Here is a 105,394-nt window from a genome sequence, read left to right as displayed (position 1 = left end):
GTTTAGATTGCCCTCCGCGCCACATGCCGCAATCTAAGCTCCCCTCTGTCTGGAGATCAGGGGGTGGGGCCACCGGCCATGTGACCATTTTCAAGAGGTGCCAGAACTCCATTCCACCTCGTTCCAGCTGGAAAAAAGCCCTGGGTATAGATGCCTTCTTCATGAGAGAGCTTGTCAGACTCAAGCAGCTCACAGAAGGGAATGTTCTGATTTGGAATAAGGCAGTTTCATTCTTCAAGCAAAGCCTGAATGGATCATCCCAAAGCCCAGCCAGGCAGCATTTTGCTTCCCACACAGACAAACTGGAAGCCAACAAACCATAGGTCTTTCCCATTATGGGGCTCCAGAATCTGTTATCTAGAGGTATAGTAGAAAAGAGCAAGAGTCCAGTAGCACCTATAAGACTAACAAAATTTGTGGTAGGGTATGAGCTTTCATGAGCCACAGCTCACTTCTAGAGGTACAGTGCATCTAGACATGGGCCATTTCCACATGGCTTATCTTCCCTTGGAATGACCCAGAATATCGCGCAAAAAACATGGAAGATCACGTTTTCTTGCGCGAGATTTGGAGGCACCATTGTACCACATTGCTGTTAATGACAGAATCCTCCTCTCCACAAAGTGTGTAATCTTTTAGATATATCACAGAGAGTCTCTGTACACAAGACCTCTTACACAAGGACGCGCAAGTGAAGGGAGACATAATGTTAGGCAGGAAGTGTAGTTTAAAAAGGCAATGAGTTTCACCTCTCTAGAGCCAGCAGAGATCACTCCTCAGAAGGTTTGTTTGTCTTTGCCTCCCCAAAGGGGAGGTGAAATTGACAGAGCCTTTAGGAGGGCAAAGATGAAACAAACAAACCCTCTAAGGAAGGATCTCTGCCAGCTCTAGAGAGGTAAAACTGTCCGAGCCTTTGTCTTTTTAAACTATGCTTCCCGGCTAACTTCGCATCTCCCTTCACTTGAGCATCTTGTGTGGAGAGACTCAAAGTCTACCTACACAAGACATCTTACACGGGAACGCTCAAGTAACTTACTTTCTGTGTGGTCTTATATTCAAGTGTACTCTGTCTCCCTGGCAGTGCGTGTGTATCCACAATGGGAGAACAAGTGTAAGATCTTTCACTTGATGCTGCTCGTGTAAGATGTCTTGTGTAGAGGGACTCTTAGCCCTTGGCCACCAATATGACTTCTGTAAATTAATGATGCCTTATGAGAAAAAAACATTTTCTTTTGTCCATCCTAAATCTATTGCCTATCAGTTTCATCAGGGGAGCCCCGAGACAGGGAAGGTGAGGTGCAGAATGTTACATTACACTCATGTCATGAATCTGGAAAGTGATGACCTTGACTGTTAAGATTAGAACAGGCCCTTTATACACAGCTGTGAGTTCCTGACATCAGTAGAATCGATAACAACACATATTTAGTGCTTTTTAGAACGTTGAAAGCATTTCACAAACAGCTTCTTGCTTTAATCCTTCCAACAACCTTACAAGGTGGGTCATCGTTATCAACGCCACCCTTATATTGCAGAGGAGAGGCTGAGAAAGGTGCTTTGAGGGCAGAGCTTTTCTGATCGCTCAGTGTTTCAGTATTAAAAAAGATGCTGAGGGGAAGTTGAAAGCTGGTATTTCTCAAGTTTCTAACAAATACATTGGTTATTCCAACATATAGAGAGACGATTTTTTAAAAATCTTCAGCAACCAGCCAGATGCTTAGGAGGACCTTGCAACTGAGCCGCCTGCATGCTGTGCCTGAAAGGAGCTGCTGACATCTGGTACCCACTGGGAACAGACAGATACGCCGAGGGGAAAGTCCCCTTCTGGGTTTCCAGCCATCTGTAGAGTGTCTGGATTGTTACAAGAATCCAAAGAGACACCTTTAAATAGATTGTAAAGGTGGGGGAGCGAGGAGGACAGAGAAGGGAACGGGAACGCTTCTGCAGTGACCTCCAAGAGATCTGCAGCGCCGGGAAAAAAAATCACCACCAGCACATACTATCCCACAACAGCATCAAGGACGCAGAACTCACTGGCACAATCCTGACAGCGAAGATCCGGTCTCAGGATTGCAAGTGTGTGCTTCCAGGAAGACAGAGGAAACAGTCACCCCTCCTTCTGCTTCAGAAGCCTTCCCTCTCCGCGTTTTCCTGCAGCAACAGCAGTGGGACTGCAGAGCAAGAAAGCAGAGATGGGTAAGTACAAGGAATGTCCCGTCCACACATCTGAAGCAGCCTAGCGATGAAACAGCAAGGATGCTTAGATGAATGACAGGCACCTGGCCCCCCCTTAAGGAAGAGGGGAACATTTAGATGTCAGGAATTAATTGGCTTTCCTATGTGATAGATCCATGATGATTGGGAGGGACAGGGTGAATATTAAATAGTCATGTGCAAGTGCTTTCCGTTAGAAAGCGCCATGCGCATTGATGACACGGGCTCAATAAATAAACATCTATGCGGGGGGCGGGGGGAGATGAGCATAGTGGCAGTTCTGATTCCTGTGTGCACCGGGTGGACTTACAAGCCATATTTCCCTTCTTCCCAAATTTTTAAATGTGGTGCTAACACCTGGACATCTGTGCACCAACTGATGGAATTAAAGCTTCCTTGATGCTCCTCTGCAGCTTCGACACTTGTCATACTGACCCCCTTGCCCTTTGTCCTTTTCGAGGCCCTGCCTTCTCCCCAGATTTTTCATCCAGACAGCACACATGTTGTTCTTTAAAAGCAGATGTGGAAGCCAACTCTCTTGACGCACAACGGCTTTACAAAACTTCCTTTTTTTGCGTTAATGTGAATCCTAGAGTTCAGTTCTTTCAGAATATTTCAGAATGCTGACTCTCCAGGGAATCCTGTGGGATTTCAACTTGTCCTGGATGGCTTCCCTTACTGTAGCTATTGGGGGGGGGGCAGTCTTCTAGGCAAAAGGAAGCACCCACGGCTGAAGCCAATTCTGACACGCTCTTTGTTCCTACATGGAGTGCTTGGGAAATAGTTTTCGAGCCTACTTAACTTAAACTGAAAATCTGCTATCCAACAGCAGACTTCCAAAGAGAGAGATTGGAGAAAGCTGGTTGCCTTTGCAGCACACAGGGAAAGCCCCTCCATATTTGGCTCAGAGACCTTACCTGCTTTGATTGTGCCATGAAGTCACAACCAACTTATGGATAGTTTTAGTTGGGTAGCTGTATCGGTCTGCAGTAGAACAGCAGGATTTGAGTCCAGTGGTACCTTAGAGACCAACAAGATTCTCAGAGTGTAAGCTTTCGAGAGTCAGAGCTCCCTTCTTCAGACATGAGGAGGAATGGAGATCCTTAAGCCTTTATATCCCAGCCAAAGGTGGGTGGGGTATTACAAGGGCATCAGGATGTAAAGGGACAATGCAGTTTGATTAGAGCAGAAATTTGCATCTGTAGTGAAGAATCCTAAATCTCTATCCAGTCCCAGTATGTATGTGCGGGGGGGGGGGGGCTCCTTTGTTCTGAATTTGTGAATGAACTCCATTTCCACAATCACATTGTAATCTCCTCTTGAAGCTTCTCTTCAGTGCCACCTTCCCTCCTTCTTCCTTTTTTCTGGGAAAATAAACGTGCTTCCCATGGCAAGGAAGACGTTCTGCACATGCTCAGAACTCAGTTTAAGATGGCAACTCTAACAGAAGAAGTCTGTCTCTCTACACAAGATGCCTCAGTGTATGCTTGTCAAGTGTAGGTAGACGCAATGTTAACCGGGAAGCATAGTTTAAAAAGACAGAGCCAGCAGAGATCGCTCCTCAGAGGGTTTGTTAATTTCATCTTCACCTTTGCCTTGCCGTTGACTCTGTCTTTCTCAAGTACCCTTCCCGGCTAACATTGCATCTCCTGGCACATGTTTTTCACATGTCAGATGTCTTGTATAGAGAGACTCTGGCTCACTTTTTTTGTTGTCCAGGTTAGCAATCCAGTGAAAGAACAGAGAGGTTGCTAAACCTGATCTCCTCTCTCCTAAATTTATGAGTGACACTTTGTCAGGATTAGCACCCAAGCAGAAATAACAGTTCAGTGAGGTTACAGCTGTTTTTCATGCAGAAGGAGCCCTGCTCATCCCTCTGGCACCCACAGCTAGTGCTGGGAGACATTTCTGTGCCTGAGACCCTGGACAGCTAGCTGATTCTTGTGGGGGCAGACAATACCAAGTTAGAAGGACCTAGAGGCAGATTTACATGTTCAGGATATTTTTTCAGAATAAACAACAAGTGAACACGTTTTTGAGTGCAACAGAACTCTTCTTCAAGCTGGATGCTAAACAAAAAGGGAGGAGGAGGAATAGAAGGGCATTGATGGGCAAGCCACAATATGGGACCGTCTTACAATGTTGAGGCAAGAAAGTCTTTGCCAAATAAGCTTGTTTGTGCCCAGTGCAAAAGATCGTAAGTTGCCTTTGCTTCTCGGACCTCAGGCACTTTGATGTATCCTGAAATCTTTCACCCTTGGTGCAAACATGGTTCTTTTGCAAAGAGCTTTCCGAGTCTCTGTTTTAAGACTGCCACATTTTGCCGCTAGAGATTCCACTATGCCCTGTATTAACCATGGCTTGGATATGGCAATGCGCAAGTAGAAACATAAACAGACTCCACATAGTTCTACATGCGCAAGATCGTGTCATCACCTAGTGTTTTCCTCCCTAAATATAGTTGTGCAACATCTTGTGCAAGCAGAAATGCTAGTGGGGATTCAATAAGTCAGGGGTCTCCAACCCTGTGGGCACCTTTGGAATTCTGACACAGCATGGTAGGTGCACCCACAAAATGGCTGCTACAGCTTCTCTTCACTCACACAGTGAAGAACCTTGTGCTGTAGGGGCAGTGGTTGCAGAAGCAGCATTTTTAAAATCTGCACAGCCAATCAAAACTCCTGCAGCTACCTGTCTTCACCCACTTCTACAGTTGCCAGCCTCCAGGTGGTGGCTGGAGATCTCCTGGAATTACAACTGATCTCCAGGCCACAGAGATCAGTTCACCTGGAGAAAAGAGCTGCTTTGGAGGGTGGAGTCTATGGCATTATACCATGCTGAGGTCCCTTCTGTCCCCAAGCCCTGCACTCTCCAGACCACCAGCCCCCAGCCCAAATCTCCAGGTATTTTCCAACCTGGAGCTGACAACCCTACCACTTTCTAAAAACACTTGGCACCAGGAAAGGTGTTGGTAGTTGCTATGTAGGATGGCCAGCCTCCAGGTGGTATCTGCTCCTGGAATTACAACTGATCTCCAAGCAATAGAGATCAGTTCCCCTGCAGAAAATGGCTGCTATTGTATTATATCCCATTGAGGCCCCTCCCCTTCCCAAACCCCACCCTCTCCAGGTTCCCACTCCCCAAATCTCTAGGAATTTCTCAACCTGAATCTGGCAACCCTATTGCCGTGGCACCCCACAGGCACCGTGTGGGGACCCCTGCAATAAGCCCAGCTTAACACAAGCGACTGTCACACCTTTTAAATTGAATTTCTGCTGATGTGAGAGCCTCAGCAGAAGCACGACCCAACCCTACAGCTTTTCCTTTTCTGCCCATTTTTTAACATCCAGCTGATGGAACGGTTTGGTGATACGCAAAAGCTAGCTCCCTGGCAGTGCTGATTCCAGGAGATCAGGGCTGTCGTACAAGTCCTCTTCCTCTGGGACTGACGTACACCCTCTAACATTTCACAAATAAAAACAGCCACTTGTAACAGCTCCCATTCTCGCACCAGGGATCGCCACCCAAACCCCGCAGTACACAAGCCAGAAGGTTCTCGATTCACTGCATTGTGTTTTCATTGCACCAGCGTGGGTAGCAATTACCGTGTTGGACTAAAATCTGGGAGACTGAATCCCCACTCTGACACGGAAGTTTGCTGGGCGACCTTGGGCCAGTCACGCCATCTTCGCATACCCTACCTCGCAGGGTTGTTGTGATGATAAACTGCAGGAGAGGATGATGGGGCGAAAGGCAGGGTATCAAGAAAGTAAGTAAAATAAAAATAAATTCAAGCTGTCCTGGTTTAAAGCTGTGGATTCCCTCTGGATGAGGGTGCATCCATCCTCAAGGCAGAAAGCTAACAAAAGGTAAGCTAAGGTTGTTCCGTGAAAACAGGCCACTTGCAACCGGTCTTTATGTGACCGGTGATACTGGATTGGATCATGCAGTTCTGCTCATGTAACAGGCCAGCAGGGCTTTCTTCAGCTCAGAGAGCCTTCTGTGGGTCCCTGCGTCATAAAAAGGCTCTTTCTTTGCACAGGACGAAAGCCCTGCTGGTAACAGAGTGGCTCTCTGACCCACTAAGACGGCCAACCCGGTCAATTCAGTGGCGTGCAGATCAAAACACAAGATGTGATGCACATCATCTGGCTGTTTCTCGTCTCGTTCTGCGAAGTTTTCTGACAGGGAGGTTTTACTATAAATGACGTAAATAAATAAATACTTGAAATCTCATGCCCACCCCTCCAGATCAGTAATTTTCCTTTGCCGTTTTACCATGGGATGGGGAGATCCATCCTCCATTCTCCTCCTAGCAACCACCAATCATGCAATACTTTCCTGTTTGATATCAATGTTTGACAGCCAATGAGGTGTAGTGGTCAGTGTCAGACTGGGGTCTGAAAGACCCGGGTTCGGATCTCCACTGCACCAGGAAAACTTGCTGGCCAGTCATAATCTCTCAGCCAGACCTACTTTACAGGGTTGCTGTGTGAATAAAATGGAGGGGAACGATGTCAGCCTCTTTGGATCCCCCCTGCGAAGAAAGGCAAGGTATAAGTGAAGTAAATAAACAAATAACATTTAAGTGTTCCTTTCCTTATACCTGTAACTCTGCCCCACTATCATGAATCAGATTAGGTACGCAGGGCAGCAAACCTAAGAAGCTGGAGCGCGTGCATAAGTCAGATGTGGCCATCGCAACTTTTTCTTGCTTAACTCTCTGAGGTCCCCTCAAGCGGTTGCCTAAGCAGAAGCCGTTAGCCAGACGGTCTGCCTGGTCATCTGTCACGTCCACACAGCCCTGCATTTTGTAAGTTGTCTCTGACACACACTCCAGCGGTTGCTTCCATTTCTCATCTTTTGCCTCTGAGATCCTGTTTTGTAGATAAGCCTGCACCCTTTAGGGTGTGAGCCTGACAGCTAGGCCATTTTCATTACTCAGCAGTTGTTGGGCCTGTTCTGTTTGGACGACCATAAAGACAGCCTTTTAAAGATATGCTAGAAAACCGTAATTGTTCTGCCAGCTGTTGTCAAACAAGTCCCCCACCAGTGTGTCACTGTGTCTGTCATTCTCTTCTCTTCCCTTTGATCATGACAAAGGCTGAAAGAGGATGACTGAATTTGACCACCAAGTCTGGTCTGACACACTAACCACTACTCCATACTGCCTCTTGGTGTTGATGTGTGCTGGAGGCAAGAGACAGGCATTCGCCACTCAGAACTTTAACTTCTAGAGCTCTAGGGAAGGGAGCTGGAACTTAAGGGATAGCAATGCATACCAATAGATAAAGGAAATACTTCTTCATTCGACAAAATTAAACTGTGGAATTCACAGATTCATGATGGAGAAGTCCAATAGTGGCTACTAGCTAGGGTGACTCAAGAAAATCTTCATATGCCGAGGCAGTTAACCTCTGAATACCAGCACTCGGAGGCAACTTTGGCCTCTGTACAGTGTTTATTGGCCCAATAACAGGCCTCTAGTTGTGTCTTGTTAAAAGGCTGTTATGGTGAGCTGCTAGATTTGACAATCTTCAGGTTTTGGCTCCTACCCCCAATCTCTGAGTGAGGAATGGAAGCCACTTGTTCCTAAAGCCTTTCAGTGTAAATGCTTGCCCCATTTTGCACCCGAGTCATATTTTTAACTGCGAATAAGCTATTGTTGGACAATTTTGGGTTGGATCCCACAGACCCATTCAGCTAACTGCATTTTCCTCTATGCACGGAGCCTTCCCTGGACACAAGAAACCTCTCACATCAAGGGAAGTCCGCTTGTGTCAAGGGAAAGCACCACTGGTAGCAGAAGGGATCCACAATGTCCGATTCTCTGTTTTTCTAATACAGCTTTAACTAAAGGGCAGGCAGCACCCTTTTAGTCGGTAAGCTAATGAAGGACAGGCCCTCTACAGAGCAAAAGATCAATGTACACAGCAGGCAGGGAAGATCCTTCGACAAGGTGGTGGATCCAGGGGTTGCAAAGTGGTGCCGGGCATGAGAATAAAGGAATGCATGTCCCTGCATTCAGCTGTGAAAAGGGGGGGGGGTTCTGTTTGCATTTTTCTGGTGGTGACTCGGTAGAGAAGGAAAGACTCCTGACTTGCTTATTTGATTTAGAAGCAATTCTGTACCCCACCTCCTTTTTCATTGCCTGTCTCAGTCCTTTGTTTGATTTCAATGCTTGGCATCTTTTTCAGGAACATCCCCGGCTGTGAAGGGAAGTAGAGAAAAATAGAACTTGGGATTGCCATTCTTTTAGCATGCTTGGCTACCCACTGGCTGTCTCCACAGCTGGAAATCGCTCTGTACCTTCTTGTTCCTCTTATCTCCTATTCCTTTTTCATTCTTCCCCGGCAGCACCTGAATCAATCAGCTACCGGCGGAGCTAAGCAGCAGCTGAGCTAAAAATAAAATGTTAAAAAGGTGGCAGGCCAGTGAAGTGGCAGCTGCAGAGGGGTTGCATTTAATTGGAAAACTAAATTAAAGAAAAACCCAAGTGCAGGCAGCTTGATTGAAATAAGATTGCTGTTCCACGTCATGATGGGATGAAGGTTTTGCTCGGTTTTTTCCCAAACAGCAATAAGACAAAATATTTCCATCCCTCTCCGATTTTAAAGCTTCAGAAACTTGTAATTAAAACCAGGACGACAGTGTCTAGCTAACTTAACTGGCTGATCAATTGAAAAACGTTTTGGTGTCTCTAATTAACGGGGCAACGTTTTTTTCCAAAAAATCTTAAACTTTTTAAATACAAAAGAATTAGATGGCAGGTGCCATTTTAGAAGAGTCATTCTACCTTCTCCCACACAACAAGAAGCAATCCCTCTTCTAAGGTGCTGCAACATGTATAGGCAATTTGGCATTATATAAAACTTTGATCTTGGATAGCACAGGTGAGCCTGATCTCATCAGATCTCTGAGGCTAAGCAGGATCAGAATTGGTTAGTAATTGGATGGGAGACCTCCAACAAAGACCAGGGTTGCAGAGGCAGGCAACAGCAAACCACTTCTGTTGCTATGAAAACTCCTCCAAGAGTCGCCTTAAGTCAGCTACGACCTGAGGGTGCTCTCTACCATCAAAACATGTAGAAGTATGTCTTTTCAGTAGCTGTATTCATTTACCAATGTATGCAGATTTAACAGATTTAATAATAATCAGTTTATTGAAACTCATAGAACTAAGATATCTTTAACTGGGGGACAGCCCTACAAAAAACCATGTTTAATTTCATGCATGCCCTGTAAGGCACTAGGTGAATTACCTAAAGTTGGTTGCTTGAGTTTGTATTACTCTTTACAGGACTGATTCCAGTTTCGAGGGGGAGGGCTGGACAGAAAGTGCTCAGCCCCCCCCCCAGCCCGCTACTAGGCTCTTCCTTCTTGCCCTCCTGCCCATGTGCTCCTGCCTGCCTGTGTGTCCTTCCTCTGCCCACTTCAAGCTCTCCTTTGCCCACTTCAGTGCTGAGTACAGCTAGGACTGCAACACCCCCAATGTCCTCCAGTAGCGCTAGGCAGCATATGCACCAGGAAGCAGAGGTGGCAAAGCACTCACAAGCAGGCAGTGGAGGGGTCTGAATGCAAGCATTAGAAGAGATGATGCATGACTAAGGAATAAGAAGCAGTGGGCACCACCAGAAGCCGTGGGCCCGCCCTGGTAGCTTCCCCACCTTGCCACGAGTTGATACTGGCCCTGAACGTATAGCAGGAGTTTGAGCGCCAACAAATAAAAACACACACACATAGCGCCCCCTACTGGCAGAGAAGCTTACTACAGACTTGTTTCTTCCTTACTGCCACCGCTTTTATAGGAGGAATCCTGAAAAAGGGCCGAGTGAACTTAAAGCAAAGCTGAATTTCCTTCCTTTCACAGGTTCCTGGAATAGTGCTGGTGCCCGGGTTGCAAGGAACATGCTACAAATGCACTGAAAGGAGAGAAAGGGGGCAAAGGGAGAAGGCAAAACTGTGGCACACGGTCTAAAACTGTGGCACTCTTGCCCAGGAAGGGGCTGTGTTGGATGTTCAATGGTGCGTTCAAGTCTTGGATGACACAGACCTTGAAATAGACTGAATTCTGCCACTCCTGCCACAAAATTAAATAGAAAATAGAATAGTATTTTTTTTTCAAGGGGGGAGCCTCTTTAACAGGGCATCTACAAGTGAGGATCGTCGAGCATTTCAGGGCTATTTATCACACGTGTTCTTCGGCAGGATAAAATCTACAGCAGAAAAAGGAATAAAACCCACTGAATCCAGCAGAAGGTGTCATCCGCTCAGTTCACGGCAGGGTCTGGACAACTCCTGTGTAGCAGTGGCTCTGTCTGAGCAAAGAACCATGCCAAAAATCTGCCAGCTCTGCCAAGGGTTTGAAAGAGCGGGGCTTCCCAAAGGACTGGCGAGGGACCAGCCAAATCGGGATCCCCTGATTTTGGCCGGATCTTTGTGCTGGTCCGGTGCAGGACGCTATCTTCGTCTGGGGAAGGCTTGACACCGGCCGGATGAACACCACCTTCCCAATGAAGGTCCACAAAATGGTGGAATCAGGGCTGAGCATCGTAGACAACCAAAGCCATGGGAAACCCAATAGCATAGAGGAGATCTGGGCTGACGGTACAACCAATGGTAGTTGCTCAGGAGAGGAGCTCTTCCAGTTGCCCACTTTCTCCACAGCTGCCAAAGTCCGAGTAGCTATCACCATAGTCCTCTTCCTCTCCTCTGCTTTCTTCAACATTGCTGTGCTCTGGACTATCACCCAGAAATACCACAAGAGACCCCACCTTCGAATCCTTCTCATGAACCTGGCTGCAGCAGATCTACTGGTAACCTTCGTGGTAATGCCTTTGGATGCAGTATGGAACATCACCGTGCAATGGTATGCCGGGGACGTAGCCTGCCGGCTTCTCATGTTCCTGAAGCTGGTGGCTATGTATGCCTCAGCTTTTGTCACAGTGGTGATCAGCCTAGACCGCCGGGCGGCCATCTTGAATCCTCTAAGTGTGGGTGAGGCCAAGAGAAAGAACAAAGTCATGTTGTGTGTGGCCTGGGCCTTGAGTTTGCTTCTGGCATTACCTCAGGTAAGAGGCCATAACAATACAGGGGGTGGAGTTAATTAGGGTTCTAGTCATATCGTTGATGCTAGGGTGGCCATCTTGAATCCTCTTTAAGTGTTGGTGAGACCAAGAAAAAGAAGGAAGTCATGTTGTGCATGGCCTGGGCCTTGAGTTTGCTTCTGGCATTACCTCAGGTAAGTGGCTATAACAATGCAGGAGGGAGGAATTAATTAGGGTTATAGGCCATATTAAAGATGCTGGAGATCAGCCACTGGAGACCTTTCCCACTGAAAGGTACCCCATTCAAATTTGCCATAGCTAGAGACAAAAAAAATGCAAGCCAAATGGCATCTGTGATTGCCATTTTAGGGGTTAGGTGATGAGCCGCTAGCTTGCAAGCAATTAATTTCCTTTTCAAAGTGGACCTTCAGGAAAAACATGTTGCTGAGATTGGAAGGCAGAAGAATTGGTAGGCAATAAAGACGAGAGCTCGTGTGGCACAGTGGTCAAAGCATCGGACGAGGATCTGGAGAACCAGGTTTGAATCCCCACTCTGCCATGGGAACTCGCTGGGTGATCTTATGCTAATCTCTCAGTCTAACCTACCTCACAGGATTTTTAAAAAATTTGTTTTAACTTTATTCGAAAGTTTTTTTTTTAATATGACAATACCAAACCAACACCAGTGTATATACAAACTTCTCCTTTGTACACATTAACTTAAAACATAACCATACAAAACCCCAAATATAACAATTCCTAAGGAGTTCCATACCATTTTTCCTGTAAAAATTGCACAATAGGAAACCAAATTGCTTGAAATTTTTTTCTATAAGCTTCCAAATCCTGAATGCCTATAGAGCAATCCACTTTACCCAATATAAAATGGTTCCAGATGGAATCGTACCAATTTTGTAGTGAGGGCCCTTTCTTATTTCCCCATTTCTTGGCAATCTCTATCCTAGCAAATGCTAACAAAGTTGTTATTGTAACCAGTTTGTTTTTATCTACTTGTCTTAACAAATCTATTTCTAGAAAAATATTTTCTGGATTTCTTGGAATCTCTTGGCCCACTATACTTTCTATTTGCAATAATATGTTATTCCAGAACCTTTTTAATGGTGGGGCAAAGCCAAAAACAGTGTAAAAAGTCTCCTGTCTGCCCGCAATCTTTCCAACATTTTAAGTTCAATTTTTTTTAAATTTAGCAATTCTCATTGGAGTTAAATAGCTTCTGTGTAATATCTTAAAGGAGTTAAGGTGAACTGTTAAAATTTTAGAATTAAAACTTGGGGCCTTCTATGCTTTTTCAAAATCCTCTTTGGAAATTCTACCTTCACAATCGGCAATAAAATGAATAAAATGGAGGAGTGGAAAGCCCTGTTACAAGCTACTTGGGGTCCCCTTTGGAGAGAAAAGTAGACAATGAAAGTTAAAATAAAAAGTTGACTTTGGTTCACTCTCACTTCCTGGAGTCATTAACTGCTTTCCTCTTCTATTAACATATGAATACATGAGACTGCTTTATATTTGGTCCATCCGGGGCTTTTTTTCTGGGAAAAGAGGTGGTGGAACTCAGTGGGTTGCCCTCGGAGAAAATGGTCACATGGCTGGTGGCCCCGCCCCCTGATCTCCAGACAGAGGGGAGTTGAGATTGCCCTCCAGGTGCGGAAGGCAATCTAAACTCCCCTCTGCTTGGAGATCAGGGGGCGGGGCCACCAGCCATGTGACCATTTTCAAGAGGTTCCGGAACGCCGTTCCACCGCGTTCCAGCTGAAAAAAAGCCCTGGGTCCATCACAGTATTGTCTACTCAGACTGGCAGTGGCTCTCCAGAGTCGCATGCAGACATCTTTCACTTTACCTACTGCCTGTTCCTTTAACTAGAGATGCTAGGGATTAAATTTGGGCCCTTAATTTAATTTATTAGATTTTGCCCGCCCTCCTCACAAGCGGGCTCAGGGCTGGTCACAACAGTATAATAATAATACAAGTTGATAAAAGATACAATACATAATAAGATAAAAATATATCATCACAATACAAAAATTAAAACCTTGTTATCTGAGATGCAGCTTTCCGTATTCACAGACAACACCCCTTCTGCATGCCAAGCAGATGCTCCACCAGTGAGCCACAGCCACTCCCATTCTTGATGGAAGACAAAAGGCTTGCGCAACTCAAATGTTATCACAATGGAATGAATGGATGGGGGCAGCGAGGTAGAAATGCCCCACAGCCAGGGCTTTTTTTCAGGGGGAACGTGGGGGAACGGAGTTCTGGAACCTCTTGAAAACGGTCACATGGCCGGTGGCCCCGCCCCCTGATCTCCAGACAGAGGGGAGTTGAGATGGCCCTCCGCGCCGCTTGGCGGCGCGGAGGGCTATCTCAACTCCCCTCTGTCTGGAGATCAGGGGGTGGGGCCACCAGCCATGTGACCATTTTATCCGAGGGCAACCCACTGAGTTCCACCACCTCTTTTCCTAGAAAAAAAGTCCTGCCCACATCCTTCGGCCTTACAAAGTGCGGAAATCTAGATTTGAGTCCAGTGGCACCTTAGAGACCAACAAGATTTTCAGAGTGTAAGCTTTCGGGAGTCCGAGCTCCCTTCTTCAGACACTTATACTCTGAAAACGTTGTTGGTCTCTGAGGTGCCGCTGGACTCAAATGCTGCTGTTCTACTGTAGACCAACACGGCTAACCCACCTCAGCTATCCTTGCGGAAATCTGATCACACAGACACACAACAGTTGAACCCACAAACTTCACTGACGTGGGTGCCAGCAAATTCCTTTGATGCAAATTGGCTGTCAGAAGTGACTCCTTTATTAAAACAAGTAATTAAAAGACTGCGTCTTGAAGTACCACAAAAGCATGTATCAGGCTGTTCCATTTCTCTGTTCAAACTCCTTCAAGGTCAGCCTGGGCTAATAGGAAAGGCATCATATTTTTGCACAGGGCACACACTTTATATGTAATTATTTTATTGAGCTTTGAATCTCAGCTGACTTTCAAAGAACTCAGGGCAACATACAGGTGACTATCCAACTGTATCCTTACAAAAGGCTTTTGGGATCGTATGTGACTCATATGCCTAAGGAAGCATTTGAACGCCATTCTCCCTGCTTCAAAACAGGGAGTTCCCACGCCAGCTTTGTAAATGCCCGCATCTAGTCAGCTGTGGTAGATTGCCTGCCGTCTCCCTCCCTGGACTCTTTTATTCTTTATTTACCTCATTTAAACCTCATCTTTCTCCCCAAGAAGCCTTTGAGGAAGGTTAAGGCTGAAAGTGTGGACTGGCCCAAGGTCACCAAGCAAGCTTCCGTGGCCAAGTGGGAACTCGAACAGGCCAGCAGCGATCACAACACAGCTAGGTATGGGTGGGTAAGCTTTCATGGAATCGTTTGCAAGAATGCACTATGCTGGTGTGCTTTTAGGTGGAGCTTTACCCCTATGTTTGGTCTCAACTGACATCAGTTAAATGCACTGGCTTAACTAGTATACGGTTGCCAACCTCTGGGTGGGGCCTGGAGATCCCTCAGAATTACAACTGATCTCCAGATCAGTTCCCTGAAGAAAACGATCCAGAGGAGTTTGCCGTGTTAGTCTACAGTAGCAAAATAGCAAAGAGTCCAGTAGCACCTTTAAGACTAACCAACTTTATTGTAGCATAGAGAACTGTGATTCTCGAAAGCTTATGCTACACAACAAAGTCGGTTAGTCTTAAAGGTGCTACTGGACTCTTTGCTATTTTGCTGAAGAAAATGGCAGCTTTGGAGGTTGGACTCTATAGCATTATAACCTGCTGTGCTCCAGTTCCTTCCAAAACCCTGCCTTCCCCAGGCGCCACCTCCCCAAATCTCCAGGTATTTCCCAGCCCAGAGCTGGCAACCCTAGTTTGGTGTGATGTCTGAAATTGACAAGCCATAGTTTGCAGCCAGCCAGCAAGCCAGAACCAGAATCCATCTTTTGAAATAGCATTGCAAAGAGTGGACTGGATCTGTTCCACTAACAGTTGCATCTTACACTTGTGCAAAGTACCATCGTTAGCACACCTGAATAATCCAGTCCCACGACTGCGCATACTAGTTTGACATGATTTTTGAACTGTCACTGCTCTCTGGTTTGGAACTGGTTTGCAGAACCATGGCTTTGTGCCAATTAATGATTCCTTACAATTAACAAACAATAGTTATAGCAGTTTCTTGAGGCCACTTTACTTTTGAGCATGCCGTGCAAAACAGATGGAGAGCAACTGCAGACATACAGCTCTTCACCATGGTTTCAGAGCAAACCAGTTGTCAAAACCAAACCCAAAATTGCTTGCTATGGAGCAAAGGAAGGAAATACCTTGTTCTCTAACCAGATAGCCTCTTTTAGAATTTTGAGCTCCAATTTGTGTCTTTCTTGTGGGTGGTACTTTCCAGATGTTCGTCTTCCACACTGTCAGCCGTTCCCAGCCTGTCTACTTCATCCAGTGTGCCACTGTGGGAAGTTTTCATGCTCACTGGCAAGAAATACTCTACAACATGTTCACCTTCTGTTTCCTCTTCCTGCTGCCGTTGCTGATAATGGTCGTCTGCTATTCCCGCATCTTCATTGAGATATCGAGAAAGATGAAGAAAGCTTGTGGTAAGGTCAACAGGGGAGGTGCCAACCACATGGCGCTTCCCTTCAGGGCAGTGGGCAGAGAGCGATGTAGGCTGCACTGTGAGCTCTGGAACAAGGGTGGGATTTTTAAAAAAATCTAACGACAAGGAAGTGGAAAGAAGAAAAACTTTTATTCACAAGAATAAGGAGTGGAAATGGTTGGGCAGAGGTCGGCAAGACAGCCAGAGGAAACTTCTGGGAGGCATGCGAGTTGAGGCAAAGTGAAAGAGGTCTGAATTTGTAAAATAAATTAATGGGAACATATATGGGAAAAGACAGAAAAAGGATAGAGAGAACAATTACTAACTTGTTCTCTCTGGGCCTGGGCTGTCTGCAGTACAAGTCCGATGGCTCTGGGATGCACGAGGCAGTATTAAAGATGGAACATCTTTGAAGACATACAGAATGTTCTACATTCCTCCCAGGGTAACAGAGCTCTTTAGTTTGGAGAAACGAGTTTGAAGCAGAGCACTCAAGGCTTATAAAATTACAAACAGCACATGAAATGGAGGGAGAGATTTCTCTCCCATAATAGCTGAATCTGGGAATCACTTAACATCAAGAGGGCAGTGGATTCAGAACAGAAGGAAGTACGTGGGGTTAGATCCAGACTAGATATTCCCCTTCACAGGTGTGTAATTCACACCAATTCTCCCTTCTGGCTACAGACCACCCGTTTGCCACCCCTGGTGCCATCCATGAGGCTCCCTTATCACCTAAGAGCTGCATTTGCTGGGGGGAGTTCAATGGACTGCGGAGGGAGGGAGGCTGGAAAGTTCTGTTCCACCGGGGAAAAGCGCCTTCTGTTAGTGGATAGTCCAGATCCAACCCACTTTACGTAACACTAGAAAAACTTTGGGAATTTCTTGCTATAGATGCAATGATGGTCAATAGCTAAGATGGCCTTATGTGAGGATTAAACTAATTCATAAAAGATCTGTCAACAACTCTCCGAAATGGAACTTGTACATTCAGAGACCACTTGCCACTGAATATTAGTTGGGAATGACAAATGACAGAGGAAGGCTGTGTCTTGTAGGCTCCTTAGAAAATCCAGTGTGTGCAATTTAGATGGCCGCCTGCATGTTCCACCCCTTGTCTCTCTCATCTCCCTCATCCTCCTGCAGCTCCACCCAAGTCTAGAGAGTTCCACCTTCGTCGCTCCTACAACAACATTCCCCGGGCACGCATGCGCACCCTGAAAATGTCCGTCGTCATTGTCTTGACATTCGTCGTCTGTTGGACACCCTACTACATGCTTGGCCTCTGGTACTGGTTCTCCCCGGAGATGCTGACCAGAGAGCAGGTTCCCCCGTCCCTTAGCCACATCCTCTTCCTCTTCGGCCTCTTCAACGCGTGCCTTGACCCCATCATCTATGGCCTCTTTGCTGTGCACTTCCGGGTGGAAAGCAAGCAGGGCTGCTGCTGCGGTCGGAAGAAAAAAGAACCAGAAGCGTCTTCCATGTTTACCAGCTCCTTCCGTGCTTCCACCACAATGCCAGTGAGGCAGCCAGAAGATATCCGAGAGAAGTACAAAGCAGAATTTACTGTGGGGGAAAGTCCACCAGGCGCAAAGCTGCCATTGTACAGGAGAAAGATGGTAGAGAGCTTTATCTGAAGGGACAGGAGGAGTCTCTTGTCTACTCTATTCTCACCCTTAAATATTTTGCCTTTGTTTCTGGATGCAGGCAACTAGATGGCTGTAATGCGCCTATCAGCAGGCCCAGAAAGTTTCTACATCAATAGTTCTAACCGTCAACGCCATCAACCAATAAATACAGAATATTTTCTCAAAGAGGCTCCTGTTGTCCCTTGCTTGTTACTCATTGTCTCTTGTTACATATGCCCAAAGGTCAGCTTACTCATACACCGTTAACCACAATCTAACACAAGAACGAGTCAATAAAGTTCCAGCTTGCAAGGGAGGATGGAGCTAAAGAGCATGCCCACATGCCAGTTTGGTGTAGTGGTTACGAGTGCAGGACTCTGATCTGGAGAACCGGATTTGATTCCCCGCTCCTCCACTTGAAGCCAGCTGGGTGACCTTGGGTCAGTCACAGCTTCTAGCTCTCTCAGCCCCCCACCTCACAGGGTGTTCTGTTGTGGGGATAATAATGACATACTTTGTAAACTGCTCTGAGTGGGCGTTAAGTAGTCCTGAAGGGCGGCTATATAAGTCAAATGTTATTGTAATGTTATTATGCAAAGAAATCTCCAGCAGCTGATGGTTCTTCCAGCTGTAAGAACCACCACGAGCCTCCTCCACTCCTCTCACTCTGCCCTCCCAAGCTGCCTGCGTTTTTGACCTCCCATGTTGTTCAGCTGGGCTCACTTGCCTAAGCTACCTGCAGTTATTTCCCATCTTATGACACGCTGGGTCCTTGACTGATGAGGCTGGCTGGGGTGTGGGCCTAAGTCAATGGTTCTCAAGCTAGGGCATAGGATGGGGGGGCATTCATGTTGCAGTGGGTTAGGATCTTAATGCTGGGATGCATGAGGTAGTATTAAAGGATGTTCCCCTACCCCTTTTTTAACACAGTCCGACCGAGAAATACCAGCACATAACATTACATCCTGGGTACACAAAGTTGAGTGCAAGAATTTCTGCAGTGAAATGGTTGGTTATGGTCAGGGGTGGGGAAGGTCTAACTCAAACAATATGAGAAATACTGGCCTAGGCAAGACGTGCCCTGCCTGCTTTACAGTTCAGACTGAAAGCTCCTATCCGCATTAAAAAAACAAAGAAAACACCAATCCTAGGAGGGGAAAACTTGGACTGGAAGGGATTTTCATACTGAAAAGTAACAGCACCACCCAGTGGACAGAGTTACCCGCTGCAACACTTTAAAGTCAACCCTTGTTTAAAGCGCTTCTAAGGCTAATCAGTTTTGTATTCTAGAATAAGCTTTCATAGACTAGAGCGCGAGTGGGTAGGGTGCAAGAGCCTCCTGCATCACAGAAAGCCTCCCTCTGCTGGGGTAGGATAGCACTGCCACAAGCAGAACACGTTTGCAGGATCCAGTCCAATGTGTAGTCGTCTGTAGTTCCCCTAAGATGACCCTGCAAAACACACTGGGAATGCCCTATGGAAATACTTTTGCCTCTTCCGATGCTTGGAGGGGAATCGCCAGAGAAGTGCATGAGCACACATACCCACACCTGCAATCGTCTCCAGACAGAGGCAGCCATTAGCAGGGGTCCGCAGGCACCTGACAAAGGTGTGAAACCCCTGCTGCTCTGTCCTAGGACGGGGAGCTGCCGCGCAAGCTCCCACCTCCAGCTGAGGAGGAATGTTCCTCGCCTGCTGTGTTCTCCACAACTCTTGAAAGAGAAGCAGCATGGCTGGACTGGCCAAGCAGCATTGGGGGGGGCCCTCTGGCAAAGGCAGTTTCACATGGGATGCAACCCTTTAGGCACCAAACATGCCACCCCACTCCCCCACGCAAGCCTGGTCAAAGTGCAACGTGGGGAGGCTTCACACACACCCCTGGCTGTGAGGAGCGGAGAAAAAAAGGGTGTGGGGGGATCACCTAAGGGTGAGAAGTTCGTTCCCAACCATTACAGACAGGCTACAGTCAGCAGTCCAGCAAGCAGCTGGATCCTCTGGCACTCTCAAATGAAGGCAAGAGGGGCCCCTTTGCACAGCACAGGGGACTCCCTTCAAGCCAGCCACGGGGACTAAAGGCTTATCTGCCCTGCCAGTGAAAATGCATGGGAAAGGAAATATCCACTGAAAGGATATTACGTTGTGGCATGCCAGCTTTGCTTTTAGCATTTTCTTCGTGTTGCTCCCTCCTCTTTTTTTTTTTTTGGTTGCTGAATACTGCAGCAGGCATGAACCTGCGCAGCACAATCAGGGACGCTCAAAATAAAATGCAACTCTGAGCTTAAGGCAGACTTACGAATAGTCACTTGCATGCTCACTGGTGGCGAAGGAGGATCATCTCCAGGGGATATCATTAACTAAACTTTTTTGAACTGGAAACAACCATCATTTCCTCTTTTCCTCTGAAGCTACCAGTACCCCAAAATGGCCAACTTTTGTGAGAGGTCTAGAAAGATCAAGTTCTGGGGTCCTTCTAATAAAACCAGAGATTCCGTTCCCAGGGAGGACAATTATCCACCCCAGACACTGCACACTGCATAGACTCAGCACAGGAAATTTTGGTGGACTACAGTTATGATAGTCAATTACCACGGGCCACATTTTAAACACTCCAGCCATTTAATTTTGTAGAAAGAAGCTTAATACAACTGTTCTAGGTTTTTCTTTTTTTTAAAAAAAGCCTTTTTATTCTTGGTGTTGGCTTCAGAGTCCCTTCTCAAACTAAGAAGTCAAGTGATCTCGATGGTAACAGAGGGAACGGTGGTGTTTCCAAGGAAATCAATAAGGGAAGTCTCTTGTAATTTGAGACAGATACAAATAGAAAAAATGCTCAGTAGGGCATATATATCATCATTAAAAAATAATCCCTGGGGAGGGGCAGGGGCAAGAGAGATTCTAGCACTCAGGCCTGCCAGTACACACTGGTGCCTCCCTCAGGTTCAACAAAACTTGTCTTATGAACCAGTGAAGGGGAGGGGGGTTCTTCTCAGCGCCTTCTCCGATCAGGACTGCGGCTCCTCCTACGGCCACCCCTGGAATAAAACAGACAAGATTAAAACTCCTGCTGAGTTTCTCTGAATAGTAACAGGGATGCACAACCCAGTGCCCTAGAATCAGTTCACTGAGGGACCTTGAGCAAGTCACACGTTGCGCTTCAGCACCTCTTCTGGCTATAGAGATAAGCAAATGGCAAACCTCACACATTGAGAGGAACAAACAATGGAAAAGAAGTTTGAAATTTTTCTCCCAATAGGCTGTGTTTTTGCAAAATCAAGTAACTTGGAGACCAGCTAACACCCAGGTGTGCCGCTTCAATTCCTTGGCTGAAAACCAATAGCTTTTTCCTTCTGCCTTGCAAAATACTCCCCATTATTTGGGGAGATGGCCAGTTGAAAAGCAGCGCTGCAAACCACTCATAACAGAAATGCCTGGCTTATTTGAACGGGTTAGTTCGTGAGACCAGAACTTAACTTGCACCAATCACTGGTTTGCTTTGATAAATGATGGTTTCATAATCTTTGTTCTTCCTCGATTAAGACCTGGATGGTATCCTTGCTTGCACTACGGCAAGGGCAGCACCAGGGAACAAACCAAGATATCAGAGCTGGCACATCCTGACAAACTATAATTAAGACTGTGGTTAACAAACCAAGGTTTCAGATTCTAGGCTGATGTACTCTTAACTAATCATGGTTAACTGAGTGGTCCGCATTTGGACTATCACACTAACCACAGTTAGCTTAACACAACCATAGCATCATGTCTGAACCATGCTATACAGTGCCAGCTCATTCTAAGCACCAGCCTCTTTTCTCCCACCATTGTAAAAACCTCACCTTCGCTTTCCTTTTGGAGGCCCCCTGACGAAACACCAATCCACGCTGATGGGCTGCCCCATAAGGTCCTGCCCATTGAGACCCTCCATTGCTGCCTGGGCTTCTTTGTATGTTTCATACTCCACGAGTGTATAACCCTGTGAGGGAACAGGGAGAGGAGAGACGAGGAGAAAGCCAGTCTCCCAAGAATGCTCCCCCAGATCGCATCTCAACACCCAGCATTTTCAGAAATTAATTACTCACTCCCCTTCTTCCCAGCCAGATATGAACTAACCTTCCATGCCCTGTTGACAGATAGCTGACTTGTGATTGCAGAAATGGTGGGAACAGGCAATCTAGCTGTAGCCAACGGCCAGGGGCTGCAGGCAGATTAAACCTCCCCTCTCACAAACGCAATCAAAGACCAGGATGACTGCAACTGGATTTAAACACCATTCAAAACCATACTATCTTCTGCACTGTAACAAATGACTTCTCTTCTCTACATTTCCTTCCAAGTATCCTGCCTCGATGACAGATCTCACCACTCGGTCCATCTCTCTATTTTGCTTTAGGTGCAATGCCTAGCCATGGAAGGGGTTCCTGAATAAAGTGAATCAGCTCCAGCTGTTGATACCCTCCTCTTCTTGAAGCCGTTAACGTTGTTACTCTTTACCCAATATTTCACAAAGAGTAAACTGGAAGCTTTGGGGCAGTGGAAGAATGCACCAATGATCTTCCTGTCCCTTCACACACAGTCAGTGAGAGAGAGCGAGAGCGCAAGAGAGCGAATGTGCGCACACCCACCAAGGGTCATGGATCTCTCTGCAAAAATACTGAACATGCTTCTCTACCTTCAGGTAGCCCGTCCGCCGGTCAAGGTTCAAGTGCAGGTTCTTGATTTCACCAAATTCTGCAAACTTGTCATGAATGTCCTCTTCTGTGGCCTCCTCATGAACTCCAGTGACAAAGAGAATCCAGCCTTCCACCGCTGTAGCAATGGAGTGCAAGACAAAGGAAGCCATCAGCTGTGCTCATACAAATTACCCTAACTGTGGCCATGGCAAGTAATCCATGTCCATCCATTCCACAAAGCTCTGGAACATGTGGTGACAACCACCAAGGGGTGCAGGGGGCAGATGTGCACTCTGGGGATACTCACACCTCTGAGGGCCTGGCTCATCTCCATCCTGCTCAACGCTGTCGTAGTCCTCGCGAACTCGGGCTCTGGAGCCCTCCTCTGATTCCACACACAAAAAAGAACAAGCCATTTAGATGAACAGTCCTCAGAAAGGTGGGGGGGACCTCACTGCAAGTTAGCACAGAGGTCAATCAACCGGATAAATTCATGCCAATGGGCAGAACCTATGAAATTAACGCAGCTCAAAGTAAGTAAGGAAAACACCTTACCAGAACCAAAGCCCCTGCCTTTCCTCTTCTTAGCTTTTTCCTTCAGCTTGTGAATGCTTTCTAGAAAGAGAGAGAATAAATACAGCAGGTCAACCACTCAACACAAACCACACACGACAAGCAGGTTTGCTCATAAGCAACTAATGTTTGCTATTATTGTTGTCGTTGATTTATAGTTCACAAGTGAATACAATATACTCAATTGCTAGGATATTCACAGAGCAAAAATATAGTATGATCAGCAAGTTATTCAATGAAAAAAGATAAAATAAGATATGGTGGCCACAATTTGAATATGAGCATAAAGCCTAACATCCCCAAAATTGCATACATGGTCATTTATCCTTCAGATGATGGTTTCGTTCCTTGGTTAGATAAGAAACACCGTAACTATAGAAATAGCAAGCAAGTTAAAAAAAAAAAAGGATGGGGGTGGGAGAAGGCAGAGGGACTAAGAAACGGCCTAGTTCTTCACAGAAATGATCAACCTGAGTCTGGGCTCTACCACTTGAGAGGGTCACAGGATGCAATACTATTCTGTAAGAAACAGCCCAGATGTAGAAAACAAGCACGTCAAGGAGATGGGCTCTAGTCAAATTTTCACCCTGAGGTCCAAGCTTTCGAATGGCAGCCCCTCACACCTGAAGCAGCACAATCAAGATGCAAGTTTTGCCACCTCCAGGAGAACCAAGCTATACTCACGCAGTGGAAGCAGGATGATATGTTAAGAGAAATGGGAAAGAGGAACTATAAGGAAAAATCTGAAGGGGGGGGGTGTTGAAAGAACAGCTTCTTACACATTTATCCAACTTTTTCTTACACTTGTATCCGACAAGATAGCATCCAGCCCACCAAATAAGTTTGTCAGCCTGTAAAGCTACCACAGAAGCTCTCCATTCCCCTGCTACCTTAAACTGTCCCCTGACATATGCAGTAGGTCTGATGTATTGTACTTGCATTCTCACCATCTCTGTCGGGATTTCAAAGTAGCATAAATGGGGTTACTTCATTTTATTATTATTATTCAGCTCAGTGAGATTGACTGGAAAAGCCCCACCTAACTGAGGTTGAGGTCTCAGTGGGGAACTCACAGTTACCAATGTAACATATTTTACATAGAGCGGTCTAAAAAAATCTAGTTGGTCTCGAAGGTGTAACTGGATTCCAATCTTGCTCTTCAACTAACTACCCACCTGAAACATCTCACTGGATGACTGTCGGCCAACCTAATCTATTTGGTACATTTAACCTCATCATTCCTCCCAGAAACTCAGAGAAGCATACATGCACTCCCATGTCATTCTCATAACAACTAGGTTAGGCTGAAAAAGGATCATGGGCCTACAACTGCATGAATAGGTGGCCTTGGGTAAGCCACTCCTCTCAGGCCCAGCTCCCCAGCTGTATTGTAGGGATTAGAATACACTGAATTTGTTCATTGCTTTGTGTGGGGCACTATCTGTCTAGAAAAGTGATAGATAAGTGCAGTTATTATTTTTAGTATTACTACTACTACGACTTTAGGTCACCCAAGGTAGACTGGAGATATGAAGCCAAGCCTCCCCAAGCCTAGCGCGATATTGTAAATTTACACCACAATGGTTCTCTGCCTCACAGAACTGTTGTGAGAATAAAAATGGGGAAAGGATAACCACGTACACTACCCTGGCTCCTTGGAGGAACTTACTAATGTGAGATAGATGGGTAGCTGTCTTAGTCTGCCTGTAGCAGCAGCAAAGAGCAAGAGTCCAGTAGCACCTGTAAGACTCAAAATTTGTGATAGGGTATAAGCTTTTATAAGTTACAGCTCACAGCTGTTACTAATGCGAGATTTAGGAGACCAGACAGGAAGCTGCCACGAATTTCCTGAGAGGGGGCCTCACTCAGCCTCAATAGTAATAAACGCAAAAGTCTTGGTCATTGTGGGGAAGGGGTTGCCAACCTCCAGGGGGCCTGGAGATCTCCCGGAATCACGAGTCATCTCCAGACAACAGAGATCACTTCCTCTTGCGGAAACATGAGTTTTGGAGGGTGGCCTCTACAACCTCATGCTGAGGTCCCTCCCCCCCCAGGCACTAGGTTTGCCAGCCTCCAGGTGCTGGCTGGAGATCTGGAATTAGAACTGATCTCCAGGCCACAAAAATCAGTTCACCAGGAGAAAATGGCTACCTTGGAGGGTGGACTCTATGAGGTCCTTTCCGTCCTCAAACCCTGTCTCCTCCATGTTTAATCCCCCAAATCTCCAGGAATTTCCCAGTTTGGAGCTGGTAACCCTACCAGGCACCGACCCCAAATCTCCAGGAATATCCCGACCCACAGCAAGGAGCCCTTCCCCACCCCCGCCTGGGGCCCCTGCCACATACCGTCCCCATCTTCGTCCATCGCGAAGTCCTCCCCGCCCGCCTCATGAAGATCCAGCACGTCCGCCATTTTGGCTGAAAAACTTCTATCGGGGAGAGGAACGAGAGACCCGCGGAGCTCCACTTCACGAAACCCCAAAGCACGACGGGAATCGTTGGCCGCTGTGCGCCTGCGCAGTCCGATCACGAGTGAGGGAAGGGGAAACGAGAAAAAAATGCCTTCTGGGAAGGGAGGAACGTAGAAGAGTCGGCGCGGCCACCATCTTGGGAAGGTCTTTGTTGCTATCGTCGGCCTTTTTGATTCGTAGAGCGGCTTCACCACAGAGACGTCCAGGGATAGAGGGACGCCCCTCAACCCCCACCCCCCAATCACAACCAAGAGCGGCTCTGAATGTTTACCGAAGTTTACACTGTGTCAACGTTTCCATGTCTCTATGGTAAGACTCTTAAGACGTTCCCCATTGGCTCATTCCGCGTTAAGGTGGGCCGGTATTTGATCATAAAGATAGGCAGGTGCTGAATCACAGCCACTACTCAGGTTCCAGACTGACACGGGGATGCTTATTGTAAGCATCGTGAGCAGATGGAGCCTGTCAATAAAACTAGCTGGGCATTTTAATGGCAAAATTGGCCCACTGACACACTATTAATGAATTCTCCCATAGGTATGTAAAGTTATGTTAATTATATATATTGTTCCAAAACTCTTAGAACGGGGATCTTCGCCCATGTATACTAGAGGATCGCAACTTTTCACGGAGCCCCCGCCTTGTAACTGTGATTCTTCTACCATGTATGTATGTATCCTGCCTTTCTCCATCTGTCTTCTGCCATATCCTGCTTTTTTCCACAAAGGGGACCCAAAGCGATTTATATGGTTCTCCGTATCCCCACAACAACCCTGTGAGGTAGGTTTCCTGAGTGTGTGTGACTAGCCCAAAGTCACCCAGCAAGCGGGTTTCCCAGATTCTAGTCTGATACTCTAATTGCCACACCGCACTAGCGTTGTCTGACTGTAGTAGAGCAGCTAGGTGCCCCCATTTCACCTCCCTGGCTTGTGCGTTTCTCAGAGGCATGTGGCTAACTAAATAGCACTGTGGCACCTTGGCTAATCCAGCAAGGATCTTCTTTGATGCGATGTATTCATATCCGTTAAGAATGGACTCTCCCATTCAGAAAAAAGCTAATCCTGGTATATCACTGTGTGCGACTGAAGAGGAGGGTTGCTTTTCGGCTCTGCTTGTGAGCTTCCTTGAAGCATCTGGCCTGCTAAAATTAGGGATGGGATACTGGACTTGATGGGCTTTCAGTTGGCTCCAGCAAAGCACTTCTTGCAAATGTTTACATAAAATCCAGTGTGGATGGGTCTATCAATAGCTGCTACAATAGAAATTCCATGTTCAGAGTAGCACACCTCTGAATGCCAATTGCTGGAAGACGAACAAGCCAAAAAAAGGCTGCGGCTTTTATGCTTTGCTTGGGGGCTTCTGCTTTTTGGAAAAAAGATGCAGGACTCGCCCCTCCGTCGGACACAACAGAGCTTTTCATATCTGGAGGGAGTTAAGTTATAAACGCACTGGAGAAAGAAGGACGCAGCCATGCTTTATTTGATGTCCCTGCTTTCACATAAGTTCAGGACTGTCTTGACCCATAAGATGAACCCAGAGACATCTGCTTTATTTTCCTGGAGAGGGTTCTGGGGAAAGGGATGTCAAGATAGCTCCTCACCATCACCTCCAAACCAAAAACAGCCGCTACACAATAAACCACTGGATGAAAGCCTCAGTTCAGGCCTCAGAACCTGTTACGTTGAGGCGGTCGCCATAGAAATCCAGAAGCTGAAGGATCACCCCGTTGGTCCACCCAAAACCCACCTGTAAGGAGAGATCAGAAAACATCATGCCAGGCTACTCTGTTCCTGCACAACTTCTGAGGGAGGCATGCTTCCCGAGAGCTAGTGTCGGGGCCCATAACCCTCTTCCCACCTCTCATCCCTGTGGTGGAGGGCAGAGAAAATGGCCTCACCTGTACTTCATACTCGCCACCAGAGCCTGGTTTCCCATCTCCTTCTACATCATACTGGAGAAAGAGAGGAGAGGGGTCAGATCAGAGGGTCACCGTGAAGGGGCCTTTTATAATGACACAACACAGAAGTGTGGCGCAAGAACCCTTTGTGGGCACTTTTTCTTCTTTCTCTCCCCTCTTTTTCCTGGAGCAGGTTTTCCAGGAACCAAGCATCCTTCCTCAACTTTAGGTATTTATTCAGTCTTTTGTGTTTTTTAAAAATCCTAACCCTTTCTCCAATGATTTTATCTTCACAACCACCACCGGTTGGTTAACAGTGACAGGTCAAAGGTATCTCCAGTGAACTTCATAAACGAACCAGGATTTGAACCTGGGCTGGGACCAATCAAAATATTGGGTGGTGCCAAACCAAGCATCTTAATAACAACAACAAGACTCGATTTATATACTTCCCTTCAGGACAACTTAACACCCACTCAGAGCAGTGATATTATTATTATCCTCACAACAACAAACATCCTATGAGGTGAGTGGGGCTGAGAGAGCTCTGAAAGAGCTGTGACTGACCCAAGGTCACCCAGCTGGCATCAAGCGGAGGAGTGGAGAATCAAACCTGGTTCTCCAGATTAGAGTCCTGCCGCTCTTATCCACTACACCAAACTCATTCTCTCTTCCTATGATGGAGGCCACTCCCTGAAGACAGAAAGGTGATACTGGACTCTTCTGAAGGATTTTCTGTTCCAGTGAGAAGGAGGAAAGCTAGGATTCACTCTATACATCGGGGGAGAAAAAGGTGGGCACCAGGAAACACATTGGTAGGTGCCATGTTGAGGGTCACAGATGTAAGTGAAAGGATAAGTGTGGCGACGTTCTGGAAGCAACTGTTGGAGTAAAGCATTCCTGGACACTGGAGGGGTGCTACATTTCTCTTTGTACTGGAACAAAATTGAGTGTGTGTGATCTTCTTACTGAATAGGATGCCTCTCCATGTCTAAGCTGGGTGTTCCTCTGATTCCTCCTCCTCTTCCTATCCCCCTGTGCTCTCCCCTTCTCCTTACGGTCCTGCAAGATGTCTCTGTGGGTCTGTCCTGCAGGAAGCCGTACTGGTGGGTCTAAACATGCCTGACCAGCTCACAGTTGCATTGACCTGATGCTAGACAAGCTAGCCAGTTGTTCACAGAAAAGTATTCAACAAACCCAAGTTTTATCTTTTTCTAAGATCCATCGTTTCATGTATGCTTGTTGGGTATGACCCCACATTTTCCCCAGCTGTACAATTTTGCTGTGGTAACTAATAAGTGTTCCCCGTAACCCAAGAAAGTCTTCAACAGGGCACAGGAGTTAAGCAAGAGATGACCAGTACATGAAACAACATGTGTCTGGAGGAGACAAGACTTCACCTTGATGGTTAACCAAGACTAACTGTATCCAACAAGTTCTAATACTTGGATCCATTTGGGAAATCTTGCCTTGGACTGATGGGGAAAGGTCAAAATCTCTCTTCTGCCTTCACAGTCACCCAGTATTCTAAGGTATTTGTCCATATCCAAGGATGGAGAGGTACTGAGGTTGGTAACTCTATTCTATGTCTTCTCCAAGTTGTACCATTTTGGTCTGCCCCACTTATGGAAATCCATGAGACATACAAAATCTCTTACATAGTGTGGGTTTCAAGGGTTGGGAAGAAGCTTAGCAACGTGGGACCTGGAGAGCATTACCTTTTCAAACATGGCGTGGTATTTCTCGTAAACAGCCAGGTTTGTTCTCACCCAGTTCTGTGCCAAGGTAAAAGCCAGGTCATGTGCCTGGGGAGAGGAGGACTTGGCCAGACCTAGCAAGAGTGGAAAATTGGCGCCAGTGAGAATTCCAGCCATGCGTAGGAAGAGAACACACATCCTTCCCAAGCAAGGAGCTTCTATAAGGATAAGAAAAGGCTGTCGCTGGGTTGTTAGGATAAGGAAGGAAGGAGTGCAGGGAGGGAGATTTGCCCCCCACCCAAGGGGGCCTATTTGCCGAGGGATTCCTCCTTCACTTAGGAAGACTTCCTTCGGAATGCATACAAGACCAGGTTGTACCACCACTGGGGCTATTTTGTGGCAAGTCCTTACCTGCAATCACCATGTACTGGAGGGGGGCCCAAGCATTTGGAAGGTCCCACTGTTCCCCCGTATGAGCCAGTGATGTGGGTATCCCATTGGTATAGGACAGCGCATGGGTCTCCTGAGGGGACACGGAGAAGTATGAAGAGACCATTAAGAAGTCTAGTAGGACAGCAAGAATAAGGGTCAGAAGGAGCAATGATCTAACTGTAGGGAGGGGAGCAGAGGTAAGCATAGTCAACGTTCCAAGAGATGGGCCTCCTTGCAGGTTGAATGCCAGGTGTTGGCAGCTGAGGCTTACCTTCAGGTAGTGAAGGGCCCTTTTGGCAACATCTGCCTCCATGCTACACTCTGCCCACAGAGGAGTGAGGTTGGATGGGTAAAAGGCCTGGTTGTGCCTCTGGCGCACGAGGTTGTAGTCCAACCAGATCCCAGCATTATCATTCCACAGGACAGCCCGGACTGCGGCTGCTCGGTATTCATGGGCCGCCTGGAACCAGCTGGCTTTCTCCCCGTTCCCTGGAGAGGAGACATTATTTTATGAAGCTCCTAAGACCTCTAGGCCACAGGTCACAACTTTTTCCTTAATGAAAGCTACTTCTGAGTAATGAAAAATACCCTGAGTTGCTTTCCCCTCCCCAGGGTGGGAGAGGTTACCAAGTTTGGTTCTGGCCTAGAAACAGAACACGGACTAGGAAGAACTCCAGAAATGAAGCAGCACAGAGAAAAAGCCTAAGGAAGAAAAACCTGAAATAGATCTTTGGGCAATACTTTTTTGGGTATTTTCAGGGGTGCACAGACTACTCTACAGCAGCTGACAAGCTATCAGTAACTCTCAAACTAGTTGCTGAAGACCTCTGCTGTAGGCACTGCTGGAAAAAACAGGACAGGTCCTGGCTGTAGGTTCACAATGATTTGTAAAGATGATTCTCGGGATGTGATGGGTCCTTGCTTGGCTTGCTGCCCCAGCTGTGGACAAACCTGTCAGCTCCAAGCCAATCACCAGAGTTCACCTCTGGATAGTTTTGATCGGAGAAATGAGTTGCAAGTAATTGGGACAGTCCTCAAGGAGAGGCACCAACACCTTCCTTGCCTTTAGGCAAAGCACACAGGACTTCTCACCCAAAGCCTTGTTGAAGGAGGCTAGTAGCTGCTCAACTCTGCAAAGGATGGCATTCAAATCCACAGGCACCACTGTGCTGGTTTGGGTATCTTGCCGTGTGGCCGGCAGAGGAGGCGGCCCTGGTAGGAACCAGCGTGACGAGAAATCCCAGCCAGACTCGGCTGCGCCCTTCAGCTCTGCCCAAAGATTCTGCTGGGCTTCTGCGTGAAAAACCAAGAGGGGGGGGGGAAAGATAGTTGAAGGCTGGTAGGATGAGGAAACCCTTCAGCATCCCCAAACACATCCCAGATTTTAGCTCCTGTACTGTCTTCCCTGTCAAACAAAGCCAAGTGGTGCCCACACATGCCAGGCCATTGTAAATGGCAAGCTAATGGCACTGGTTGACCAGGGCAGGGCATGATCAGAGGAGCTGGGACACCTTTCCTGCAAGGAAGGACTAAGGAAGTGAATGTTTTTAAGTTCAAACTACGGGGGTAACATGAAAGATATTTATAAAATTATAGCTAGCCGAGACATAGAGGACTTTTCAACTGCTTCCCCTATTACTAGACCTCCCGGATTACCAGCTAAACAGGTATTTTTAAATCATACTTATATGCTGCTTTTCTCTTAGAACACAGGATTCAAAGCAGTTTACAACTTTTAAAGTCGGAGACAATACAAGATAATTACTCAAAATGATACATCAGGTCATTCATTGCGCACTGCCCTATTATGACAAAACTCAAAACGGGGGAAATGCTATATAGCAAAAGACACCTAAAGAGACAAAAAATCGAAAAGCTAACACTCTGCTGGCCAAGGCTGAACCCGTCTCTCTGTTCCCAGTTCCAGGTAGCAGGTCTTTATTCCATCTCTAATTTAGATCATCAGGTACCTTCATCTAATCCTGCTGCCAGTTCCACATCCTCACTGTAGGATTCAGGTCTGAGGAATGAGAGAAGACAGAAGGATGTGGTTATTATCGACAAGTATGTGGAACGAGCTCCTGGCCCAACACCGGCTTGGAGAACAGCACAAGGTTGTTGAACAATCACAACAGCGATCTCCCACCTCACCTGGGCTCCCCTATCTGGACATTGTAGCGATTCAAGAGGTACTGTTTGCCTGCAACAGAGACATTGACAGCTCGCTGCTCCTGCCAAAACCGGTACTCGGCCTCTAGAAGATGGATGCTGTCTCTGGAAAGAGCAAGTGCATAGGAACAACTCAGCATATTCTATTTCACAGGTCCTGGATAGCAACAGTCCAACAGTGAATGTTGTTATTTCATAACGGCTGTGTGAAATTCAAGGGTTGGTCCTCCGACGGGTTATCTAGATCCTCATGTGACCCGTTTCCTATAATCTTTGTCAAGGAGCACACAGTAGTTAAAAATCCATCAGTCTTATTCGTAAGTACCAATTCACAAAAACCACTTATTGATGCTGAACATGTAAGTATACCTTTTAAAGTGCCCATGTGGTCTTTTGTATGTGTATTACTCACGTTAAAAATCCATCAGTCTTATGCATAAGAACCAATTCACAAAAACCACTTCTTGATGCTGTGTAACCATTTTCAGTAACAAGCTTAATATATCCAGCCGCTCCATGCCCTAATCTACTAAGCATCATTTCTTAAAGGGAACTTTGTTTGCAGTTAAATGTATCTAACACTAATAGTATTTAACCCAGAAAACATGAATAATCATTGGCAATGTTTAGGCCCCCTGGAATCAAGCTGTTAAGCTTGAAAATCCAGTATGTTTCCTTTCTCCTAAGCCCCTTTGTTGCATTCGGAAGCAATCAGTTCTGTTTTATACAAAATTGTAAATTTCACGTCAGTTTCTTTATGAGCATGATCACTATAGTGCTGCACCAAAGGTGCCTCCAGGACCTTGTTTTTTATTCGGGACTGGTGTTCGCATAAGCGAACTCTTACGGAACGCGCAGCGCTGCCTACACTTGCACTTTACTATTTAATGTGCAATGAATTTATGTAGCAATTTGTAGCACCAGCACTTTATTAATCTGTGGTACCTGTATTTTGGTATTAATGGTTTTCCGTATGTGAGTTGTGGAATCTGTTTTATGAACTGTTGTTTTAGTGTATATGTGTTTTACTGTGTAATGTGATTTATGTATTAAATACACCGTTGTGATTGTTGTTAGGCACATCACGTGGTTTTTGCTGTTAGATTTTATTGTGATACCACTTGATACTCTTTTTCTGCTGCTATTGTCTCTGGAAAGAGAGCGGGGGTGTTGGCTGTAAATGGCAGCTGTCTGCAGCAAGTGACGGTGCCCCGGGGCATCTGCCCCGGTAGGGAATGGATCTTGAAGATAAGGGTGGTGTTTGGATGAGCAGAATCAGGCAGCAGACGGGTGGGCAGCGCTCTTCTCCTTCATCACTATTCTTAATGTTTCATCCTTGTCTCTAACCTGTGTCTCCTCCCCCAGTCAACGAACTAGGACATCTTGTGTTCCTTCTTTCCTCACTCTCCTCTGCCAGCATCTTTAAGGACCGAGCAGCAAGCCCCATATGCTCAACAGATTTCCTGAACTCCTGAGAGAGTTTGGGAAACCTGCTGAGTATCTATGGCTTGCCATGCTGTATTTACAGGGCAACAAGGTAAGTAACAGTGGTAGGAGCCTTGAGCAGCACCCCGTTTTGAACTGCCACTGCCCAGGTTGTGTTCCACCCATATCACATTTCCCCACTGAGCCACCTCTGGCATATTCTTAGGAGTGTGGGATAGAAATTTTTTATATATAAAGAAATTGAGCAGGTATGCCTACCAGATCCATCCTCTCACTCGTTTGCCATAAAGGGCCTCACAGCCTCCCGGCAATCTTGTTTGTCTTTTCACATCACAGAGAGAGGGAGAACCAGTTCCATTACCTCAGAAAGTCCGTGTCATTGGTATGCTTCAAGTAACTCTCCATCATAAGGGTGAGGAAGGGCGGCTGGCTCCGGCGCTCATAATAGATGCGACCTCCGTTGGGGATGTGCCCGAATCTGTTAAGAAGCAAGGGCTGCAGCATCAGTGTGGAGGACACATTATGCGGGTTGCATGGGGGCTGCGCATTGGAACATGGCATGTGCCAGCTGTAGATGTTTAGGACACGCCCTCTCCCTAACACAGGCCCAAACATCTCTTTTCCTCCTCTCCAGCCTTCTCCAAGGTATCAGGAGCAATACAGCCCTTGGTCCACCTCTTCCCCAGATGTTTCTTACTTGTGCACGAGGTAAAGGAAGTTCTGAATCATGCCCTTGGCTGTGGCCACCATATCAGACAGCAGCAAACCCTCGATCACCCAGAAGGAATCCCTGTAGGAAGACGCTGAGCCTTAACCACTCACCATCCAGGTGGAGGGTCATTTGTAGTGTTTGAGGGTCCTTGAGGAAAATGGCAACAATAGACCTTCCCACGTGTCACTCGTGAAAATACGAACGTACCCATGCAGGAAGATTGGGCAATTGGGCAGCCCAGTAACATGTTCTGGAGGATAACGGCAGGGATCATATAATCCCAGCTCGAGAAACAAATTGCAGGCACGGAAATGACTCGAGATGACAAGAGCAGGGAGAGGCATCTAATATGACACACGAACGGCAGGATTTGAGTCCAGTGGCAGCTTAGAGACCAATGTTTTCGGAGTGTAAGCTTTCAAGAGTCAGAGCTCCCTTCAGACTCGAAGGGAGCTCGGACTCTAAGGGGCCATTGGAATCAAATCCTGCTTTTCTACTGCAGACCAACACAGCTACCCACCTAAACATAACACACACACATACGCCCTATTTCATTGATACTATCAGAAGTAGTCTTCAGTAGAGACCTGGGCTGTGATCCTGCCTAGAATTTCAGCAGATTGAAAGATTTCCATCCACAGAACACAATGAACCCAGCTCCCCCTCCCACTGCAGCCCAGAATGCACACACCCCCCCGCCCCGTGCTGCCCAAGAGTAGCCAGAGACCCCAGGAATAACATGGGGGTGGAGGTCTGCCAGACTAGAGGTAACTCTTGTAACCCCTCTGTCCACAGAAATTTTTGTCAGGATTCAGATCTGGACACTTGACCCAAAGAGAGGCTAGAGCACAGTTCCTTTGCTCACAACTGAAGTGAATTAGCAGCAGGTCCTTTCAACAGGCAGCAGCAGTAAAAAACAAAATGCAGCACGATAAGGCCCTGCAATCCAACAGGTAGAGCCTCATAACCTATCTAAGTGCCCAGCCCAGCCTGAAGACCACTGATTTAGAAGGTCACCGATTTGGTGGACACCAGTCCCATTTTATAGCCAAGGGACACTAATGTGCGACGGAGATTGGCTAGCCCAAAATCAGTCAGTGAAGCTCAGAATTCTTAAATGGAAACTAGTAGTACTAAAGAGAGGAGCCCCGTGGTGCAAAGTGGTAAGCTGCAGCACTGCAGCCCCAGCTCTGCTCATGACCGGAGTTCGATCCTGGCAGAAGCCGGGTTCAGGAAGCCGGCTCAAGGTTGACTCAGAGCCAAGCTACAAGTGACGCCTGACACAGGTTGGACACTTGTCAGCTTCCCTCAAGTTTTGATGGGAAATGTAGGCATCCTGGTCTTGCAGCTGTAATGGAGAGCCAAGCTGTAAAACCAGGACGCCTACATTTCCCATCAAAACTTGAAGTAAACTGACAAGTGTCCAACCTGTGTAAGGCGTAGCTTGGCTCTCAGCCTTCCATCCTTCCAAGGTTGGTAAAATGAGTACCAAGTTTCCTGGGGGTAAAGTGTAGATGACTGGGGAAGGCAATGGCGAACCACTCCATAAAAAGTCTGCCAAGAAAACGTCGTGATGCGGCTTCCCTCCATGGGTCAGTAATGACTCGCTGCTTGCACAGGGGACTCCCTTTACCTTTAGTACTAAAAAGAGTTCCTCTGGGCATATACAGGGTGCTTTCCCCCTCACCACTGACCACACCTGCTGCCTCCTTTCCCCACTTAGCATGAAGAAGAAAGGTTTTGAGGGATGGCATAGCTGTTTTACAAATTTAAGCCCCAGCACTTCTATGCAAAGAAATTAAACCCAGACCCACCTCCCTGGCCACTAAACTACAACAAAAAATACATGTATTCTTTCCCACAGACATTCTGGTGGGTATGAACCCAACTGTGTGAGATCTTCATTTGCAACACAGACATCTAGAGTCCAAAAAGCACACCCCAAGCTCCCTTTGTCCAGCTCCTGCTCCCCACAAAATCTGCAGCCCCTGCTTGGTTACCTCCATAGAGTAAGAGGGTTGGGCCTTCCTGAAAGTCAAAGGGAGCTCAGGCAAGGCCTGGGGCAACCAGCACAACAACTGGCTTTCACACTTTTGGAGATTGAAACTTCTGGGCATGCCACACAGCCCTTCCATCCCACCCCCCTCCATGCTTCTCACCAGTAATAGTACTCAATGAATCGACCTCCCGGCACTATCAGTGGGTTTGGCACATACATCAGGGAGTAAAGTTGGGGGCTAATTTTTACCCCTGCCGAAACCTGAAACGTAAAGTGGTTTATTCATTAACCTGCCTTTCTTTTTTGGAACTCAAGATGATACTCCCATCCCACAGTTGCTTCCACACTAACAGTGCAATCCTAAACAGAGTTACAGTAGTCTAAGCCCATATAAATCAATGGGCTTAGACTAGAGTAACTCTGCTTAGGATTGCACTGTTAGATACTTACGCATTGCTGAAGGACGCTTTGTCCACAACAGCAGCAAGCAGAATTAAAATCATGGTTCCACATGGCGCTTCATATAATGTTATATTTCCTCATTCAAATTTGGCGGTGCATCCTGCTACCATGTTTTACTTTGCCCCAGTCCTGTGCTGCTTTTCCATGCCGTTCTCCCTTTAAATTTTTCGCCGTCCTCCTTTGTTGCTTCACAGCCCTTCTGCTACTCAGCTTAACTAATTACTTCCTGTTCCCTGGCATTTGCTGCAGCATTCCCCAATGAATCTTTTATCAGTTCTTGTTTGGGGATCCTTTTCTCCTTGCAGCCAAAGCGATAGCTCAATTTTCTTTATTCTTTGTTAGGGTAAGTGCAACTAGGAAATCACAAGTCATGAAAAATAAAACAATGAGCCATTGCTTTGGCTTCAAAGAGAAAAGCTATTATTAACAACTCTCCCACCCCATCCTCAATAAGAATGTACTGATCTGAGGGACTATTTAAGTTGAGAAGCACAGACAGCAAAGAGGGAAAGGATAAAATTTAAAGGGACAGCAGCTCTTAGAAGTTTTACTAGCACTTTGCCGGTTCCCAAATTGAAGCTGCAATTGTGTATTATGACGCCTCCATTGTGTGCCTCCACCCTATCCCCTGACCCACTACAGCCTCTCCAGTAGGCACAACCAGCCTCCAATTCTGGATCTTCGTTGGGATTACCTTCCTTCCCAGCTGTTTCCAAATCACATTCAGTTTCAGGGCCCAAGACCGCAGCTTTGGATCTGAAATCCTGTTGAGGAGCTGTGGACTAGAAAGGGACAGGAGAGAAGAAGAGTCAGGAAGATCGAAGGACACAACAAGATTTAACTTTCTTCCTTGTGCCATTTCCAGGCCTGAAATGCCCTGCCTCAAAGCTACCTTTTTCTCCAATGGAGGACAACATGCACGTTGCCGCTGCATCTTCCATAAATAACTAATGTACTTTGGGGAGGGCCTGGAAGCTGGGAGAAGAATTAAATCCCCAGGCTGATTTTTTTTTTACTAATTAGATGCTTGGGAGATGCATTCGGTACCGATTCTTTCCCGTTTAAAAAGCCCTTCAGTGAGTCACCAGGAAAAAGAAATGCAGGGGAAATGGCAGCCATGAGGGACTGATGGAGGAAAATGCAGAGAAAACTTCACATGCGGCATCAGTGCATGCACGCCTCTGCATCGGTGGCAGAAAACAATACAGAGAATTCTCACCACTTGGAATTGACCCGATTTTGACTATCTGCATTTGTCTTCTCAACAAAGACCAAAATGTCTTTTTTCCAAACAACCAACTGGAATGCATTGGAGAAGGTTGGAATCCTGCATCCCACGATGAGCTCTGTCAATTCCTCCAAAGGAAAAAATGCTCAAGTATCGTGAGGGCATATGACCTTTCGTGAAGTTTGCACAGTTTTGAGCAGTCTTTTTAAAAAGCACACGGGCACCTCTATAATCAGACGGGCTACATGGGAGAGCAAGTCCCACTCTGGAGACGTGGATGGCTATACCTGGGCATCAGCAGCAAAGGAACAGTGCCAGACTTAAATGCGTATAGAAGAGGAGTGCAAGCATCAACTACACTGTTATTCCAGTCTTCCTGCAAGGGTGCGGTGTGCACTGTATTCTCCTCTATTTTATCCTCACACCACCAACCCTGTGAGGTAGGCCAGCCTGAGAGAGAATGAGCAGCCCACAAGCTACAAGGCTGAGCAGGGATCTGAACCCACCTTTCCCCAGTCTGATACTCTAACCACTATACAACGCTGCCTCAAATATAGGTTTGTAGCTCTACTAGAGGAGGAAATGTAGAGGAGGTCAAAGTTGAGAAGGCTGGCTGAATGAAGCTTACCTGCTTGTCCAGTCTGGGGGCTCCCAGGGCTCCAGCTCATTCCCAGGCGGAGAGAAGTGGGACCCCACAAACTTCACCATCTGCTGCTTAGACAAGGCCCCACCGGGCATTGAGTTCACCAGCTGCTTAAAGTGTTCTAGGACAACCTCTGGGGGGAAAGGGAAGGGTTGTCAGAGCTGAGATTAGGGGCAGTTCTGCCAATACCGAAATGACAAATGTGTGTGTGTGGGGGGGGGGAGACAATAGGTCCCATGTATAGCTTATGCATGGCTTGTGCCCGGCTCACCCATCAGAGGCCCAGTTTCTACCACCAAGCACCAACCCATACCAGATTCAAAATAGTGTATTTTTCCACATGGCATCAACGACCAACAAATCATACTTTTCGAAAGGGAGAGTCAACAGATTTGTGCATAAGAAGTGGACAATAAGTCCACCAACGGCTATGATATCTAAATAGAGCCTCCATATTCAGAGGCATTCTACCTTTAAATACAAGTGGGGGACAAACGGGGAGGACTGTTTGCATTCATGTCCTACTTAGTTTTTTTTCTTTGTTTTTTTTAATTAAACATTTTATATAATTAAAAGCAAACCTTAAAAAGCTACAATTAAACATATACACATGTCCTCCTTATGTGACTTCTCTGATGCATTTGTTTAGGTGTTCTGGAAAACAAAATGCTGGGCTCAGTGGATGTTTGGTGTGACCCAGCAGGGCTCTTCTTATGTCCTGTGGAGGAAGGATGATTGACAGGCATAGTTCATCCCGGAAGCTTTTGTTTTAATGCACAAATGGCTCTCCTTGTCTCAGCAGCAACCCATTGCTGACCAAACCTATCCAAGGTCTTTCAGCCTGTTATGTAACTTCTGGTTTCCAAGCAATGTACATACTGGTATTTTGGAGCCTGAGTTTAATCTAGCAAGGCTTCCAGGCATATTACCAAAGCAGGAAATTCTGGTATTCTGTCAGCCGCATAAACCCAGGAACAATAGCTCCAGCTGAGCTCATGCACACAAAAATAGGAGGAAACCGTTTGCAATGCTGCCGATTGGTGTTCTGAGATTTGCACGATGCGTTTCAAATAGATTATTCTCTGCCAAGCGTTTGAGCTCTTGCTCTTTTTTTGTTTTCTTCCTTTTACTTCTGGGAATGGCTTTCTGCCTGCCAGTGAGCATCTTTGGGTATAGGCTTGGAGTGCTACCTCAATGACATTGCATAGCTATCTCTGTGGGCAAGATCCTACTACATGTTTACACTAAAGTAAATCCTGTTCAGCAAAAATGCTGCTTGTCCCTGCCCTTTCCCCTTTAATTTCCTCCTTGACTCCTCTTTTCGTGGAAGACTTTTCTTCTAACCATCGCATCCCTGAATTAGCCGGTATTTAGTCACTTCCTGTTTCTATGGGTGCCTTTAATATCTCATATTAATATGTCCCCATGTTCCAACTATGATGCTCAGGCAGCCATTTGTTGGCTGGCAATCTAAACTCCCCTCTGTCTGGAGATCAGGGGGCGGGGCCACCGGCCATGTGACCATTTTCTCTGCAGGCAACCCACTGAGTTCCACCACCTCTTTTCCCAGAAAAAAAGCCCTGGTGATGAGGTAGAATGCATGATATGGAAACTTTGGCATAATAGTTAAGTTAAATAGAAATGATCTGTACAGAAGCATTAGACCATATTAAGATATAGCAGTAAGAATGTACATGGAGACCGCTTTTTTTGACCTTTAGTCGATCTAAAATTAAATACTGTGTAGGAAAAAGATCATATTTAGTTTGTGAAGATACACAGGAGTTAGAATAAGAGATGTTATACTGATGAACTCTGATTAAGATATGTGTACTCTGTATTTTATTATAACAACTCTTGTGCAAAATCTTATTGTTTCTTTGACCCTATTATCCCCCCTTCTTTTTTCTGTACCCCTCTTTGTTCTGAAAAAAGAAAAAAAGAATTTAAAAAAAGAGGGGAGAGAGAGATGCTATCTTGGTTTTAATTTGGAAATTAAAAAAATTATTTGGTAAGCTGCCTTGAACTATGTGGAAAGGTGGGGTATAAATGCTTGAACAAACAAATATGAAAAAATAAACAGCAATTGCTCCTTAATTCCCCCCTCCCTTTCTGGCACAATCGCACAATCCTCCTTCCTTTTATTGGAACAGAAAATTGTTAACTAAGGATTGTTTCTGAAAAGCTGACACTTCAGTTAGCAGGAAACAAGAAGTTAAGCCCAGAAGGAAAAGAGAATCACAATAAGAAAGAAAATTTAAAAGGACAGTAGCCCTGTGATTCTTCAGTAATGCTCTGCTGGCCCTTACCAGACAGGGTTTCATTGCTTTTGGGTTTAATCTTTAAAAACATTACTACAGATCAAGTTGTGTAAAAGGTAGAAAAATGACAAAGAAAATGCTGGAATCCAAAAGGTTAGAAACAATAGAAGATTCCGCACACATTGGATAATGCACTTCCAATCCTCTTTATAGATCATTTGGAACAGATTTTTTTCGTGTGCGGAACAAAAAATCCACCTCAAATGATTGATAAAGTGCATTGAAAGTGCATTATCCAACGTGTGCGGAATCAGCCAATGTTGTCTGGATTCTTTATAAAATGTGAAGGAATGTCATCTGTCCCAGATTGAACAGAGAGTTGAAGGGCATGTACTCCTATGGCAGGCCTGCAGAATTCAACATGGAGCCCCATCCAGGGCCACAGCGGGATGCCAGCAGGTTGGCTGAAGCTCGGCCACTTACCTGGGCTCTCCCGCAGCGGCATATCCACAAAGTGCTTGGAATCGTTGAAGAGCTTGGCCAGCTGAACCTGCTTCAGGAGCTCCCCGGTGCAGTAGATCTTGCTAGAGGAAAGCAAACACACCGGGCGAGCGATACTCAGCATCAGCGGTATTCATCAAGCAAAGACAATGCAGCAGGGCAGATAATCAACATTTCATAAACGAAAAGAGGGTCAGGGTTGTAACAGCCCTATTGTTATATCAAAGATCATTCCCAGAGTCCTATCATTCAGGGTAGTACATATTGGTATCCCTTCCGCTTTTACCCTCACAACCCCCCTGAGAGGTAGGCAGAGAGAAAATGACTTGCTCAAAGTCATCCAGTAGCAGAGTGAGGAACTGAAACCACTTCCCAAGTTCTAGTGCTGCGTGCTAACTGTTGGGGGGAAACTGAGCAGCCCATTCCGATGTCTCCCTTTTCAGGTCTGAGAAACTTTCCAAGGCAACAAGCCTTGGCGGTTAGAAAAGAATGAAGTTTATTTAGAGAAATAAACTTGACGCCTGCGTTCTTACAGCTGAGTGCATAACACTTAAGTTGTCACCATCCGCATTGATACATTTCCAGCAATACAAGACAATATTGTTTACAGTACGGAGGATCTCATACAGTTCTGTAAACAGTCAGTTCTTCAAATAATCAAATCAAAGTTACATGATTTCCTCAACATGATGGATTGACAGGTCATGATTAGCATTTAGAAAGGTCACTGCAATAAAAACATTCTGCATGGCACCGGTAGTTTCATAACATTACATGGGGAAAACATGCCAAGGCTGGAGCTAAGAGATGTAGACATAAACAATTATAACCTCTGGTGTGTAATGAAAATTAACTTGCAGTGCTTGCTGTGCTTTTTGAGACCTTTACATTGTTATTGTTAATTGCAGGAACAAGAATGTTAAACAGAAAGGGTGCAAAAAGGATTCATTCACAAGCATTAAGTAATCTAGATCAATGGATTTTAACTGGTATACAGAGAGCTCTCCCAAATTCCCTAATGTACTGTGAATTCGTTTACTGTGCAATATCCTATCCCCCATTCACTTAAAGGCCAAGTCTGTGTTTGTCCTTTTGTTTCAAGATATGCCTGTCTGACTATATGCTTCATAGTTCAGTATATACCCCAGCATCAGCGCGCTGAGAAGTACATGGCACCTTTGCATTCATGCTCACCCATTAACATGCCTGTGCACTAGAGATAAGATGCCTCCACCTGTGGCCAATTTACAGATTTAACTTTTGGAGACCTCATGAAAGATGCAGAAATCGGAAAGAGCAGCGCTAGCAACAGACACTTAATGTAGTGGTTAAGAGCGGCAGGACTCTAATCTGGAGAGCTGGGTTTGATTCCCCTCTCTTCCACTTGAAGCCAGCTGGGGGACTTTGGGTCTCAGTCATAGCCCTCTCAGGGCTCTTTCAGCCCCCCCCCCCCACACAGGGTGATTGATGTGGGGATAATAATAACACTGACTTTGTAAACCGCTCTGAGGGGGAGTTAAGTTGTCCTGAAGGGCAGTATATAAATCAAATGTTATTATTAATGTTAATTATATTTTAACAAGGAATTCTCAAAAGACAGGGATTTTCCAGGGACAGGGATCAGATTTGGGGGATTGTCCAGGGTAAACAGGGATTGTATACTAGAAGGAACAGAAGGAACCTTAGGCCCAGCTTGAGGGTTTTGCTAATAGTTAGCGGTTCTGTTCTTTTAGATTAATTGGAGATGATGCACAAGAGTTCAGGGGCAGTCTTTGTGATTCTGGGGTGTTGTGCAAAAGTCAAGGATGGGGCGACAGGATCCTTGGGTTGCAGCAAGTTGGGGTAGCATCACAGCACTGGGCAGAAATCAGCTGATTGTCCTACAATTGTCATACAGCTGATTGCCGGCAGCTGACAGAGTGACATTGCTGCCACCACAATCCCAAGAAGGGCAAGGGATGAAGAGATCATCCCTCTCCACTCCTGTAGCATCAGGCAGCAACTGGAGAAATCAGCTGGAAAGAGGTCAGGTGAGCCCTCTCCCACTGCCCTACAATTGGTTGCTATGGCTTCTGCCTGAGATACAGGTAGCAGCCAATAATGGCCTGGGCCCCCCTCCTGCTGCTCCACAGCTGATGGCCCTGGTTCTTGCCTAAAACCTCACCATCATCACTTCTGCAGTCACAGCGACAGCAGCAGAGAGGGCAGTGGTGGCTGGCAACCCCAGCAGCTTGGTGCTTGAGGGCCCTCCAGTTTGGCCGCATCAGCATGAGGCCCAGGTCAGCTGCCCCAGAACTAAGAATTGAAGTGAATAGAAGCCACACTGAATAGCATTACCTAGTGTCAGTCAGATAGAGCAAAGCCATAAATCAGCTCCCACAGCTGATAGCAAAAGATCTCGCATTACTGATTTTTAGGGCTCCAGGCCAAAATATTAAAACCCACCCATCCTGGCTCCTCATTTATCACCATGTACTTGACTATCTCCCTTTCAGGATGTAACTCAAGATTTTTACAATGGGATTCACATAGATGTGTGTCTTTTCTTAAGGCAAATGCCTTTCTCTTCATTACAACTGGCACCCTTAGCTTGGCGGGCATTTGAGTCTCAGCCATCATTCCCAAGCTGACCTGTACAGAACTGGGCCACCTTCTCACCCTCTTCACCTCAGCAACTTCAGCGTTTATCACCTGTCACAGGGTGGTGGGAAGCTGCCTTCTGCTGCCTGTTGGACTGGCACAGTTATAGAGAGACCCAGAAGTACCCAATAGGGTGGAAACAACATCTTGGTAGAGATGAGGATATGTGATCTAGGGCATTGCTACACATTCAGCTGGTAAATCTGATCCATGCAACATTCAGGAAGTAAAGTTTGAACGGTGGTTTTGAAGTGTAAATAAGGCACGGAGGTGTGGCCTAGTCACCAGAAATTCTCCCTGCCACAGATTCTACTGCTGGATTCCTATCCCCCAACTTTCCAAGGTTAATGCTGTTTGGGGTTCCAGATTCAGTGGTCTGAGTCTTACAAACTGTAATTCAGAAATTTAGCACAAGCCTGCACACATGAAATGTGAATCCTTTACCTTACATCTGTGCCAGTAGATGACAACATCAGTATATTGAATTTTTAAAGTGGCAAGAGGCCACTCGCTAACAGTTTCAGTGTCTGTTTGCGGATGATAGTAAGAATGTGTGAGGATGAAAAGAGGATCCCACCAGCAACCTGAAATATTTGCATGACGTCTCAGATCATTCTTGCATGCTTTTTTACACAGAATCCAAAGTGCAGTATGTAAACAAAATTAAAACCATGTAAATTTCAGACACCAATCTCTTATTATGGCTAGGACTCAAACTGGGTCAAAGTCCTTACTGCACATTGAGAAACTGTGAAATTTGATCTGAAAATGCTGGTTAAACCGTGACACATGCTTGGTTTTCAGTTATTCCACAGAGATTGGTTGCTAAAACATATCAAAGCCTGTGAAGTCCACCTTGGTCCCAATGAAAATGACTTGTTTGCAGCGATGAGGTAGAGGGAAAGGAACTAAGAATATTAAAAGCAAAAGTCCTGAAGCCAGTATTTGATCCACCATTTTCTAACAAGCAGCGCGGCTTCACAAATAAGCTTTGAGACAAATCAGTATTTTTCATAGCTGCCATCAAAAGAGAGAAAGAGAGATGGAATCTGGGCTCATTTCGAGGGGGAATGTACAGGAATGCAGTTCTGGCAGTTCCCCAAAGAAGTCACATGTCAGGTGACCCTGCCCACCTGACTCTCAGCCATTTTGGGCCCATTTTGTCCTGGATTGGGGCTGAAACGGCCCGGATTGGGCCTCTTGATGGGTGGTGGATCACTCTAGTGTTCAGCAGCGGCCCGATTCTGACCATTTTGGGCCCCTTTTCAGCTCCTTTTTGCCATTTTGGATCCAATTTCGGTCCTGAATGGCCAGGATTGGGTCCAAAACAGCCAGGATGGGTGATACCAGGGGGTGTGGCACATGCAAATCAGTTATGCTAATTACACATTTCCAGTGATGTCAATGGGTGTGGCATATGCTGATGGGCTATGCTAATGAGTTATGCTAATGAGCTCCTCCAGCTCTTTTTCTACAAAATGACCCCTGGATGGAATTAACATAAGAAGTAAAGGGCGACTATATTTCTTCTGAGGTGCTTAGTTAGTGGCAAGAATTATGTGGAATTATTATTTAAAATATTTATTATTTATTTAAAATATTTCTATGCTGCCTTCCTACCCAATTCAGGGTTTCCATATTAAAACATTTCAAACATTTATTTTTATAAATATATACATACATAATTTTACTTGATATATATAATTTTACTTCATTTATATCCCTCCTTTCTCTCCAGTGGACCCGAAACAGTTTACAACATTCTTATCCATTTTTTCCCTCACAAAAACCCTGTGAGGTAGGTTAGACTGAGAATGGGACAGGCCCAAGGTCAGCCAGCAAGCTTCCGTGGCAGCATGGGTACTCAGACCTGGGTCACCCAGATCCTAGTCCACCACTCTAGCCACTATAACTCATCAACACCGGGGCAGCCCTAATGCTCCAGTCTGGAAGAAAGCCACTCCTGCCACTGTGGTGAGGCTGTGTCTGGGGGATTGGGTTGGGATATACCACTGAGATGGCGAACATGCAGTTGGGTGATCGGTCAAGGGAGGGAACCTTTAAAAAAGTCTTCACTCACAGGTAGAAGTCAACAATAGAGGAACACAGAGGAATTAACTGATATCAAATAAGTAAGATATTTAGATTGGAAATCTTTGATCCTCAGTACTTGCGAGTTACTAGGTGTTACGTTTTTTGACAATACTGAATTATCCTCCATGACCTATAATTCTTTTTCTACAATACTTTGCAATTTTTAAAGCTTCCAAGGGATATTTCACTAGGTGATGTTCGAAGCGGGGGGGGGGGGGGTTGAATTTAGGCAGACCTGGCATTCTTCACTGCCTCTAAATTTGCTAGCCAAGATTAATTTCTTGTACCCATTTTAACATGTTTTACAGAAACATCTACATTACACCTTTTAACTAAAAGAAGAGCTAAGACATTGGCATGTATCTTGCCGTTAGCAGATCAAGTTCCTCCAGCTTATGTGGTTTTGGGAAAGCTTTTATTTGATGAAGGTAATGACAGGACCCAACCCAGTGTTAACAGTGTGCAAGTTGATGACAATGTTTTTTGTGGTCAAAACTCTTCATTACTCTGCTGTTTCAAACGGAATTAGGCAGAGATTGTATTATCAGTGACAAAGAACAGAAGGTAGGTTCACCATTCCTCTTTACTTTATACAAGTAATAGGGCTGTGCTGTAAGGAAATAGTTCAGAGATGCTTTGATGAAGGGATAGGGACTGTAGACTATACTACTGTGCTCTGTTACTGTCATTTACGATGTCGTGTCAAATTGCTTATGTTTTGTCTCAACAGTAATGATGTGTCCCTTCTGGATAGATTCTTGCAGTGAATAAAGTCAGTGTTGTTATTATCCCTACCAGGGGTCATTTCCTAGAAAAATAGCTGCAGGAACTCATTGGTATAACTCATTAGCACAACTCATTTGTATATGCTATGCCCCTTTCCATCACCAGAAGTGTGTCATTCGCATAACTGATTTGCATATGCCACACCCCCTGACATCACCTATCCTGGCTGTTTTGGACCCAATCCTGGCCATTCAGGGCCAAAATTGGGCCCAAAATGGCAAAAGGGGGCTGAAAATGGCCAAAAAGAGGCCCAAAATGGTCAGTATTGGGCCACTGCTGAGCAGGAGTGATCCACTACCCATCAGAGGCCTGATCCTGGCCGTTTTGGGACCAATCCTGGCTGTTTTAGGTATGATCCTGGCCATTTTGGGTCCGAATTGGGCCGTTTCGGCCCCAATCCAGGCTGAAATGGGAGCAAAATGGCCAAAAATCAGGCGAGTGGGGCCACCTGTCATGTGACCTTTTTGGAGAACTACCGGAACTGCGTTCCTGTGCGTTCCCCCTCAAAATGAGCCCTGATCCCAACAATATAGCTGGGGCTGAGAGAAGTGGCTGACCCAAGGCCACCTGCAGAGCTCATGGCAGTAGTGGGAGTCAAACCAGCAGAATGCTGTTTGGTAGCCCAACCATTTAACTACTATGCTGCAGCAGAACTGTTTTAATTCTGGATCAAATTTCCGCTTGATTTCAAATTTCTGCAATCTACACCCAACAGAGTAAGACGCATTGACCTCAATAGGACTTACTTCTGAATATACACGTTTAGGATAGCACTGCGATTGCAAGCTCCTTTTTGTCTGAAGTGTGGAATTAAACCTGCAAGTATACATTGCTGGCTGTGGTACAAAACTGATCAGATGACCCCAGCAGATGGGAGACATGAATAAGGCACTGCCTAAAATACTTTGCCCAGCAGGTGGTGTTGTGTTGCCACGGTCCAGACCAGCTGTGTGAACCACAATTACACACAAAATGTTTAAGAAAGAGGAGCACAACAAAAAGATGCATCCTTAACTCAGGCTTACAGTACCAGCAGCTGGGGACGAGGGCCATTGTAGGTGGCCCGTTGACAAGAATTGCCACATCTTCCTTTTATTTTTTATGTTATGTACATTATTTTTAGTCTGCCTTTCTCACTGAGTCTCAGGGAGGATTATACAGTGTCGCTCAATGCATTCAGAAGCCGTTGCCTTCTGTCCCACAGGCAAGAAACGTTGAGGAGCAATCTTGTTGATGGCTTCAAGGAGCTTCATGTTCCAAGCTTCTACCACAGCCTCAACTGAGAGCCGAACTACAAGTGACAAAAGGCACAGGTTGGACACTTGTCAGCTTCCCTCAAGTTTTGATGGGAAATGTAGGCAGCTTGGCAGAATGTTGGACAAGTGACAGTTGAAAAGTCCATTGGACAGCTGTCGGAGAGCCAAGCTGCAAGACCAGGACGCCTACATTTCCCATCAAAATTTGAGGGAAGCTGACAAGGGTCTAACCTGTGCCTTTTGTCACTTGTAGTTCTGCTCCGAGTATGTGTTTGGAATACTCATATCCTTGAGAGCATTTTAGAATCTAGAACGATCCATGAGCCTCTGCAGGCGGACCACTTTTAACGGCACTTTTTGCAGGGGGTTGAGGCCATATTCACCCCTGCCTTCAGTAGATAATGGTCAGACCACGGTTCAGGCTGATTCTCCAGTCCCAAAAGACCTCCCTCAAAGGCTCAATTGTGGCTGTTTTCATGTGTGATGCTTGTCACTCTTTGAATGAGGTGCTTCAGCAACTTCCACATATGTTTTCCAGTTCTATTATTTTACCTCAGTGGTATAGATTCCCCAAATACTCAACATTACTTACCTGGAAAGAAACCCCAATGAAGACTTCAAACGTAATCAAAAGACTGCAGGATGATGCATCTTTCCAGTTATATTTGCAGGATATGTCGGGGGGGGGGGACGTGGTTGGTGTAGGACTCTCAGGGCCATATGGGGGAAATCCTTACACATCAGCTGCTCCAGCTTACGAAGGAAAACCATCTGCTTCAGCATTTAGCCATAGGGGCTACATAAAAACCAGCCAATCTCACATCGGTTTAATCCTAGGGCTGGCCACAGCAGCAGGAGAAAAGAATCAAAAGAGTGGGAGAAGCTGTTGATATGCTGTCCAATGTTATGCAATGTCTAGAGATGTCAATGGGACTTATTCCCGAGTGGTCGCATGCAATAACACGACTCCTCCAGTTTGCAACCTTCTGCGCTAATGAGCCTGCGGGTTGTTTGCTTCATAACCCTACCAACCACTCTCATATTTTGGCATTTTTCTCCACCATTTCTCCTTTGCTTGAGGGTCCATATAATCACGTTACCATGATGATGTCCACCTACGGTCATGCTAGCTATCCTGTCCAAAGAAAGATGGCCGTGGATGACCAAAGTATCCGCAACATGCACAAATGGGGATTGCTAGATAGCAGACCAACTTCTAGCCGCTGATGACAGGACTCTGTGAAAGTGAGTTTTTGGTAATAGGTTCAGTTCAGGCTCCACTACATACAAGCTTCCAGATGGATGGGACCCTTTTTACAGACCTTACGGAAAACCAGTCATATTGCACTTTGGTAGTAGGCAAAAAAATGCACTGATTCCGGGCAAAGTAAAAAGAAATGCACACGTTTTCATTTGCAGCTCAGTTGACGCAACACCGATACCACTCCAAATCAGAACAAAATGAGTGTCTAGGACCAAATATATTACAGCGATTACACCAGCTACCAGTTCACTCTGGAGCACAATTCAAGGTGTTTGTTTTGGCATTTAAAGCCCTACATAGCTTGAGACCAGGGTATCTGAAGGTTCATCTTCTCCTATATGTTTGTGCCTGAGAATTTAGAGCACAGGAACAAGCCCTCCTGACTGTCCCATCAGCTAAAGCAGCTCACCTGATGGGTACACAAGGGGGAGCCTTTTCAGTGGCAGTCCCACATTATGGAACTATACCCCCGGGAAGGTACACTTGACCTTCTCGCTGCCAATCTTCAGGAGGCAGTTGAAGATGCTTTTTTAAATTTAAATGCAGAGAAGTTAGCCGTGTTAGTCTGTGGCAGCAAAATCAAAGAGTCCAGTAGCACCTTTAAGACTAACCAATTTTATTGTAGCATAAGCTGGCGTGGGCTTTTGGGAACCACAGATGCATCTGGCAGGGAGAGCTGTGGTTACCGAAGACCCATACTGCATTGGAATTGGATGGTCTAGCTGTTTGGCTTCTACAAACTAACAGGGCAAACTCCTTTGAAGCCAACTGATACACACACCAAAAGGAGATGTTTACATATACTAGCAAAGGAATGTTTTGATTGCTCCCTCCCCCTCCCCCCCTAATTGCCTCTTCCCTCTCCTGCTCTTCTGTGTTTGACCAGTCTCTGTATCAGGCATCTGACGAAGAGAACTTGATTCTCGAAAGCTTATGCTACAATAAAATTGGTTAGTCTTAAAGGTGCTACTGGACTCTTTTTGATTTTTAAATTTAAGAATGCTTTTAATTAACTTTGTGCCTTTGTTTACTGGCAGTCTTAAATTGTGATTTTAAAAACTAGCACAGCTGTAATGCATTACAGCATTACACAACGTGTAATGCTCCAAATTAGAAGACCGTTATAATTAGAGACTATAAAGCAATTTTGCAGACACGGTATCTGGAGCTCTTAAGCTGCTGCAACCAAATGGCAAAGTCTTATCTTTAAGAATTAAGAAGTCTGGCATGTTGAGTGAACAAGCAATGAACAGTGCTTTTTAGAGAAATGACTGACCTCTGTGAAAGAAATATCCACCCAAATGCTACTTTATTGTATAAAACTATACATTACAAAATAAGTACTGATTTTACATAATACAGTGGGGTGGAAATGCAGATAATGTGGGAAGCAGTATTTCTGACCACCTTTAAACTGGGAAAACACTGAAGGAGACGAGTTGGTGTTCTGTTTTCCCATCTGGATCACAGGTGACGGTCGGGTCTTACCCAGAGGTAATATTTACAAGCATGTCTCTTTGAAGGAAATTCAGGAATGCTATTTTGTACAGAAGCAACTTAAATCCCCATTCTATTTGTAGTGAGCAATGGGCTGAGAAAGATGAAAACTTAAGAATCTTCAAAGGGTTATAAAGCCAAGTATATAAATGCATCTAAACATTAATAGTATTGTGTACACAAGGCTGTATATAAAAATATATATGTATTTATAAAAAAGGGTGAGACAGATGACCTCAGATATAGAAACAACAGGGCGCTGAGGCCACACCTTTGCAGCAACCTGTTTTTAAGAAAGGGAGCATGGAGCGCCAAGAGGACTTTAAAGTCAAACTTCTAATGGCTGACTTCAGTTGTATAACTCAAGGACACTGGAGTTGCCTGTATATCTGCAGAACTGTCAAGAATTACCTGTGCAGAACACTTGAGGATCTCAGCTTGTTGACCAAGCATCTGACACCAAATCCTAGACCATACATACAACATACCAACTATTATGGATTAAGCTCTAAGAATATAAAACCACAGTCAGCTACTGGATGCACAAGAGTCTTGATTAGGCAGGTACTGGGTCATGATCTCAGCAATTATGACCTCCCAATTCTGCAAAATGGCCAGGACAGAAGCCTCATTGACACAACCCTCAAACACAGCCATCAGCTTCTCTCACGCCCCTGCAATTTGTCAACTGAAAAGCGAGCAGGTTTTTCTCAGGGAGTGCAATTTGGTTGCAGGGCCTCCAGTGGCTGTTCTCTACTCTAAAACCAAGTTACCCAAGTGCTGTTTGTGTAGAGATGGGCACATCCCAATCTTTTCTGCCACACAAATGTCAAAGAAGTGCTTACCCGTTACCTTCTGCTCACCCCTCTTGCTCACTTATCAGGGCTGCCATCCTTTTAGGATGTGAAGTATGGCGATATCAGGTCAACTTCAGTTGCAAGGATAGGTATGTGAAGAGCACAGAAATCAGCAAAGCAACTGCCCATCACAGCCTTGTCATATTTACCTACGGAAGGTGGTTCAGTAACTTACTTATGTTTGGGCTTTTGCAACCAAGACAGTAATGCTTCCGATGAATGACAGAAGGTAATGAGCCAAAATACCAATGCCTGTGTACCATTTTAAACACTCACACTGTAGCAACCTACTTGTTGCAATATTTTCTGACTTCAGACTTGCATCCACATTCCACTAAATGCCTTCTGCTCTCTGTTTGCAGAACAAGTTTAGAAACGGAGAAAGGCAGTATTACCCTAAAAGCATATTCTAGATAAAATATAGTCCTTTTATGCTGGGGCACAGAGCTCCATCAATCCCTGTGATAAACACCTATAAGTTCTTCCAAAACATGGAAAAGAATTATTGCTGTAAACAGGTTACACCAGAATACTTCCCAATGGCAACAATAAACACCAGAATGCTTCCCAATGGCAACGAATAGGATGGGGGTTTTAGGAACTCAGCCCTTTTTGGTTCCCAGGAATCCAGCACTTCGGAACGTACAAGATGAGATTTAAGAACTGCTGGGGAGGGGGACAAAAGTGGCAAGATACTGTCCTTCATCTCTTCTCATTCTCCCTGCTGAAGTTTGTTCACATGCAGCATCATGACTGAAAGTGCAGAGTCAGAACGGTCTTACACTTTAAAACGGAAGAGACTTTTTGGTTTGTGTGACTACTGCGAATAATCCCTAGCTTGTATCACTGGCAGGGCTTTTTTTCAGTGGGAGCGCGGTGGAACGGAGTTCCGGTACCTCTTGAAAATGGTCACGTGGCCGGTGGCCCCGCCCCCTCATCTCGAGACAGTTTAGATTGCCATCCGCGCCTGTCTGGAGATGAGGGGGAAGGGCCACCAGCCATGTGACCATTTTCGCCGAGGGCGATTTGAACTTTTAAAAACTCCCCCCCCCATTCCAGCTGATCCAAAGCGACGTCATTGTGCGATCCTGAGTTCCACCACCTCTTTTCCCAGAAAAAAAGCCCTGATCACTGGGATGGTTTACATGCAACAGGAGAGCTGGAAAGCTAGACCCTGGCCCTCTTGAGTCTGGAAACCCTCAATGGTAACAAACTCTTTACTTTCTCCTCTGAAATGCACTGAACCCTACAGTTGTGCTTTCCAGTACGGTTCATAACTAAATATGCCTTCTATATTAAGCTTTGAGCCACCACTACTGCAAGATTATGATGCCCCTTTTAAAACATTGTTAACCAGCACCGCACATGCAAGAGTGCATTCTGTACTCAATGTTAACCTGGATGTTAGCTAATAGCTGCTGGTTCTATACTCAGTCAGAAATGCAAATGTGAATTCCCATTTCACTGGAATCTTATATTGAAAAAAACAAACAGGTAGATTGCCAAGTGGTACCAACCTAAAATGATAACCAGGGTATTAAGATGCTACCCTAGAATGGTTCCTATATAAGAGTAAATTTAAACTATCCAAAAATTGACAGTATGAGGTCTTGGAACCCAAACATTTGTCCCACTTTAGTACTTACAGTTCCTTGCACAGCTACTCAAGAGAGACGGCTGGCTGGCTGGCTATTTCTTAACAACGTTTTTTTTGAAGCTTATTACAATAGTATAATAAAATCCTGAACCTGAGTAGGAAAAATTAAGATGGCAATTCTTTTCTCTACATGCAGGACCAAGTCAAACAAAGAAAGTCTTGTATACTCCTCACGGTGCAGCACGCTTAATTAAGCTGCTAGCTGGCTAACATCTCCCTTTTGTGTTTCGCTGTGGCTTGTACAATAGCTTCCCCAGTTTTTATGAGTACACACGACCTGCAAAATCCCTGTGTATATGAAGCCTGCTTCAAGCTACACACACACACAAACACACACACACACAGTATTTCTACTTAAAGAGTCCTGCTCCTAGTTTTATCTCTTTAAAAAGTGCACATATAAAAGATTTTATCCTAGGAATGTTTTGTTTAAGTGAAATCAGAACACCTCCAAAGAAGCTACAATTGCAAACAGTCTTGAATCTTACGCATTTCACTAATAAGTAGCTCTAATTATCACACGGCAGGCAAACTCGAGACTGTCACAGTGATTTCCCAAGACACATTAGGCTGTTCTACCCACTGCACTGCATCACAGTTCACATGGGGTTGATATACACACTGGCTAATGGAAAACAAGTGAGCAAAATGGCACCAGAGCGGAGATCAAGGTATGAGCTTTTAAGGAACCAATTGAATCCAGGGCTCTAGCACAAGCACCGTTCTAGTAATAAAAGCAGCTTATATGACAGCATGCAGAGACTCGATTTTCCATTCGCAACTTCCAGCCCTCAGAATCTTCTGTAACCCAATCAAAGTCATAAAGACTAAGAAAGACAAGCCAGCATGAGAGGTACACACTCTGCTCAAGGAGTATCAGCTACTAAGCACCTTAGCAGCAGCCCTCCTAACTGCCTCCCTATACTCCAGTAAGAAGAAAATAGAGAGAAGCTTAAATGCCAAGGACTAGGAGTTCTTCACTTTAAGCTTAATTATTAGATGAACTTAATCTTTTCTAGAGCCAGAATATCTCCTTTAAGCACCTCAACTTTTGCAATTTGGCACAAACATCCCTGCTGAAAGCAACTGGATGGGTTGGATACTACAAATAAGAGCAGAGCGAAAACATTATCTATAGACACTTAACCCCACTGTAGGTTTAGTTGTCCTCAAGTCAAGTTCTTATGCCATGTGAAATTTTACAGATACCTGGCAGGACAAGATGCCACAAGTACTGAGGCAATCCAACTAAATCAAAACTCTAGCAGAAGCTGGAGGATATTGCAATAGTGTTTTAAGTGCAGTGTTTTTAGGTAAGTGAAGGAAGGGAGATTATACCAAGCCAGGTTCACTGAAAAAAATGCCTTATCATGTAAAAGAAATGACCTAACGCTCCATTGTGTATTGTATCTGCAGCACTAGCTGGTATTCTCCTGGAAATGCTACATTCGTACTTAATACTGATGGTTGTACCATTCCTGGAAGGAATGGAGGACCATTTGAAACACTGAAAAGGCTACGTGTAAAAGGTGCTCAGACTCATAAAAATTGTCTAGCAGACAGAACACATGATCTGAGGAGACCCAAGTATAAAATCTATACAGAATTGTCAAAAAAGTTTAAAATATGTGCAGTTCTTGAAAAGGAGGCAGGTGTGTGCTCATAACATGTCTCAGATTAGAGCCAACAGAAAACTTGGAGCAAATACAAAATTTCCAGACTCTGAAATGTTCATTTTGTTATCCAATTGATGAATAAATGTATCTTTCCTGATTAGAAAAAAAGCAATTAAAGGCTATTTGCCAACTTCAATACTTTACAACCCAAAAGGAATTTTAAAAACCCTCCAAATTCAACAGTATGTGCATATCTGCAGATGTAAAAAAACAAACAAACCCTGAATCTTTTTGAAGTTGGTTTGCTTATTTTGCCTCCTCAAATTTGTTAAAACTCTAGATGAGATCCCTTTAGCTCTACAGATAGGTAGGAAGGGAAAGAAGGAAAAGCTGAACAGTCTTCTGGGGTCCTAACAGTTGGAAGAGTGCATGTTCCCTAGCTGGCCAGCTGCCAGCATCAGGATGTCCTTCTTCTCCTTGTGGAATCGTAGCTCCTTCCCAGCCAGCCGGGCTTCGTCCAATTCCCGTTCTGTCGAGGCCAGCTCCCTGGAAAGAGCCCCTGGGATGTTTTGCTCCCGGCTGACCCAGTCCATTGCCATCTGGTTCCTGATGTCATCATCCAGAGCACGGTGGGAGTAGTGAGCCAGCACCTCCTAGAGGAGAAGGCAGAAAGACCCGCAGATGAGCGTTCAAATGATGGAACGAGTTGCTTCTCAAACGCCAGGACTATAGAGAAAACTATGTTTGACTACAGAGGATCACATGGGACAGGCTGGTGTGGGCCTCAAGTTGCACTCAAAACGCCACACAGAGTCAGAAGAACAGTGAGGAACAGATGCATAGCTGAGATACAGAAGTGAGGAAAATTCTTGATTACGTGTGGCTTATGTGCCTATCTCGAGAGTGGATCCACCAACGAGCCATTATTTCCACAGCAAGTGTGTATGCAAACAAATACACCCTCAATTTCTGTTTAACTGGAAAGTATCACACTCGGTCTCAAAGGCAGAGGTAAGATGTGAAAGCCTCCACGATCAGACACACAAGCATTCTTCCCCATCATCACATCTGGTTCCTCACCCCATGCCACTTTAAAAGAATCCACGGGCATTCCATGCCCAGAGCATGAGGGGTCAGGGATCATTCTTAATGGCTCTCCTCACCTGTCGCGAGCACTGTCTCTCTCGCATGGCTTTAAGGCTACCGTTCCAATGCAGCAGTTGGAAGACCGTCATCAGTTCCTGCCAAAGGAGAGCAGTCCATTTTTGAGAACCATTTCAACACTAATGAAAAAAGAGGGGGAAATGCGACAGACATCCACTGACAGGAAATGCACATTTTCCAGGAACTAAGACCACTAGCCCTCTCCCACCCACATAACCCCACCACTACTGTGGAATTACTGGTGAGTGGCACTTTGGCCTGGATGAGCTAAGTTCATTCTCCTTTACAGGAAATGGCTCTCATGCAACTAGAAATGCAGCCGAATACACTAGAATAGGGCTGCACGCCCAAGATTCCAAAATTCTACCTTGAGATCAGATCTTGCTGTAGCACAGTGGTTAAGTAGTTCAGCTGCGAACCAGCACTCTACTGGTTTGAATCCCACTACTGCAATGAGATCAGCAGGTGGCCTTGGGTCAGCCACTCCTCTTAGCCCCAGCTACCCAGCTGCATTGTGGGGATAATAATAATACTAACTTTTTCATTGCTCTGGGTGAGGCACAAATCTGACTAGAACAGCGGTATATAAGCACAATTATTAATTATCATCATCATCCTTTAATCCTAACTAGGTACACTTGTCCCTTAAAATATCTGCTGGGGATCAACACAAATCTATCATGTGCTCTGACATTCGTAAGATGGCCATTTCTCTCTTTCTGTAGCAATGTGCTATGGCAGAGGGATCACTGGGCGATTGACAAAAATTCCAGCTTTTACAAAGGCCTTCTGTGCTTCTCAAGGGGGTGGTAAAATCGCCGTGTCATTCCATATGTTTGAGACAATGCAGCTCTGTTATGTTAGTGAATGGGAAAAAATAGTACCAGCTGCCTGCAGGGAAACAGTATACACCTGCACATTTGAGGATGAGAATCAGAATCAGGACTTGAGTTCAGTAGCATCTTGGAGACCAACTAGATTTCCAGGGGGTGAGCTTTCAAGATTCAGACACATGGAATGGAAAAGGGCAGGAGTTTTTAAATCCAGGCAAAGATTGGGAGGTATACTGCAAATTAAATTGTCGGGAAGCTAGCTATAAATACACGTTGTAATTAGCCTAATAGGGCACGGGTGTGAAGTGTGTAAATTAACCATCTGTAATGCGAGAAAAATCCTATGTCTCAGTTCAACCCTGGGAGATCCATTGTTCCAAATAAACTCAATTTTGGCAATCTCACGTTGTAATTTTCCTTTGGTGTTTCTCTGCTTGAGAATGGTTACTCTTAGGTCAGTGATGGAGTGGCCTAGCAGACTAAAATGTTCTCCCACAGGTTTTTGAATGTGGTGATTTTTGATAGCAGATTTATGTCCATTTATTCGTTTGCAAAGGGACTGACCTGTTTGTCCAATATAGGGAGATGAAGGGCATTGTGTGTGCCCTGCTTCTCTGTGCCACTGCCTGGAGCAGTTAAATCGCACAAAGGCAAGCAACAACAAAGCCATACTGATTAGTGAGGCTCATGCCAAAACTATCCCATAAACCTCACAGGCAGGGCAGGGAGCCCCATGCATGAAAGTAAGAGCTGGAGGGAACATGCTGGCAATGGAGACACTCTGTGTAAACAGGGCCATTAATGTAAACCTCATTCTGTCAAGCTACCAGATTGTTACTATTCCTGGGAGACAAACAAAAGGAGACATCAGCGCTGGGGAAGCTGGCTCACAGCGAATTGCCAAACAAATCATCAACTGTAAGCACCGAGGTGCCGGTCTTATTATCTGGCTCTGTGCCAGACTCAAACAATGGAGCACTGGGGATAGATTATGCCTTGATCAAATTCTTCTCCATTCAAAGCACTGCCAGGACTGAGCAACAGCCCCCCAGGATTCCCTCCGACAATAAATAATAAGCAATGTACAAGTTCCTATTTGTGCATTTTGAGGTTTAGCAACCTAAGCTCAGTAGCTTTTCCAGAGGGTGGCATAAATCATGGGCTGGGTACTAGAAGCCTGCAACTCACCCACCTCCAAGCATTATAAACTAGATTGTATTTTCTGTGGATGGTGGCTGAAGAGGATTCTCTGTGTTTGCCACATTTGAAGACAGCATTAAGAGATTGCTAGTCACCCAAGATCTCTCTCTTAAGCTTATTTTAAAGATGTTGCACTGGTTCTTACAAATACAGAGGTAAAAGTCGAACACGTCAATACACTGCATTTGAAGTGAGGGCTGCATTACTTAACAATTTTCTTTCCCGATTCATAACGGGCAATTTTTTTCATACAGCAAAAGAAACAGGCCCAACTGACATCTATGCAGTTCCAACTCCACTGGGTCACTTTGTTGCCATTAGCAGGTCCCCACCACAAGGCTTGACTTGTTTTATTGTTTTAGTGGCGAGCCACCTTGAGCAGGCCTTGAATAAACAAATGAATACTTAATCAGACCATTACAAGTACCTGGAATTCCAACATTGATTTCCCTTTGTTTGACTCCAACATGAACCGGAAAGCACCAATGCCAGTGCTTGGATTATCTGCCTCTTCTCTATTACCCTGCAGGAAAGATGGCATTCAAGGGATTTAATTCCTGAATTTTGAGATTTTTTTTTAGTCTTAATGGTTTTATTATATCGATTATCATACGTAACTGTAAGCCATTTTGAGAATTTCTAAATGAAAAGGTAGCACACAAATATCCCAAAGAAACAGAAAATTCCAGTAGCACCTTAAAGACCAACAAGATTTTGTGGGTATGAACTTTTGAGAGTTAAAGCTTCCTTCTTCAGAAGGTATCTGAAGAAGTGAGCTTTGATTCTCAGAAGCTTATACCCTGAAAATCTTGTTGGTTTTAAAGATGCTACTGGACTCAAATCTTGCGGTTTTACTGTAGACCAATATGACTACCCAACTGATACTATCCCCAAAGAAATACACACTCTTTAGCTGAACTATGCCAGCAGAGTGACCATGTGATCCATGTTTTACATTTCATAAAAAAGCTTAGCAGAGATCCACAATAGTGTGAAGGGATTTTCTAAGACTTCAGGAGAGGAATATCAGAAACCTTCCACAAAAGACAGAACAAAATTATCAAGCTTCTAAGGTTAGCTTAATGACAACTGGGCAAAGATCTGAATTTTAGATAATAGGGTTATAAGAGGAAAACTCAGCAAACAAGGAGGGTAACAGTTCATTTTCATGACATTCCAAGAGTTGTTAGAAACCCTTCCATAAGGATTTCCAGATGCAAAACACATTTCTTTCCCCATAGATACACATGATTTCCAGCACTTCTGCCCCAATCCCAACCACAGGGCTTTCGGAAGCACTTACGTTGAAAGACGCCAAGGCCTCCAAGACGCTTTTTTCAATAAACTCATCTGTGATTCTCCGGGACGGATGTTCATTGAAGACAGAATTCATCAGTGCAATTTTTGCTGCACTCCTCCGTGCTTCAGCTTTGGTGGGACAAAACTGTGTGTGTGTGTGTGTGGGTGTGGGTGTGGGTGTGGGTGTGTGGGTGGGTGTGTGGGTGTGTGTGAGGCACCAGAAAAGAAAACAGAGGACTAAGGTTAATGAGATCCTATATACTCCAAAACGATACTTGCCCAATATTATTATGTTACAACTAGGCATCGCTGAACTGTTATTCTTTGACATCCTGAAGTCATTAGGAGTGGGGTTTTAAAAACCAAGCAACTCTAGCCGCACAGAATGCAAATTATACAGGCAGCTGAAGTCAGCAGATATTAAAATTAAGATGGAAACTCCAAACCAGGACTGTCAACAAAATTAATTAGCTTAAAGTCAAGATGCAGCCACTTTATTATAAGCAATCCAGGCTGCTTTCCAAGTACTGGGCACTGAAACTAAGACCACTTATTTTAGATACATATTTTTTCAAAATTCAGAACAACAGCTGAATTCTACAGTAAGCAAATACAGCTGTACCAGTAATCAATACATATGGCCATTAAATTTTATAACTAGTTATTTGTTACCTTTGTGAAAGGAATGGCAGCTGTCAAGTAAAATTTCCTAGCTGGATTTTCAGTCGAGGTGAGCCCTTTATAAGATTCCATCAGGACAACAGTTAGAGGTCCATCTGTCAGGCAAGTTTAGCAACCGCCCTCCCCGCAGCTATCCTGAAGGTAGGGGAAAACTTTGGCAATCTCATTTACTAGACATACTCCCAACTGAGCAGGCCTTTCCTCAATGAGAGGATCAAGAGTCCCTTGCTATTCTTGTTTGGAATATTCCCAGGACCATGGGCCCACTTCCTATCTCCACTGGCCAACGGCCAGCCTGCTAACTCACATTGTCCCATCCCCTTTCCAAACGTGGAAAACAAGGATCGTTTTGTTTTGAACTCAAGTCTCCTGCCCTATATCTGGATACTGACTCCAATCACATTGTGCTGTGCTCGAGCTGGCTATGCACTGCCTCTGTTTTTGCAATTGTGGTGTGCCTGCCTAGAAATATGTCACACACTTCCTTGGTGCTTGTCCCTTCTGGATTATTGGCTGCCTGGATGTTGAGCCGGACCTCTACCTAAAACCTGCAGAGTTAAGTGGTTGCTACAGTACCTGTTTCACCCTCTCTGTCTACTTCTTTGAGCTTTTGTCTCCCTTTCTTAAATGAAGCACATTGCTCAGAATGTGCATGGGTGGGGGGCATTGTAATGTAGGTTATTACAGTACGCTTGATATTATTTTGACTGCTGTTAATTCTCTAGGTCAGATGCTTGTACTATTCCCGCTCAACAAACTCCGATTTCGTTACATCTACATTCTCAGTATTCCTTTCACACCTGTAGAGACACTTTGCCACTATGTCAGCAGACTCCTTTATAGCTGTGTGCGGGTCACTTTCTTGATTGGGAATGCTAGCTGGGTGTAAAACCATCAGCTCCTTCAGCATAGGAGCGAGAACTGGTGGAAGGGAAAAAGCAAACATAAGCTGTCTTATTTCATCTAAGGAGCTCAGGGCACCTTTGTGTGGGGTTTGGCCAAAGTAGAAGGTGGGCCACCAGCACATTGTCACGTGTTACCTGCGATTTCCTGACCACACTTGGTATCAAAGTGATCACCGTTAAAATATGGAGCAAATAAGTTCACCGCTTTACCTAGCTATCCATGCTGGATCAGTGCCTAGTAGCAACAGCGAAGGGAATCTGCTGCTGTTGCTCAACAGCTATTGTCTATACTGAGTCTAAGTTCTTTTAATCAGTCCTCTCTTATATACTAAGAGCCAAGAGGCCCCAAGCTGTGGATACTTAAATCCATGGATGCAGCCACTTGGCCACAGAGCAGATGTCCTACAACCTTGAGGAACCCCTTAAGGTTGCAGAAAAATCTGAAAACCACCTGAAATACACGGCGGGGGTTTAAACACCCACCCCAAAAAGGATAGTGTTGACCACAGAAGTGCAGAACACCTCCTACTTCTGGCTTCCACAGCTCAGCAGGCAAAGCTGCTGCTACCGCCACTAAAAGATTGAAGCTGGGGCCCATCGGCAAGTCGCTGTTGCCTCCGCCACTGAAGGGATAAAGCTGGGGCAGCTGCCTGTGGAGCTGCCGTCAGGAGCTGTGCCGAGCCCAGAAGCAGATGCCAGAAGCCTTCTCCCTGTGCTTCTTGCACTGAAACTATGCAGCTGCCTGGGAGAGTCACAGCAACTGGGGAATGGGCTCCTGGCCTCCAAGGGTAGTGACAGTTCTGCTGAGGTGGACAGGGAGCGGCTCCCTGCAATCTGCCCTTATGATTCTCAGCCCCCCCTCCACCACATGCCATTTTACAGAAAATTTTATCTGTTTAAAAATTACCACGAGGCCCCAATCCGGGTCAGACATGTGGTGCAATACTGGATCAGGGCCTCACACCAAGTTTTTAACAGCTAAAAATCTCATCAGAATGGTGCTGCCAAGTGAAGCAGCATCAGGGGAAGCAATAGCAGCTGACTGGCTCCAAGGGGTTGGTGGGGAGAGGCAAAGTAAGGATGGCGCCAAGACCCTACCAGGCCCAGCGGGGAACAACCAACAGTAAGTTAAAAGCAAGGAAGGGTGAGCTGGAAAAAGGAACAGGCAAAGGTGAGCAGGACAGGGAAAGCAGAGCCAGGAGGAATGAGATTCCGCCTCCCTGCAAGTTCCCTTCTCCTGCACTGTTACCACTACAACCCTGGGACGAGTGCTCCTCTCAGAACTGCTGCATCTCCCTACCTCACACACACCCCGACACCACTGTAACACAATCCATAAAGTTTTGTTGCGGACCCCTACTCGTTAGATCAGAATTCTATACTGAGATGAAGACAAAAAGTTTGAACACCATCTGAAGAATTTCTAACCTGAAAACTGCCAAAACAGCTCCCTCCTGGCAAAGTGACATAGCAAACATAAGGAGGACTGTTGGATGGGACCATCTCGTAAACTACCAGAGCGCCGTTTTTCAGATCAGCACCACGCGACTGCTTCATCTGCCAAAATTCCTGAAGAGCTTCTACAACATTGACTGAAAATAAAGACGGAGGCATATCAGAATATTGAGACCGAGGTAATTTTTCACAGAAAAAGGGATAAGATAAAAATGGATGTAGCATTAAATGCTGCAATTGCACTTTCTAAATAGACAAATCATTAGTATCTATCAAACATGCATCAGCCAGATCGAATAAACAGAATCTCAGAAGCATTGTTTCTTCAGGAGCCGGATCAAAAGCTAGAGGAGATAACAAAGACTAATTTAGAATGGCAATTACTGAATGTCAATTACTTCAACGTGTCCAATTCTCAAAACGATTAAACATTGAGTAGAAGGCACTTCCGAAGGGCATGCTTTAAGTAATTCAGAGCACAATGACGGCACTTCCCACCACCCTAAAAATAGTAACCCTCCTGCTATTTAAAAACAGAAAGAAGTTGCCACACCTTGTTTACCGTTCGGACGTGAAAGAAAAATGGTTACATAGTGTGGGTGGGTTAATCTGCACTCACATTAAAGTTTCTAACAAAAGTTGCAATCTTTTTCTGTAGAACCCTTTAACTGAAACATCTCTCCATCACAACAGAAAAAGAGGCAGGCTGTGCCTCTTGAGTGAAGGGGTTTTTTCTTGCCTCAGTGATTCTAGTTAATAGTATTATTCTTCTACTTAGTCATACTCAGACAAGGAATAAAGTTAAAATGGACTCAGGGTATTGTCAAAGGGTACAAGTTGCTGTACATGTCCATCTATTTTTATCTCAGCAATCCTCCAAGGAGCTCAAAGCAACATATATTGTTCTGTCCTCCTCCATTTATCTTCCCAAAGTCCTGTGAGCTAGGCTAAACTGAGACAGTGACAGGCCCAAGGGCTCCCAGTGAGTTTCAAAGCTGAGAACAATTCTGCACCTTTTTCTCCTCAGTCAGTAGCTGGATAGAAGGCCTCCTGAGAAGCTTATACCCTGAATTACATAAAGGAGAAAAGACGGGAAAATAAATTTAACTGATAAAATTAATATAATGCTTATTAAAAAGCAGGGATCACAGAAGGGGTATTGACTGGACTGCCCAAAAGAAATGTTTGAAAAAGATTATTTCTCTGAAAGCAAATCATCATTAGAAAGGAAGTATCTAGAAGAAACACCTCTCAAAATGGCCACCAGTAGCCGTCATCCCACAAACTCTCTGCAAAACACAGGTGCCAGGCCATTATAGCTTAATCTCAGAGCCAAGCTGCAAGTGACAAATGATACTTGAACGGCAAGTGGACAGACTCATGTGTGTATTCTTCCCTGTTCACTTGCGCTCCACTACGTGATCAAGTGGAGCGCAAGTGAACAGGGAGGAATACACGCGAGTCTGATCACTTGCCGTTCAAGTGTCATTTGTCACTTATAGCTTGGCCCTTATTAGCCACATCAAGAAAAAAAAAGTAGTTACAGGTCTTGCTGAAAGACATCCTAGGAATTTGACTGAAACTATTCATGGTAAGTTTCTGGTTTGGCCAATTTCAAACCTGGGATTTCTTCATTCATATTTTCTCTCTCACACACACCCACACACCCAACTGTAACTCAGATTAGGAACCACATACAAGCTATGTGTTTCTTTGACCAAGCTATATGATACAAGCAGAATTCCCTCGTATTAGCAGAATTCCCTTGTATTAATGTAAAACACTCATCCGAAGAGAAAGGCCCAAAGCCTTATCCTTGACAAGAAATCACACAGTAACTGAAATCTTGTAGGTATCAAGTACCTTTATCTAAATAGCAAACACACATCATAACTGCTCATCCACAACATAAATTTGCTGTTAATTCATCTAAGAATGAAATTATATGCAGTTACCATGCAGTAAACTCTAATGAACCTAACTAGGGATTACTTCCTAGCAACCATTAACAGGACTAGACTGCACAACTGAGAAAGCAGAAAGGATGAGACCAAAAAAGGAATAAAGGGCTTTCCAAGGGTATTTAAAAATGACCAGAGGTGGGTGAGCTCCCATTCATGGAATTCCCTTCTACAAGAAACCAGTGTCCAAGTACCTTTGGGAAGCATTATTATACCTCTTTGGGCTGACCGTTGGGGCTCAGAACTATGCCAGGACATGCTGGGGTAATTTAACTGATTTCATCAACTGGCAGGTTACACTGTGAGCTATGACCTAAGGTGGGTCACATTAGTACCACCATTTTCTTTTTTGGGTTAATTTTTTATGGGGAGGGAGGCAGGGTGATAGCAAAGAACAAAGCTTCGTCCCTTTTAACTGTTTAGGTGGAAAGGGAATTTCTAGGTACACTTCTGCATGAAGAAGTGTGTTCCTCCTTTGTATCTGGTCACTTTGAGAAAAGGAATGGACAAAATTTACATAGCAGGACAAAATTTACAGAGCAGAGTGAGCACCTGCCAAAATCACAATGTCATTTTAAAAAGGCTCTTATTTCACAAGGGGCACAATACACTCAAGAGGAGAAAAGAGGTGTGCTCTACTGGAATGTCAAAACACCACACATGCTGTGACAAAGTGAAAAATTATAACCCCGTTTGCAAGCCCCACATGCAACAGTGGTATCATAGCACACTGACAGCAGGACTACAACCAGGCAACACTTTGCAAAGAAATTCCACCCATTTAACTTCCAACAGTATACAGCAAGTACTTCTTCGCCCAAACTTCACTATTATTTGCCTTGGGGAAAGGAGGGCAGCCAATTCCATTAAGGATCACTACTCAAAACGCCTGATGAAGTTCTTATCAATCTCATTCCTTCATTGAAAGGGACTCTGCACTGGAGTCAGCAAGAAATGTCCTTATTTCAGGACAGATGAATGGGGGTAGGAAGAGGCCTGGGGAGTTTCAGAGCTCCTCATAGAAATGGAATAAGAAAAGTGTCACAAACAACATAAACATCTGGTATTCAGCTGAAAACCACCACTGGCTTTTATTTTCTATGGGTGCAGAATGACATTCTCTCCATTTTGAAGTCCTTCTCATTGAAAAATAGAGTGTTACTTAACCAATTAGAGTTCCTAGGGATGAGCTCATGGATCCTGGCAAACAACCAATATTTTTTTAAACTAGCGCTCTGGAAGCTCGGCAACAGTGGGTGGCAGCTCCGGGTCTTTCAGTTCCTGCCCTTCAAAAGAGGGGGAATCCAAATCCCCCCCTTCCCTTGAGGTACAGTCCCTACGCCCTTTCCAAAAAACACGAGGGACTCAACCTTCATATTAGTAAAACATGCATGAGAAGGGCTTACCCTCTGTCCTTACACAGGACTCTTACATCTCCTAGGTCAGGGGTGGGCAATTGTTTTGGCTTGGGGGCCACTTTGTGGGAGCGGAGGTTAGCGGAGGGCCGCACCTTTTAAAATGATTGCATTCATTAGTTAACTTTGCATTTCAGAAAAGGTATAAATTGTATCATAAAAATCAATAAATATAAATTAAATAAAATAGTGGTAGTTTTATTCAATTTATTTATTGTGCTAATTTCATATCATCTATAGCTGCAAGCACATTTAATTTTAGAATCAGTTTAATGAGACAAATGTACCCTATCACACTTTTCTACAATTTTTTTGAAATCAGAAGTGAGATTGCTTGTTGAGATTCTCATCATAGCCTGCACGGGAAGGAAATCTTGGTTCAAGGTGGATTTTTCTCACTGTCTTGGCGGGCCACAAAAAACTCTGTAGCAGGCCGCATGTGGCCCGTGGGCCGCAATTTGCCCACCCCTGTCCTAGGTTACCCTTGCAGACCCCCAGGAGCCCCCAATTAGAAGAGACACACTAGACTAAGTCTTCAGAAGCCACAATTAACTTACCATTTGCGCTAGAGGAATGAGTAGATATATTTCCTGGGTATCTGGATTGTAACTTCTTAATATTCATCTTTTACCATTTGTAGTTGAAATTAATATTTTAATAATTTTTTTAAAAAAAATTAAATTAAAAAAATATATAGGTAATTCTGATTGTGTAATTGTGACTATAAATTAATTTTAATGCCAAAAACGCTTTTAAATTTGAGATGGAATGAAGTGCAATGGTACAATATTTGTTAGTCTTTTGTGCAACACCATTCTTGTATTTTCTGGGATGTTTTAAAGTTAAGTAATATAACTGTTTGTATTATTTTAACAGGTTTTGATTGGTAAGATTTATAATTCTAAGTGGATATGTATATATCCAACACTGAATTTGTTTCTGTACAGTACGTTGAGAAATAATATTTTTTTAAAAAAAGAAGCCATGATTCCAGCATTTCAACAAAGCAGCCAACTTGAGTTGGTTTTATGTTGCTTGAAAGCAGCCAAAAGGGTTCTTTATAGAAACAGCATGGGCACAAGAGTTCTGTTCTCAGCCTAGACAAGACTCTGTTATATATTGCCCCTTTTGTACTGCAAACAGTTTCCAAAAAGAACTTAAGGTCAGACAGCGGATAAGTATACTGGGCAGCCGCAACCCTTGACTGAGTACTGCATTTCCAAAACCACAAAATGGTTTCATCAAGACAAGCACTGCATTTCTAAATTAGATTTCACAAAAAATGCCTGTGTTTTGGAAAAACAAAAGGCCAGCAGACCTGCGCATACCAGTCCCACCCTGAAAATGTGGCTCCCACTTTGGGGAATAGCCTAACCAAGGAGGTCAGAAAGGCTCCCAACACTTCTATCGTTCAGCAGCATGAGTAAAACAATTGTTCAATAAAATATTTTTTATAAAAGGATACAGGCTCTTTATGGCACTGTTTATTGTACGAGTGTCTTGATTTCACTGCATTGTTTTCTAATGTCTATAATACAGTATTTGCATGTCTTATGTCAGGTCTTATACTGGTTTTAGTGTGTTTTCTAACTTTGTAATCCAACCTTATTACAATGTTTATTATGTGTCTTATACTGTTTAAAGTATTGCTATATTTTGTAATTTTCCTGCTCTCGGCAAGAAAGGCTAACTAGAAATAAAAGTAAATCAATATCAACGTTCTACAGGATCTGACACAGGTCTGACAAAAATAACATCAACATTTAAAGCTACATATATGCTACAAAACAGCTATTCCGAGTCCATAAATCCACGGGAAACTAGAATTCATCCTGGGTTGGTACTTTTTGGTTCTCTGTGGCATTCGTTTAAAAAGCCTAAACCTCACAAAGACCTGAAAGGAGAAACTGCAAAGGCTGCATACAGAATATACTGGTTCCCTTAAAGGCTAACTTTCCTATATTTTAAGTTAAGACAGATGAGGTCCTGATCTAAAAAGAAATGACAGAAAACAAGCATTAGCAGCGCAAACAAAACTAAAACGATTATTTTGGCTAGGATCAATCGAGAAAGCTAGGAAAGATGTCTATGATGTCCATGTTTCCATGAAGAGTTGGCAGAGTCCCACCTCAAAGTATGCAAACACTGACTACAAGATATAAAGCTTAACAAGTAACAGCTTTCCAGAGACTCCTTACTGGCCTCTAGAATACTAAGGAAAAGGAACTCTGTCCAAGGCACTCGAACTGAACCTGGCTGCAGCACGCAATGACACACACTCTTAAGACTGCGGGGGTTAAAGGTTAGAACAAGAAGCCATCTTCATGGGCTTCACGTAGCTCTCTTTGGTCTTTTGGCAAGAGTGTTTTTACCTTCATTCATCTCTGCTTAAGACGGCTTAGAACTAGAAATTCCTTTTTCTATGTTTCCTTTGTTTTTATAAATTCTCATTGAAAGCCTTTTCAATTCACTGATTTTGGTTACCAAAGTTCTCCATTTGTTTTTTTTTTTAATGGACCATGTATATGCCTTTGACACATAAACACTGCAAAATGCATATATTTTACTGGAACATATTGGAACAAAACACACAGAAAATATTGCAAAAACACAGGCGCAGTGGAATGCATACACACTATGAACTGCTGCTCTGGTCTGCACACTGTCAGTTTGTTAGGCAGCCTTGCTCTCAATGCTGGGAGCAAATTTCTACCCTAGTTGTACCTTTTTTTGGTAGAATGCATAAAGGAGCAGCTTTAGAACTTTGTCCTTTTAGGATATTGTTACCTGCATATTAGTATACACTGTCCCCAAATACAGTCACTTCACACTCAGTTGTCTTTCTGTTAACAAAAAAGGAACACCAAAAATCTAAGTTTGACCTTCTGAGTAGTTTTTTTTTTTAACTCCAGGCCATAAAACCTATTGGAGTACAAAAATACATACATGGCCTTTTAATCTCAGAGTGCTGGACTACAATCTGGGAGATCCTGGTTCAAATCCCACTTGTCAAAGGAAGCTTTCTAGGTGATCTTGGTCCAGTCACAAACTCTCAACCTAACCTACCCCACAGGGCTGTTGTGAGGATAAAATGACGGAGGGGAGAACAATTTTGTAAGTCACATGGGAGAAACATGGGATACAAATACAAAAATACTCCAGATCTGGACATTAGAAATTATTAATTTTAAACATGAGTTTGTTAATTTTCCAATATCTGAGATTCAAAGCCATTTTTTTTCAAACTGAAAATAAATATTGTAGCTCTATAATGAAAAAGTGCTAGTATGAGTGGTTCAATACATAAAAGTAAAAGGGATGAATTTACTCAAAAGAAACATTCTGCTCACATGAAAATGTGTTTTCTGACTCTGGGTGTTTCGGTACTGTGAAACATAGCGACTACTGCCAGTATACACATACTTCTTTGGAATTTAGCTTGGGGTAAAACTATACCCTGCAATATGGTGGTAGTTAGAAGAGGGGTGTAGTTCTTCACAATAAGAAAAATTCATAATAAGAAAAGCACTAAATAAAGTAAGTGGACTGGTTGCAATGATCTTGAATGCAGTATTTTTAACAATCAGATAGTCCGGAACAGGTGTTCACAAATACATGTGCCCAGCAGAACATCTGCACTACCTTAAAAAAAAATCAGAGCCCCACTCGTACTATTTATTGTAGATGCTTATCAGGGAAGGTTTAAAAATTAATGCAAAAACAGGGACATGATTAACCATGCAAACCCCAGTCTCTGGAAACTGGAAAAAAAAGCTAATCTCTTCACTTTGAGCCTCACCACTTTCTCAACTCATTTTCATCAGGAGACATTTCCTGAGACTTAACTATAGCTTGTATCCTAAGATTAAGATTTTTAAACAATTTGCTACCTCTCTACAACATTCAGGGCAACAAATGCCTGAGCTTATCCCCTACCCTACCACATAATTCCCATATCATGCTTCAGCAGTAACTAGAGATTAACAACAGGAGCAATGCCAGCCGAAACTTGGAGACCACAGCACACCCATCCAAGAATGTCGAAATGAGGAAGCTTTTGTGGCATGAAGCAGTAAGTGAGAAGCTGTCTGAAGAACTTGAGAAGAAAACCAACAGCTCATTTTTAACATTTGGTTACTCATGGTTGCAGACATTTACAGTCACAGTCCACTTGGCTGTTATTTATATCCATTGTTTATGGCCTTGGAACACAGATGCTGGTCCCTGCTTTGTGTATGACAGCGGATCTGACTTGCATATTAAATAGGAAAGAATAAATGATTCCACATGGCCTTGAAGGTTTCCAGAGCCAGAAAAGCAACACTGAGATTAAGTCACAGATTGCTTGCCAACCACTTAGAATGTGGAAGGCAGCATCTACAGGACCTGCTACCCTATCTAGACGTCAAACACTCCAAACTCCTGCCATTTGGATAAGAAAATATTTTTCTACTTACGAGTTTTGTAAAACCTCAAATTTTAACAGCCCTATTTCCCCTTCCACACATTTGTTATTAAAATCAAACAAGTCCTGAAAATGATTTAAATTTTAGGCCACCCAAGGGTGTCCAAAATTTGGGATCTTCTATGTAATCCCAGAACAAAATGTGCTACAGGCTGCACGAAAAAAGTAGACAGGTCAACTACTGCAATCAAGTCTAAAGGTAACACAGTATTGCTAGAAAATACAGCCATTCTGGGGGAAAGGGTGAAGGGAGAAAGGGACTATGAGGTTATTACAGAAAGAAGCCTCTGTGGAGGATAAAAGACCCTTCCTCTAATACTAGTCTAATACTAGATTCTGACAAGCATCCTCTATCTAACAAGCATCATCAAAATTCTAGTGAGACAACTGTTGGTGACCTGGTTTTGGTTTCATCTAGTATACTTTGAGATTAAATATTTTGAGACAAATTTTTGAGACTTTGTTTGGAAGTCACCCTGATCTCAATACAAGAGAAAAGCAGAAATTGCACTCCTGAAAATATATCAAATAAACCTCACAATTGGGAAAGTAGTTTATACTCTTGTCACCCACTATGAGTTTGAAATCTGTGCTTAGCAAAACAAAAGGGACAGGAGAAAGAGAAATGTGCCTCTTGGCAGCACTCCAAGCACACTTTCTCCACCATTACAGGAATATGTTTCTCCCCCTCTCCAAGTTACCAAGACTTGGGACCACTTAAGCTCCCTTGTTCAGAAAACTCACCCGCAACTTCCTTCAAAACAGGAATACTTTACTTTCACAAGTCCTCACTCCTTTTGCACTCACTGCCAGACTTCTAACCCCTTGTATAGAGCTGATATGGCAGAACAGTCTCATATCAGTTAATGCTGAGCAGCTTTATATTTCATCTATTAATGCTTATAAACAGATAACATTACTGAGCAAGTCTCCCCAAGCACACCATGACCCTCCTTCTTTGTGGCTTCATGACCCACCTGCAAGAGAGCCCCAACATAGCTTGAGAGTCACTATTTAAGTACTTGTAGAATAACCCTATCCGGTCAACTAAAAGGACAAAAGGATGTAGATATAAAGAAAAATTGCTTGGTAATCAACATGCATTTTCCTCCCTCTTTCTGTACAGAAGATACATTAAGCACAGGTTGTCTTTTTTCTCTGCCAGCAAGACTTTCTGTATATGCTCACAGGCACCATCCTGACATTTATTTATTTACATTATTTATAGCTTACTTTTCTCACTGAGATTCAACGGTGATTGCACAATTTGAGTTAGTACAGCCATTTTCAGGGACATTGCAATAAAAGGAGATATAAATGCAAATTCGCAGAAATAAAACCTGCAGAATTTCTATACAGAGCTGAAGAAATGCTGAAACAGAGTAAAACATGAGTTTTGTTCAAAAGGTTGTACCAGAATGGCACTCTGCTTATGTTCCCTGGCTGCCCATTTCAGGCCGATTCAAACACAGGTTGCCTTTAACCTTGGGGTGCTCAAAAAAAAAGGCATTGTACACATACTCAAGAGGTTTTTAAACAACAAAACCTTTCTTGTTTTCAAAACGGGAGTCGCGCACTGCAAATGCTCAAAATCACCTTGCACCTGTTTGTTTGGGCAGTGAGCAAAAGGCAGCTTGCCCATGCCCAGAGGCACTGTCGCTTTCGCTCTACTCTTACTCAACTTCCCTCATCCCGCACTAGGAAGGAGCACTCTGCACACGCGCAGAGGCATCTCCTGCCCAAAGGCAGGACAAGCCGGCAGCCAATGCAAGCGCCCCCTCGCTCCCCGCCCGGCCCCTCCCTGCTCACCGCGGCCGTATCCCTGCGTGTGCTTGGCGAAGCTCCTGACGACCGCCTCGACGGCCTCCCTCAGCACGGCAGGCGGCCCCGTCGCCGTCCCTCCCGGGGAGCCGGAGGCGCCGACCGCGCCAGGCAGGAGCGGCGGCGGGAGCGGCGGCAAGGGCGGCGGAGGCGGCGGCGGGGGAGGCCCCAGGCTGATCCCCAGCCCGAGCGGCGGAGGGGGCGGCGGCAGCGGAGGGGGCGGCGCTGAGGCGGCCGGAGCGGGGAGGGAGGCGGTCACGCCTGGCCGGAGCGACCGCAGGGTGCCGCCGACGCCCGGTTGCAGCCGCTGAGCGCGCAGAGACTCCATCATCGCGGCCGCAGCCGAAGGGGAGCAAAAGGAGAAAACTCCGTGCCTACACTCCACCTCCTCTCCCTCGCCTCACACTGAAGTGTCAATCATCCCCTGGGGGAAGGCTTAGCCAATGAAAGAGCTTATCGCCGGACGGTGGGGCGTGCCGTTCCGGCATTTGCTCCAATCGCCGTCGTGATCATCACAAGGGTGTGGGCGGGTAAAACAAACACTTCAACCGCTTGGAATTCGCCAGTGCGGAATGAGAATTCTTGATAAGTGGGCAGACAGTTCGGTACTTTACCCAATAGGCGTCGCCGTGATTTCACGGGCGGGGGGAATATTGGCGGAGAGGCGGAAAGGGCTTGGCTCAGCCCCCTTGGAGCGAGCCAATGAGCGCTGCCCTCTGATGAGTTTTGTCCCACGAGAGCTGCCGTGTTGATTCCGGAAGTGGCGGCGATGTCTGTTGCCCTGGCATGAGAGATGAGCGACCCTTGCCCTAGAGCGGCTTGCGCCTGGCAAAGCTCTGGGAAGGCCTAGAGCGGGAGGGTCCCCATGCAGGGCTGGTGCCTCAGGGAGTCTTTGGAGAAGGCCGAGGGGCTACGGTGGCCCTAACTGAGGAGGCGGCCTCCTCGCAGAGCTGCGCCAGAAAGGCCCACCGGGAGAGGCTGCACCCCCCCCCACCCACCGGGGACGGAGCGGAAGAGAGAAGGGGCCTGCCAGAGCGCTCCATCCCCCGGCGGGGAGGTGCTGGGCTAAGGGGAGAGTGGCTCGAGCCATGGATTCCTGGGTGCGGTTCAGCGCCCAAAGCCAAGCGAAGGAGCGGGTGTTCAGGTAACCATCCCAGGCTGGATCAAAAAGAGTCCAGTAGCACCTTTAAGACTAACCAATTTTATTATAGTATAAGCTTTCGAGAATCAAGTTCTCTTCGTCAGATGCCTGATCAAAACTGGGCAGATACAGAAGAGGAGGGGGAAAGAGAGGGAAGGAGGGGAGCATAAATCACAAGAAGGCAGAATGCAATTAGCATAGAGGCAATCAAAACATTCCTTTGCTTGGAAATGTAAACATTTCCTTTTGGTGTGCAGTCAGTTTGTAGCAGTGAAGGTATCCAATTCCTATGTAGTATAAGCCTTCGGTAACCACAGCTCTCCCTGCCAGTTGCATCTGACAAAGAGAACTGTGGTCCCCGAAAGCTCACACCAGGCGTCACTGGGCTCCCCCAGATCACGCCTCTGTGATCTGGCTGTGATCCCAGGCTGGGTGAGAGCAAGTCGCCCCCCATGGGACCTCGGAGTCCTTCCTTCAGTGCCTGTCGATTGGTCAGCTGAGCGAGGTTCAAAAGTTCCTGTCAGGGTCTGGCTCTTTAGGGGTGCGGCCCAGAGCTGCATTTTGCAAGAGACTTTTTCTATGGGGGGGTTTGCTCTGAGGCTCTTTGGGGCCTGGAGAATTTAGGTTCCCCTCCAGGTGGGATGTGGGGGCTTAGTGACTGCCAAGTCGGGTAGAACAGCAGGACTTGGAATCCAGGGTCACTTTAAAGACCAACAAGATTTTCAAGGCATGATATGTCCAACATCAAAGTTGTCTTCTTCAGATACCTCCCTTCTTCGGTCTTGTTGGCATCTAAGGTGCCACTGGACTTAGATCCTGCTGTTCTACTGCGAACCAACGCAGCTACCTGTCTGAAACCAGTTTGGAAGCTTGAAATAGCCATTGCTGGACCAGTCATCTGTGACCTTGTCTAATGCCCTTTTCAAGCCATTGCTACGCTGCTGGCAGTGAATCATGTATTGTGATAAGTAGTAGGGGTTTTTTGGTTGTCCTGAACCTGTTTATCTTTGGATGGCCTTGTTTTTTTAGTTTGCAGAAGGGAAAGAGGAAAAGATGTCTTTCTGTGCTGCCTGCAGTTTTATAAATGATCATTTCCCCTCTTAGTCATCTTTTTTTCTTGAACTATAAAGCTGTGAATTCTTATGAAAGATAGCCATCCCTTTGATCATTTTGCTTATCTGTTTCTGTATCTTTTTTGTCTCTATACTATTCTTTTGGAGGATGGAGTGACTAGAACCACACATTGGCATTGGATCCAGCAGGCTGTTAGTGGGAGGTAGTGACAGTTATGGATCTTCCAGGCTTTTCCTGTCCCCATGTAGTTTCTCCAACGCTGATTATTAGAATTGTGATACCTTTAGGGCATAATGGCCAGATGGGTTGGTGGACTACAGTGAGAAGAGGGAAGACCCTTCCTTCTTCTCTCTGTAGAATTAAACTGACAGAAGAGGGGAACAATGTCCCCTCTTCCTCATTGCAGCCCACTAATTCAGGTGGCTATGTCTTGTGATGACCCCTGGAATCGGTAGGGAAAATTCATGATCCTTGTGTTTGTGAATCACTGGATCCAGTACAGTATCTGAAATGCAGCTGTGATCTAGATCTGTACAAGGATCACTTTGATTTTCTAATTCTATTACTTGGAATTTGTTTTTCCCTGTTGGGGTTTTATTTATTTAAAATATTTATAAGCCTATTTTTTCCTGACACATCAGGGCCCAAGTTAAGGCTTCCTGCCTGCTTAGTGGGAAATGGTTGCCATAAGAATCTGAAAATTATTGCAGCTGCTGTTTAGGAAGCAGAATGTTCATGGGAAATCTGTACACAAAACCCAGTATGCCTTTGGTGGAGAAGTGTATGGAGAAATAAAAAATGAGTATCACATTAGTTTAAAATAACTAGCCAGGCCTTTGACTACATCTCCTTGGTTCAGGGTGATCCCATGAATACTAAGAAGACACCCACAGTTAATGTTGGAATAATTATTTCTGACGAGTAATTATTTCTAATTATCTGCAATAGTTAAATCTAATATGCAGTTCTGGAATAATAAGTAAGCATGAAAATACTTAGTTTTTTTGCTCCTATATGGGGAGTACTTTGTTTTATGTACCACGTCTTACATTCTTGACAGTGGTAGGATATATATACAGAAGTTGCATGTTATAAGGCTTTTTGAGGAGATTTTAGTTTCTCTGCATGCCAAATTACTTTGCACAAGTAACAAGAGAACATCAGAAGAGCCCTGCTGCTTTGGGCCAAGGTCCATTTTTAGTCTTGTTTCACAAGGTGGCCAACAAGCAGACCATGAAATCAACAACAAAGTGGAATACAAAATCTTATCAATGTAATAAGAGGCTGTGGCATCATTATGTTTTTACTTCTGATGTAATATAGTAGTAAGCCCTTAAAGTAGCAGTGTTGGCCTGCTGTAGCCAAAACAACTACAAATCTTGTGGCATCTTAGAAACTAACAACACCCTTAAATAGTAGTAGTAACCCATGAGAGTAACCCAGCTCTGGTATCTGTGATCTCCTGCCACACCCTAAAGTTGACCAAGAATTCTCTTATACATACCTGTGCTCAAAGTTCAAGTATCAAGGTTACAGTGAGAGGTGTTTTGTGCAACTGCTCCATATTTGTTTGGTGTAGTGGTTAAGAGTGCGGGACTCTAATCTGGAGAACCAGGTTTGATTCCCCACTTCTCCGCTTGTAGCCAGCTGGGTGACCTTGGGTCAGTCACAGCTTCCAGGAGCTCTCTCAGCCCCACTCACCTCCAAAGGTGTTTTGTTGTGGAGATAATAATAACATACTTTGTAAACTGCTCTGAGTGGGCATTAAGTTGTCCTGAAGGACGGTATATAAATTGAATGTTGTTGTTGTTGTTATTAAAAACTCCGTTCCTTCCCAGAAGATTATGGAGCCTGAGAATATCTCAGAGACTTTTCTGCTTGGCCTGTCAGTTTGCAGATGGGGAATAGGCAAGGGGGAAATCGAAATCGCAGGAGGTCATAGTCCCTCTCTATACTGCTTTGGTCAGGCTACACCTGGGGTACTGTGTGCAGTTCTGGAGGCCTCACTACAAAAAGGATGTGGATAAAATTGAGAGGGTGCAGAAGAGAGCGACGAGAATGATCAGGGGTCTGGAGACTGAGCCCTACGAGGAAAGCCTGAGGGCCTTGGGAATGTTTAGTTTGGAGAAAAGAAGATTGGGGGGGGGCATGATTGCTCTCTTTAAATATTTGAAAGGCTGTCATTTGGAGGAGGGCAAGGAGCTGTTCCAGTTGGCAGCAGAGGATAGAACTCAAAGCAACTGGTTTAAATTACGTGCAGAAAGGTACCGGCTGGATATTAGGAAAAACTTTTTCATGGTCAGAGTAGTTCAAAGGTGGAATCAGCTGCCTAGGGAAATGGAGAGCTCCCCTTCACTGGCAGTTTCGGAGAACAGGCTGGATGAATATTTGTCAGAGATGCTTTAGGCTCATCCTGCATTGGGCAGGGGGTTGGACTAGAAGGTCTGTATGGCCCCTTCCAACTCTGCGATTCTGTGATGTTTATTTGCCATTTACTTTGAATGTTGAGCTAACCTACTTGGGTCTTTCAGAATAGGGTAGATCACGAGCTCAAGATAAGGGACATTCTGTTACCAGTTTCTCAGTATACTCCTGGTTTCTGTGTGTAGGCATGATCTTGAGATAGAAGCCTCTCGCTTAAGTATCTGATGAAAGTGCGTTTAATTTAGATAGGTGTTTCCCTGTCACCATCTTGCTCCCAAATTCTAGCTGTTCATATTTCAACCAAGTTGCTCAAAACGCGTCTATTTGACTGTATTTTAATCTCACCCTTTCTCTTCGGAGTTCAGGGTAGCGCACAAGATTATTCTCTTTTGCCCTTACGGGTGAATCTAGGTTGAGAAAGAGCTGAGCAGCCCATGGTTGTCACCCATGTGCTTTTGTGGCCAAGCAGTGATTTAAACTTGGATGTCTCCAGTTGTGGTCCATTCCCTACCATATCACTGGTGCAGAGCCTAAAGCAGTGGTACTCACTGTACAGGTCACAGGGATCCACATTCACAGTTACCTTCAGCCAAAAGATCTACATTTACTTCCATCCCTGGCATGAGGCCTGCCCCTCAGGGAAGCTTGGATCTTTTCTGTTCTGGTGGCCGCTGTTTCAAGATGGGAACTAATTGCCAACCACAAATCTCATTGGGAAAGAGTCTTGCCTCCTTCTCTGAAACATAAGGTGGGTGCCACATTGGGGAATGGTGCTCAGAAGAGACACAGGTGGTTCCTGATCCACTGAATATCACTTGCGTAAAGCATTGGACAGCCAGTTCTGTCCAGTTTTTCCCTCTAGTGTTTTGTGGGTTCTTCCACGCATTCTGGAGGTTAATAGGTATATGAGATTTTTCTGGCTCTTTTTTGAATAATGTGTTGGTTAAGTGCATGCTTTGCATACCAAAGGACTGATTTGCTATATGTTAATGCAATAGGTTCTTTTGGACAGCTTGGCTGCTACTCAAATTGGTAATCCCCAAACTGCATTCTATGAGAGAACTTGGTAACGTGCCATGAGAAGTAAATGTAATTAACTGTTTAAAGGCTCCCATAGGCCCAATTCAAGTACCCACCTGCGGAGGAGACTGCCTATCGCATCTCTTCATGGATAACTGTTTTGGCACCTCTCTGCTTAGAAAAGGCAATCCTGTACTCTTTTTGCTTCTGATGAGGTCAGGGCCTTCAGTTGCTCTCAGGACAGAAATATAGCCAGATCAGCAGCCTTCAAGGGAGGCTGCTGTTGCCTCCATTCCAATCAGGAGGCATGCCTAGTCGAGTGACTCACATAGAGATGTGGAAGGAGGCTTTCACTGAGGGTGGATGTTTAGTAATTACCGTATTTGTATCCTACTTTTTTCCTCATATGAGAACTCAAGGCAGCTAACGAGACAAGAGGAATCCGATCTGGACACAATCCAGCAATAGCATTACAGAGAAATAAGTGCGCTGGAGTATGATACACATTTAGCACAGATGCCATAGAAAGGTTAGCTCCCTCAAATAGAGCAGTTTAAACCTATCTCCTGAACGCTGCTAGAGTGACAGTTCCATTTCAGTGAGGCAGGCCAGCTGCTGAAAATGCCCATGTCTTAATTGCCTTAGGTGAGGGCAGTAAGAGGAGAAACAACTGGGTGGATTGAAACAGGGGGGGGGGGTAGGTGGAATTCTTACACTGCCTCTAAAGATAAAGACTTTTTGTGCATGTGAGTAAAATGTGACTCCAGTGTTAGTACAGGGGAGAAAGTGTACCTCAGCTATCACATATTTGGGCAACATCAGCTTAAATCTTTCTAGAATTGGGATAGAAGGGAGGGCAAAGTTTGTTCATAAGTCCTATCCCCATCACTCTTTTCCTTTTCAGTAAATAGCCAATTGCACACAGGCCAATTGCTTACAATTCCATCCCTGCTTGTAACACCTAACTTTGGGTGGTTAGGAAACGTTCTTATAGTTGCCTGGCACCTACAAGTTGCTCTTCCCTCAAAGAGCAAGATCAAATATAATACTGATGAATTTTGAGGCTGAGAAAAGTTTTTAGTTCGTTTGTGCTACTGAAGTTGAATTCGGTGAGGCCCTGGAGAACAACTATAGCAGCCTAACACTTCGTTTCTTTTGTGTTTGTTGTTTTTCCATTTCATTCCCAGGGCTGCTCAGTATGCCTGCACTCTCCTAGGCTACACACTGCAGAAGAATGGGACAAGCCCGGATTTCCTTGCTAGGATCAAGCAGCTAGAGGCTCACCTGAGCTTGGGACGCAAATGTGAGTGCCGGCGGAACTGACAGGGAATAGGAGGGAAGTCTTGGTATGCAAAAAATAAGAGTTCAATTCTCATGAGGCTGTCTTGGTGGGGGGAGTGGCACCCTTGTGGCATTAGCAGGGGCTCCCTGGCCCTTCCACTTGGTTAAGCACTATGTAGTTCTTAATGTATTTGACTTTGTCTGTAAGACAAAGTCAGCCCTGTGAGGCTGGTTGCTACAGTGTCGCAGGTGGAGAGTTGAGGGAGGGTGACTTACCCAAAGCTTTTCAGAGAGGCCATGACTGTGAAGTGGTATTTGAATTCCTGCAGCCAGCATCTGAGTTCAGCAATCTGTTCAGTAGTCCGGGCTTGTTATTAGCCGCAGACACGATTGCCAGCGCTGAGCAACAGTCCTTTCCAGATGACTAAGCAGGGAAAGAGATTTAATGGTAGAGTTTGGTTCTTTTTCTCCCCCTCCAGGCCATCTGTATGTCACAAGTGTGCACAGGTGGAATCATAAGTGCAACTTGTTATTGCTGCCCATCCCATCCTCCCATGTGCCACACGTACAAAACAAGCAAGGCTTAGCACTGTATGTGTTAAACAGAAGTGTTTGTATGCATGAACCTGGCTGCCTGCAGCAATATAAGGCGTTCTTGGTTACTACCCCCAAATGGGAGCAGGCAGTAGTAGTTCAATACATTATTAGCATTTATATAACACTAGCAGCTGGGCCTGTTTTTTTTTAAAAAGGGCCCTAGAAAATTTGGAAATGCTGGGCTTCCAGCAGAGGTGCCCTCCAGAGAAGCGGGCGGGCTTGCCTGGCTGTCCTGCAGTGACAGTGCCCTCTGGAGAGCCGGGCGGGCTCGCCTGGCTGTCCCATGGTGGGGGCTCCATCTGGAGGGGTGGGCTCGCATGGCTGTCTTGTGGCAGCAGTGCCCTCTGGAGAGGTGGGCAGGCTTACCCGGTTGTCCTGCTGCAGCAGCTCCCTCCAGAGGGGTGGTTGATCTCGCCTGGCCATCCTGTGGTGCCCTCTGAGGAGGCGGGTGGGCTTGCCTGGCCATCCTGCTGCTGCAGCTCCTTCTGGAGAGGCGGGCAGCCTCGCCCAGCTGTCCCGCCACTGCAGCTCTCTCCAGAAGGTCAGGCAGGCTTGCTTGGCCATCCTGCAGCGGTGGCTCCCTCTGGAGGCCACATTGGCCAGAATGCGCTTTTTATCCTGGTGCTCCTGCACAGGCGCACAAGGAAAAATGTGCGTCGTCGAGAACATGGTTTCCCTTTTATATAGAAAGGTGTTCAAGTGTTCAGTAACATTGGGTTGGATCCTTCCACTTTGCTCAGCTAAGTACAGAGCCTTCCTCCACTGTCTTCCAGAAGAAGAGCATCTGCACTTAGCTAAGCAGAGCGATAGGATCCAACCCGTGGTCTCCATTTGGGGCTTGATGAAACTAAGGCTGAAACAGAATCACTTGCCGAAAGCTGCCTGGTAAATCTGTGGCAGAAATGTGAGTCAAACTGGGGTCTTCCCGATTTGTAGCTCAGCTTCTTAGCCACTGCAGTACACCAGCCATTTCATAAACTTTTTAAGGGTATGGCTAACCTAAAGCCAGGCCCTTGTTTCTTGAAGGCCTGTAGCCCCCTTAGCCTCCCGGGCCCCCATCTTCAGATAGCTTTGGCTATCAGAGCAACCAATAAAGTCAACTTTGTCCTCATCCACCCTTAGGTAAAAAATCAGTTGATGCTGAATGGCTGTAACTGCTTTAAAGAACCGGTGGAAGCCTTGGTGGTGTTTCTTAACTTTTGTTGTGTTTATTTCAGTGTTCCGGTTAGGGAATTCTGCTGATGCCCTGGAAGCAGCCAAACGGGCTATCCACCTGTCAGACATAGTACTGCGGTTCTGCATCACCGTGAGTCACCTGAACAGAGCCATGTACTTTGCTTGTGACAATATTCTGTGGGCTGGGAAATCAGGTCTCGTTCCACACACGGACCAGGAGAAATGGAGCCAGAGATCCTTCAGGTGAGGTTGAGCGCCCTCACTACTTGACAGATGCCATCACAGGGTGGCAGCGTGTCCTGCATTACTGGAAGCTGGAATTTCTGTGCATGGTGAAGCTAATCCTATACAGAAGTCTGGTTTTAAAAGTTAACGTAATTGTTGAGGCTGGAAAAGAAAAATATGGAATGCTGACAGTTCAGCCGCTCTTTAAAAAAAAAAAAGTGAAATGGTGGACTAAAGGCAGGGATTGAACTTGACCCTTGCTGTACACAAGCCAGGCGCTGTCCCACTGAGCCACGGCCCTGGTCCTTATCTGCAAGGAAATTGCAGAGAATTGCTACTTGCCTTTTGGAAATAATGATCTCCCAGAGTGTGTTCTCCAGGAACATCTCTCAGTGCAATTCAGTATGTGTACAGGGGCAGCCCTGAGCTTCCTTCCAAACTTATCTGGAGTTCCTTTTGAAAAGGCGAACAGTGATAGAGATTTTTTTTCTGAAGCACAGCTTGCCCGCTGCTGTTGATCTTTCCCCCTGCCACACACAGCCGCAAGCCGAACATCTGAACATGTTCAAGGTACACAGATTACTTGAGGCAGTGGTGAGGGCCAACAGGCCTGCCTAATGGTCACGGACTTCCCTTTTGAGGAGCATCATATTTCTAGAACGAGGACAACTAATACAGAACTAGCTGCCTGGTTACTTGAGCTAGCCTGAAAAGGGGAAGTATTCTTAATTAGAACTAGTTCTCCAAACAGAAAAATAAGGAGGGCTCAGACAATGTGTCCATTTTTAATTAATTTTTTTTATTAAAAAGAGTGGCAGGGTAGAGAACAAGTGTAGTTAAGGCAGAGCAGTCTCTCAGGAAATAGTTTCAAGCTCTCTGCCTCTCCTATCTCAGTTCATCTTTTTTTGTAAACACATGTTCTCAGCAGTCTCAAAAATTATTTAGGTAAATGATTTCCACTCGAGGGAAGTCAACGAAGATTGGTGCCACAAGTGTGAACATCCTGACCTCTGAGTAGGCACAGGTAGCTGGCCCCAAGAAGGTGAGCAAGGTAGAGTAAAGTTCATGGGATGGCTGAGTCAGTGTGTCAGGGTGGCTTTGTGAAGCCACGAGGCCAGTTTGTGGTGTGAAAAGCATGGCTGCTGCGTATCCAGAGCTCGGTGTTGTCTCAGTGCCCTAGGATCCTTTAACCCATAGGAATTCCACGGCAGACAACTTGAAAGGGTTCCCTGAGGCTAAAAGGCTTTGATGAAAGCCACAGCTCTTACCTCTAATACTGTTTAGTTGCTCCTTGGGAATCCAGAGGTCAAAACGAAAATGGTGGATGAAGTGGCAAGTTTAAAGAGGCCAGAACAGCAAAGAGAAACCAGGAAGCCGGGGTTTGCTGGAATCTGGTAGCATGTCTAGTTATGTGTGTTTTCAAGGTGCTCCTTTAGGGCAATCAGCCGTTGAAGCTTGAGTGTCTGAAGAAGCATGGATAGATTACAGTGTTCATAAGCTATTTGGGGCCTTTTGAGCAGCTGAATGGGAAAAAAACTCGGACTCAAAGGGAGTGGTATGGGGGCGGAAGACTTTTTGGAAATGTTTTTACTGTTGTGAGACTGAACCACATACCTGGACATTTTTTGTTTGAATTTTATACAGTATATAAACCAAATGTGGTGTGACAAAGGGCCTGGCTTGTAGTTTGGTAGTTCCCAAGACACTTTTTAAGACCAGATTCCTGTCCAGTCCAGTGTTTGGCTTCTAGCAGTGGCCAGCTGGATGTCTCTGAGAAGCCCAAAAGCTGGGCAGGGAACCAACAGACCACCTCTGTTATTTGCCTCCAGCAGTTGGCATGTGGAGGTGGACTGCCTCTGAATGTGGAGGTTCCACTAAGCTTCCATATCGGAATGCTATTGACAGACCTTCCAGATCATCAGTCAAGGGTTCTCTTCCTTCACACTTTTCAGATACTACCTCTTTGCGCTGATAATGAACCTGAGCCGGGACGCCTACGAAATCCGGCTGTTGATGGAGCGCGAGATGAACGGGAAGTGCCAAAAGGGGGCCGGGGACAACAGCTGCACACCCAGGGAAGATGGCAAGCTCCAGCAACTGACGTTGAGACTGAAACTGCAGCTCCGCCTCCTGGTGCACGTGCTGAGGAACAACCCGCCTCTGCTTGTGGATGTGGTGAAAAATGCCTGCGACATTTTCATCCCACTGGACAAGCTGGGTCTGTACAAGACCAGCCCGGGTTTCGTAGGGCTCTGCGGCCTGACGTCATCTTTACTTTCCATCCTCACTATTGTCCACCCTTGGCTGAAGCTGAAACCGTGAAAAGGTGTAGGGGTAAGGACCGGCAGGCTTCCGCGGAGACAGCAGCATCCTTCACAACACTGCTTTGGGAGCTGGTAGCACTGATGACGTGGTGGCGTTGCCCAGCTCTTGGCTGTTGTGATGGCTCCGGTTCCTTGAAACGCAGGTCTTCTCTTGGATGCCTGTGCTGCACTCATTCAGTGGCAGCCAACCACTTCATCGCCAGACTGATTGAAACGCTGTACCCACAGCCCTCCTATGTAGATTGTCTTTAACGCACTCTGTGTGTACTTTTTTTCCTTTTCTGCTTCCAGAATGGCCCTTCTTACTCTACAGTATCCCTTCTCCCACATCTCCCTCCATCCCTCTATGCTTCATCTGCCTCTTTTTAAAACCCAGCTTGGGGCTTATGAGTCGGCCTCACACACATTGTAGGAATGTATCCCTCCTTCCTGGGCAACCAGATCAGGGGAGGTAGGTGGAGCAAGAGACCTCATTGCATCCACTTTCTAGTTGGACACGGAGAGTAGGGGCAAGAGGTCTGTAGTTTAGGGGGAAACCTGATTGGATAGTGGACCTGTTGCATCTCTTGTTGCCCTGACAACCACACAAGGAAAAAGTGGGTCTGGGCCTTGTGATATTCTCCTTCCTCTGCTGCTGTTCTGGAGATGGTGATGGGCGGCAGCCATGGAGGTGGGACCACATTTGAAGATTCAGCAGATGCTTAAAAAGCTTAGGCTGATCTGCTGCTCCAAGGGGAAGCCATGGCTCTGTAGGCCGGAACTCTGCTGTGTCAGGTATCCCCAAGATGCTTGGAGTTTCTTGTGTGTGCCTTCATCTTCAACTCTCTTCATTCTTTTACTCTTTTTTCACTCTGGATTGTAAGAATTTTCCTCCACAACCTTCCGGCTCACCCCTCCTTCCTTTTCATCAACAGAACATTTGAAACTTTGTCAGTGAGCCCAATGTCTCGTGTTTAAATGTAACCATTTCCCCACCATCCTTTCTTATTTTCTGAGCAGAGGGTGCAGTTTTTGCTGTTCCATGTGATTTCCCACTCCAAAATCTGGTGTGTCTGTCACGTTTAGGGGCAGGGGGAGGAGCATCTCCTTTTTGAAGTAAAGGTGTAGCCATTGTTTCAAGTCGTCCCAGTCCGTGTCCTGGGAGGGCTCCTGTCAGATGGGAGAATTTTGCCAAAGCTCCAGTGATAAAGCAGACCCCATTTCCACTCCACTCCTACAGGAGGCTTGGGAGAGAGCCCTCTTGGACTGGCTAATCCTATTTCTAATACCTTAGACTTGTCACCTCCTTCTCCTCTCCCTTTTTAAAATACTTGCCCAGCAGGAAGGCAGAAGTTGACAGCTACACTCCCTGCCTGCTTGCCGGCCTGCAGTGCAGCCGCTTGTAGATGCAGAGCGTTAGGGGTTGGTTAACCTGTCTCTGCCCATACAGTTTGAGAGTGCAGGCAGGCACTCACACAACTGACCACTCCTCCCTTTCGATAAATGAGTTGCATGTTGAGAACTAGTGTGCTGAGAGAGAGGTTCTGAATTACCTACTAGCTTTTTCTGAGCAGGGCATCTTTTTGAATGTCAGGTCGTGAATAGTCTGCCGTGGTGCAGCCAGGCACCCCACCGAGAACTTCACCTGTAGGCCAGCCTCCTCCTCTTTCTCCCCCAGGGTTCAGCCAAGCCTTTTACAGTGCAATCCTAAACAGAGTTACATGTTTTTAAGCCCATTAAATTGACTTGGAAAGGTATTCACTCTGATTAGGCTTCTACTGCCAGTCGTTTGGGTGCTGGGCTTTCAGTGTCTTCTCCCTGCCTGCCCCGTCTCAGATCCCATTTCTGTGCTCCTCCCTACAGCCTGCTAATCCCTCCTCATTCACCTTCTGTACACTGAAACTCTTCTTTTACATTTTGTCATTGAGTTCCTTAATTTGGAAATGGCAGTACCCTCTTAACCATTGGGTGTACTTCAGATCCTTTACCGCATCTGTACCCCCACGTAAGATTATTGAATAAACAAAGTTGATCATTTTGATCCAATCTATAAAATAACGTTTGTGTGACTTGTGTAAACCTGGGTTGTTTTGGCTTAGGGTGATCTTGCATGCTTTGGTTAAACGGTCCCTTGCAAATAAATTATTTAATTAAGCAGCTGTCACTTTCTTCCACTCACTTGCACTGCTACTCAGCTCCTTTGAGTAAATTAGAGAGAGAAAATTTCTGGTAATTTAGGAGTCATGGGGAAAATGTTTTTCTCCCATAGGTTTTGGGGTGGGAAATTGAAATTTTGGCAAGTACTAATTCTTCATTTCACTTAAATTTTACTGTTCTCACAGCATAAAATACATAGTTTGTAACTTAAGGTATAAAATTATATACAGCATTTTGTATATTTCTGTCATTAGAAATACAAATGCCGTGATTTGCGAGCTAAATTTTGAATATACCCAATAGATGAAAGAGAGAAAATGGCAGATTGCTGCACCTTACACTACTTTAACTCACATATCTTAGTTTTGCCACCTCAGAGGTACGGCAAAAGCAGAAAAGAGATAACAATTTTTGTAGCAAACCAAATAATGTATTTTTGGACAGAAACAATTTCATACCGCTTCAACAGGACTAGCAACACACATGGATTAATCACATTTAAACTTATCTTTAAAAACGTGTAGTATAAATTGAGGGTGGAGAGGAAAGAATTTCCCCCCCTTCACATTTCTAGCCCAATGGGCCGCAGCGAACACCCATCTGGTCCAGCCTCCCTTCTTCCTGTTTCCTCAGATGGATGGGCTGGATATTTGGTGAAACTCTTTGTGGCATGAAGGCAGCAGACACCTCCCCCGCGGTTCTTTAGCATTTGGTATTCAGAGTTAGACTGCCTTTGGACAGGGCAGTTCTCTTCTTGGCTATCGTTGTAGATGTGTAAGTCTTCACAGGTATGTAAAAAACTCTCTCAGTGGATCAGACTTAGGGCCTGTCCAGCCCAGCATCTTGTTTCCCCACAAAGGCCAAGCAGATGTTTCCAGGAAGCCTAACAAATGGAGACCAAAAAAAAGGAAAGCCTCCCTTTAAGACAGTTGGAGATATTCTTCTAAAAATGGAGGTTGCGTTAACTGTCATGGCTAATAGCTACTGATCTCATCCGTGAATTATTTTTTTTACCCAAGGAGCCTATCTGGCTCGCACCATTGAGCCCAGCATCCCGTTTCTCATAATAGCCAGCTTTAAGGAAGCTTGCAAGCCAGCCATGAAAGCAGCTAGCCCCCTCGCAACCAGTGCCGAGATAAGCTCTGCTCCACTGTTCTGTCTTCTGAAGACTTTTACAGGGAGGGAGATGGCTCTGTGCATGACCTGTGCAGTTGCCACTTGGATGATCACCCAGCAAATGTTAAGGCTGGGTTAAAACTTCATGGGTTTACCTAACACGGAAGTTTTCAAACAAAGAAGAATCTGGAGCTAATATTTTCTATTGCACAGTGGAATTGGGTTGCTTGAAGTACTCCAGAATTCAGGTAGGGAATAGTAGTTATGGCTCCCTCTTTTTTAAAACTGGGTACTCCCCTCTTGGACACACACCTTAACATGGTGAGGGGATTAGAGTGTGTCACTGAAGCTGAGAGCAATGCTGTCAGGAGCGCAGTCAAGAGTCTAAACTCCGAGAAGAGTCACTCAACACTCGAAGCTAAGATGTATCTACCACCTTCAGGAACCAATGGTCACATCAGCAGAAGTGAATGAACAATTCCAAGCCTTGAGATAGGTTTCTCCTAGGAGAAAGAGAAATGAAGGAGAGAGAAAAGCAGCTTCCCGATTACATTTTTTATTCTGATTGCAGAACAAAGTTAGTGGCTGGTATTTGTATGTTTGAGGTGAGAAGTGCTAGGTGATGAAGACACACTAGTCCTGGACTCCATTTTCAGTACCAGGTTATCTGCCCTGAAATGCCGTACCCATGATTATGTGCAGAGTGTTGGAACAACTCAGCCAGGACCAGATGCATCTAACATGAAGTGGCATGATTCCCATTAGAGGATATGAGGAAGCAACAAACAGGAGCTGTCAGGCAAGAATCATGTCTCTGTCCAGTACTGGCTTGCATTTTTAAAATATGCATCTCGTATTTTTAAAAGAATGTTCTTTAAGGATTCTGGGATTCCTACCAAGTTTTTACCCCATTTGCTGCAGAAACTACTGAAGTTTTTCCTTTTTTATTTTTGCAGCAAGAAGTGGACAGGAGACAAAGTTCATTCGAGCTACATTATACACTAAGCGCTGATGTTTTGTGACCATAACTGGAAAGAATGGGGAACACAAAGTGGTTTAAACTCGTTCTTAAAGGAGTGTCTTACAGCAGAGTGCGGAAGTAAACATAAAACACAACCAGCTGATCAACATCTCCTTAAATATGTGGCACCCTGTCAAATGTTCAAACACCGTAGCGCACAGTGCTTTGTTATAATCTTTATAACAGCCCTATAAGGTAGGCCACTGTTATCCCTATATAGTGTATTCTGAGAGTAGCTTGCCCAAGACTACTAAAATAAGGTTATGGCAGAAGCAAGATTTGTACTGGGTACTTCCTGATTTGCTGCTACCCAACCTTACTAATTAGCCCTTGTATTACTACTCAGGGAGTTTACATTATTACTCATAGAGTTTATATCCTTCCAGTCCTGTTTCAGGCAGTTTACAAACGATGCAATTAAAAAAACATAAATTATCAGCACAGAAACAAGCCCAATTGCTCTGCTTCTTGCCACTGTAAAGATATTTAAGGGTATTGGAACGTTCTTGAAATGAATCACAAGCTGTCATAATCAGCTCGGCAATTCGGTACGTTCTTGCTTGGCTTTGGCCTTTGAAGAGAAACACAGATTTTCAAGAATCTTTAAAGAAAATGCATAACGAGATTAAATTTAGAACAGCTAATTAATGTGCGGTGCAAGTAGCCCTAACTCCAATTAAGTAAAAGAACAGCGGGGAAGATAATAAGAACAAGCAATATGAATGAATGATCAGGGGAAAATAGGTCAGCTCCCCACCCCACATTTACGCTGCACAGTAGAAGTGACACAGTTTCAAAACCAAATCAACAACAATGTAGATCTGGTGGAATGTGCAAAACACAATCCTTTCTAAAGGGTCAAGGGTTTGAAACGCAGACTGGGAGTGGAGGGTGGCAATTAAAATCACGGCCCAGGTTGCTTCCTCCAAAGCAATGGCTTTTATTTCAGCAAGGAAGGAAACAGCTTTTTGCCTGCACTGTTCTGACCGCACACGTTGGATAATGCACTTCCAATCCTCTTTATAGATCATTCGGAATGGATTTTTTCGTGTGCGGAACAAAAAATCCACAAATGATTGATAAGGTGCATTGAAAGTGCATTATCCAACGTGTGCGGAATCAGCCTGTGTGAAACATTCTCCATGAGTCTAGTCACAAGTGTGGCATATGTGACAGCCAGCCCTTCATGATGAACATCTTGTGTTTTTAAAAATCAAGGGATGCCATCGGTAGATAGTTTTGAGTGCTGTTACTGCAATTGTCACAAATAATGTGTAAATTTGAGGGCTTCAAATTTACTTTGTGTTCCACTCTCAAAGAGAATTTTTACAAAATGATGTATCGGTGGTATGTCTCTCCAGACACAATTGCAAAAATGGCTTAAGGTGTCTCAAATAAATGTTGGAAATGTGAACAACAAGAAGGGACATTTTATCTTTGGTGGACTTGCAACAAAGCGAAAATGTTTTGGTTACAAATACATATGTCAATGCAGAAAATGTTTAAAGTTAATTTACAGCTTAAGCCAGAGTTCTATTTGTTGGAAATTATGGATAACAAATTGGAAACAGAGTATGATATTTTAATTTTATATATGGTAACAGCAGCCGGCTTTTATATGCTCAAAAATGGAAATCCAAAGATCTACCTTAGTTAGAAGATTGGACTGGGAAGATGATGGACTTAGTGGAGGTGGCCAAACGTACTGCGTTAATTAGAGACAAAACACTTTCGATATTCATGGTAAATTGGAAACCCTTTACGGACTTTCTGCGAGAGACCAAGAAAAATGAATTAATTATTTGTGGGTTTGATTTTTAAGAATAAGGTTTTGAGATACCAAGAAGATGAGGCACAGAAAAAAGATACTAATGAACCACAAGGTGATTGATAATAAAAGAGGAAGTGTTGTATGGGGAAAACTGTAATGAATTAATAATATGCCTATTATGTTTCTCTTCTGTTTTTACTGTTATGTAGGCCGTTCTTGGCTCTTTGTACTTGTCTTTTTGTTATGTTTTGCTTTCTCTCTTTTGCCCTATCTTTTAACTTTTCCACAATAAAAATAAAAAACAAATAATGTATTCAAAAGAATCAAACTTACTTTGCTTTGTAGTGCCTGTTTTCTCTCAGGCCACACCAATTGCTGATACATTCACAATTTAAAATGAACTGTATTTGAGAGAGGGCTGCTTTTGAGTCTGTGAAGACGGCACCGTTCACCAACACCCCGGGCAGCTCAGAAACATGAAGCGTGCTGTTGCGATGAATGTTACGGGTCAAACCAACTAGCAATTTCAGCAAAGCTCTGTTCTCTAATTAGCTGCAAACACATGGCAGAAAGGGTGTCTTCATTTGCCCCGAGTTGCCTCACTGCTTTACCTGTAGCTACAGCCAAGCTCTGGTGCTCTCGAGGTCCCATGGATAACATGTACCCCAAGCTTAGCTAAGGTTTGAGAGGAAAGAATGCCTCTGAACATGCTCAGAATGCATTAATTCTTATATCTTTCATCTCAGCCTTCCTCTGAACTTCAGGTGGTATATTGGGAGAGAGGTTGCCCAGTTTGAATTTGACTGTGTTAAGTATTTTTGGCTAGTTGTGGAAGATCTTCCATGGTGAGTAGTGATTTGAACCCAAGTCTTAAGATTCTAACCACTACACTGCACTTTCCCCACTGCAGAACTGAGTAACCACATCTGAAACCCAAATATAGCCAGAGTGGGAATAGGATTTACAGGCAGGCATGATCCTAGGTGTGTGTTATGTGCCGTCAAGTCGCATCCAATTTGTGGTGACTCTATGAATGAAAGACCTCCAAAATGCCCTATCAGTAACAGACTTGCTCAGATCTTGCAAACTGGTGGATGTGGCTTCCTTTATTGAGTCAAGCCATCTCGTTTTAGGTTTTCCTCTTTTCCTACTATTTTTCCTAGCATCATTGACTTTTCCAGAGAATCTTGTCTTCTCATGATGTGACCAAAGCATGATAGCCTCTGTTTTGTCATTTTAATTTCTAGGAAGAATTCCACCTTGATTTGATCTAGAATGAACTTATCTTTTTGGCTGAGTTTTTGGTATCTGCAAAACTCTCCTCCAGCACCACATTTCATATTAGTCAATTTTCTTCCTTTCCGCTTCCTCGATTGTCCAGCTTTCACATCCATACATGGTAATGGGAACACCATAGTGTGAATTACCTTGATCTTGGTCCCCAAAGAGACATGGCAACAGCCAGATCACAGACCCAATCCTTTGAAATTCCTTATCTGAACGGGTACAGAGGTTGCCTTCGCTCACTGCTTTCAGGCAAGTGTGTACCACTGTTTTATTTCAGAGTGCATTTGGTGGAAGATAAATTATTGTTTCAGCGGATCTGGAAATGTTTTTACCTGTGTGGTTTTTAACGTGTATGCTGGTTTTTATCTTGTTGATGGACTGTTATGTTTTTGTATCCTTGCAACTTCTATGTTCCTTTGTTAGCTGCCTTGAATCAAAAGGAATAAGACAGAGGATAAATATTTTAAATAAATAAATGTTTCACTTCTTGGCAAGGTAAAACTATAGGAATTCATGTGAGCAAAAGCCCTCTTTGTAGCTCTGGCAGAGCAATATCATCTAACAGCAGGGATGACTAATTTGAAGAGGTCCAATGCTTGCAGATGTTTAAATATCAATATTGTGTGGTTGGCTTGGAGAATAAAGATCCGGGAGGTACATATAGGGGAATGCAACTTCAGCCTTGCAACTCAAATTTAGGGAGGGAGGACTGCAGATGGATTTTGCTACAGGATTTTGTTTATTTATTTTCCCCCTGTTGTAAAGGTGTGAGCCTTCACCTCATTTGGAAAATCAATGCTGTTATGATTTCATTGAGCTCCAGCTCCGTATTAGATGCTGATCAGAGATAAAAATAGTATTGTACCCTCTGCTGGCTCTGGGTTGCATTGCAGCTTCATAGGGCCAAGCTACGTGACGAATTACACTTGAATGGCAAGTGAACAGACTCACGTGTATTCCTCCCTGTTCACTTGCACTTCACTTGCACTCCACTCAATCACCGAGTGGAGTGCAAGTGGAGCGCAAGTGAACAGGGAGGAATACACATGAGTTTGTTCACTTGCCATTCAAGTGTAATTCGTCACTTGTAGCTTGGTCCATAGGTTCACACATTGAGAGTCTCTACACAAGGTATCTTTTACACAGGGACACTCAAGTGACTTACTTGCTGTGTGGTCTTATATTCAAGTGTACTCTGTCTCCCTAGCAGTGCATGTGTATCCACAATGGGAGTACAAGTGCAAGATGCATCTGACGAAGAGAGCTGTGGTTCTCAAAAGCTTATGCTACAATAAAGTTGGTTAGTGTTTAAGTTGCTACTGGACTCTACTATTTTGCAACTACAGACCAACACGGCTAACTCCTCTGGATCCGAGTGTAAGATCTTTCACTCGATCCTACTCGTGTAAGATGTCTTGCGTAAAGAGACTTTGAGTGTAAACCTTTGGGGCGATGCTTCAGTTACAGGAGTGGAGGAGGCAGAGAGAGGCATGACCTCTTGGCCTTTGTTGTGACCCACACACACACACTACCACATGGGGAAGGACAGATCATCAATGGAGCTTTTGGGGTGGATCCTACCAATTCATTCCAGCACAGTCCTTTTTCATAAGAAGTAGCCTTCCGCTGACAGAGCAGAACGGGCTGTTTCCACCTCAATATTTTGCTCCATGTTGTTGGGAAACAGCAGGTATATTCGTGCACCTCCGGGGGGGGGGGGGGCGGTTCCCAGCTTTTCTCTAGTCCTTCCAAAAGCTGCTTTGCTGTGAGCCGTTGGGAACGATCACAGTGAAACCTGGATGTCTGCCAGGTGGGTGGGAAAGTTCAGGTTTTCCCAGATCCACCCCACATCACAGCCATTTTCCCTGGCTCCATTCCCACAGTAGCAATTTCCTCTCCTGCATCTGAGCGTGAAAGTTCTGTTCCTCCTCCTATTGGCAGAAACTTTGGTCTGGCTCCAAACCCTGGAACGTATGTAGGTGGTTGGGGGTGGGGGGAGGTTGCCCACGTGAGCGCCGGAAGTTCCAAGAAGACAGAATCCTGAAGCCAGCCTTGCTGCTTTCATCTCACCAGCCAAGTTGGGATCCTAGCAGATCGCCTTCATTCAAAAAAGGACTGATGGCTGCTATATGAATTTACCCAGCACCTTCAATAAGTAATATCCTCAAACCTTTAAATGTTCTGTCCACACTGGACTGTGTCTGTGATGGTTGCTTCATTTTGAGAGCAAGCATAGTGTAGTGCTTAGAGTCAGACTAGGATCTGGGAGACCCAGGTTCAAATTCCAGCGCTGCCGTGGAAACTGGCTGGGTGACCTTGGGCCAGTCACACACTCTTCAGTCTAACCTACTTCACAGGGTTGTCGTGAGGATAAAATGGAGGAGAGGCGAATGGTAGATGTCCCCGTGGAGGAAAAGTGAGATTAAAATGTACTAAAACGACATTAAATAATAATAGTTCTTTTAGCTGCCATCCTAGCCTGATTTAGGAAGAGCCCTACTCTGTGAATGCTGTTTCCATTTTCGAAGGTGCCCAAAACATGGGTTTTGTTCCTTTTTCTAAGATCTGTTTGGATTAGCAATCTGTTCTGCAGATATTGGTGCGAGCCTATAAAACAGTATATGAGAATCTCTGCTTGCTTTGCAGTGGCTGGGAGCCAGAATGGCCTGGGGCCAATGACGGGGTGGGGCATTGAAAGTAGAGTTGACCTTCTGGGCCATTAATCCCTTGGTGACGGTGCTGATTGCCGTCAAATCATAGCTGATTTATGGCGACCCCTGGTGGAGTTTTCATGGCAAGAGACTATCAGAGGTGGTTTGCCATTGCCTGCCTCTGCAAACATGGTCTTCATTGGAGGTCTCTCATCCAATTATAACCATGGCCGACCCTGCTTAGCTTCTGAGATTTGATGAGATCAGGTTCCCCTGGGCTATCAAGCTCAGGGCCATTACTCCATTAGACGCTGTGAATTGACCACCTTTTTATAATGGCATTCTGCAAACTGCCTCTGAAGCCAAAGAGTGCTGCTGTGTAGCTGGTAGCAACTTCAGTCTCCCGGTGATATCATTCAGTAGCAATGGCAGGAGTGGTCTCTTGCTCTCCCAGCACTGCACGGGGAGGCGGGGGGACTAGCAGCAGAATGAAGAGTCTCCTCCTGGCCCCCTACTCAAATTCCAAACCTCTCCAAGAGAAGGTGAGTGTATACACTCGCAGAATTGGCCTGTTGCCTGCTTAGCGCAACTGCCTTTAAAAACAATATTTTATGTTTTATAGTTGCCGTTACTTTGCTTTATTCCTGTTTTTAATTTTGTAGCTGTGGGACAGCTCTGGTATTCCTGAAGCAAAGCCAAGCGAGAAGGATTTTTCAATGACTTTGGAAGTTGGTCAAGGAAATGTTCTTATGGATCGAAAAACTTCTAACTGTTAAAAATTAATAGCATTGCGTCAGACTGACAATTTGCTAATTTGTGTGTGTGTTTGTAGTTAGCATTAATATCAAAGCTGTTGATGATTTAATGTACCTTTTTTTGTTCTAATAAAGTTAAGTGGGCCAAATGTTTTTTTAAACTAGTCAAATGCTCACCTTTTGCGCCAAAGTGTGAGAGATGCCTGCTTTTGCAGGACACTTTCAGGGTATAAAATCCAGCTCCCAACAGAGGCCCTCTTCATCTTCTCCTCTGGGGGAGTGCTGTGGATTGGCTGGCCAGCATTCTGTTGTTCTGCTCTGCTTTCCAGATTGTTGTGTTGGCATTTTTACGGATGTCATAAAGAGCTTGCCTGCTCATGGGTTTCTGGGTCACGGAGCAGGGCTTCTAAAGAGAGTCTTATCTGATGGGCAGGCTTTTATGGGAGCAAGTAGCCCTTCAGATCATCCCCAATTATAGGATTGCCAAATCTGCACTGGGAAATCCCAGGAGATTTAGGGTGTGTGTGTGGAGTATGGGGAGGGTGGGATTTGGGAAAGAAGGGTTCTTAGCAGGATACAATGCTATAGAATTCATCCTCCAAAGTAGTAATTTTTCTCCAGGGGAACTGATCTCTGTAATGTACAGATCAGCTGTAATTCCAGGAGAACTCCAGGCACCACCTGGAGGTTGGCAACCCTAGCCCAAAGTGTGTAAGGCAGGGTTTGGGTCTAACCAGCATTTCTGCTAGTGGGGAAGTAAAGGGGAAAGGGCAGTGCTGGGGTTCATAGGACCTGCATGAGCAAAAATCTTGGGGTTACAGAAGGGAATTAGACAAGATTCAGAGAAAAATTCAGCTGAACCCAACTTGATCATTCTTAATATGTCCCTAGGGAGTAATTTGCATATGGGGGGCAGTCAGAACTTTGGGGGCAAATGATGCAGGCATGGGAGGTTTCAATGATTTCTAGTTGCCTCTTCTCACGTGTAATGGTTTCTGGCAGCCAGTGGAGGAGAGTTGTTTTAGACTTCTCACCCCATCCTGAGGATAAAATCACGGACCCTCAATTTCTGTTCCCCAGGCTCGTAGAAAAGTGGCAGAAAGGAATCAGAACTAACCTCAAGCGACTGGCTGATGGCCACCAAGCATGAGAGTCTCATTGAAATCTATGCATAGTATACATATGTCATGGAACTGCCTATATAAATGAAGTTGCCATGTCTAGGTGCTGATGATGTTTTCTAGCATGACTTCTAGGCATTCAAGACAGTGTTGCCTCTTTGGTGGATGGTAAAGGTAAAGGTGCAAGCGCTGAGTCCCATGGGGGACGTCGCATCACGATGTTTTCTTGGCAGACTTTTTGTTACGGGGTGGTTTGCCATTGCCTTTCCCAGTCATCTACACTTTACCCCCAGGAAACTGGGTACTCATTTTACCGACCTCGGAAGGATGGAAAGCTGAGTCAACCTTGATCTGCCTACCTGAACCCAGCTTCTGCCAGAATTGAACTCAGGTGAGCAGAGCTTGGGCTGCAGTACTGCAGCTTACCACTCTGCCCCATGGGGTAGCAGATGAAAATTTTTAAAAAATTAAAAAACCCTAGCTGGAAAGATAATAACCAGCATTATCCTCCAACATGTCAAAAATAACAACAAAATACCCAAATTCTGATACCAGTGCTCACCACCTGAGTCTCCCCTACATTGTTTAAAGCTCTTCTCCATCCTCAGTCTTCCTTCACTCTACAGTAACTTGGACCCCAATGATCAAAAAGCAGTGTGTGTGTGTGTGTTTATTGTTCAGATGAAAGAAGTACTCAAAACCCCACTGATGTATAGTAAGTTATCAATAGCTTGGCAGCTACAGGGTGTGAAATGGCAGGCTGTGCACCTCATCGTGCCTTAGTGTTGATGCGCAGGCACTGACGTAGACCTGTGCTACAGACAAGATGCATCCCATCCTCGTTCAGGACTTCCCAAGATGATTTGGGGGGAGTGCACTGAAGAATGACAATATGAGCAATTTACACCCAGCATTGGAACAAAGCATTCCCAGAAGCACAAGTAGTGACGATGATGGTTTACCAAGAAAAGGAATCAGAAAACGGGGACAACTGGAACGGCTGACACCTCCTGCACCTTTGATTGTGTCCAGGCACAAATGACTAACCAGTGGAGTTCAAGTGCAGGTGAGATGTGTTTCATTCTACACTTAACCAATAATAATTTGCACATGGGGGAACAGGAAGAGTTGGAGACTGAGGTGTTAGTTCAAGATCATTTTTATGTTTGGGGGAAAAAACTTTTACGTAGTAGTGGTTTAAAGCAGGTGTCATGAACCAACATGATCACTAGATGGCGCAGTAAGTTCATTTTTTGTGCGGCTTCGAGCTTGTGTTCCTTCCCACTTACCTAGAATTTGGCCGGAGGGTGATGCCCCCTTGTTGTTGTTAATAAAGTACATAGCCCTAGTCAAAGAACATGGCACTTATAATAGTTATGGAAAGCTGAACTGGCTGAGGCATCAAATGTAAAATACCAATATTGATTTGCAGGAAAATTGTAAGTTGGATCTCTACAAATTTGGTCAGCTCATGTTCTTTCTGTAGCACAACGAGCTTTTGGTGTAAGAGCCTCTTGCATCTGAGACAGGCTCCTTGCACCAGGGTAAGGCACTAAACAGTTCCGGAAGACCAACCCAAGAAGTAATTTGCTGTTTATTGGTTTATGTATAGCTATTCCCCACCTCCACCCCCCCCCGTCTATGCTGTAAACTGCCTTGGTTCCCTTTGGTGAGAAATGTGGCACACAGATAAATAAATAAAATGAACTTAGCACAATATGACCCCCAAAAAGCTGAGTTTAAATGCATTGCTTGAAAAGATTGGTAGCTGCTGGGTTGGATCCAGATTAAATTTTCCATCAGCAGAACAACAGTTTCCTGGTTCTCTTCTCCCACCATAGCCAGCTGATCTCCATGAAACGCTGCTGCTGGTGGCGGGGGTAGAGGGGAGCCTGAGGGACAAGATGAGGGGCGGGGGGGGGGGTCTGCAGCAGGAAGTCAGAATCAGTGGGAATAGCCAATTTAATCTGGATCCAGCCCACTGACTGACAACCCCCTCGCTTTTGGGTTCCATTTGGACTTTCCCTATTCATCATTGGGTGTTACAGAATATTTAGACACATTCCAGCTGCTCAGAAGTTGTTGCTTTTTGAACTGCGCTCAAGGCTTTGGGGCTGAAATGTTGTCCACCTTTTAGAACACACAGATGTTAAGGTATGCAATTTGTTCTGTAAGTTGCATTTGCAGGGTTTTAAATAAGTCCTTCAGTCTGAAAATTTCCTCAATGGAGAAAATACGGGCTAATTTCAGGTCAGGAAAGTGACACGGCGGGGGGGGGGGGGGACTCCCTCTCTCCCGGAACTAGCCTGATCCCAAATATATTGCGAATCTTAGGGGCAAGCTGCAAGTGAACAGACTCACTTGTATTCCTCCCAGTTCACTTGCCGTTCACTTGCGCTCCACTTGATCAAGTGAAGCCCAAGTGAATGGCAAGTGAACAGGGAGGAATACACGTGAGTCTGTTCACTTGCCAGGCAAGTGTCCTTCGTCACTTGTAGCTTGGCCCATTGTGTTTTGATGGGATCCAGGGCCAGACAGAGCTGGAAACAATTTATCATGTAGTTAGGATCTGAACATATTCTGTTGTTTTCCCCAGCTGTTTTGCAGCACTACAAGTTTTCCAAATAAGCAGTTTTGTACTTTCCCTATCAACAACTCTTTGCCATATTTTGGTGTAAAGTAATACATTTTCTCTGCCTTCCCCCCTCCCCCTCATTCAGAGTTATTTTGAGCACACATTTTTATTAGTGTGGCTCAACTTGATCCCAGTTGCGGTCGACTGAAGGGCAAAAGGCTTTATCCCCAAGCTTTGAACAGGAGCAGAGAAAATTCTAACTTGGGGCGAGTGTTATTGTTGACTGTTATTGTCCAACCTTCGCTTCTTTCCCTTTCCCCCCTCTCTACCCCCATTTCTTCCTCCTATCTTGATTTGATGAAAAATTAATAAAATATAATCAGGGGAAAAAAGAATTCCACTCTCCCCATGCCACGCCTTCTTCCTTATGAAATCACATCCCTATGAAACTCCCTGGAGCGCAGTGGCGTTTTGGGAGCTTGGCACCTCCCTGCGAAGGATATCAGTAAGGGCTGACTTTATCAGTTTTTCTGTAAACCTAAGGAAGATTCTGAGTTGTGGATATATACTCGATAGCTTTATATATTTATACTATTTTTATCCCAGCTTTTCTCCAAGGTTCCCAAGATGCCATTTATAGTTAGAGCTAAGGTTATTCATGTTCTGGGGCTTATACATATAGTTAGCTCCACATTGTGGCCCTATATACATTATTTTTATTATTTTTTATTATTAATATTCAGAAATCCTTGGTACTCAAACTGCACTGCCCGCAACAGCCTCCAGACAATGTGTCCCACCCACAGTCCCAGAAAAGGCGCTGAAAAAATGGAAGCCAAACAGCTTGCAACCATTTTGAAAACGGAGACGTCTGGAGTCAAGGGGGAAAGCCGCTCGTGTTCGGTGAGTGGGCCATCCCTTTAAGAATATGTGGGAATGGCCTGTGTGTGGGGCGGGGGAGAGCTGATAGGGATCAGAACCACAGCATGGGGGAAGAGGGTGCTTATGCCATTTCCCCTCCTGAAACAGCTTGAGTGGATGCTATTTGCTACCCCATCAATACATGCGGTGCTCCCAGTGGGGCAAATAGTGTCCTCCAGGTCCATTTCAGATCAGGAAAACTAGGCAAAAATAAGCGCTTCTCCCCTGTACGATGATCACCATCCAAATTGGGCCCCTGTATGCCTGGAAATAGATTTCTTAGTACAGACCTTGCAACACATCTCTGTTCGCATGGATATAGAAAGGGCATGAGGTCAATGTAATGTGTAGTTAGGTCTTCATGACTTCCTGCAGATCCGTGGGGTCTCTCAAGTACTGAATGGTCACCTACTTGAAATCCCTTTTTAAATGGGAGAATTTGGTGACTGAGCCCAGGATCTTCTGCAGGCAAAGTTGACCCCGAGTCATTGAACCACAGATCTCATTGGCAGAGTGCCTATGCAGCAATCAGGACACTAGACTGATTAAAAGTAAGAAAAGCTTTATTTATGGAACTAACCCACTCGATAGAAAAAGAAGAGATAAAAATAGCTGCCTTGCTAGTTGTGAGAGTGTTCCAGAGTTCTAGAAGAAAAGCCTAAGGATAGCATTCTGCAGAGGAACAAGGAAAAGCCCCTTTAGAAAGAAGGTACTCCCTCTACAGCCAGAGACTGTTGCCCTCTGCAAGATCTTCATCTCTTCTTTGTACATGAGACATTGCTATATTCCAACAGATCTGTGGCGGACTGAGTGTACTTAACTTGGTGTTGAGTTGAAAGTACACTCTGTGCATGTTTGAGGACCTTTTTGTCATCATTATTTCAAGCCTTAGGCCTAATTGATGCATGCAGGAGAATGAAGAGGCAAGGAGTCACATTCTGGAGCATTCCTCTGAGTTTAAAATGCATTGACTGTAGAAAACCAGCACAGCAAGCAAAAGGAGTTGGCAGAAGCTTTCCCCATGCTCTGTTAGTCTTCTGTTTGCATGAAGTGAAGGAGCATTCAAAGCTGGAATCCATCGCCTGCAGTCAAAAATGGTGGAGTTCAATCTACCACCTCAGTGTTCTATCTACCACATCATAGACCATGTCTGTCTGTATAAACCAGGCCTTAGCCTGCTCTGGGTTGAGACATTCCTGGAGAATTTGGAGGTGGAGCCTTGGAAAGGCAGAGTTTGGAGAAGGGAGGAACCTCGTTAGACATATTGTAAAGTGCGCAGGGGTTGCCAAGTCCCCTTACCTCCCAGCCAGAGGGGAGGAGACCTGACTCTTATTTCATTCTTCCTCTGTTACTGTTGTATTTGTGCACACCGCATGTGTGCACAGCCCAGCAATGACATCATTTGCAGTGATGCTACTTCCGGTGACATCACTGTGCAGCCACAGGAGTACTCCTGCGCTTCTCAGCAGGCCGATTTGAGCTTCAAACAGACCCAATTCAGCCTGTTTGGGGCCCAAATCGGCCTGTGGCGAAGCGCAGGAGTGCTCTCAGGGCAGTGTGATGACATCGTCGTGCCATCCTGGGAGCGTGACCGGGAGGCTTGTTCCCATGCCTTTCTTTCCTGCAAGCCAGGTAAGTGGAGGTGGGGGGTGGGGGGTGAAAGTGAGGGATCCCCTGCCCCCAACGGGGGAATGAGATCCCTAGGCCCTTTTCACACAGCTTACCGGCCACAGAACATCGCGCCAAGCTCCTGGAATGACAGTGTCTTCCTGGTGCAATTTCGCACGAGAACTGCAGTTCTCGGGCAAAATTGCACCAGGAAGACACTGTTGTTCCAGGAGCTTGGCATGGTGTTCCATGGCCAGTAAGTAGTTTGAAAACGGCCCTAGAGTTGCACCCGCCAAAGCAGCCATTTTCTCCAAGGGAACTGATCTGCGTTGTCTGGAGATCAGTTGTAATTCTGGGAGATCTCCAGCCACCACCTGCAGGTTGGCAACCCTACCTTTAATTGACCCGCGTTCTGGAACCAATCCTGATTCAGAATTAAGCTTTGCTTGGGGGGGTCTTTTTTCTGTGCAGCTTCTCCATGCCGTTCTTTCTGCCGGTGTACATTCCGAGGTTTACTTTGGCTGCGGATACAGATGGCTACAATTCAATTTGGGTAGCTCTGTTCTCAGAATGTCTTGTTCTAGATTCTGAATTTCACAAGCAGTCTGTCATCAAACTGTTATGGGTCTGCAATGAGAAGCTGACCTCACACATCAAACAGCAGAGTTGAGCCAATGTAGTCTCAGCATAGTTTCTTCCTGGTCTATGTAACTTTATACAAAAGGGGTAGGGAAGGGAATAGCTCTGGGGTGGACTTGAACCTGGCAAGAGGCTCTGTGCTTGTGGTTCCTCCATAACAAAGGAAAGACAAGTTGAGGGTTAGTGTGGTATAGTGGTTAGAGTGTTGGACTAGGACAGCAGTGAACCAGATTCAAATCCCTTGTTGAACTATGGAAGTAGGGTTGCCAGCGTCCAGGTAGTGGCTGGAGATATCCCAGAATTACAACTTGTCTCCAGGCCACAGAGATCAGTTCACCTGGAGAAAATAGCTACTTTGGGGGATGGACTGTATGGATTTATGCCATGCCAAGGTCCTTTCCCTCCCCAAACCCCACTTTCTCCAAGTTTCACCCCCCAGATCTCCAGGAATTTCCCAACTTGGAGCTGGCAACCCTACATGGAAGCCTGCCAGGTGACCCTGGGCCCATCACAATCTGTCAGCCTAACCTACCTACACACTGTTGTCGTTGGAGGGGGGAATGACGTGAAAAGCCACTTTGGGTCACTGATCGGGGAGAAGAGCCAAGCCAAGCAGTCCGCAGCACGTGGAAGTTCCTGCTGGCAGTGAAGGAATCACTGATTTCCCATTCGTTTATTTGAAGCCCTCCCTGTCACTGTGGTGGGCCTACCTGGTAAGGAAGATTGACTAAGGCCCAGAAGAAGCCGTGCATGGAAGTGCTTCCTTCTTCTTGGTTACGCAGGTCTTATCCTCCTTGGACTGTCCCCCAACTTTCTTGCTCTTCCAGATTAGCTTGCAATCCTATCCAATGGTTATAGCCTAGGGCTATTATCTCATCGTTGTCTTGATTTTTGACCTTCTTTTTGCCTTCTGGTTAACGTGGCTTAACTATCAGTGTCATAATTCATGTCTCAGCCTCCTCCTCCTCTGAGTGTCCAGAAGTTAAATCTCTGAAGACAGGGCAGATGGACAGATAGATGCATCTTGTCTCGACTGCATATCCATGTTAATGCCTGCGCATGAGCGCTAAGGCGCCCTGCAGTGTATACCCTGCCATTTCACATCCTGCAGCTGCTAAGGTTCTTTTAGGACCATTGGTAAGGCAGCTCATCATTTTTTAAAATGTATCTTAAAACAAAAAGAGCCAGCATGCTTCTTGCTTTTAAATCTGCAGAGAAAAGGTGCATGCAGAGTCTAGCAATATGGCATGCAAAGAAGCATCTTCAATAGTAAGCAGTTTGGGGGTACAAGGCATCTCAGGCAGTGGTCCTTGGTAGGAAAACGGGGATGTCGCTGTTACCGGAACGGGTCTCCTTGCAATAAAAGGATTTGTGGGGGAATCAGCAAGCAAGGAGAATGGCTATGCGAGAGGCCGGTAACCGCAGGGATCTATCACCAACTTCTACGGAGTCCCTTCCCAAAATAGCAACCGAGGCTGGTTCTTAAAGTCAAACAATAACTTTTATTAAGAACAAAATGGCATGCACGTACACTCGCAATTACGGGGGGTAAAATAATTATACACACACAAAGAGTCCTAGGAAGCTTAGCCAGAAATTGGGAATAGAGGGAGTAAGTATATCTACCTATCCTGAAGAGGGGGTCCAGTCCATGGAGGGAGAGCTTCAAACGTCCAGCGTCCTCAGCCAAGGGAGCTTTGGATCCAATAAGCATGCACGAAGAGAGAGAGGCTTAGGGAAGTGACCCTAAGGGAGCAGCCAGGAAGCATGCACGATTTGAATGAGGCCAGGGCTCTACCTTTATAGGTAAAATGTGCCCTGGGGTGGAAGAGCCCACCTAGCCGTTAGAACAAAGGCTCCAACGATCAGTTCCTGGGTTTGACAAAAGGTTTGATCACCTTTATCAGTAGCTGCTGGGGAACATGCAAAACATGTTCTAGAGCTGCACAAAAGGGATAGTTTGTTAGTGAATTCCACCGGAGCAAAGTTGATGGATTTTAGGTGGGGACTGTACTTTTCCAGGAATGACGGTATATATGAATGTCATTTGATTAGCTCCTCAATCAAGGGCAGGAGATTTCATCACGGACGAAGGGAAGGAATGTGTTAAGTGGGGATGACTCTGCGAGACCTTTGTTGCACTGGACTCCTCTGGGGCTGGAGGGACGGCAAACCCAATCACCTCTTAATCACTCCGCATTCCTGTGCGCCATTCCATGCATGCCGTGTTCTCCTGGGGGGGACTCAACAACTGTTGGAGGTCCTCTGGTGGCAATACAGCTGCCATTTTAAATCCAGAGGCCTGGTGATATTTTAATATCACAAGCAGCCATATTAAAAACGTGGCTATTAAAATGGCGGAGGCTGGGCTGACTGCTTACATCACAAGATTGTCTTTATTTTCATCTGCAAAATGTTGGGAAGGTCTGTGCTTGTGCTTCCTTAGCTGCAAAGGAAAGACATTCTGTGCATGCTCATAAGCTGTCTGTTGCTGTGGCATGTGCTCCAGAGATGAGTTCTGAAACTGGTTCTGGAGCAAAGTCATAGTGGGGCCCAGTTCACAGTGATTCTCTTGAGTAAACTCTTGACCCCGAGGCCACGTATTGGTTGCCAATGGTAGGTTACTAAGATTCTTGTCATTTGTAGTTCTGCTTCCCCTTTGTCCCTTCTCATCTGCTCTCCAACCTACCCTGAGCTGTTGGGTGAGTCTGTGTTAAAAGCTATTTAACTCCTTTTGGCTTCTAATGGGAGATTTAGGGAACGACAACAAAGCATTCCTTTCAACCTCTTTTCTTTCTGGATCTTGTTAACATATTTTTGTACTCTGAAAATGACTTCAACACAAACTCCTGTAGCGGCTTAGTGAATGTTCCTAAACGTGTTGAGAACCAGGTGGTCCATGAGTTCCACCAGTCCGTTCAGCAATGTTTTAGAGCTTACCAGCTCTCCTTGCGCAGGGCTGGCACACATCTGGGGGCAGCCGGCTTTCTTCCTTCCCTAGGAGGGGGTCCACCTGAGTCATTCTACACCCCAGCAAATTCCATTTGCCAAGTAGCTTTTAAACTTTGATGGCTGATTATTGGAAAGAGGGTGGGGCCCATAAATCCTGCAAGGCTCATACTCTGTGGGAATGCAACATTTTTCTTCTTTTTTAAAGAGAACAGGTGGGAGAGATTGAGCTACTTCTGTGCATAATATTATGACTTGTAATCTTTTTGTAGCTTGTAGAGCAAATGAAATATACTTGTTCTTTACAGTTTGGCACACAGACCCAATTTACCACTTCCATCGCACTTTATTTATATTTATTTATTTGTATATTTACTTTATTTATGCCCAATCTTTCCTCCCAATGGGGACCCAAAGCAGCTCACATTGTTCCCCTCTCATCCATTTTATCCTTACAACTAACCCTGTGAAGTAGGTTAGGCTGTGGGTTAGGCTGTGACTGGCCCAAGATCACCCAAGGACTTCCATGGCAGATCAGGGCCGTCGTCACACGGGCTTTTATTTAGCGCTAAAATGGCACTATTTTCCGGCAAACACCCACCTTATTCCAACACTGTAGTGATTTTCCCTCTTCTGCTTTGTGCTTGATAGTCGCGCTATTTTGTGCCTCAGTGTGAATGCCTCACATCGATGTATTTCGCCTCGCAACGTCCTATGCCCTCCCTTCAATCCCAGAATCCATTTCTTCCTGCGACTCCCCTTTTTTTAATTTTATTATGTCCTTATAATGCCATAACGACATAACACAATGCAAACTTTCTGCTGAAGTAAAAATGACTCAATCGCAATGGCAGAGTCTTCAGCGATGGGGATCACGTCAGACAGGGAGTTTTCTGCGGGCAAAGGGCTATTTATATAATTTCAAAGTTGGAAAAACAAAAGGGTCGTAATGTTTTGCTCTAACGGAATGTTTATATGCTGTTATTCCGTTATAGCGGAATTAAACGCCAGAATAATAAAAAAAGGGGGGAGGAGCTGCTTCTGCACGGTTAGAGAGAACAGAACAGAGAGCTTCGGTGTGGACAGCTGGTGGCGCGAAGAGCCGTTAGGTGACCCAAAGAAACGTTACTGTGCTGATAACAGGTAGGATGCTATATGCTGTAAATTTAACGGAAGAGATGCCCGTGTGACGACGGCCCAGGAATTCAAACCCAGACCTCCCAGAACCTAGTCCGACACTCTAACTGTTACACCCTGCTGGCTCTCCTGATTTCCTAATGCCTATCCCTGATAAATCACTGTCCTTATTTTGCATTTGAGGAAGACAAGAGGTGGCCTTGGAGGAACTAACTATAGAAGGCAGTAGGGACAAACTATTTGAAATTTCCTCTCCACACCCAAATATTCCACTATAAGGCTTTTGAAAACTGTAAAGTCAAACTGGGAAGCACCACAAGGGGTCGGGGATGCCAGCCAACCAGGAAAAAAACAGAAAAACAAGGGAAAATCTTGGCCTAGCTCGTAGGAAGGGAATATTGCTCTTAGTCTAGTTGTGGGGAAAGCACAGTCCAATTTCTCTATCTCTCATCGCCCCCTCCCTTTTAACTAACTTTCAGCTGCTCTTAACATCCTTTACCTCTTGAAGCATACTCAGTCCATGGCTGGATCCACACACGTTGGATAATGCACTTTCAATGCACTTTATCAGTCGTTTGAGGTGGATTTTTTGTTCTGCGCACAAAAAAATCCGTTCCAAATGATCTATAAAGAGGATTAGAAGTGCATTATCCAACGTGTGTGGAATCAGTCCTCATTAGGTTGGTTTTGGATTTTTTTGTCTTTGGGTAATTGTTATATTCCCACATACCTGAGGAGTCCCTAAGTATGTAGACTCCAGCTTGTCTGAGGGCAGCCTAGTTTGGCTGCTTTTGTGATTGGCATGAATTACCTTCTAAGGATACCAAAATATACATTTGGGGTGACAGCTCCAAGCTGGAAAATTTCTGGAGATTTGTGGGTGGAGCCTGGGGAGGGTAGAATT

General features: G+C 45.1%; 5 protein-coding genes across 5 annotated transcripts; 2 read left to right on the top strand and 3 right to left on the bottom strand.

Moving 5' to 3' along the window:
* The first annotated feature begins 10,335 nt into the window (after positions 1-10,335).
* LOC129338974 (gonadotropin-releasing hormone II receptor-like) lies at positions 10,336-17,697 on the top strand. The gene is made up of 3 exons (XM_054993557.1): positions 10,336-11,285; positions 15,687-15,891; positions 17,037-17,697. The coding sequence occupies exons 1-3, from the start codon at positions 10,710-10,712 to the stop codon at positions 17,525-17,527; spliced, it is 1,272 nt and encodes a 423-aa protein (XP_054849532.1). The 5' UTR covers positions 10,336-10,709; the 3' UTR covers positions 17,528-17,697.
* A 2,424-nt stretch (positions 17,698-20,121) lies between these two features.
* Positions 20,122-25,265, bottom strand: RBM8A (RNA binding motif protein 8A). Its single transcript, XM_054980237.1, has 6 exons — positions 25,104-25,265; positions 22,741-22,800; positions 22,493-22,570; positions 22,185-22,321; positions 21,352-21,488; positions 20,122-20,547 (listed from the first exon to the last, which is right to left on the bottom strand). The coding sequence occupies exons 1-6, from the start codon at positions 25,168-25,170 to the stop codon at positions 20,502-20,504; spliced, it is 525 nt and encodes a 174-aa protein (XP_054836212.1). The 5' UTR covers positions 25,171-25,265; the 3' UTR covers positions 20,122-20,501.
* A 1,418-nt stretch (positions 25,266-26,683) lies between these two features.
* On the bottom strand, positions 26,684-43,542 carry LOC129334149 (trehalase-like). Its single transcript, XM_054986083.1, has 15 exons — positions 43,367-43,542; positions 40,658-40,758; positions 37,899-38,046; positions 36,737-36,824; positions 35,741-35,841; positions 33,567-33,659; positions 33,231-33,347; positions 31,406-31,528; positions 31,225-31,274; positions 30,347-30,547; positions 29,526-29,743; positions 29,234-29,345; positions 28,844-28,956; positions 27,126-27,179; positions 26,684-26,974 (listed from the first exon to the last, which is right to left on the bottom strand). Exons 1-15 carry the CDS (start codon positions 43,459-43,461, stop codon positions 26,888-26,890), a joined length of 1,701 nt encoding a protein of 566 aa, XP_054842058.1. The 5' UTR covers positions 43,462-43,542; the 3' UTR covers positions 26,684-26,887.
* A 6,463-nt stretch (positions 43,543-50,005) lies between these two features.
* LIX1L (limb and CNS expressed 1 like) lies at positions 50,006-71,904 on the bottom strand. Its single transcript, XM_054991626.1, has 6 exons — positions 71,530-71,904; positions 61,853-62,016; positions 58,843-58,983; positions 57,967-58,062; positions 55,506-55,583; positions 50,006-54,995 (listed from the first exon to the last, which is right to left on the bottom strand). Exons 1-6 carry the CDS (start codon positions 71,870-71,872, stop codon positions 54,753-54,755), a joined length of 1,065 nt encoding a protein of 354 aa, XP_054847601.1. The 5' UTR covers positions 71,873-71,904; the 3' UTR covers positions 50,006-54,752.
* A 404-nt stretch (positions 71,905-72,308) lies between these two features.
* On the top strand, positions 72,309-84,910 carry PEX11B (peroxisomal biogenesis factor 11 beta). The gene is made up of 4 exons (XM_055000503.1): positions 72,309-72,685; positions 78,388-78,503; positions 80,296-80,497; positions 82,432-84,910. The coding sequence occupies exons 1-4, from the start codon at positions 72,630-72,632 to the stop codon at positions 82,799-82,801; spliced, it is 744 nt and encodes a 247-aa protein (XP_054856478.1). The 5' UTR covers positions 72,309-72,629; the 3' UTR covers positions 82,802-84,910.
* Positions 84,911-105,394: the final 20,484 nt, after the last annotated feature.

The sequence above is a fragment of the Eublepharis macularius genome, chromosome 1 (assembly GCF_028583425.1).
Source record: "Eublepharis macularius isolate TG4126 chromosome 1, MPM_Emac_v1.0, whole genome shotgun sequence".
Classification (NCBI taxonomy): Eukaryota; Metazoa; Chordata; class Lepidosauria; order Squamata; family Eublepharidae; genus Eublepharis; species Eublepharis macularius.
Note: the sequence above shows the minus strand (reverse complement) of the source record. Positions and strands in the feature narration are given on the sequence as shown.

Bases quoted from the DNA above. Each gene is read 5' to 3' on its own strand.
- LOC129338974 (XM_054993557.1), top strand. From the start codon at position 10,710: ATGAACACCACCTTCCCAATGAAGGTCCACAAAATGGTGGAATCAGGG. The intron at 11,286-15,686 runs GTAAGAGGCCAT...GGTACTTTCCAG, and splicing joins TGCTTCTGGCATTACCTCAG to ATGTTCGTCTTCCACACTGT. The intron at 15,892-17,036 runs GTAAGGTCAACA...ATCCTCCTGCAG, and splicing joins AAAGATGAAGAAAGCTTGTG to CTCCACCCAAGTCTAGAGAG.
- RBM8A (XM_054980237.1), bottom strand. From the start codon at position 25,170: ATGGCGGACGTGCTGGATCTTCATGAGGCGGGCGGGGAGGACTTCGCG. The intron at 21,489-22,184 runs GTAGAGAAGCAT...GTTCCCTCACAG, and splicing joins GGCGGACGGGCTACCTGAAG to GGTTATACACTCGTGGAGTA. The intron at 20,548-21,351 runs GTGAGGTTTTTA...GTTTTATTCCAG, and splicing joins CCTCCAAAAGGAAAGCGAAG to GGGTGGCCGTAGGAGGAGCC.
- LOC129334149 (XM_054986083.1), bottom strand. From the start codon at position 43,461: ATGTTGTTTCCACCCTATTGGGTACTTCTGGGTCTCTCTATAACTGTG. The intron at 40,759-43,366 runs GTGATAAACGCT...GCTTTCCTCTAG, and splicing joins TTCCCACCACCCTGTGACAG to CAAGATCTACTGCACCGGGG. The intron at 29,346-29,525 runs GTAAGCCTCAGC...GTGTCCCCTCAG, and splicing joins GGGCCCTTCACTACCTGAAG to GAGACCCATGCGCTGTCCTA.
- LIX1L (XM_054991626.1), bottom strand. From the start codon at position 71,872: ATGATGGAGTCTCTGCGCGCTCAGCGGCTGCAACCGGGCGTCGGCGGC. The intron at 58,984-61,852 runs GTTAGAAATTCT...ACACACACACAG, and splicing joins GCTGTTTTGGCAGTTTTCAG to TTTTGTCCCACCAAAGCTGA. The intron at 54,996-55,505 runs GTGAGGAGAGCC...CTTCTCCTCTAG, and splicing joins AGAGACAGTGCTCGCGACAG to GAGGTGCTGGCTCACTACTC.
- PEX11B (XM_055000503.1), top strand. From the start codon at position 72,630: ATGGATTCCTGGGTGCGGTTCAGCGCCCAAAGCCAAGCGAAGGAGCGG. The intron at 72,686-78,387 runs GTAACCATCCCA...TTTCATTCCCAG, and splicing joins GCGAAGGAGCGGGTGTTCAG to GGCTGCTCAGTATGCCTGCA. The intron at 78,504-80,295 runs GTGAGTGCCGGC...TGTTTATTTCAG, and splicing joins CCTGAGCTTGGGACGCAAAT to TGTTCCGGTTAGGGAATTCT.